General features: G+C 39.0%; 3 protein-coding genes across 3 annotated transcripts in view; all 3 read right to left on the bottom strand.

Annotated features, from left to right (window-relative positions):
- The window catches only part of chrnb1l (cholinergic receptor, nicotinic, beta 1 (muscle) like), a 10,880-nt gene extending 4,534 nt beyond the window's left edge, over nucleotides 1-6,346 (bottom strand). Inside the window, exons 1-8 of the mRNA XM_066722150.1 lie at nucleotides 6,188-6,346; nucleotides 4,426-4,470; nucleotides 3,829-3,938; nucleotides 2,661-2,769; nucleotides 2,420-2,567; nucleotides 1,805-1,990; nucleotides 1,060-1,283; nucleotides 1-158 (exon numbers count right to left, since the gene is read on the bottom strand). The exon at nucleotides 1-158 is cut by the window's left edge and continues 15 nt beyond it. Coding sequence (XP_066578247.1) covers nucleotides 1-158; nucleotides 1,060-1,283; nucleotides 1,805-1,990; nucleotides 2,420-2,567; nucleotides 2,661-2,769; nucleotides 3,829-3,938; nucleotides 4,426-4,470; nucleotides 6,188-6,346 — 1,139 coding nt within the window. The remainder of the gene's footprint in view (nucleotides 159-1,059; nucleotides 1,284-1,804; nucleotides 1,991-2,419; nucleotides 2,568-2,660; nucleotides 2,770-3,828; nucleotides 3,939-4,425; nucleotides 4,471-6,187) is intronic.
- Nucleotides 6,347-13,817: 7,471 nt separating this feature from the next.
- chrnb1 (cholinergic receptor, nicotinic, beta 1 (muscle)) lies at nucleotides 13,818-48,470 on the bottom strand. The gene is made up of 11 exons (XM_066722757.1): nucleotides 48,338-48,470; nucleotides 44,485-44,618; nucleotides 35,615-35,659; nucleotides 35,153-35,262; nucleotides 32,284-32,392; nucleotides 31,062-31,206; nucleotides 30,277-30,462; nucleotides 26,041-26,264; nucleotides 24,073-24,245; nucleotides 19,425-19,572; nucleotides 13,818-16,372 (listed from the first exon to the last, which is right to left on the bottom strand). The coding sequence occupies exons 1-11, from the start codon at nucleotides 48,405-48,407 to the stop codon at nucleotides 16,220-16,222; spliced, it is 1,497 nt and encodes a 498-aa protein (XP_066578854.1). The 5' UTR covers nucleotides 48,408-48,470; the 3' UTR covers nucleotides 13,818-16,219.
- A 16,150-nt stretch (nucleotides 48,471-64,620) lies between these two features.
- Nucleotides 64,621-137,478, bottom strand: fgf11a (fibroblast growth factor 11a). Its single transcript, XM_066722756.1, has 8 exons — nucleotides 137,286-137,478; nucleotides 131,541-131,547; nucleotides 114,699-114,746; nucleotides 102,810-102,814; nucleotides 94,967-95,077; nucleotides 85,896-85,999; nucleotides 71,320-71,518; nucleotides 64,621-70,504 (listed from the first exon to the last, which is right to left on the bottom strand). The coding sequence occupies exons 1-8, from the start codon at nucleotides 137,476-137,478 to the stop codon at nucleotides 70,374-70,376; spliced, it is 798 nt and encodes a 265-aa protein (XP_066578853.1). The 3' UTR covers nucleotides 64,621-70,373.
- Between the last annotated feature and the right edge of the window lie 6,701 nt (nucleotides 137,479-144,179).

Raw genomic sequence — 144,179 nt, 5'->3', positions numbered from 1 at the left:
AGAATGAGCTCGGGGTTGATCTTGCGGATAAAGTATTCGTCGGCTGGCCGGCGATCACTGGGCCTCGAGGAGTTCTCTTTCTTGGGGGGCTGGTCGAGGGGGTCTTCGGGCCTGGGGCGCTGCATGCCCAGGTAGCGTGGAAGAGTGTGAATGAATATCTTGAGTACAGGAAAGACAAGCACTGAAATATTAATATGCATTGACAGGGACAGAGTTTGCATGTGAATTGTCATGATATACACCAAATGTGAGTTTCCTGGCATTGTTCCAATTATTAAATCAATGGCAGTGATTGTTTTGCTCAAGAAGTAAAACAGTAGGAGAGCACAGAACCTTGCCATGTGGCAAAAAGGGAAGACATGCTTTTTCCTGTACTGTTTCATTACTATTGCAATGGTTATTTATTTAATTAAATAACTTAATTGAGCAATGCTGGCGTACAATAATGTATTAAATTCAAAATTGTAATTGTCTGAAAACTGCTTCCATTAGGACACTCCAGAATACATAAAACATGGCAAGTGTCATCTTTGAGCATCATAAAAAAGTCAAATTGAATCAAATTTGGATTTGGATTTCATGTAAGATTTGAATGAAATGGAAATGAGGTCAAAGAAGAGTGACCATGTTAATTCTTGGACATGTCATATTCAGACACAGTAAAGGAACTGCATGGCTTTCGTCTGGCCAATTTAGCATCCTGAAAGGTATTGACAAACTTAACCTGATCTCACAGGATAAACAGAACACTAAGGACACAAGTGAAAAATAAGAGGATGTCCTTACGATTTTGAAAACAGAAGGCAATTCCTGACATCAAATTCTGTGGGAATCTGGACCAGGCTACCATATTGCTGAAGCAGATTCACCAGAATCCTTCAGTAAACACTGGAGGAGTTCCTAGCATCAAATAAGCTACTGGCATCCAAGCATACAACATGGACCAGAAGATCCTATATCAACCAGGCCACCTTCCTTATGTTCTTATGTTTCAATATGTTCTGTCTGGGAGCTGATTTTAGGATGTTCGATGGCATGTGGAGGAAGTGCTTCTCTCACCTTGCGCACCCACTGGGGCATGTCGTGAGTGCTGGGTGAGCGATGGTGCAGGTTGAGGACCACCACGCTGAGGATGACAGAGAACGTCACCAGGATCATGGTGAACATCAGGTAGTTGACGATGATGGGGATCCCCAGTGAGGTCTCTGGGACCTTGTTCGCCAGCAGGAGCAAGAAGACGGTGAGCGCTAACAGGACTGAGATGGACAACGTCATCTTCTCCCCTGGTAGAGAAGACAAAGTTTGTATGAGCTCAGAATAATTCTCTATTTAATCAACACCCACAAGAACCATAGCTGTATCACATGGGGTTAGCCATTTGGGGGCTACAGATTCGGTTCAAGGAAGGAAAAGGAATACTTCTTCTAGTAAAGGGAAAACATCAAATACGTGCAAGAAGGAATGCAGGAAAGAAGTATTCCCCTACTGTGGGCCTGCTTTTCATACCACTCACATTATGGAATATGTCATTTAATGCTTTATTCATCTAACTGAAGCAGTTTGAAGCATTAATCACTTAAACATATAAAATGTGCGGGAAAATCTACCCTTGAGGAGTGATGTTGGGAAACACAGATGTATCTGGAGGCAGTGTGCAATTATGCTCCTTTCTCCTCCTAGGCACTACAGAGAGGTTCCCATCTCCTCAGAGACAGCAAGCACAAATGCGGAGTGGCAAGAGACGGCAGAAGAACAAGACAAGCAGAGTGTAGTTATTTCCAAGCAGCTCTTTGTAGGTAATTACCTGCGTCTGGGGGGAGGTAGAAGACGAAGATGGCAAGAATGCTGGTGAGGATACAGGGCACGATAATGTTGATAATGTAGAAGAGAGGCTTCCTCTCGATGATCAGGTAGAAGGTGATGTCCTCATAGAGGTCTTCCCCAATGTTTTTGCGTGACGGCTTATGACAGATCTGCCACTCTCCATTCTCTAAGGAAGATTGAGAGAAGAGCATCGAAAGAGACTAAAGATTGATTACGGATTACCCACTTGACTGTTTGCTAGTGTTTGTTGTGTTTGTGCTTTTTATTAGTTATATGTGTAGGCTAGGGACCTGTTTAAATGTGGTTTGGGTTAGGCTCGAGGGGAGCTAGGGTTTTGTTTACATTTTTGTCTGTCTCTTTGGTTTGAGCACGCACACTGTGTACAGAATAAATCACCTTCTTTGCACCGTAGCCTTTGGGTTTCCAACACACCACGGTGCCACAATACATATATGTACTAACCACGTTTGTACAGATACTCTTACTGTAGACACGACTGGTGTTCATATTATTTAGCAATGCACTGTATGGTCTACAGTTGTAGCTTCAGTGCGCTGACATTACAGACACTGATTTTGTTATCTTCCTTGCTCACCTGTAAATGCATTCTCGTCTATGATGATCTCTTTGATCTCTTGTCCATTGTCATCCAGAGCATACTGCAGGTCCACCTCAGAGGAGTCATAAGTGTACGAACTAAACACCATGATGCAATTCTGCCAGTCAAAGGGGAAGTATGTCACCTAGGGAAAAAGTAATTATTTGAGTTTGATACCTGTATATATCTGTTTGAAATAGTGGGATGCTCTATTCTGGCCCAGGTCTCTCACTCGTACCTTGATCGAGCAGGCGCTGCGGTATATTGCTGGTGGCAGCCAGTTAACTGTGCCATCACTATAAACCAGGACATTGACGTATAGAGCAACATCAAACTGGCCGTCATTGCTGTGAAGAGGAACACAGACACATTAGTCACACAGGCAAACATATATATATGTCATCACAATACTGACTAAAGAAATGATGTTCACACCCATGACATCCCCTCTGCACAGCCTATACAAAATCTTATATCCAGATTGAAAACAAAGCAGAACTGCTATTAACTCTTCCCACTCAGTGTCTTCTTTGGCACTTGCGGATCTTAAAATATCACTTGGAGGACAAACACAGTCTTTTCCTAGACCTTCCACTATATGGAGCTTTAAAACTGACTAGCTTATGGCTGTCAAGTTCAATTATACAGTCCAAGTAGAAACTCACATTGAGTCTGGCGTTCGGGAGTGTCCATTTACATTAATATGTTTGAAAGTCCTTTTACATAATCTCTTAGAAGCAGGAGGTTTTTGGTTAATTTCCATTTAAGATATGAATTCTCAGATTGAATATGGTGGGAAGCTAAGGTAATGTAGGCACATAGATCGGAAAGTGGTGAATGTGCACAAATATTATAGATATAAATATTATATAAATAATACGTCATCTGGGGTGAGGCAATTAGTGGAGTCCCACGTGTGTTTTGGCTCACGACAGACAGAAAATATAGACATTTAATTTACGGACAGCATAAGAAAAAAAAGCACAAAATCACATTTTTGGGGGCAGCTCGTCACACTCTAAAAGTTGTGGGAGTCTGGAGCAAATTACACAGGCTTTTAGCTGAATAGTACTTTTTGTATGCCTTCAAGAGTAGGTTGTCTGAGAGTTTGGGATAAGTGAATTAAGAAAATTACTGGCTACCTTTTCTTTGTAACCTTTCTTGTGCTTTCTGCTCAATGCAATTCAGTTCAAACTTACTTAATTAGACAATTTACTTATTTGAAATTAAGTGCCTAGAGGTCTTATGTGGTCCTATATGAGTTGAATGTGTAAAAACGGCATCAGGTTTCCGAACTACCTCTTCATTAATTCTTGATGGAAACTGAAAATAGGCTTATTTATTTCTTGTTTAGTTTTTTTTTACAATTAACTGACTTTTGCATATGCCAGCTTGGTTTTAATTACTTATTAATAAGATAGATGTCGGGGCGCCACACTTTGGTCGAAGGGACCCTCAAGACTTGGATATTGTCATGTTCTTTTGGATTCCAGGACAGGCGATAATCCATCCAAGCCTAGACCGTCGAGAAACAGAGAACGAGTGAGTGTGATTAGCGTCAAACGTAAAATAAAAATACATAAACCACCAAGTCATTATATACAGAGAACTAATGCTCTGTTTTCAACGTTATAGTACACTGATGATGACTTTCAAGGTTCATGAGAACAAGTTCTAAAGATCATTGGGGGACAGATATTTTCCAGTTTCAGCAAACAGTTTATGGATGTTCTTTTTTTTTTTTTTATATCCGGTATAACAAGACTAATTTTTGTTAACATGTATAATATGCCTTTGTGTTTGTTTATTTTCTGTGAATGAATTAATTAACTTCACATCACTTCAGTGTTGCACGACACATTACATGATACAGTAACAGTTTTCCAACCTTAATGGCAGCTGTTTAATGTGTTGTTTAATAATTGCGTCTTCCTTCTATTACTTTCCAGGCACAAGTTGCAGCAGATGAGTCGTGACTGAAAAACAGTTGGCCGGATACTCACCAAATTCATAAACACGTTTGTGGTCATTTGCTCGTTCTTCTCATTCTGTGGGTGAGAAATGAAAGGGGTCAGATTAATCAAACATATATATTATACATTTATGATACGTGATACGCAAAATATTTTAAAATGTCACAAATGAGAGGAAGCCGTTTGATCTGTCACCCTCATTTGGTAGCTAGTCGTTTAATGATCCAAGAATCACATCCAGTCTATTTTTAAATGATCCCAAAGTGTAAGCTACAATATGGCTTCCAGACTTTCACATCTCTCTCTGTGACTTATTTTTTCTTTAGTCCCATTCTTTTTTCCTTTTTAAATGGGATTCATCCAAATGTTATCAAATGTATAAGATATTACTTCTGGCATCTTATTATCTGAATTTTCAGTTTCTACCCTATTTAAAAGGCAAGTTTCATGGCGACAGAGAGAGAGAGAGTAGGTGATTTTAAAAACAGCTGCTTTAGGGAACAGGGTTACACCAGCAGAAACCAGGCAGTCTGGGAGGCCTGCCTTTACAGGGACTTATTTCTTGTATTAATCATTAAAAGCAGAGCTCAAGAACATGACAGGGAATTTTCGGTTAATAATTTATTTTTCAAGACATTCTGTTTCGTTAATCTTTAAAGAGTCACTTGCCACCTCATGTTTAATACAAATGTGGAACTCATTACATTTCCCTCTTCTGCTTTGGAAACACCTTTGTTTGACCTGTCACCTCGCTACATCCAAAACTTCATGCAATCGGGTCAAAGGATGAGATTGAATGGGGGTTTTCCTTTTTAAAAATGTATCATAAAAGGTTTCACCCTGCAGCGAGTCAATAGCAACTTAAGAATCACAAATCCCAATTGAAAATGTGTACTAAAATAACAAATCATTCTACTCTTGGACAGCATAGAGGCATCACAGCTATAACTTTTAAAGGAAGCCCATCTTCCCATGGTGGTGAACAAACCCCACAGGAAATAGAATTTTTATGTTTTTCTTGGATGTGAACCAGGTTCTGTTATGGCCCATGTAAACATAACATGGGAGTGTAGAATGATCATAAAACTGCTCATTAAACATTGCAATCAATATGTGCTTTAAGTATAGACTTTCATCTTTAATTTGAGGGTAGTTACATCCAAATTGGGTGAACGGTGTAGGAATTACACCCATTGTTATATGTGGTCCACCTAATATTTGGACAAACTAACATAATCATGAATTAAATTGTGAGTTTCAATACTTGGTTGCAAATCCTTTGCAGTCAATGGCTGCCTGAAATTTGGAACCCATAGACATCACCAGATGATGGGTTTCTTCCCTGGTGATGCTCTGCCAGCCCTGTACTGCAGCTGTCTTTAGTTCCTGCTTGTTCTTGGGGTTTTTTGCCTTCAGTTTGTCTTCAAGAACAGGAAAATGTCCACCATGAAAGCCCATTGATAAGGGCGGCACACTGCTGTCCAAAACAACTTAAATATCGAGATATGAATCATCAAGAATGCTCTTCACTACCTTTCACTTGGTATAAATGATTACTGGCAAGGTAAGCTTGCCCTGTTGCTTTTGGAACTGCGTGAGAACATGCATAAAGGACAAGATAAGGAATTGTTAGATTAAACCTGAATTATGTGACCAATTTCCAGAATCTATAAAGTGGATGATGCCCAAATGACATTGCAGCCAGCTTCTTATTTTGCTACTTTTTCAAGAGGATGTAAGTGTGTCAACTCAATATGCAGCTGTTCAGTATTTTTACAGACCACTGTCTTACCAGACTTATGAGCTGAGACAGAGTCATTCCTACCCGAACCTGGACTCTCTCCTCCACCGTGCGGGCTGGACGGACTTTAAGATTGTAGTTTCTGAACAGCTTTTCAAGCAGCAGTCTCTCGACCTGGGAGGCCCCTGTGACATCCCAAAAGATATACATACAGCCATTACAATATGTACCAGAACCCCCTGGTTGCAGATACTGAAGCAAGTAAATCAGAATTTTGCTGAGTCAAAATCCATGATTGAGTAAATTCCCATCTCTTTGATTCATAATTCACATTTCCACTGTCTGTCTCCTGTTACAAATAACCGTAATCAAATAATGCCCCCGGGTAAATATTTCTACCTCTTTTTATTGTTTGATGCCCCTGTGCCTAATAAAAGAGACTTGTTACAACAGACTTAAAAGAAACCAAGTAATACAGTATTCTGTAACATTGGGAAAATGACAACTTACAATATGTTACTGATCTGCTGTCTACATATATAAAATCAAAGAAGAAATATCCAAGGCGCATGAAAAATAGCCTCAGAGCAAACAAAGAGAATGTTAACTTTTTTTATTTCCAACTTGAAAGTCAAAGGTTCTCCATTAATCCGGTTTTAAATAACATGCATGAGAGGAACTTAGGGGGCTGTGAGTTAATATTTTATGCAAATGCAACTACTTTATGTTTTTTTAATTACATTTAGCAATGTTACACAATTAAAGGCAAGGATTTAAATGAGGATATTGTGATTATTCACCAAGGTCCTCACAAAAAATAGTTAAAATTATCATTATATACTATCATATGGTATTATGTTCATAGGGTAGGGATTGTCTTTTTGGAATGTTTAATTTACTGTAAATTGATATTTACCCTAGTGGCTAATATTTAATCATAGTTAGCTTGGATACCAAGGCAAAAATATTATCCAGTGACTACTGTATATGAATACTGACACAGTGAGTATTGCCCCCACTTGCACCTGATCAAATTAATATTTTAATAGCATTAATAGCATTAATAGCATGTATGAACATACACCCATTATGTAAAAACATGGTTCATATCCAAGCAATAGCAATGATCATTGTAAAATTGCAGAAAGCCTCGAAGACTCGAGGAAAGCCTTGTAATGTTGTGCCTTACACATTTGTAATCTTAAATCAAACAGAAAAGATCCTTTGAAAATACCTTCATATAATATTAAAATGCCACTTATTTCAAGCCAGGAAAGAAGAGACAAACATTTGAAGTCATTCTCACATTCAACACACTATTTACATCTGGTCAAGGACAAGATTGAAAGTACACACTCTGAACTCCTATAAAATATATCAGAATCAAGAATTTCCACTCACCTGATAGTGTTATGAGACACAGGGCTAAAGCCAGCGAGGAAATGCCCTTCATTGTTACAGCAAACATCTAGGACAACTTATAATGAATACATGACATGATTTATATAAATACATCAATACTATAACATATGATTTTGACACAATCAATGAGATACTGCACTCTTGGGTGAACCCCAATAGCAATCTGACCTCACAATGCCACACATTACTAAACCTTTGCCCAGAGGGGGAGGGATTGTGGGTGTGGCCGGTTTGGGATGCCCCTGGTGGATTGGCTCAGGGTGGGTACCCCATGGCAGTGACTGACAGTCTGACCTGGGAAGGGGGGGGTGGCAGGAATGCAGTTTGTTACTGCAGTGCCGACTGTAGACCTCCCTCCACCTGTTCCGGCGGGATTGAACCAGGAGACAATTAACTATTTTGGGACAGGAACAAAGGGCCCTTGATGACCAACAAGCGGTGGGTGGATTCCACGTGGTGAGATCAGCCTCAGAGAGACAGCGACGAAGCGGCAGGCGCCCGGGCTTAACTCCCTGTCTCTTCGCTCTCACAACACATCCAGTGACACCATCCAAGCCTGTTCTCAAAGCTGGATTGTCCTTGGTCCAGGCTGGGCAACTAAAAACTCTCCCAGGTCAATGCAGGATGTTAAGCCCCTCTTCCCATTCCACTCGCGTTGCAGTCCCACCAGTCTTTGCTGTAAGTGCTCGGATGTGATAGCTACGTCTAAAAACAATGCAGGGACCCCAAAGGCTTATACGCCACTCATGCGACCAAAAGGCGTCGCCCTCCTTCCTTAACCATTGACCCCAAAGGCAAAACTGGGGTTTCATGTGCCTTTTTGATGGTATCATAGTAGTTGTAGTGTAATGACCTCTACAGATGAATAAGATATAGGTGGTTTAATATGGTTGCAATTGTAAGCCAGCGGGAAAAGTATGTACCACTGCCTAACAAGGTAGATTAAAAAGGTGTTTTCTTTAACCCTGCATGTGTGAGATATGTTACAATAGTAAACAACAATAATAAACATTCCCTGTCTCGAGATTATGGCTCTTTTGAGGATACATAGGACTTTAGCACCTGAAAACGATTAAATAAGATGGTGAATTTAGTTGTCAGTAACTGCTGGTGGATATATTATTCAATTGTCATACCACTGATGGCAACAATACCCATTTAGCAATTTAATGGTTAAATACTTAATTAACTTTGTTGTTTCAGTTTATGGGCAGCTTCAAAATTCTGTTCTGTCTCTAAGTGTGCCGTGATTATGGGGCCAAGTGGTCAGCCTGCATGTGTATATATATCAGCAGTGTGGAGTAGTGGTTAGGGCTCTGGAGTAGAGGGTTGTGGGTTTAATCCCAGGTGAGGGGGCACTGCTGTCACCCAAATGTATAACTGGGTAAAAATAATGTGATATGTTGTAGAAATTGTAAGTCACCCTAGATAAAGGGTGTCTGCTAAAAAATCAGATGATAATAATATCAAATGTATATATTTAATAGATCGATGACATATTCACTATATGTTCGTCATAATAATGATTGTTATTTAATAAACTCATTTTGAGGAACAAACAGTGACATATTCCTAATTAACCTCTTCCTGAAATAACTTTGTCCTCAACGCCATTCCCAGATATCTCTAAATAGCAGCTTTTTGCTTAAATCCTGCCAATTTCAGGCTTCAGTAGGATTAGTAATTTCTGCATCCAAAAACATTTAATCAAACTCATGTTTCCCATGCTGAACTGCACAGAGAGGATCTGAATTTGAGGCATTATGTACCTGCACAAATAAAAAAAGCTGCATTCACACACTGTGCATTTTACACATCGCGCACACACATTTGATTATGATTTCTTCCACAATTTTATGATACAATAGATGTTTGAAAACATGGGGACAGTTTCTGGTGCCCTAATTAATAAATGTGTTTGTGTTGGGTCATCACTATCTGCTATCCCAACACGTTGAGTGCGTTGCCACAGATACCCCCCATGTATTCCTAGAGTAGTCAGAGATTTGCCCTGCAAAATGAATCTATATAATAACCTTCACCTTCACACTTGTATTTCATGTAGAAATACATATGAAGCTGTGTCATACCTAGGGCAAGCAATAATCATGATTCATATCTACTTACCACGTTAATATTTTTGATTATGCCCAAGTTATTCATTTCAATAAAACATTTATTTTCTACTCTTTTTGGTCTTCTGGAATGTGATCTAATATTTTAGGAAGATACACTAAGAAGTGGATCAGGGTCAGTCATTTGTCCTTGGACTCTTAGCTAGACTAAGAAAGAGATCAAATGAATTGCAGGGTTATTACTCCATCAAACACAAGGAGAGAGTGGTTTTGAGAAGAAAAAAAAAGCAACACATTTGTCACATTTCTTGATACTGTGAAAAAAGATCAAAGGCTCTAAGCCTTTGATAATAAGTGGATCTAATCTTTTTCAATCTAAACACAGTTGTCGACAGGTGTCCATGTGTTGGTGTGAAGTCATACACAGAAAGATCAAGGGACGATTTCAAAGGGAACTTCCAGCAACTGCAATGGACCAAGAGAGGTTCACATAAAATACGTTTATGGGAATAATCCGTTTGGACACTTGCAGTTCAGGACATCACAATCACATACAGACACAAACACTCACAGACAAACACTGTGTCTTTACGAATGAACAGTCACCAATAAAACAACAGTGCAAACAATGAGCCTAGTGTTTGAAAGGAAACAAACTAAACCAAATCCAGATTTTGATCTTCTAAACATGCCCGGTAGAAGTGTATATTTCTAATAAGCTAAAATAAATGTGTGATTGGAAAATAAGTCAACACACATTGATATAGCATGCAAGTACATTTTTGCAGTGAAGACTCTGGAACCCTTTTGGAAATGCACGTCCCAAAAGCGGATCAATGGACAATTGACAGAGTATCAGTCCGCCTCGACTCCCCAGCACCCCAGGGAAGCCGTCCACTTGATGGCTAATCAGTAGATGAGACAGACGGGCGGCATCAGTAGTCCCCCCTCATGCTCTAACTCCCCCCGACTGCGATGTTCATTCCACACCGAGTCTACCAGCGGCACCGTGCTGCATGTGAATCTCTCTCGCTGGCATTCCCACTATGTGCCCACTAATTCCAACAGATGCTCGGATTAGAAAGCTGGTGTGTGTGTGTGTGTGTGTGTGTGTGTTGCCACACAATATTGTTTTTCCTCACATGTGATCATCGAAGGATCATCACACCTTTATAGCCTATTATGCGCTCGTAATCCCCGCTGCCCTGCTAAACCAGCCAACAGATGCTTCCACACCGATGTAGCCGTGCAAGAATCTACTTCATGAGTCGACCACATTCTCTGCAGGTTCTGTGATGGAGCAGGGACTGGGATCTCTAGGCCATCACTGAGCAAGTGCTGATCCAGCAACTCCAGCGTCACAAAATATCTCGACCAATTATTGATATAGATTCATTTCGCGGACACTTTTACCCAGTGATTTACAGTTGCCCATTGATACAGCTGGGTTTTTACTGGAGTGATCTGGGTAGAGTGTGTCGCTCAAGGTTACAACAGCCGTTTGTGATTTGATTTGAACCCGTGACTCTCCAGTTATGAGTCCACAGCCCTAAGCTGACACTGAGCTTCATTAGGCACTTTTACATGGCCATTTCTGATCCAGATCAAATGCATCAGGATCAGTGGTGTCGTGTCTACACTGCCATTTGAACAAGATCAACTTTCAGCCACCACAGGGGTCTTCGCATATGCACTAGCATGGAAGTCCAAGCTTAATTATATGTATATATTAAATTAGTCCTTTAGAACACAGAGCTTTATCAAAAACTCATTTTATCTCGTTATGAATTATTCTAACACCCAAAACCAATGCATTTTTATGCAACCAAATCATTTAAAATAAAAACACAAGCATGTATATTTGCTAACATAAAATAAGAAGCCATTTAGTGTTATTTTTAACAATATTTTATTTATAAAACAGGAAGTGTTCTCTTATCTGCCGCCTGCCTTTAAAACACGCGCTGCTGCAGTGCATGCCAGAACTTGAGCCGTCGAGTCCACACTGTCAGGATCAAATGCATTTAATCCGGATCTGTATCATCTCCCTGAGAGGTGCATTTGATCCCGATCAGAAACAGCAGTGTAAACGCACCTATTATGTCAGTTTGTCCAGTATTAAAAAAACTAAAAAACATGTAAGTGGACGAATTGCTCTTCCAGAGTGAAATTTGATATTTAGATATTAGGATCTCTGACAACACATAAAGCTGACATGTAGGATTCTCCATCAGTAAACTCCTTGAAGAACATACAGATTTAGGAATCAAGGCTATGCTGTCAGTACTAACTTCCTGTGAGAAAGCTACGTGCTAACCATGTGCCTTGTTTGCAATATTTGACACATGAATGAGGCTTTCGATGATTATGGCAGTTTGGAGCCCCCTAAATATATTCAGTGTCCTGGAAGAATAAAACGAATACCCCGCATGAATATCAAACACATTTCATATCAAACCTACATCACACTTGAAGAACTGCCAGATCCTCCGCTTTACTTTTCTCCTCAGAATCCCAGCCTAATCTCACAACCGACATCTCAGGTGGCTCCACTACTTACTCATGTTTTCCCTTTTCCATTAAATGCATCTTTGCTACAACGCCTCTCCCTGTTCTCTGTATGCTCTGGTCCAGCTGTGCCTTTTTAAGTGTCATGAGAAATCACATCCTTGTGTAACCTGCGTCATGTCTTTTACCCGCACAAATGATTCAGATGTCCCAGTGCTTCTGAGGAAAATGAGAGATGTGCTTTAATACACAGTTGGAAGGGAGATGCTTCCAAACACAGAACCTCCAACGTACCTGAGAGAGCGGGCAACACCGCGAATATCCAGGGAATGACACAAGCTGTTACTTCCTACTTTATTTACAGTCTTCTCATCATCATAAGGACTTCTCAAGCAGCACCACCGCTGCAGAACCTCCACACACTCGAGAGAAAAAGAGACTTGATAAGGGCTATATTTCTTTCTCTTTTTTCCTCTGTCCAAGCAGATTCTTTACATATTTGTTGAGTACTTTGGGTTGAAAAGCTAGGCACTCTTGCAGAAACAGGTAGGTGGAAATGCAATGTTTTCTTGTCAGAGCGTTATATGGTTGGATTTTATTGTAGATGCACAATATCCGGGGGAAAAAAAAGTAAAGTCACACAAAGTCCTTTTCTAACTGTGATATTGGATTCTCTTGCTAAAATAACTACATCAAGTCACCTGTGTGTGTAGCCTTATTGCTTCCCTCCAGCAAAACAATCTCCACACTTCACCCCATTTAGCAAAGCCCCCTGAGCTTTTCACTCTCTGAACGTATGAAACATCTTTATTGAACATCTCCGACAGATTCTCCATCAGCATCAACCATGTGTCTAGCGTGACAACTTGGCACCATAATCACAGGACGTGTTGAGACAGAAAATAATTGTGTCGCCGCCCTTACACTGAAATTCACTGACAAAATAAACTGGGAGTTAATCCTCAGCTAAATTGATGTCGTCGCTCGATTGCTATACCCAGCATAGCACAATATTCTATGAATGTGAAAATATAGAAAGCTTGTTTTATTCATATATTTGATCAAGTTCACTTGTTTTTGAAGTTGCTATAAGCCAGAGGGTGATGAAGGGTTAATAGCCCCTAATGAATCTATACATTATAATTATTTTACTTTTATGATGTTCACATTTTTTTCAACTATTTATTTGCAAGGGGGTTATTTGGGAGATTGATTAATTAATGACAACTAATGATTGTGTAGCAGATCTCATTCCCCCACCTACCTGTAACGGACTGCGGTTCCTCATTGGTTGTCATGTGTTTAAACAGGACAAGAGACCCTTACTTGCCTGGGGATTGGGCTGCTCTTTAGCTGCATGGCTGCCAACGGCAGACGGTCTTGAAACTTCCTTTCATTGTTTGAATGATTTATTATAGTATAGTGATGGTTTTATTATGGTGAATGCCATATGTTTCATCTCGGAAATTTAAGAAATTGCTTGGCACAGCCATTAGTACTGACTACAGAAAAATATTATTTCTATATGAATACTGTAATGAGGGGAACAAAGCCTTCTACTGAATTGGCATTATAATATTACATTATAATAATGTAATGACACCTCCTAATGGAGTTGTAACTTTGAAACTAAGAAAGTAGCTCTTTAAAATAATTTCAAAATGCTTTTTTTTTGACATCACACTTTTATTTAAGGAGAAAAGGGGACTTACTCCAGCATACATACAAATAACTCAAAATCTCTGGCATTCAGTGTGAAGTATATTTGTTACAAAGATCAACAGAAGGCGTAATAATAACTGATAAAGGTAGCTGCAGATCAATAATCCCAAATTAATACAAATTACAGATAACCCACAAATGCATGCCCTGGGTGAGTTGAGAATTAGATTATTTCTTCCGGTGTTGTCATAGGCTGTAGATCAGGTAAATAATTTGGTCTACGATGGCATTTCTGGGCAGTAAGAGAAGTCTTGTGTCACATGATCTTGAGCAGCCAATCACAGTACTCTCAACACTTATCCATAGATATATTCAGATATTTATCTTTGAAAGTATTTTTGAAACAAACTTTGTTTCCCAACTATTCCAACAAAACGCCAGGTTTACCGGTTGACCCTCTGATTGAACTGTAGCAGCAGATCGTTTTAAAAACGTTTGTAGGTTGTGTGAATGGAATGACAACCTCAGACCATTCCGTTGTGCGGTCCCAGGCCGATACACGTACACTGGCACAATGACAAAGTGAAAATATGGACCCTCAATCCAACTAACTAACTACATCTTTTCAGTCCACTGAAGAGGGTGATTGACTTAAAGGTGTTTACAAGTATTTCAACCAGACAAGATCTTTGGATCAATAACCTGCTAGCGAGCAAACAAGCAAGGTGGGACTCCTCTCATTTGCCACCTTTCTTATAGTCTTGCGTTCTAAAGAAAATATCAATTTGGCACTATGGGGTGGGACACAAAAGTATACACTCCCAATTCACCTTTCACAACATAAAATGAGGACCAACTTTCCAGGATATAGAGAAAGATATAAAACAATACAATGTTACTCACACCTGTTTATGGGAAGCAATGTGAACTCAATTATAAACATACATCTCACAAAAACCCGTATTTAAAAAGTAGGCTAATTAAATCGATAACTCGCACAATTTAGATCTAGATCTCATCTGTTCCAAGTATTCTGTTTCTTCCTGCAAAAAACATGTTCTATTCGGTTGAGGATGTACTACTTCAATCAAACCTTCTGAAAAGTGGGAGAAATACATTTATTACAGCTCAGATTACTTTTTTTGTTGTTGTATCCAGTGTTGCTTTTGTAAAACACTGTGTACTGGGGCCACACATCTTAAATACCTGTGATAACATATATATGATTTGAGAAATTCCTCTCAAAACTGGATCCACAGTTTTCATGTGTTTTCAAAAAGCTGCTCTCAATGTTGCCTCATGGGAGTCGGCTGGGCTGGAATTGGCTTCAGATTGCATTAGACCTCAGTGCGATAGAAAAATAACCCCTTGCATGTCCTCCGGTATCTCCAAACTCCTTTACAGGCCGTGTTTTACTGAATGGGTTGTGACAGACCTGAACGAGGAAGTCATTAGAAAAGGAAAAAGAAAAGCACTCCTGCCAGGGAAGGCTGTATCATTATTTACAAGGATGTCACAATAAACATCAGAGCACGGGGTTATTACTGTATTACAGCCTGTGTTCAGTGTGCTGTTAGGACCTGTAATGGAAGTATTTAAATCGTATTTGTGCTCATTAAGGCGGACTGAACATGGAAACAGCGTGTGCCTCAAGCTGGCCTAATTAGCGCCGTTCTCCAGGCTAGATTTGTAGGATGGATGCAGCACTTGATTCACAGCCTCACTTAAAGCGGTATTTCGAAAGCCAAAGGAGTGGAGGGTCAGAGGTCAGCGGAGGGATCAGTGATCACTCGGCGACAGGCTATCGGAACGTTTTTTGACAGACACAGGCAGGGGGAAAGTAATTGAGAAACACCATCTGGCCTAATTAGAACATTTCCTGAGAGCCGTTACGTAACTATTCTGCAGCCGCCATATGCATGTTATGCGCATCATGTTCCTGCTTAATCCTGTTGAATCATGTTGTGTTTTTTTGTATTGATCTTTTACGCAGAGATGTGCAGGTATCTACCTGCTTTTTTTTGCTCCTTTCTATAAACAATTCAAGAGATTGAAGACGCTTCTTGTGTCCAAAAAAGGAACGACTGTGGAGCTCATGCTAAATGTGAAACAGTGCTTCCCATCTTCAAACAGAGTACCATTGCAGCTTGAAAATACTTGAGTGCAGTTAATTTCCCGCTATATTGAACCTGACATTTTCAGTGGTGTGTATTGTACTTACTTCTCAAAAGATGACCCACAGGGCATGGATTTTGAAGAACAGTGAGTGAGATACACCATTCACGACTTTGTGCTTGGGATTTTCTTTATGAGTGAGCACACCGCAAGTTCACAGAGAGTTGAGACACGTCTCCGGGGGTGCTCGGATCACAAGACTGTTTCAGATAGCGTGAGTGTATTTATTTGGTGCCTAAACTCAGGGGTAGGGGTTCATGAAAGGGTCCTGTGGGGTGTGGTTGAAGCTGGCATCCGTGAAGATGACCAGGGTGCCCACGGTGGTGAAGATGACAAAGATCCACAGGAAGAGACGGTCCACCACCATCGCCACGTACTGCCAGTCCTCTCTCAGCTGGGGGGCAGAGGCGGAGGGACACAAAGTGCGGTAGAGGAGAGAGAGACAAAAAACACGACAGAGGGATAAAGAGGAGGGCAGACAAATATATATATATATATATATATACACCTCTATCCCGATATAACGTTGCCCTCGGGAACCAAGAAATCTTACCGCGTTACGGGTGAAACCACGTTAAATTGAATTCTCTTTGGTATCAAGCATTTCTGGTATTAATAGGCATCAAATCTTTTTGTTAGAGCTAACAGGGTGTAGGCAGTAAATCAATCTGTTCTACATTGGTTAAATGGTATCTCCTTTCTTTAATTACAACACTTTTTTTATAAGCTTACTTAAAATATACAGTGTATTAATGACACAGGTACTAAACTCTGCTAAATGCCATTTTGGTATTTAAGCAGATAGGAGCCTAGTCTCTTAGCCAACATTGTGATACGTAGATTGTTAAGTATTAAATAGTTTGAAAAGTGTTTTTTCTTATATATCAGGTTCAAATGACACTAAAATAAAGGTAATCAATGGATTTAAACTGTCAGCGTCATAACTTGAATTAAGACTTGCAGACAAGAGTGAAAGTTTAAAAGTACTGTAAATGCACTCGACTTTGTGTTTTGATTTTCAAAAGCATTTGTGCGTTACCGCATTATCGGACTATGTTGTATCGGGTGCAGAGGTGTATATACAAACAAGGCAGAGATGGGGAAATAATCTGAGAGAGTTTTGGGGGAAGATGTGAGGCAATAACTCACATAACGCAATCTGACATTATTATTGTGTCTTTTGCACAACTGTGCCACAGCTGATGACCGGAAGAAACTGAATGTTAATAATAAGAAACATTGAGATTCATGACACCTTGAAATTCTCTGGGCTGCAGCTGCCAATTAAGGGCTAAAACTGAGAAATGCTTTACATGCCATCTCTTTTCCATTATAAGATCTTAATAAAGATAATGGAGTTCTCTTTACATTAAAATATGAACCATTTATCCTTTAAGGAACTAGATCCAACTCAGAATTATCCAAATACATTAGTATTGAAAATATGCCATTTTTAATTGTCTTTACATGGACAAATGATCAATCCCTCCTCCATACTTCTTTCCGGGCAGTACTGAATGACTAGAATAGCCTCAGATAAATAAAATTGGCTTAAAGGCCACCTCACCTATCCATGTTAATATATCCCATGTCTCACTGTAGTCAATCTTATATTACTAATAATTTACAAAGTTATTTTAACACCAAGGTTGTTTGGCTTCTGTGTTCTGTTCATATACATAGCACAGATTGTTTGTAGGTTGTCACTTTAATCCTATGAAATGTTTAAGTATATCAGATAGGCAATGAATAATATTACTAATCTCAGTATAAATAGAAACTCAAATGTATATACAGTACTGTGCAAAATTTTTAGGCAGGTGTTAAAAAATGCTGTAAAGTAAGAATGCTTTCAAAAATAGACATGTTAATAGATTATATTTATCAATTAACTAAATGCAAAGTGAGTGAACAGAAAAGATCTAAATCAAATCCATATTTGGTGTGACCACCCTTTGCCTTCAAAACAGCATCAGTTCTTCTAGGTACACTTGCACACAGTCAGGTATTTTGTAGGCATATAGTCAGGTGTATGATTGAACAATTATACCAAACAGGTGCTAATGATCATCAATTCAATATGTAGGTAGAAACACAATCATGAACTGAAACAGAAACAGCCATGTAGGAGGAATAAAACTGGGTGAGGAACAGCCAAACTCAGCTAACAAGGTGAGGTTGCTGAAGACAGTTTACTGTCAAAAGTCATACACCATGGCAAGACTGAGCACAGCAACACGACACAAGGTAGTTCTACTGCATCAGCAAGGTCTCTCCCAGGCAGTCATTTCAAGGCAGACAGGGGTTTCCAGATGTGCTGTCCAAGCTCTTTTGAAGAAGCACAAAGAAATGGGCAACATTGAGGACCGTAGATGCAGTGGTCGGCCAAAGAAACTTACTGCAGCAGATGAAAGACACATCATGCTTAGTTCCCTTCACAATCGGAAGATGTCCAGCAGTGCCATCAGCTCAGAATTGGTAGAAAACAGTGGGACTCTGGTACACCCATCTACTGTCCGGGGAATTCTTGCGGCCAAAAAGCCATACCTCCAACGTGGAAACAAGGCCAAGCGATTCAACTATGCACGAAAACACAGGAACTGGGGTGCAGAAAAATGGCAGCAGGTGCTCTGGACTGATGAGTCAATTTGAAATATTTGGCTGTAACAGAATGAGTGTCTGCGGGCAACAGTGAAGCATGGTGGAGGTTCCTTGCAAGTTTGGGGCTGCATTTCTGCAAATGGAGTTGGGGATTTGGTCAGAATTAATGGTCTCCTCAATGCTGAGAAGTGCAGGCAGATACTTATCCATCATGCAATACCATCAGGGAGGCATCTGATTGGCTCCAAATTTATTCTGCAGCATGACAATGACCCCAAACATACAGCGACAGTCATTAAGAACTATCTTCAGCGTGAAGAAGAACAAGGAGTCCTGAAAGTGATGGTATGGCCCCCGCAGAGCCCTGATCTCAACATCGAGTCTGTCTGGGATTACATGAAGAGAGAAAAGCAACTGAGGCTGCCTAAATCCACAGAAGACCTGTGGTTAGTTCTCCAAGATGTTTGGGCCAACCTACTTGCAGTGTTCCTACAAAAACTGTGTGCAAGTGTACCTAGAAGAATTGATGCTGTTTTGAAGGCAAAGGGTGGTCACAGCAAATATGGATTTGATGTAGATTTTTCTTCTGTTCACTCACTTTGCATTTAGTTAATTGATAAATATAATCTATTAACATGCCTATTTTTGAAAGCATTCTTAATTTACAGCATTTTTTTACACCTGCCTAAAACATTTGCACAGTACTGTATATATTTGAAGCAATTGTTCATTTACATTTAAGAGGTGACATTCTTGTAGATAACTCCTACACTGTTCTTTATTAAAACATGTGAAACTATACCAAAATAAGACTTTGGAATGAGCAACAAATCACACATTCTTACCGCCTCGTAGTCCTTCTCGGCCTGCAGCTGCTCGGCGATGTAAGTGATGGCGTCTATGGCAGATTTGAGGTCCGGGGGCAGCGTGAGGTACTGACTGGGCCCGTTGATGAACTTGCGCATGTCCACAAACAGGCCTTCGGGCTGGTAGCTGGGACAGAAGACGACACTGAGTGGGCGGACTGGAAGCACAACTGTGGCGACACCTTAACTCATGAACGGGTGTCTCAAATGTCAGCGTGTCAGTTGTCAGGATTAATATCCCTTGGATTAGCAGTAATGCTGGGGTGCTGCAATGCATTGTGGGGGAAAGACTGGCGGATTAACAACCCACCACAACATGCTTGAAAGAGAAAGTTAGCCTGGTGGGCTGTATACATTTCTTTGTCGGCCATGACGCATTTTAAATGGTCTTCTAGTGCAATCATGATACACAAGAGTTATAAGTGTGTATGTAAATAATTTCAAAATTCAAGACAGTATGGATTGACAAAGATCACTTGCATGATGTAAATCTTAGCAAATTGTTACAAGGCATTGTGTAGTGTACATCATGACAGCAATACCTCGCAGAATAAGGCACTGGTCTTCAAACGGTCTTCAAACAGTTTAGCAAAGTCGTAATTCCTTTGAAGTACTTAATTATTACAGGCAGACCTTTTGTTTACCTTCAAGGTTTTATTTTCCGATTGCATTCAAATCGTGACAATAGTTTCTTCGTTTCTCTCAAGCAAAATAACTGCAAATGCACAGATACTTTGCTTATATAGATATACACACATGTATTATATAATTGTGCTTTGGTTATTTTTCTTTCAGATGCAGCATATTCTAACTGTGTTTTACTCTGTCTGAATGAAGGCATTAGTTTTAAAGGGAGATGCAATACATTGCAGCCCTCAGTCTTTTCCCTGACTCTCCGAGGGCCTTTGTGATGAAACTGTTGATTCTTGACTCAAGAGAAATATAATTCTACAATAAAAATAAAGCAAGTATTTTTGCGCAAAAACACATGTCAAAGATTAGTGTTGGTCACAGTTCCCAGTTTCTAAAGAATGAACACCTGTGTATCAAAGCACTTCTAAATTTTGATGCTGGTCATATATAAACATTTATGAATAGAGATAAGCTCAGGGTTAGGAATAGGGTTACAGGGATCTCAGAGGAAGTGCTTGACATACGAAGTGGTATTCAGACATTTGCATTCATTATTCTAAAATGTTAGAAATATGTCCCCTGTTTTAAATCACAACATTAAATGATACATAATCATTCATCAACATTGCTGTGATTTTGTTTTGAACAAACACAATGTACAGGGTTCAATTAAAGGCCGTGCAGAAACAATAATCCACTTGATTTGCTCAAACAACTGCATTTATTTGCCAGCATAGCAACTAGATTAACTAGACAGAGACTGCATATCATGTATCAGGTCATTTTATTTGTCTGTTAAATGCTACATCTTACAGAGACGTTATTTATTTATTTTCTGAAATAAAAATGATTTTCATTACTGTTATGTTCAAACCTACGCGTCCACGGCATGCATAACGTTTATGTCAAATCCTCTGCAAAACAGAAATATTCATATTGTCCCTTGGGAACTGTTATGTTGATTAGTGTTAAGATTTGAAACAATAGTGTTTTGGAGGCTCCCAAAACAACACTATTTTGTTTCACTTTGTTTTGGATAAATGATAAATTACATATTAGAAAGGTTTATTGATCATTTATACATTGATTTATGAATGGTTCTTAACTAATTCATAAACTATTTACCAATTTAGTTATTATTAACACCCTAATCTAAAGTGTGACCTTAAATTCTATACAATCATAAAGGTTGTTTTCATCAGGGGACAGACAGACCAAACAACAGACAGAATTTTATAGAACTTTGATTGTTCTCTGATGAATTAAATATATTTTATTTCCTATTTAATTATATATATATATATATATATATATATATATATATATATATATATATATATATATATATATATATATATATATATATATATATATATATATATATATACTGACTGACACAATCACAGCGTGTTGCACACAATCGATCATGTATTTTTCACCATATAATCTTTCTCTTTTTCTATCTATCTATCTATCTATCTATCTATCTATCTATCTATCTATCTATCTATCAACTATTATTATATATCTAGATTTTAAACTATGTATGTAAAATGCATCGCTTTTATGACCTTGTAAGAAGGCCAACATGATACTTAAGGGTAAAGCACAATTTCAACATTGGTTTAGTAATGTCTAGGCAATGATGTATAATGCAAGGTCACCTCAATCCCACAGTCCAGTTCTCAGAGGTTCCTGCAGGGGGCAGCATGCTCTCACTTTACATTTGCTTTTGAACTCGCATGATTTACCCACAGGCAATGGACCTATACCATCTTCCTTCTTAATTAAAGACAACTTACAATTGATTTGTAGTAACCTCAGACAATCATGCCTCATATAATTAAATAACCGGCCTATTGCTTCATTATTTCGTGGGCTAATGGAGGAGATATTGAAACACCTGGAGTTAAATAAGTCCGGTTCTGCTACACCATATTAATTGTTATTGAGTTTGCATATAAGACTATTGCTTATACTATATGAGCTAGTTTTATAGTACTTAAACATGGTGTAAGACTAGTATTTACTAATGAAAAATACATAACTTGCTAGAGATTATGACATCACTAAATTATTTGAAGATATATCTTTGAGCTAATATTGAAACTCCACCTAAGGGCATATTGGTCTACACTTTGTCAGCCAAAGGAAAAAAAACATATATAGAAAAACTACAGGATTGTTTTTGTGTAGCACATTAAACACAGGGTCTGGGAGCTTTTTGGCTATATTTATTTACTTAGACCATATGTGTTGGCCCCTCTTGCTGTGAGTAATACAAAGTAATATAAACATAATAAAGGCTGTTACAATGCAATCACAAATACACAGTGTAAATTCAGAAACGAACCAATAGGTTGAAAATGGGAAATAATTACTGTAAAATTACTTTATAGCTATAGTGTCAGTGACAAAAACCAAATAAAGGCCATGTTTTTTTTTATTAGTGGCCCTGTCAACAGATACTTGGCCAAGGACCACAGACACCAAACACGCTTTACTGAACCCAACCAAAAACAATAATAATAATAATTATTACATCATTATATTCTGCTGTTACAGAAACGATTCATTGAACAGCTTCACAATTCATGGGTAGTGCTTCATTTAATTTCATTTTGGTATTATTAAATATTATTACCGTGCAATCTGCAAATCATCAAACGAATCACAAACACATGTTCTATGTCAGACACATGCAGCTAAGTATTCAATCAATGAAGTGCTGATGAAGACAATTGATGCATCTATCTCTTCGACTGGTTAGATAATGCAAGGAGGCAGAGCAAGGGAATTTTTCCAAGTAGCACTACAGTGGCCACTGACAGTCTTCTGAAACATTAATGAGCCAGATTTACTTCACTTGTTCATGTATTGTCAATGAAAAATTAATGCAGAAAATGAAGCTAAAGCAGTTCTGTTCCTTTTCATGTTTTGGTTCCTTTAAAATAAATGGTGTTCCTGCTCATGGCCCTCTCCGCATTCAGTGCTGACCCCTCCATCGCGGCCGAGGGGAGGCATTGTGAAGGCAATGACTGACTGATCCTAGTTGCTTCCAGCTAATTCAACTAAGACACTGCAGCGAGGTGCCAAGAAAGGCGATAAAACCAATTAGAAGGAGGGGAAATATTGCTGCATCATCGGATCTCGTTAATTGAGTCCTGGCACCGCACTAGCCAGAGATAATATGTCAAATCTGTTTTACCATGATTATTATTATTTTAGCACAGATTTTACGATGATAGGGCAATTGCGAATGGAAAATAAATGTAACGCACGCCGTTTCCTAATCTGTGCTCACTCTGGCGTCGTCAATCTTATTAACGTCCTACAAAGTCTCAGAAGAAACATGTTGAGCTTTGCTGACATGAGATATGTGTGTAAACTATATGTTACTGTGGTAAACCATTCCCACTCCTGCCTTAACTGTTCATTACTGGCTGTTTAAATCTCTTCTCTTGTTAGTCCTCAGTACTTAACGTTTGCTATTTTTGACTCATTCTGTACTTCATTCTGCCATCAAATGTGACATTACTGAATACATTTAATTTTTCAATACTGCATGCTTGCACTTAGAAATGCAAATCAAATGTACTAGGACATTTATACAATTAGTTAGATTGCATCTCTGGATTTCCACTGCCATTTTCTTTGTATAGCTGTACCATTTCGTGACACAGAAATTACTAATACCACAGTTCTCAAAAGGGACAATAGAAAATGCCTGATTTTTATACCCCTTCATTTCAAATGAAATTTTCAGTGGTTTGCATGTTGAATCCCGGGACATGAGGGAGTCTCTGACGAACTACCTAGTCAAGCTGACTCTGTGGGTGGTTTTGGGATGATTTTTTCATTCAACTACAATTAACAGTATGTTAAAATACAGTTGTTATGGTAATTTGCAACCAAACAAGCCAGCTAGTCTGAGAGGCCTTGTCCCGTTCATTCACTTTTCTATAACATTTCAGAGTCCCGCCATTCCACTCACCGATTCGGTTTGGGGAAGAGGAAATTGGTGTTGGGCTTCCGGATAAAGTACTCGTCTACTGCTCGGCTCGCTGTCACGGGCATCTCTCGTCTGGGCGGCAACTCTAGTGAGACTGGGGATTCGGTCTTGGGGCGCAGAAGATGCAGGTATGGAGGCAGAAAGTGGATGAAAATCTGTGACCAAGAACAAACAGTGTGGTTAATTCATAAATTCAGGATGCCAAGTTTCCAAATTTGCACCAAAATGGAAAACTGAGAGTTCTCGATGAACAGCCCAATTCATCACTATCGGTTGTACTTCTTTGCATGGGAAGTATCATGTGACTATGATTTGACACTCAGATGCTGTCTACTTAGTCACACCACATATAAATGGATAGATAGAAAGAGACATATGCTTTGTTTACAGTGTGAATCACAATCAAAAGACAATTCTGCTTTTTACAATCCCCCCCAAAAATGTGTGTAATGAATTTCACAAACCAATAGCAATTAAAATGGAATAATATGAAGTGCAATCTAATTTCTCGAAGTTAATCATATTATATTGTGTGCAGAATCGGTCCTCTGACCTCATTCTCTAACTTTTAAATGTTTAACTAGCTCCTTCTTATTCATGAGGCTTGCACTAATCTAAGTGACAGAAATAATAGATTATGCTGAATATTTGTTTATTTTATTGCTGCCCCTTAAGAGACTTCCCTGTATTTCTACACTTGTCACACAGAGTATCTGAATAGAAACCTGTGATTGGTTGAGGTAAATGTAACAGTGTGACATCATCGATCCCAGGTCATTATATGAGTGGCTAAACACATATAAGATTTAAGAGTTTTTTAGACACAGGAGATCACCCGACATTGTCATTTAAAATGCGATCAGACATGTAGTTTGTACTCACTTTATTAAGGTTAATACATATTAATAGTAATACTATGAATCAGCAGATCTCTTTCAGTCTTTTAACTACATTTCCAATTGACATTCTGTCACAAACAAGAATAACAAGAAAATAAATAAAGATGTACAAGCGATTATTTTGTCAATTAGCACTTAAGGTGAAGTCGTCCCGAATTTCAAAACTGATGGAAGTCAGGAACTCAAACATTAAAAGCAAGGAAAGCTGTAGGTTTATGTCAAAGTATATTGTACTAAAATGTATGTATGTACACAACCCTTTTCAACCAGATGCTGAGGTTTTCGAAAATACATCCTGAAAAATTCCCCATATGTGGAACTCTACTATCCCATAATACTGAGTAGGACTACACAAACAAGGTACATAATGACTTAAACCATGGGAAGAACACACATGTCATATCCATATCGTAGTGTTAACTGGGTTTAGCACTGTGCTGTTTTGAAGTTCAACCTTCTGTAAAGAAACGCACAACAACTCATTTTTTTCCAGGCTAGGCAGCTTTGGAAGTATACATTCACATCATGTAGCTTGAACAAATCCCCGTAATACAGTTTCTGCTGGTTTTCAGCTAGGTGGATCTGCAATGCCTGCGTTGGACATTTTCATTATGTAGCCCTGAGTGAATTATGATTATGTATAAGCTGAAATATCTTCCACTGCTATCAACATGCTCCATCTGACACAACACTCGGGCGAGAGCTGTAAAGCAAATGACTGAACAACCTCCGCCAGATCTTTATAGATCACAGCTTCATAAGATCCAGTATGTGTCCGTGTTTTAAACTGTGTGGCTCAAATATATAACCGGACATCCGTGAATTGCCAGGTGAGGTGTTAGCATTACTGGTTTATGGAAATAACCTTGTGGGGACCTTTGTGAGAAAACAAGAGGACTCTACTCCAGTAGCTATTTTGCATATCTGACATCAGTTGACCTTCTTCTTTAAAGTAAAATGAGCTGATAGGAACTTAAACAGATTATAGGACTATTTCTCATTTGCTTTGAACATTGCTGCACTAGCTTTTGACAGACTGTATACATCTCACCTTGCGCACCCACACGGGCATGTCGTGTGTGTTGGGCGAGCGATGGTGCAGGTTGAGGACCACCACGCTGAGGATGACAGAGAAGGTCACCAGGATCATGGTGAACATCAGGTAGTTGACGATCAGGGGCACACCCAGAGAGGTCTCTGGGACTTTGTCGGCCAGCAGGAGGAGAAACACAGTGAGGGTCAGCAGCACGTTGATAGAGAGACCCATCTTCTCTCCTGGATAAGAGCAGAAGAACACATCAATTACTATTCGTGAATTGGAACCTCCAATCATTATTCATTTTTAATTAACCCTTCTCAGTGATGGAGTACTTGGGATACACCCCAGTGTCAGACCATCCACCACTTCTTAGACACAACTAAGAAGCTGAAATGTTGTATGGGGACTGATAAAGATCCCACAGATAACGCTGCAGGTTTAAAGCACCTGGCAAGCTGGACTTGGTCTTAGATCCCCCACCACTTGTGGGTGTTGTAGATGCATATCAAAGTATATAGATCAAACAGTGGATTGTGCAAATATGACAATGTCAACCATTCACAAATGTATTTTACGGTCTTTTGGCCTCACAATGTCACATGCCAGAAACAGAGTTGGAAACAGTGGTTTAATTTACTGTGTGTTGGAGATGAAGAGAAAAAGGGTTTAGTAATCCGGAAAATACAGAAACTTGGTGGTTTACAAAGGCAGTTGATTACTTTATTAGGTATTTAGAGTGGAGGGATAAAGGCGTTAGGTATTCTCTCCAGTTTAATTAGTTAAGGATAATACTGTAGCCTTAATTACTATCTGCAACCAAATGAGAGTTTATAATCTGAAAGTGAAGGTGAGTTGGAAAGAGGTTTAGAACTCTGGCGGTATTAAAAGTGTCACAATTATCCATCCAATAAGGAAGTAATGAGAATAATCCAGAAAGAACCATGTTAAACTTGGCCGCAGATCAGAAACCACGCATTCTAATTAAAATCTGTTATTAAAAATAAAATACATGTCAAATGACGAGCTTAGCAAAAGTAATTAACCTCCATTTGGTGGCTTCCCATTAATTCACTAAGATGTAAAACACTCGCAAAGCCTCAGTGTTTCCCCTCGCATGTCCCAAGCTGCGTTGTTCAAATGCGTGTCATCCCACTGTGGCAAAAAGACCGGTCCCTGAGTGAGGCACTCATCTCTGCGGCAAATGCACATCGCAAACCAGATCTGCTAGATGTGCATTTCCTACACGAACTCCTCAGCGATGTGGTTGAAGCTGACAATTTGGGAACATTCAAAAACAGAGTGGATAGGATCCTTGGATCATTCAGTTATTAATGGACACCAAACAAGCACAATGGGTCTAATGGCCTCCTCTGATTTGTAAACTTTCTTATGTTCTTATGTTCTTCTTATACCAGTTTGGAGGTCTTTACCCAAGTAAAGTTCCTAACCTCACTTTACATGGATGAGAATTCGCTTTTCAATTTTGTATACACCGTGGACATTCACAGTAGCCAGGTCCCTATTGATACCAATACAAATGCAATTAAAACAACCCTTCGTGAAGGTCATTGCGTGGTCTGGGTTAAGTGCCATTTTCATCCCCAGACCTCATGGTTAATGACCTGTGAAAGTCATTGGTGCACATTATTTATATATTAGTTAGCATGGTGCAATGGCTATTGCTTGACCGAGGAGTCAGCAAGACTCTGTTTGCATGCATAACGGTGTCAGCAACCCTGTGAAGGACCAATTTTGGCTTTTTGGGGTGAGGAAATAATCAATCAGAGAAGACAAATGCATCTCAAATGTGTGTTTGAATGATAGCATTTCCTGACTTTCATGTTAGCAGCAGCAGTAGTTAGTTATTTGTGTTAGCACGTCTGGATTACTGCAACAAGTGAAACTGGTTCAACGTAATGTTAAACATAACAAGTGGCTTTGATTAATATGTTCTGTAAGTCTTCGTTTTTTTTGTTTTGTGTGCAGGTTAGAGTCGCGCTTCAGTCGCTGAAGAATGGTACTTCAGTCATTGTCAGGTTATTTCTAGGTTACAGCACATCACAGAGGCGCTCAAATCGGTCGGCTCCAGGGATCTGTTTTGTGTCAGCTTATGTGTGTAGACTTAATCCAGGTAATAACTTAAGCACATTAATGCGCACAATTAACACGAAGCAGGGTTATTGTCACTCTTTCCAAAAGAGGTTACCTGGGATTTCACGGAAGAGGATTGTTACGGTTGTATTTGGGGCCACATTAAATAAGTAATTGCAAAGGTTTTATTTTAAACATACCTCTTTAATTTGCAAGTACGGTGGAATTGGGCTGTAGTACCACCGCATAGTCGCTTAGGAATACCAAAGGGATTAACATCAAATGTGGAACAGAGCAGAGGTGTGATGAATTAAATTTGGTGTTAACAAAGTTTGCCGCAGACTCATCCTTGAACTAATAGTTTTTAAATTGAGGTCACGCTTATTAAACTAAAAGATAAAAGCAGTGCTAAACTTGCTACGGAAAATCAATCTCTAATGTATCACCTCTATACATAAGAATTTCTTGACTCTTTGGATGGTAGGGAAGTGACAATATACTTTTGAGAGACTTGCACATTGTAGAGACAGTGTGACTCAAGTGTACCAGATGCATCAACCAACTATTCAACTAATTACGCACAGATCCACACTAATTCTGATTGCAATAAAATTAAATTGATGTTTTGATGTTGTATTGAAGCCCAGTTATTAAAACATAATACCCCATTTTGATTTCTCTATTTTTGTTTTTATTTTAATAACCCCCCTCTTCAAAATGATCACTGCTTATCTAAAGAAATTGGGTCATTTTTAATCTACCATTGTAAATTAAGGCTTTCAAACCAGATATAAGCTTCGTTGACCTGCTCTGAACCTTCTTCAAAGCATCTGTAATTGGATGCCCAAAATTGTAAACAGTCCCACACATGTGACCCAACTCAGGGAATGATGAGATTTCATTGTATCCTCACTTGCCTTGAGTTCTGCACTCTTAGTTGAGTCCCATTTAACTTTACAGCTGCTTCTGACCAATGCCTTGATAATGACAATGATACATTTGCTAAGACTTAAATTTAGTTCTCCCTCTGTTGACACCATCTCTAGTATGTTGGCTTCTCCTTTATGTACATACTGTAACTTCATAGATGAGATTTTAGAAACACTAGTGAAACAAACAAGGGATATAGCACATATACAATGAATGTTCATGTATTTTTAGTCGCAGTCACTGAGCTCAAACACAAACAAAGTTGGTAGAACCGCCAAAAAATCTACCGTAAAAACAAAAACTGAAATTGAATGGAAAAATAAGATCTGAAAGCTGAGATATGTGAAGATTGTGAAAGATTTTCTTCAGTTTTTGCTTATTGTACAGCCTCATCCAACTATTCTACACTTTTATGTATCGCAGAGAGAGAAAGCAAGAATCAAAGCTTTGGGGAGTGTCTGGTTCACACAACTCACAGTTGCATCACTCACACAAATACTTCTGCAATAGAATAACACACAACAAAACACAACCGAAGAGAAATGCTTTTTGTTGTTCGTTGGGAATTGCCAATTCTCTTTTTTCCTCCCCAAAGTGGAATCACTTATTGTTAATTGACCTTGGTTCACCATTATGACTCCTACGTTGGTGTGTGAAAGAGATCTGATATGTGTGTCGACAAACCATCTGCATTAGTTGGTACTGAGCTCACAGCACGGACATGGCCATAGCATTGGGTTCAGTTCTTGACACCACAATACACTAAATCATATTACTGCTCCAGCTCAGAGGAGAGCAACTCATTCCATGCCTAATGTCAGGTCTGAAGGGAATGTCACAGTCTGACAGGATCTCTTCATCAGCTCTGGAAATTGGTAGCCAACAAACAAACATTTGTAAACTGTCTTATGTGTTGTTTTTGTAGGGTTTACGAAATTCATTTCTCACAGCTTTTGCTGAGAAAACCCTGACTGACTGAAGCCCCTATGGCATCTCCTGGTCAGTATCAGTTGTGACATACATTCACAAATACAAATTAGTCAAATACTCTTTCATCTCTCCTTCCCTGTGCATTGCAGTGTATTGGGAGATCTTGAGGTGGACAGTCTGAAGGACAGTGTTACGACTCCCGCAGGCGATGGACACACAAGTCAAGGCAGATGTCAGATCATGAAGATGTTATCTTTATGGCGGGTGGTAGTGGGTAGGCACAAGGGATGAGGGCACCTGCGTCCGGAGGGAGGTAGAAGTTGAAGATGGCGATGACAGTAATGAGGATGCAGGGGATGACGATGTTGAAGACATAGAAGAGAGGCTTCCTCTCGATGATCAGGTAGAAGGTGATGTCCTCATACAGGTCGGATCCCACATTCTTACGGGACAGCTTGTGTATAATCAGCCATTCTCCATTCTCTGGGAGGAAAGACATTCACAAAGTACAAGAGTAATAGGATAGAAATAATAATAACAGATATAATGCACTAACTTTTTACCCAACGGTTTACCCAAGGCAGCACCTCACCCACTGGTGTAGCACAAGACAGTGCTAGCAGCTCACTACAGAACAAATGAGGTGAAGACTGAAAGATTTAACACAACAAGGGCACGTTTCAGGCCAGGTTCAAAGACAATTAACTGTATTATAACCAGCAAGGGTTATTAAATAATACAAAAAAAATCTACTAGTCTCAGAAATGAATGAATCACAGTTTTTTTAATCCACGAATTCACTTGACATCATTTTAATTCCTACCACTGTTTTAAACAGTCTGTGACAGCACACAATGTGGTCGCAACCCAGAAACCAACCAGGGGTAATTACAAAACCAGAACCAGTGAATTAACTTTTTAGCTAGTTGAGGACCCTCTTGTCTACGTGTATATTTGTAGGATAACACTTAATAACAGTGCGATTCGTTTTTAAATAATAAAAAATGTTATAGTCTATTGCTAATTTTAGAAAAACACAGATTTATAAAGCTCGAACGCAACCAGGCGTGAGAGACACTCACCGCTAAAGCTGTCATCGATGAGAACCTCTTTGATCTCATTGCCATTCTTGTCCACAGAGCGCTGCAGGTCGATCTCCGAAGCGTCGTACGTGTACGAGCGAAACACCATGGAACAGTTCTGCCAGTCGAATGGGAAGTATGTCACCTGCGGGGGATAGAACGGGTTGTAGATGAGGCCATATGAGCGAGGTTGTATGTCTTGATAGTGGAGCCGAGGGTTGTGGGTACAATCCCAGGAGGGGGACACTGTTGTTGTACCCTTGAGCAAGGCACTGTACCTAGATTGCTCCAGTACAATCCAGCAGTATAAATAGGCAATTGGAAGTCAAAATACGGTGATATATTGTATATTTTTTTCTGTTAAAGGCTCAGAATTGTGGGCAGGAAAATACTATGTTATTTGGTGAGAAGAAGCCTTTGATGGATGAATACAATTAGTCTTTTGATTCACAACCAAGGAAGCAAAAGAGAAATCACATCCATACTATAAAATACCAATGCAACACTTTAAAACATGGTTACAATGTCCTGAGGATGTGAAAAGTAGAAATGATTGAAATGATAATCTGATGATTTTACGGTGACCACACCCCACCTTCTACTTGACCGGGTTCTGGACCCTTTCGGCAATTATCGACAGAAGAATAGTCACAATGATTTAGCTCATACTTTATACATATACATATTTATGAGGCTGTTGATTGAATTCGACCTAAGATGCATAATGCATCGACAAACCCACCACACCAAAAGTCCAGCCCCCTAACATAGTGGATATCTAGAGGGAATTTGTCGCTGGAACAGACTCATTTTAACAATACTGTAACCTCCTAGGCTCTACATACCATGAACACCAACTATAAATGCTTGTACTGAAAAGCTGATTCACTTTTACTGTGTACTACACTACAATTAAAACCACACAGCTGTGTTTTAGTGCTTCTCTTTCTCTTGTTGTTCTCTGTCTGTGTCCCGCTAATAAAAGCTCAACTAGGAACCGATAACAAAGGACTTTAGTTCCAGTTATATTGTTACAGTAGATAATGAATGAAAATGGTCAAATTCCACCAAGATTTTAATTGTGGAGCTTCTTATTCTTTTAGGAATAGTCTGTTGGTAGCCGGTGCTAAATATAGCAGAATAAAAACCCTCCAGATGCTCTCAAATTAAAGTTGGTCACTCCTATAGAACTATGCAATGAATATTACAATTAAAGTGTCACCTTCATTCCACAGCTGCTCCGGTACAGAGCCGGAGGGGTCCAGGTCACTCGGCCATCACTGTACGCTTGAACATGAACATTTAATGCCACATTAAACACACCGTCGTTGCTGTGGAAAAATGCAAGAACATGAGTCAGCAGACAGGGGCGAAAGAGTACAGTCCGTGGTTTTATATACATGGAGGTTAACCTGTGAATGTCTTCTGGGTCAGTACCAACTATACTTCCAGTGCGCCAATTTACAAGAGATCATAAATCCCGAAAGCAAGTGTAAATGGAAAACTGAACCAGATTTTTATTTTGTTCTGAAAAGGACTCTTCATAATATTCCAAATTCCAATTCTACACTATCAATATACCTAGAGTTATTTACTATTATTATTACGGTTATGGTTCAACATAAGGTACTGCCTGACCAAGCTGCCAAGTTGTGTCGGGCAGGATTCTTCAATATATTATATGCCCGACGGGGCAAGTGATAATTTTACCTCATGTCATCACAGCTGATTAGTTTACATTGGAAATAGACATGCAACCTGCAAAGTATTCATTTCTGATCATATTTGGCACTTAAGCCTCAGCAACTTTCCATCCACACCCCCCCCTCCAAAAGGTTGACAATCCATCAGCGCTCACACACCACCCCCGGGTCCACGAATCTGTTTGGGATTGTTCTGGTACATTTTTCTACTTTCAAATAAACAAAAACAACTTCAAGGCACCTGCCCTGCTGGGCAACCAGATTTAAAACAATATGTCAGACCCTGTAATAATAATTATAAAGCTCATTATATATCTGGTTTAGAGGTCCCTGATTTATATATCTATATATCTATATATCAATCTATTTTGTTTCATTTTTGTACATTTCCCTTTTTGGGCACAGAATTTGTCTTCTTTTGTGAATTTTGTTGAGGTCATTGAGTGCAATGACATCATACAAGCAAAACAAAGTGCTACATCATAACAAAATCTACCATCAGCACAAAACCTTGCTACTGAATAGTATATGTGAAGCAAACTAGACTCAGTGTCAGTTTATGGAAGACAAATGTTAATATGTCTACCTTTTTAAATATCTAGCCATTCATCTGCCTCTCTTAATACACACTCCACTTCCCAGCCATCTGATCACATTTGCGTGATAACACATCCTAAATTAGGTGTTTTTGGAGCCTTCTGTTTAATTGGCCATAAACTTCACGTAAATGAGATGAAGTCGATATTTATGGTTGTGTTAATGGTTGGTTTCCCTGTGCTGGGATGAAGCTCAGGGTTAGGACAGGCAATCTGAGCTCACCAACAGTGCAAAGAGATAATTCACTTGGAGGATTTACAGCTCAGAGTTGGCAGCCAGGGCATTAAAATATGGACAGTCAGCATCCAAAAGTTCCACTTTGAAGATAAATACAAGCACAGGAACCGGTGGCTAAATTTTCCCTTTATTGCCAAGAGAAGGTTTTAATGGCCTCATTAATCCCCTTTTGTTTGGAAAAACAGTTTCTTTATGACAGGACAGGAAGAAAAAGTACTTCAGCTCTCTTTCCTTTACTTTAAAGTGTAAAAAAAAAAAACAGAAACGCAAAGAAGTAGACATAAGCCAACAACATTACAAATCCTGATGCAAGCTGCATGATCTATATCAAAGGTCAAATGCGTTACTTTACCATTATCTTTAAATATTAAGTGCCTTCTGTTTATGCCAAATACTCTGGAAAACAGTAATATTTATATCACAAAATTCAGTACCATAAACAGCCCGATGCTCTGATGTTTTGGTGAGATCTTCATTCAAAACCCTATGATCCACAAACTATGAAGTACACACAGGAACACTGAATGATTATTGACATTGTAAACAGGTTTTCAATGGAGTTTATGTTTACAAGTGCTCCATGTATTCAGATAAATGTGTGTTTTGCAGTGATCACTTAGATAATAAATATAGATACAGAGATACATATTAAAGGAAAAACCTGAATAAATGAGTGGAGGAACATAACGAATACAGATGCCTCCAAGCAGGTGTAATGCATGATACAATTAAGCAATTAACATCCTATCATGCTCTGTGGCATGTATACAAATGCTGAGCAGGACCAGTTGACCTTGATTTTGAATCAAGATGGCAAGAGGAAAGGATCTAAGTCACTTTGAAAGAGCCATTGGCTAGTGTTCTCTTGTAGTGTCACTGCAAATCATTACAAAGTTATTCTGAGTGATCACCTTTATCCTATGGTGACACATTTCTATCCTGATGGGAGTGGTCTCTTCCAGGATGACAATGCCCCCATCCACAGGGCACGAGGGCTCACTGAATGGTCTGATGAGTATGAAAATGATGTGAATCATATGCTGTGGCCTTCGCAGTCACCAGATCTCAACCCAATTGAACACCTATAGGAGATTTTGGACCAACGTGTTAGACAGTGCTCTCCACCACCATCATCAAAACCCCAAATGAGGGAATATATTTTGGAAGAATGGTGTTCATCCCTCCAGTAGAGACTCATAGAATCTGTGCCAAGAGCATTGAAGCTGTTCTGGCGGCTCGTGGTGCCCAACACCTTACTAAGACACTGCATGTTTTTTTTTAAATGTTTTGTAAGTTGCACTGGATAAGGGTGTCTGCCAATAAATAAATAAATAATAATAATAATTTGTCATCATCTATATTTTTCCATTATGCAGGCATTCAAAAGTCAGTAACATAACTATTATATGTCTCTATCAAAATCTTTCTTTCTATATCTATCAATCCTTCTATAAGCCAAAAATGATACAACTGATTCCCTTCAGCGAGCCCATTGGTGGTTTCTATCGGACTGTGTTAAAAAAAAGGTTATTGTAGGATGTTCAGACCACTCACTTATTAATTAGGACAATATCTGGAAGCCATACTTTCCCAGCTTGAATTCTCATGACCTGAATGTTGTCATGGTCTGCTGGATTCCATGAGAGCCGGTAGTCAGTCCAAGCCTTTGAAGAGACGATGGTACACAAGTTACAACATTAATTATTACAATTATTAATTAACATTAGCATTTCTTAAAAAGCATTGGGCTCAGGGAGGTAACAAGTAATCATAGGTTTGGTCAGAAAGCAATCAAGAGCAGATGAATACCCAACTTCTCTGCAATGCTATAAAGCTATTACAAAAACCAAAATCTAAACAAAAACATTTAGGTGTTTTGTTGAGAACAGGCTTATCCTTTCTTTCCAAATATACAATTATTTATTGATATTATATATAAAAATTATACAGTTGAGTCAGGTGGGTAATCAAATAAAATAAACTCACATGGACACATTAAAATTAAATGAAACTCACCAAGTTCATGAACACATTTGTACTCATCTCCTCTTCCTTTTCATTCTGTGAAAGAGAGGATAAAACACATTAAATAATACAAACCCACAAAAGAACACCTTGGATGAACAATAACTGGGCAAGACCTTATAAAATGAAACAACCACATTTCTACATAGAAGTCCTGGCTTTCGAGATGTAAAAAACTCTTAGATTTTTCTTTGTTAGTTGTTAGTTCTGAAGTTCTGAGTTCTTTATCATCAAAGAATGAATGTTAATTTTGTTCATGACTACCCCCCTCAGACTAATATGTATATAGTTTAATAATTATTAATTAATGAATAAACAGGTTTGCTGTGTACATTCAAAAATGAAAAAGCTGGAAATGCTTAAAAATGGTTCTTTAGAGTTTAATAATAAAATATAATCTGATTTAAATGCAATGCCAATTTCTGAATTTCTTTTGCATATGCTAATAAAAATTGAAAAGGATAATAACAGTGGCCTTTCTAGTTTCTACGTTGTCAAGTGTATTGGTTTCAGTCATGTAACTGGGTAAACTGTTTTAGTTTTAACATTGATAATACATATATACACTCACCTAAAGGATTATTAGGAACACCATACTAATACTGTGTTTGACCCCCTTTCGCCTTCAGAACTGCCTTAATTCTACGTGGCATTGATTCAACAAGGTGCTGAAAGCATTCTTTAGAAATGTTGGCCCATATTGATAGGATAGCATCTTGCAGTTGATGGAGATTTGTGGGATGCACATCCAGGGCACGAAGCTCCCGTTCCACCACATCCCAAAGATGCTCTGTTGGGTTGAGATCTGGTGACTGTGGGGGCCAGTTTAGTACAGTGAACTCATTGTCACGTTCAAGAAACCAATTTGAAATGATTCGACCTTTGTGACATGGTGCATTATCCTGCTGGAAGTAGCCATCAGAGGATGGGTACATGGTGGTCATAAAGGGATGGACATGGTCAGAAACAATGCTCAGGTAGGCCGTGGCATTTAAACGATGCCCAATTGGCACTAAGGGGCCTAAAGTGTGCCAAGAAAACATCCCCCACACCATTACACCACCACCACCAGCCTGCACAGTGGTAACAAGGCATGATGGATCCATGTTCTCATTCTGTTTACGCCAAATTCTGACTCTACCATCTGAATGTCTCAACAGAAATCGAGACTCATCAGACCAGGCAACATTTTTCCAGTCTTCAACTGTCCAATTTTGGTGAGCTTGTGAAAATTGTAGCCTCTTTTTCCTATTTGTAGTGGAGATGAGTGGTACCCGGTGGGGTCTTCTGCTGTTGTAGCCCATCCGCCTCAAGGTTGTACGTGTTGTGGCTTCACAAATGCTTTGCTGCATACCTCGGTTGTAACGAGTGGTTATTTCTGTCAAAGTTGCTCTTCTATCAGCTTGAATCAGTCGGCCCATTCTCCTCTGACCTCTAGCATCAACAAGGCATTTTCGCCCACAGGACTGCCGCATACTGGATGTTTTTCCCTTTTCACACCATTCTTTGTAAACCCTAGAAATGGTTGTGCGTGAAAATCCCAATAACTGAGCAGATTGTGAAATACTCAGACCGGCCCGTCTGGCACCAACAACCATGCCACGCTCAAAATTGCTTAAATCACCTTTCTTTCCCATTCAGACATTCAGTTTGGAGTTCAGGAGATTGTCTTGACCAGGACCACACCCCTAAATGCATTGAAGCAACTGCCATGTGATTGGTTGGTTAGATAATTGCATTAATGAGAAATTGAACAGGTGTTCCTAATAATCCTTTAGGTGAGTGTATATATGTATATATCCTTCCTAAATTTACTTATTTTGCCCCTGTGTTCTACTTAAAGAACTTGCTTTGAAGTGATACCCAGTTATCATTATATTAATCCATTTGATAGCCTGAAGATTTCAAGTTACCCCTGAAAGTACAGAGCAACTGAAGATAATACGCGCACGAGCTGGAGCTAGAGTTGAATAAATTACCCATTGTGTTGATATAATCTACATTCACAGCCATGCTTGTGATTCAGAGATACCTATAATCGTGTTTTGTTTAATCAGGTCTGATTTCGTGTCAGGGAAGCTTGCTGTTTCTCAAGGTGTCAACGATGCACTCTTGTGTGTGTGTGAGCAGTAATTGAAAGCCCAGAGAAGATATTAAAATATGTTAGCGGCGATATCTTGCATAAGAAATCTCCAGTCAAAAAGACAGAAATAAAAAGTACCTAGTAAATAAATATATAAACCTATAATAGTAAAAGAATAGTAATAGTATAGTATATTGTCCATACTTGAAATACTTTCAGGAATGATTACTGTATTTTCTGTATGTATCTTGGTATGGAAAACTGTTAAGCATAACAGAATGTATGAGAAGAGTGACAAATAATAATTAGTGTTAATTAAACAACAAATTACAAAACATTAAATTCTGTGAATGCTCGGCTGTACGCTGAATACAGCATCACTGCCACCACAGAAACAGCAGTTTTTTGTGTGGCCATGGCTTAATTCAATACAAACTACAACGGCTAATTAATGCACTTAAGCCATATGTAAGATATCAAAACGAACACTGAAGGTGGAAAAATGTATACGTCTCCTTCCCTGCTTATTTATCACTTTTAGAGAAAGCTCGCCTTTGTTTATCCCCTTCTAGGTACGGCGTTCTCAGTTCTGCTTGAATATTCAGACAGTGTTCACTTTTATTCCTGTGCACTTTGAGCAGCGTAATGAACATTTTATGTTGATTTAAGATCTCATGTGTAGTTTAATTTGCACAATGCTGAATTATTTATCATTAAGGCGATTACCCCAGGGTGCATGAAACAGAGCTACAGCTCCTGGGACTTGAGTGGATTCATCAGGTCCCTAAATTAGTCATTTGGGTATTAGAAAGGGAGCACAGTATATCCGTATGCAAACTCGGAGATCTCCTGATTCTGGCTTTGCTTTTAACCCAGTTTAAATCTCAACAGGGTGTTGTCCAGGCAGTCTGCCGACTGGGGAGACGTGACATGGGATAAGTGGGGCTATTTTCTTTATGTTTCTGTTGCAGCTTTGAGGGGGGAATTAACTAATTAACTAATTCTATTTTTCACAGGAACACGTTTCTAACATGTATTGGTATCGCATTAAACACACTCCACCCAGCAAACGTTTGCTGTTTGAGGATATTAAATGGGCAGGGCAAATTTCAAATGATTGTGGGCATGGAAATGTGCAATGGACTTTTATCTTCATGTATCAATCAAGCTGATGGCCTGATGATCACTGTAACAGGAGGGTTACAGGAAAGAGGATTCTGGTTGTGTACAGTGTGGACAACTGTCACTCCTTCTTCCTCCAATTACAACCTATAACATTTGCATCATGAAAGAAGTAACCCTTTCAATGTACAGACAAGTTACAAATTAAAGGAAAAAACAACAAGTGTCTCAGCTTCAATGCTCTTGGCATGGATTCTACGAGTCTCTGGACTCTACTGGAGGGATGGAACACCATTCTTACAAATTATATTCCCTCATTTGGGGTTTTGATGATGGTGGTGGAGAGCGCTGTCTAACACGTTCATAGGTGTTCAATTGGGTTGAGATCTGGTGACTGCAAAGGCCATAGCATATGATTCACATCATTTTCATACTCATCACACCATTCAGTGACCCTCGTGCTCTGTGGATGGGGGCACTGTCATCCTGGAAGAGACCACTCCCATTAGGATAGAAATGTGTCACCATAGGATAAAGGTGATCACTCAGAATAACTGTGTAAAGATTTGCAGTGGCCCTTCCCTCTAAGGGGACAAGTGGACCCAAACCATGCCAGGAAAATGCCCCCTGCAGCATAACAGAGCCTCCGGACCCCCTCACTGTAGGGGTCAAGCAGTCAGGCCTGTACTTGGTGTCGCCACACATGCACTCGCTCACTTGTCCAGAATATGGTGAAGGATGACTCATCTGACCAAATCACTTTTTTCCACATCTCTGTAGACCAGCGCCTATGGTTTTTGCACCACTGAACTCCCAAATGTGAATTTGTCTTTGTAATATGGGGTTTATGCACTGCAGCCCAACTATAATATCCTCTCTGTGCAGTTCTGGATGGACTGTTCTTGCTGACACAGTCTGATCACGTCCTGCATTGACATTCTCAGTCACCTGGGAAAGAGTTGCTCTTCTGTTTTTCCATATCGCAGTAATGCAGTAGTGTCACGGTCATCGAATTGCGCTTTAGACCACAATTTCCAACCCTATTTACTGATGTCTTTCCCTTAGGTCTAAATGCAGATGTAACTTTAGTCACTGTTCCTATTGAAACACTAGCCAGTTGAGCGTCTTTGTGACTGAAGCTCCTGTCATTCGTACCCCAATAATGACCCCTCTTGCAAAATCACTTTGATCCTTTCCTTTTGCCATCTTGATCCAACATCCTGTGACATTTTTTTACATGCCATGGAGCATGATAGGATGTTAATTGCTTAATTGTATCATGCAGTACACCTGTTTGGAGGCATCTGCATTTGTTATGTTCCTCCACTCATTTATTTAGGTTTTTCCTTTAATTTGTCACCCATCTGTATTTTGACAGTCTATGAATCTATACCTGCTAGGTCTGTAGCTTTCATTTATCATTGCTGTTATTCGTTTTAATTTATTTTACTTAGAGAACATTCTCGTTTCACAACAGTATGGTGCTTAAACAAGTGCTTAGGTAACTCCTTGTTAGATAAGAACAAGGTCACTGAGACTGAGAAATGTAAAATGAGAAACTGTGCCAAATCAGATTCAATATCCACATGAAATTACCATATGAAGTCTGCAAGTCTCTCTGGTTTGAGAGCAAGGTGTCCATTCAGTTCTAAAGTGTCCGTTGAGGTAAGGGCAGTTTTGATGTGACAATATGCCTTGCTCTTCCTGAGAGGTGCTACACAGTGTACTGTTTGGCCATGCTATTTCACCTGTGGAGGACCCAAAGGAGACCTTGTCGCAGGTCCTTCACAAGTTTCTGTTGCTGTTGCTGTTGCTGTTGCTGTTGCTGTTGCTGTTGCATATGACTTTTGACAGTAGGTGAGTTTGGCTGTTCCTCACCCAGTTGTATTCCTCCTACACAGCTGTTTCTGTTTCACTTAATGTTTGTGTTTCAACCTACATATTGAATTGATGATCATTAGCACCTGTTTGGTATAATTGTTTAATCATACACCTGACTATATGCCTACAAAATCCCTGACTTTGTGCAAAGGCAAAGGGTGGTCACACCAAATATGGATTTGATGTAGATTTTTCTTCTGTTCACTCACTTTGCATTTAGTTCATTGATAAATATAATCTATTAACACGTCTATTTCTGAAAGCATTCTTACTTTACAGCATTGTTTCACACCTGCCTAAAACTTGTGCACAGTACTGTATGTAATGTACAGTGAGGGAAAAAAGTATTTGATCCCCTGCTGATTTTGTACGTTTGACCACTGACAAAGAAATGATCAGTCTATAATTTTAATGGTAGGTGTATTTTAACAGTGAGAGACAGAATAACAACAAAAAAATCCAGAAAAACGCATTTCAAAAAAGTTATAAATTGATTTGCATGTTAATGAGTGAAATAAGTATTTGACCCCTTCGACTTAGTACTTGGTGGCAAAACCCTTGTTGGCAATCTTCTTGAGCCACTCCTTTGTTGCCTTGGTTGTGTGTTTTGGGTCATTGTCATGCTGGAATACCCATCCACGACCCATTTTCAATGCCCTGGCTGAGGGAAGGAGGTTCTCACCCAAGATTTGACGGTACATGGCCCCTCGACGGGCCTGTACATGTGCTTTCTTGAGCAGGGGGACCTTGCGGGCGCTGCAGGATTTCAGTCCTTCACGGCGTAGTGTGTTACCAATTGTTTTCTTGGTGACTATGGTCCCAGCTGCCTTGAGATCATTAACAAGATCCTCCCGTGTAGTTCTGGGCTGATTCCTCACCGTTCTCATGATCATTGAAACTCCACGAGGTGAGCTCTTGCATGGAGCCCCAGACTGAGGGAGACGGACAGTTATTTTGTGTTTCTTTCATTTGCGAATAATCGCACCAACTGTTGTCGCCTTCTCACCAAGCTGCTTGGCGATGGTTTTGTAGCCCATTCCAGCCTTGTGTAGGTCTACAATCTTTTGTCACTGACATCCTTGGACAGCTCTTTGGTCTTGGCCATGGTGGAGAGTTTGGAATGTGATTGATTGATTGCTTCTGTGGACAGGTGTCTTTTATACAGGTAACGAGCTGAGATTAGGAGCACTCCCTTTAAGAGAGTGCTCCTAATCTCAGCTTGTTACCTGTATAAAAGACACCTGGGAGCCAGAAATCTTGCTGATGGATAGGGGATCAAATACTTATTTCACTCATTAACATGCAAATCAATTTATAACTTTTTTGAAATTCGTTTTTCTGGATTTTTTGTTGTTATTCTGTCTCTCACTGTTAAAATACACCTACCATTAAAATTATAGACTGATCATTTCTTTGTCAGTGGGCAAACGTACAAAATCAGCAGGGGATCAAATACTTTTTTCCCTCACTGTATATAATATATACTGTATACTGCTTAACAAAATGAAAGTTATCATGCTGTGAAAGCTTTTCTGTGTAAGCTATCTATTGTTTCCCCCTGCTGTTTGTCTTTTAGTTAGCATTTTCCTTCCCCCGGTACCTTCAATAAAATCACTAGTATTGTCACTTCTTTCTGTGGTCACACACTTAACACTTCATGGTAGGATCACAATATCATATTCTCATTTGTTGAAATCATTACCTTACACAACTGGTAATATAAAAACCTTGTCATATTTTTGTGTTTACTTCCCAGCAGCAGTCCCCAGCAGGTAGGCTAATTCTATGCATGAGCAAATACCCACTTACAAATCCTGCACACACGTGAGCCTCCCTAGCAGGAGGGGATATACTAATTAAGTTCTAATTAAGCAGGACTCGTCAGTATTGTGTGTACTTGGTATCTGGGTTTGTTTTCTGTTGTATTTAGTGTCTTTATGTGTGTTTATTGAGCCTGCTACCTGTCTATAATTGCATCTGGCCAGTAGAAAGGCTATGCACCTATATGTGCCATTCCTTTGTAATCCGTTGAGGTTTAAAGCCTGAGAAAAGCAGTGCTCCTGTGAAAAAGTTAACATTCCTTTTTGTTGTTGTTGTAATTTTGGTATATTTGGATACTCTGGATACACTCATGATTGCTGGGGGACACTGTAAAAATGTCTGTTGGTCAATGTTCATGGCCGCGATGCCACAATCACTTTAATACAATGATCACAGCAGTTGGAGTATTGTGGTTGTGTACAATCTCTCCCCACCACCATCTTTCTTTCACTCACTTCCTCTGTCCTCCCCCCTAGAGTTGCACAACTGCTACACCTTTAGCTTTCACTTATCGTTATTATTTAGCATTTTATTGTAATTTTTACGTCGTTATGCCCCTTAGACTTCCTAAGCAAACATGCTCTCTGGCATACCATAAGACACGTCTGTAGTGTCTTTCTGTATCCATTTTTTTTCATCTCTGGCATAACTGTGACATTTCTCCACTATCCTGAGTCCTACTTTTCTTTCATTGGCTTCATTTTATTTTACTTGATGGCTTTATCATATTTCCATATAAATCTCCTTCTTAGCATGTATTATATTGATGGACTGATACAATGTACAACACTACCATGCACACCAGCAGAACAGCAGATTCCCTCCAACAAAAACAACAGCAACAAAAAACTTGTGCAAAATTGACTTCCAAGCGTGCCATTGAAAAACATGTGTGTAATAGTGCTGATGATCTACAGAATAGTTAATTTAAAGGGATTTTATATGCTCTGTAGGTACGCTGTAGAGTGTTAACAGGAATCCTAAACTGTCAGACACCCTGCTGAGAAGAGACGTCTTCTGTACTTAGAAGCTATACTTCTGTACTTCTTGCCTGGCAATGTCATAGAACCATCATAAATAATGAAAATTACATAAATACCTTCATTGCACAATCACTTTTTTTTATCAGCCAGATGGGCAATGTCACTTTGGATGACACTTTTTGACTGTGATGTATGCTTTGATAATATAACCAGCTGGTATGCAGACCAAAACCTTTTTGTACTTCATTTAAATATTCAAATTTCTAATACAATACAAATGACAGTAATTAAAGTCAATAAAGTCAATAAGCCTGATTTCTATCATTCAATATTTACTTACTATTTTTTGCAGTATATATTGCTTGATAATGTAATAATCAACAACATGCCAAGAGCCTGTTCTGAGTGAGAAAACAACATCATTGCAGTGTGATTAAACTGTAGCATGACACTATTTTGCTACTAAATTAAACAGAGTCCTAGTTATGCAGAGCGACTTAATTGTAAATGGAGCGTGACTCATTTAATTAGAACATACTCAACACTTCTGGTGTAGATGATCGTTCATTTATATTAATTTGAACATAATGACAGGCATGTTTCATGTCAACTCCACAATTAATCTTGAAATAATTGTAAGCAGTTTAAGTCGTTAGTGTGGCATGGTTTGTAAGATCATTTCATTTTAACATATGAACAAAATTGCTGTTCCATATCACCACTGTTTTGCAATCTTAATCAAATCGGGTTATTAGTTATATCTATACATGACTCAGAAGGCAATTGGGATCACGCAATTTATGGATGAAATCATGGGTCCAATATATGGAGTAGCTTAAAATACAAGATACAAATTATCACAGTTATGTCTTCCTGTGGCTGGTAGATTTCTCAATCTTGTCTCTCTTTTCAATGTTAATAACACAAATCTATAAAAATCACGTTAGAAACATGGCCACCGATCTGCTCACCAGGTCCACGAGAGAAGCCAGGGTCATGCCCACCCTCACGACGACCCTCTCGCCGATGTTCTTCACCGGGAGCACTTTCAGGTTGTAGTTTTTGAACAGAGTCTTCATCAGATTTTGCTCTGCTTCCGAAGCATCTGTGGAGAAACGTCAAGTCCTTATTAAAGGTTATGTCAAGTCCTTATTAAACCACACCACTAGGGTTTCCCGCAGCGCTATGTATTCCTGGCCAAATAAATGCGCAAACGGCAAAATAAAATAGAAAACAACAACAAGAACTACAAAAGAAATACAAAAACAAGCGAACATGCTCCGCTCCCACTCGTCTGCAATGACTTAACAATCCACTAGCACCCCCCCACTCAACAATCCACTAACACCCCCCCACCTGCTCGACTATCCGCTAGCACCCCCACTATTGGACTATCCGCTAGCACCCCTCCGCTAGACTATCCTCTAGCACCCCCCCACTAGACAATCTGTTAGCACCCCCTCCGTTCGACAATCCACAAGCACCCCCTCCGCTGTACAATCTGCTAGCACCCCCTCCGCTGTACAATCTGCTAGCACCCCCTCCACTCGACAATCTGCTAGCACCCCCTACGCTCGACAATCCGATGGCACCCACCCTACGCTCGACAATCCGCTAGCACCCCCCTCTGCTCGACACTCCACTAGCACTCCCCTTCTTGGCATAACGTCAGCACCCCCACCCCATTTGGGCTGCTATTTGCCATTGAAATCCATCAAGATCCCAATCTGACCCTGGACCTGAGGATAGAAGCTAAGACTCTCTATATGAATTGATGGGAAAATTCACTAATTGAGATTCTCAGTTGCCTTTACTCATCTGCCCATGATCTCAGTTACAAGCATCTGAATGTTTAATTGCCTGTTTAAATTGTAATGATCTATTTTTGAAGAAGTGTGACAGGCATAGTCCAAGTCTACTACATTTTGTTTTAAAAGAGAAAACAAATGTTGGGATAAAAATTGCCCCCTATGTATTGTATATACCCACTGTATAATACTCTGCATGTTGGGAGAACAGAGTACAAGGATTTTTATATAACATATTCTACTAACTGCTGAAATTTGTCATTATTGCAGAAATAACATAAATAACATACTCGCGCATAACTATTTCTGTGAAAGTCTAGAAACTTGAACTCACGGCCATCCCCTCATCTCTATTTTGGGAATGTCAAACCACAATTTCCCTATATTTATATTATATTTTGAGGAACAGCTCAGAGCTGACAGCATAAACAATATACATGCTGCTCTTCAGACAAACCAGAAATAATATCAGAGTCCCACGTCATCTACTGCTAGGCAAACCGTGCAGACATGTCAACTGAAAGTCTTGAGTGTGTTAGGAGTTATGACATTGGACACATTCCATGTCTGCCTAGCAACTAAATCTGTAATATGTCCTGCCCCGAAACAGACTTCTGACATGTATAAAACTGTGTGCTGTGGCAGAAATAAACTGAAGACAAACGATCTGGCATTGTGTCGGTGACTTTTTTCTTCCCGAGCTCGTCTCCTGCGGAGGATCTACCATCCTGCACTGACGGCGCTGGGTTATCCTAGTCCAGGGGTTATCCTAGTCCAGGGAACCTAAAGGGTTTACTTCTGGTGAAGTGGTTGTACCTTAACAACAAACAAACTTATAATAATATAAGCATTTTATAAAATAATCTGTACAACTACCTCATATAATCATAATTGGGCCTCCTGAAAGATTTATGCAAGTCTTTACAACTTGCTTTTGTTTTCTATTTTTTCTGAAAAAATCAACAGGGGCAAACTTAACATGGTGGTAAATATTTTACAAATGTGGCATTGGAGGTGCCAATAAGAGGACCCACATGGTGGTAAAAGTTATTTTCGGCTTTGTTTTCCCATCTATCCTCCTTTACAGTTGGCTTTGTCAGTGAGATATCGAAAACAGCTGATTGCAGCCAGGTTCTGAGAAACTGAAACAACTTTGGACAACAGATAATGACAGCACGGTATCCCAACAGGAGTCAACGCGAAAAGTGATCGAGGTGGCCCCTTGTCCTGCTACTTTCCTTCCAAATATGACCCTGAACAGGTGTTTCACAGCTGTGGTGATCAGTAGTAACACTCAGTCAACTTGAGAATAATCTGACGCACACACCCTGTCCCTGAAGGTGGGGGGGGGGTATGATTTCCTATATCAACAGGCAATGTAACTCGCCTATGAAAAGGTTGTATTAAAAGCCTAAGACGGTCCCTTTAGTGGAGGGACATGCAGTGTTGTTGTCTGTTATCAACACATCGGTGGTATTGAGCTGTACAGGGTTACGAGACACTCACCTTTCTCCTTCTGTCTTCTGCTGGCCCTATTGTGTACGGCTCTGACACCGACAGAAGCTGACATTTTGAATTGGGCACAAGAAGCATTGTTTAGGTATTAGGCTATTTAAAAAGATTGATCTAAGCTCCCAATTCAGACAGTGTAAGCCTTCTCCCCCAGACAAAGGGCCTGCCAAAACGCAATGGAATGAGAGACGAGTTAGGTAAAAAAAAGTAGCTGACAGAGACATTTTGTCCCCCTCGAATATGAATAATGAATCTGTCATGAATGAATCATGAATTTTAGGCTTCATTTCCATGACTGCTCAATAATGAGCAGTGGAGAAATATAAATATGAAACGCGGAAAAGCCCCCAGAAAGCAGCTACACGTGTGCCTATTTTAAATGCATTTAAATGTGGCTTTTAAAAAATGCATCCTTCTCGTCTCCTTCCTCGCAGGTTTGGGAACGGAGCATTTCTTTAATATCTTTCGCAGTCTTTCATATGAAAAGTTAAGGATGCAGAGGTAGTCACACTGCAGTCACCAAGAGAGTACACAACTGGTCTCCGCATGAATTAGCACCGTCATTACACAGTCTATTACACGAGACTGCTAATCGAGTTTGGCCAAGACTTTCATTGTAATCCTAAAGAAGAGACAATTTGATTGATGTGGATTGTATAATTCCCCTCCTCTTTTATTTGTTTCAGGACATCAGTTTATCATTTCCTTCATAATTGTTGGTACTGTGAAAAACAGCTGAAATCCTAAAACTGTACCAATTGGAAAATGGATACACAGCATATGTGAAAAAATCATCATAATAGTAACATCCTACCACCCAATGAAACAAAGAAACAAACAGATAATTAAATTAGGAAAACAATGCAACAGTCATACCAAGGCAATGCCAAAATATATGCATAAAACAGGGAAAACGATAATATGTATGCTCCATATCTCCATATTTATGAGTCCATTCGAAAACTAGCACTATTCAATCTTCTGATAGAAATGTCATATTGAAAATAGTTTTTTGTTTGATCGTTTGATTCTCTGCACGGGCTTTCACAGAACCCGGTGCCAATTGCATTTCGCAGTGACCTTGGTCTATTGATTGATTGTCATCTAGATATATTAAATACGTGCTGCAGCGTGTGTGATAAAGACACGGTAAAGTAAAATAAGTTGTCACTGTGCCTTATTTAGTAAGATTACTGTCAGGGCATTGATTGTTAATGTAGGGAACATATTGAATGCAGCAGTGCTAAATCTAACATTGTTACTGAGTGAGGGACAAGAAAAAAAGCTACTTTGAAACTAATTATGACAGAATCTCTGACTTCTATCTCTTACACTATCTGCTTAATTGAAATTTTAAAACTATAACGTGCTGAACAAAAGTAACAAGTCACCAAACTGAAGGGCAGCAATAATTGTATCTGGTCATACTAGATCTTACTTGTCTCTCTTGATACTTGTCAGTATCTGTCTCTCCCTCCTTTTTGTTGTCTTATTCAACACTTACCAGTATAAACACACAGGCAGCAGGTGACCAGTGCAATCCCCAGTAGGCCCATCATCCTCGTTGGTTTCATCCCAGTCCCAGTTTGAGGAGAATCGGTGCTTGTAAGTGCAGTAAACGACGCGCCCTCCTCCCAACTGTACCAGTCTTTTTCTGTCTGTTGTTAGGCCTGTGAAGGAAATCTGCTGTTGTCACTCACCGACAACTTTGCTGTGGGCCGGGGGCTCAAGTTTCTCACACAGGCCGGCTGGGCTGAAACGCGAGAGGGAAAAGGCTTTTTGTAAACGGTTTTAACCCTGTTCAGAAACCACCTGTTCCCAAGGATTTAGGCTGAAGCTCGCCCAAATGACTGCCATTGCTAGCTCTGAAAACAGACACCATGTTATAACACAAGAGGTTGTGATGGTAGATTCATATGCAACCGGATGTGTTATTTGTTTAGTTTTTAATGATTTGATTCACTGTTGATCTCAGATTTTAAAACACAAATCACAGAGAGAATGAACTGCACTTCCGGGCCTATTTAAATCAGTGGTCTCAAACTCAATTCCTGGAGGGCCGTGTGTATGCTGGTTTTCGTTCCAACCGAGTCCTCAGTTACTTAATTTGTCCAATTAATTTTTCAATTTGACATATTTAAAAAATATATTGCGAGGTATTTTACGGTTGATGATCTAAAAGTGTATTTGATTCATGGTACAGTTGCTTATAAAATATCCCGGGACCTGGATAGGTGTTTAAATGTGTCTAGCTAATTAAACAATTAGACCAATTAAGTAATTGAGGACTTGGAACGAAAACCAGCATACACACGGCCCTTCAGGAATTGAGTTTGAGACCACTGATTTAAAGTTTTGATTTATATAGATACACCAGCCATAACATTTTGACCACTGACAGGTGAAGTGAATAACACTGATAATCTCCTTATCGTGGCACCTGCCAGTGGGTGGGATATATTAGGCAGCAAGTGAACATTTTGTCCTCAAAGTTGATGTGTTAGATGTAGGAAAAATGGGCAAGCGTAAGGATCTGAGCGACTTTGACGAGGGCCAAATTGTGATGGCTAGACGACTGGGTCAGAGCATCTCCAAAACTGCAGCTCTTGTGGGCTGTTTCCAGTCTGCATTGGTCAGTACCTATCAAAAGTGGTCCAAGGAAGGAAAAGCGGTGAACCGGCGACAGGGTCACGGGCGGCCAAGGCTCATTGATGCACGTGGGGAGCGAAGGCTGGCTCGTGTGGTCCGATCCAACAGATGAGCTACTGTAGCTCAAATTGCTGAAAAAGTGAATGCTGGTTCTGATAGAAAGGTGTCAGAACACACAGTGCATCACAGTTTGTTGCGTATGGGGCTGCATAGCTGCAGACCAGTCAGGGTGCCCATGCTGACCCCTGTCCACTGCTGAAAGCACCTACAATGGGCACGTGAGCATCAGAACTGGACCACGGAGCAATGGAAGAATGTGGCCTGGTCTGATGAATCACGAGTTCAAGGTGTTGACTTGGCCTCCAAATTCCCCAAATCTCAATCCAATCGAGCATCTGTGGGATGTGCTGGACAAACAAGTCCGATCCATGGAGGCCCCACCTCACCTCATTCTCTCTGTGATTTGTATTTTTAGTAAAATGCAGTTTAAGATAAGTTATTTATGGGTTAGTGTGGCAGGGAAAGGATTAACAGTCCCTCCGTGCTGGCTCATGAACTGCAGATGATTGGGGTTGATTGATGCTAATTAATCAATCAACCCTAGCCACCTGCTAGAAAAGGAGGCTTCCGTGTCACATACGGGATTAGAGAGAGCAAGCAAGTTTTGTTTGTGCTTGCTGATGTGTTTTGGAGTTTTTGCTTTGTTTCAGTGCAGTCAGTGAACATCCTGTGGATTTTGGTTTGTGTTTTGTGTACCTTTGGTGTCGTGTCTGTTTATTTTGTGTGTTTCTTTACCAAAAGTCTTGTTTTCTGTGAGTCTCCACTCCTGGCTATCCTGCCACAGTTTGATACCTTCATAGTTTTCTGTTTCTTTCCAATAAATGTGTTCATTTGAACTTGAAGGCTGGTAAAACTGCACATTTACCACAAAATATACTTGTTGCTCTCTTGTAGTGAACTAATCTTTGGTTTAGGGTAGTGTATTAGGTGTGGTAGGGTTCAGTGTTCTCCTGGTGACTTGTTACAACTTATGTGCTATTTAATTTGTTGTAGTATCAAGAACTGCTACCTGGCACCCCATAAATAAAACCTATACATACTTGCATACAGCCACAATAATCCTCACACCAAGGAAGGCTGTGCACATATGCCAAGTAAAGCACCAGATTCTTGTAGTGAACTAATCTTTGGTTTAGGGTAGTGTATTAGGTGTGGTAGGTTTCAGTGGAGTGGAGTCCATACCTCGACGGGTCAGGGCTGTTTTGGGGGGTACAGTGACTATAGGAAGTATTAAACTCTCTTGGGATTTTACACATCTTATTGGTTCACAACCTTGGATATTGAACCATTTAAATGTAGTTTTTATATCCTTTACACAACCTACTCCACACTTTCAATTTGGAAAAAAAAGGGGGAACAAGTTTGAAAAACAAGTCAATTAAATAAAAACAACCTGGAAAGTGTTTCTTATGTAAGTATTCACCCCCTTTGTTATGACACTCCTAAATAAGCTCAGGTGCACCCAATTCCTTTCAGAATTCACACAATAAGTTGATCAGAGTCCATTTGTGTGGATAGATTTCAAAGGCATTGCTTATCCCTTGGAGCACAGTTAAGTCAAATATTAAGAAGTGGAAAGTATACGGCACCACCCAGAATCTGCTTTGAGCCAGCTGTCCACCCAAACTGAGCAGGTGGGTAAGAAGGGCATTGGTCAGAGAAGCCACCAAGAGGCCAATGGCAACTCTGAAAGACCTACAGTGCTCTGAGATGGGAGAAACTATCCAAATGTCAACAACAACTCACAACTCTGGCCCGTATGGAAGAGTGGCCCTTGTTTCCCTGGAGAACTTTTATGCAAGCCTCAATTGGCGACCTTTATTCAAGGTCCACTCCGTGATTGCCTGACTACATCCCATGGATGCATAACAAACTGTTACATACAAATCCAAGCGGCGGTTTTCTGAGCTATTAAATCCTGCAATCACTGTGACATTCAGGTCTCTTCGGGGGGTGCATTCCAATTTTCCGACGTGAATACAGTTACAGAAATCTGGCCCATTCCAGTCAGCTGCCAAGGATTATTTAATCATCTGCAACAGCGACTGTAGTTCCAAAAGAAGACATTCTTGCTCGTGCTTTTATTACTTTTCATGTCGACTCCCATCCAGCTTTCCTTTAAGAGTAGAACACACCAGCTGTCCTTGGTTCCTATCAAGGTCTTCTGAATCTTTTAAAATCCTCCTACTGACTTACAAACGACTGCATAATTACCTTTTTAGTTTCTAGTTTCTTGTAGTAACACTGTCAAGTTTTTCTCCATGGATATCTATGGATGGAATAGAATACAAATACTAATTGGAAGTTTTCAGACTCTCTCATCCCCTCCGCTTCTCTTTTCTTTCCACTCCCTCCGTCGCCGTCTGTCCTCAGCTTATTTACCTCGACTGAAAGCTCTGTCATATTTTAGGAAAGCTGTTTTCTTTGCTTCCTCTAACCTTGCCGTCTGTCGGCTCCCAGCAGGCCCCACTCGGAGTGTCAAGCCAATTAGGAGACATTTCAATTTTGTAGCCGGGCTCTCCTAGGGCTCCACGGGGCTGGCAGGCCCCTGTCACACCTGACTGCTGCTCCGTTTGTAAAATGAAAAGCCCGACTGGATTAATGTTTGGAAGGGAAGACAGGTAAAAGCATTCAGTTCTGGGTGAATACCAATCACAGTATAGAGTCAAAACTGGGCAAGCACAGCTGTCGAAATGTAAACAAGTAAAAGTATGAGGCGCCGTAGATAACATATATGTTATACCAGTGATGAAACCAGCTACCTAGTAGTAGAAGGATGGCACAGCCTGCTCATAATTCAGCACTTTATTCAAAATTTTGCCTTCTTTGCCATCTATATACATACCACTAGTAAAGCTACACACTACATGTCACAAAAGACACCTTTTTTACATCTACTGTATTCTTAGTGTTTAGATTTATATTGTTTTCTAAGCAGTAGTTTACAGAGAAGTGTTATTCAGAGTCCGCCCCGCAACTCCATATCAATCACACACACTCATTCTCACGCACACTCAAAACACACACACTCACACACTCAAAATCGCACACACACTCTCACACACACATACACACACACACTCTCTCTCACACATGCTCTCTCACACACACACTCACATACACGCACACTCACTCACATACGCTCTCTCTCACACACACACACACACTTACACACTCTCTCTCTCTCACACACACACACACACACTATGTAACACTTTTTTACAGTCCCTTGTATTTTGTTAGTTGCCATGAATAAAGATATCATTCAAATACCCCAGGGCAGATAATATCAGTTATTTAATGAATATATTTTTCTGAATTATTGTGTTTGTTTGTTCATTTGTGCATTGTTTTTGTATATTGCTTTATATCCTCACAAGGTAAGAGATAGAAAGTGTTAAGTGACTAAGTGTTAAGATTGATAGAAAACAGAAACTGTACCATTAGCCCGTAGTAGATGCTGTATACATGGTTTTATTATGGCAGGAAGATCAATGAGTTAACAAATGTGATTAAAAACCCAACAATAAAACACATATTAAGGAAGGCTTTTTCAGATCCATCCAGGTTTCACACAGTAGTGACATTTTGCACAATGTGCTGATTCATGCGTTTGCGAGTAGCAGGTGTTATATTATTATTTCTCATAATAACGAGCTGACTGATGCAAAATACCTTAATTCTACATGTGGACAAATCCAATTATGTAAAATAAAACTGTCAATAAATGTTAAATAAATCTGCAGAGCCCGAGGAAGCTCAATTTATTATATCAGCCTGCTGCTGTGCTCCAAAAATACTCAAACAGGGGACAGCCATTCTGGGCTCGGTTGTGTGTCGTGTTATCTTTACCGGTAACACTAATGAAGACAGATACGGTGGCGTCCGCTCTTGGTATTACATCGGCTGTGTTCTTCACGGGCCCTGTTGTGAGGCCGAATGATGACAGAGGCCTGCACTGTCGAGACAGACTCCGGCGTCTCTGCTCGCCTGGAATCTAGCCGTGGAAAACTGCCCCGGTCAGCTGGATTTCGTGTCAAGGCCGTGAGCTGAACAGAGATACAGAAACACAAAGCTGTCTGGTCAACAACCGGGCTTCCATTTATTGTGGGAAAGCAATTTAGGAGGTCAAGACAAAGTGCTGCACAATGATGGAAATAAACCACAACTTGTTTTTCTTTCCCCCTGTAGGATAAGATAAATTATTACTCCAGGGTTTACTGTGGTAGGTCTGGTGTACAAAATGCTAACACATAGGATTCTGCTAAATGCTTCTCCTAAGATAAATTAATCTGGTGCTTTACTTGGCATATGTGCACAGCCTTCCTTGGTGTGAGGATTATTGTGGCTGTATGCAAGTATGTATAGGTTTTATTTATGGGGTGCCAGGTAGCAGTTCTTGATACTACAACAAATTAAATAGCACATAAGTTGTAACAAGTCACCAGGAGAACACTGAACCCTACCACACCTAATACACTACCCTAAACCAAAGATTAGTTCACTACAAGAGAGCAACAAGTATATTTTGTGGTAAATGTGCAGTTTTACCAGCCTTCAAGTTCAAATGAACACATTTATTCGTAAGAAGCAGAAAACTATGAAGGTATCAAACTGTGGCAGGATAGCCAGGAGTGGAGACTCACAGAAAACAAGACTTTTAGTAAAGAAACACACAAAATAAACAGACACGACACCAAAGGTACACAAAACACAAACCAAAATCCACAGGATGTTCACTGACTGCACTGAAACAAAGCAAAAACTCCAAAACACATCAGCAAGCACAAACAAAACTTGCTTGCTCTCTCTAATCCCATATGTGACACGGAAGCCTCCTTTTCTAGCAGGTGGCTAGGGTTGATTGATTAATTAGCATCAATCAACCCCAATCATCTGCAGTTCATGAGCCAGCACGGAGGGACTGTTAATCCTTTCCCTGCCACACTAACCCATAAATAACTTATCTTAAACTGCATTTTACTAAAAATACAAATCACAGAGAGAATGAGGTGAGGTGGGGCCTCCATGGATCGGACTTGTTTGTCCAGCACATCCCACAGATGCTCGATTGGATAGAGATCTGTTGAATTTGAAGTCAACACCTTGAACTCGTTGTTGTGTTCCTCAAACCATTCCTGAACCATTTTTGCTTTGTGGCAGGGCGCATTATCCTGCTGAAAGAGGCCAATGCAATGTTGGAATACTGTTTCCATGAAAGGGTGTACATGGTCTGCAACAATGCTTAGGTAGGTGGTACGTGTCAAAGTAACATCCACATGAATGGCATGACCCAAGGTTTCCCAGCAGAACATTGCCCAAAGCATCACACTGCCTCCGCCGGCTTGCCTTCTTCCCATAGTGCATCCTGGTGCCATGTGTTCTCCAGGTAAGCGACGCACACGCACCCGGCCTTCCACGTGATGTAAAAGAAAATGTGATTCATCAGACCAGGCCACCTTCCTCCATTGCTCCGTAGTCCAGTTCTGATGCTCACGTGCCCATTGTAGGCGCTTTCGGCAGTGGACAGGGGTCAGCATGGGCACCCTGACTGGTCTGCGGCTACGCAGCCCCATACCCAACAAACTGCGATGCACTGTGTGTTCTGACACCTTTCTATCAGAACCAGCATTCACTTTTTCAGCAATTTGAGCTACAGTAGCTCGTCTGTTGGATCAGACCACACGGGCCAGCCTTCGCTCCCCACGTGCATCAGTGAGCCATGGCCACCCATGACCCTGTCGCCGGTTTACCACTTTTCCTTCCTTGGACCACTTTTGATAGGTACTGACCACTGCAGACCGGGAACAGCCCACAAGAGCTGCAGTTTTGGAGATGCTCTGACCCAGTCGTCTAGCCATCACAATCTGGCCCTTGTCAAAGTTGCTCAGATCCTTACGCTTGCCCATTTTTCCTGCTTCTAACACATCAACTGTGAGGACAAAATGTTCACTTGCTGCCTAATATATCCCACCCACTGACAGGTGCCACGATAAGGAGATTATCAGTGTTATTCACTTCACCTGTCAGTGGTCATAATGTTATGGCTGATCAGTGTACCATTAGTGACATTAGTGACATGACTGGTGACATTAGTGCTCAAATTTATTGGAGGACCCGGAGGGATCAAACTATTATGTTCCTCAGAAAGCAAACATAAATTGATACCAGCTACAAAATAAAGTTCCCTCAAACACTTATAAGCGGGGCATTTTTCTTTATTTTCTGCTCTCAGACTGAGGTGGTGTTTTCCCAGTAGAAACAGTCTTATTAAAATGCCTATAAAAAAGCTTTAGTTTGATTTTCTGATTTGAATATGGCAAACAGCATGTTTATATTTGTTAAAACATATCTGTAACATATCACCAGGAGAAATGTAGAGGTTCAATGAGATCAATCAGACCCACAGTTAGTTCAACCGTGAATGGAGTGTAAATAGATGTTTGACATGAAATGCATCTGCATGCATTGAAGAACAGGGGTGTGTTGACACATTCCTGAGCATATGACTCCATTTGAAAAGAAGGGATAAACAGATAACATATCGGACTTTATCTGCATAAAGATCGGGAGGCCTAAGTTACAGGAATGAAAAAGCAATAAGTCTTCTGACATATTCTTTCCATTAAACAAAGGGTACTGCAGTGTCGGCTGCAGCCTGCTGTCAAGACACTCACAGGTCTGCAAGGAGCCTGAAGGAAGAGACAGTGGATGCCACCTGCCTCCTCCATGCCCTGCTGTGCCAGGTTGCTAATTTATGTTCTGATGTCTTCTCTGTCTGGATTGCGGCTATTTTAATTATCTAAGAGGGTAACCCCTTCAACACCAGCCCAGGAACAGAAGCATCCTGTCTAGACTAGTCCATCCCTCAAAAGAGGCAACACATTTAATTATTATTAGTACTATAAATATACTACCACTACTGCTACTGCTACTGCTACTACTACTACTACTACTAATATAATAATAGTAACAATAATAATAATAATAATAATAATAATAATAATAATAATAATAATAATAATAATAGTAATAATAATAATAACACCAATAATAATAATGAGGAATATGGAAAGTTTGTAGTTTGGATCTAGAAACCCTCTCGATGGATTCAATATCAGGGTTTGATATTTACTGTAAATCAGAAATGGACAAATTCTTATCATATGCAAAACAAACTACAACATGCATTTTGGATTAAACCTGAAAAAAAAGTCTCAGTTTCACATGAAAGGGTACATATATTTGTAAGATGTAACCAATTCTGTGGATGCTGAAATAAGTATTTCTTAATTTTTAATTATGGTTAAATAGTAGTTCAACAATTAAATAATACTTTGAGCAGGAGAAGGCAATCAACAAGTCACCAAACATACAATCATACAAATATATTTTTATTCAATAATATCCAATAATACATTTCATTGATTTGTGTCACTTATATAAATTAATTACAGATCCAAAAGCAAATGCAGACAGGAAGGGTTTTGGGTTTAGTTTTTAAATTGGATTTGCTTTTGTTGTTGTTGTTGTTGTTGTTGTTGTTGTTGTTGTTCTCAGTAACATTGGTGCATGCATGCATTTTTGTAACATAGGTTCTTTGATTGTTTGCTTTTGTATCCCTCTCTAAAAAAATCTCAGGAATCGCAGGCAGGGATTATCCGTTGGGTCTACGTGATGCCTCCGTCCACTCACACTTTTTTTTTTACAGGGGATCCATTTACAGTTGGAGAACGGTGACGATCTTTTATACAGGAGTCTCTCGAGAGATGCTGTCCCCTTGACAGTTTGTGATTTGGAAGACTGTTAACGCTGTTTGGAAAACCAGAGAGTTTGGAAGACTTGTTGACTAAAACCTGGAGTACCAAGTGCAGCAGAGCACTCTGGGTAATTTCCTTCAAGAGGAGTTTGTTGTAGCTGATTGGCAGCCCTGGGTTTTGGGATCTGGAAGACCCCACCTGAAATTCCATTTTGCTGGTAATCTATAAAGTCAGTTTTACAGTCAGAGTGAATTAAAAAAATGGGATGTGTCCAGTTAGGTATTATATATAGACAGACCACCTGCCTATTGCAACCAATGCAATATGTTGTATACATTTTCAAATTCTTAGACAGATATAATCATGGTATCTTCACTGTTTTACAATTCTGTGTATACACCCTTATAAAAGTGTACATTATAGGGACCAATTCTTGCAGACTTCTCCACACATCCGTTTTTTAAATCTCACAGTATTATACCACCTGGATTGCCTGAAATAAACAACGGAGAGCTCATCTGAAAGAAATATTGGGCTACTTTGCTATTCAATATTCTTTCAGTTTACAAAAATAAGACTGACATCACTTCGCTTTGGTTAACAACCTTGTCATTTGTTCCACAAAGAAACAAATCCACAAGACTGAAAGCATTTACAGCCATTACAGAAAATGCAGTGCCTTTGAAAATAAAATAAAAAGCACTCAGCAGAGATTTTGTACCTTGGATCCAGCTTGAATGAATAGGCTTTTCAATCCCATATGTTTTCCAATTAATAGCCCTGCTTCTTATTGATTTTATGACATGGAGACTTTGATTAAATATCCCTTGAAATGTCTTAAAAATAATGACAAATAATGCAGTCTTAATTTGGAGAAGCAGTTTTTCCCCCAAACCACACTGCTGTATAAGCAGTTCTGTGTCCTTAAACTTCCTTTTGAACTGGAAAACTGTTCATAATTTCAATGTGAATGTCCTTGTTATGATATGGATGAAAATTAGCTACTGGATTATGACAAAATATGCCTTAATAATGACATGTACAGTAAGCAATACTTGAAGCATAAACTGTAAAATGGCCATAACTGTCATTATTAAAGGACATGTTATTAATTATAATCACTTAATTGTTTATATTCATATTGATGTAGACTTCGACTGACATCTTGAGGTGTCAGACTGAAATCTAACTTAGTTATTCACCATAAAAATTGAGCTTCATTGATTGCTGTACTAAAAGGTTTGCTGACCAGGCTTTTAATTTGACAATATAATCTTCAGCCGAAGCAACTGAACTTGATACATTATAAGATGGAAACAGTTATATGGGGTGTCGGAGTTGCGCATAAAAATGCCAGTAACGCTGCAATAATGTGCATGCTGCTTTCGCAACTATTCAATATTGCAAAGTAAATACAGACAAACATTAAAGTTGGTGGGGATTTGTTTCATTGTACAACAGAGCATACTGGTATAGTGGAAATCTCTTTCTAGACTTAACAAATGATGGTGAATGAAGCTAACATTCGCAACCTTACTTATCGTACATAATGATCTAACAATGGTAAATAATATCAATGAATTTATCATCTTAAAAAACAAATCCACAATATTATAACCTCCCTGAGACAATATCTCCAGAAACTTTCTAAAACAAGCATACACATGCCAAAACAAATAAAAACAGTACTGTGGTTCTCTTCGGTATTGGAAACACACCAAAAACCATGTTAAGAAATAAATAACTGTCCCTGTTTTTCAGTGACAATTCCCGTTATAAACACTGAGCATTGGCCGCTACCTTTGGTTCATTTAAATGTTTTTGTTCTTCACAGTCTCAAGATTCAAGCATAATCCGTTTTAACATCCCACGTTAGAGATTCCCTCAAAAGCAACTCCATCAGATTTCCAGCCAAAACAAACAGGTGGGTAGTCTAACTACCAGATTTGCAAAACACTCACAATTCACCATCACTGCAGTTTTGTTACATTATTGCTTTAAATAATGGTTTACATTTCTTTTTCATTTGGTTCTTCTCCATTAAATACCAAAACCACACATTTGAGCAAGTTCAGTACAGGTTAGTAGCCAAAGCTCGTGGGAAGCTAAAGCTGTTTCAGAAGATTGTTCAGGAAATGAAGCACAACGGACAAGCACTGATGTGTGTAGCATATATAAAGTACCTCCATCTCTGCATTTCCAGCAACCATAAGCATTCACCACAAAGGAAAACTGTTATAATACTTATGTTGCAGTACAGGGGACAAACAGGAAGTCAAACCTTTTATTTTGTAGGAGAAGAAGAATGAACCATAACACCAAAATACAAGGCATGCTCAGAAACTAAAACAAATTATGGGAAAAGTCCTTATTGAAGTGGGTTACAAATATATCTGTCTGCAAAAAAGCAGATGTCTTTTGGATACCCTTTTGGATAGTCCCTCTGTGTTTTGGTTGCATAGTATATTCATACTGACCCCATTTTAACTGGACAGGACCGAGACCCACCATGACCAACCTGTTAAAAAATTATCATATAAAATCTGTGGAATTATAAAATAAACACACAGAAGAAATCTGGTTGTAATAAATAAATACCTACCTACCCCCCTACCTACATATTGTTTATTTTTAAACATGGCCAAAGATGACTGCAGAATACAATTATATTACTTCTACAGTTATCCTTGCCTGAAGAGAGTGGATAGCCAGCTGTAGCCTCCTTACACTATTATATTATCAGCTGAGACAAAGGCTTGATTTTCAGGATATCTGATTTCCCTTGTCCCCAGGAGCCATTGTATTATGGCAAGCCAAATTATCATTTAGAGACATCTTTAATTGATTTAAAGATATCTTGAAATATTTAGAGATATCTTTAAATCATGTAGAAATATCTGGAAAAATGTCAAGATATATTAAATAATTCCAGATGTCTTCAAATATTTCAAGATATCTTCAAATAATTTAGATATCCACGAATCATTTCGAGATATCTGTAAAAAGCACCTTATTTAGATATCTCTCAATGGTTTGCAGATATCTCTCTCGAAATATTTGAAGATATCTTGAAATGCATTTAGACATATCTCTAAATGATCATTTGGCTTGCCATACTGTATCGTCTGTTTTTGCGCTCCACCTGAGCACTTTATTACTTGCTTGAAACTATATTTTCGACTCGATACAGGGAATTTGTCACTTTTTCCAGGTCTGATCACTGGAGACCAGTCGAGGCCCTTGGGGACTGAAGATATGTCTCCTGTCTAAAGTGCAACAAATATTTCTGTATAGAGAGAACTCTTTAATTTATTTTGAAACTACCCACAATCCTTTTTGTATCAACCTTTTTGTGTAATTTCTGTATATTTGTGTGGTGGAGTGGCTGGATGTTATCATTAAAAACTAATAGATACTCAAGTCATATTGGGGGAAAGTGCTTTTAACTTTAAAAAAGTTTTTAAAGCTTCAATCACAGATGATAAATGTTCACATTTATTGTATGTTTGGATACAAATAATCTCTCTCAGTATTAGATGTGTTTTTGTCTTCTTATAACTAGAATTAGTAGAGAAAATATTAAATATTGTAATCTAAAGCAATTCTTAGTTGATTTATACTTAAAAGTTGTTTTTGTCATGAAATTGAATTGAAACAATATCAGACAATATAAATAAACCTCAGAAGAGGTTATAGTCTTAACTTGGTCAGAATTAGTTCTCCACACAGTCTGATGTAGTTATTATCTAATTATTAAATGGCATTTGTGCCGAAGTGAGTCAGTCCTCTCCTTCCCTAAATATTTTGTTATCTAGAACAATCACATCAGTTTCAGGTGATTTTTTAATACAAAAAATTAACAGTGATCCGGAATGGTACCATGAGTCTATTCCACTTCAAGGACACACCTTTCTTACTGACATCTATGAAATAGCCCTTAGTTGATGTGTGAAGCCATTGCCTGCAGTGCAGAAATAATAAAGTCATTCTCGTCTCTTGAGGTAAGTGGTGCTCAGCTGATCGGTATGGTTCAGTGTGCAGAAAATACATACACAAACAGGGATGCAATGTCTCCACTCACTGAACATATCAACAACATGCAGACAATAAACAATGTGGCTGGTTTACAGTGTAGAGAAAAGGAAGGAAAGAGAGGAGGAGAAGGTGGACATTTTTGGTAGTAATAAATCTGGGTCCAGTTAGAATTGGGCAGTAATACATGATATACTAGAGTAAAATATTCACTACACAGCACACTGTAGGAATACATTGCAAACCACCGGCACACCATAGTCATCTACACAAGACGCTTCAAACAACTCACACTATTCAGAACATTAATATTTGCTTTCAACAACACACCTGTTGTCTGCTCACACCTTATCACATTAAAAACCATTACACCACATCATACCGTTTGATTTATTTGTATACACTTTTATACACTTATTCATTTTAAGTGTATTTAAAAAAATATGTCAAATTATTTCCATATTTATTTCTTTTCAAAACCACCTATGTTTTAACTGCAATAATGCCAGTAATATCCGTATTGTCCCCTGATGTAAGATAGCACAATATGAATAGTTTTCTTGTTTATTCGATCATTTGCCCTTTTATCTCTTTATTGATCTGCTCATTCTATTTTACCTTTACCATTTGGACACAAGTTAACCAATATATATTTATTGCTCAGCCCTCACATGATATTTTTTGGCAACTCGTTCTCATCCTTAGACTAATTAAGCCTCCAATGTGCCAGCTCTCATTGTGCTTTATTCTCCACTGCAATTTCTTTCCTCATAATATGGTTGGAGAAACGTCTTTAACAATACATAATCAAGTTTCAAAGGCAAGCAGTGAAAAGGAAGCAAGAAAAGGAAATATAACAATGGAATGTAGAAGCTATATGAATATAGACACACACACACACACATATCTGTATATATATTTATATATAGTGCAGTCATGAAGTTTCAATATCATGAAATTTCGAAACTACTTCATAGAAACCAACTGCACTCTCAATTAACTAATTGAAACCTCAATTGAACTCATAATTTGCTTAATTCTGAATTTAAAATAGTTCAACTTACAAAAAAGGTGGAGAATGCGGGTGCCTTATATACTTTATTAAACCTGACATCTCCATATTAATTATAAGGCCAATTATTAGTTCAATTAAGGAACAACCACACTACAATACTTTGATACATATGTTAAAATTCCACCGGCTGTTGGGTAACAAAACACAGCCTGACATGGCGTAACTAACACTTTAATCTCAGTGCAACCAGCCATTTCAGTTCTATACAGACCTTCACAGGGTGTGGTGTGTCGCGTTCGATCGCTATGGTATCTTTAATAACTTTGCTGACTTTAGTTCTCATCACAGTGCTTATCTCTTCTATGATAACTATGGCAAAGGAATAGCACCAAGGTGAAATTCTCGCAAGTTTTAAATGGCCTGACCGCCTTATAGTTGGATTGATTGTGACTGCACTGTATATAGATATATAGATATACGGACAGATTGCATTTTGAAACTGTACTTCACCCATCAGTTTATGATTAATATCCATTTGAAAACAGGATCTAACACTGAATTCAGTTTCTGTCATTATATCTCAGCTTTAAGCCACTAAAACCACCACCCTCCATACTATGTATTTTGCTGAAGCCAGCTTTCAGAAACAATTGAGACAAGTGAAGTTAGTAAACCTCCATTTTATTTTAACTCTGCATCCAGTCTCTTGTACATTTTAAAGAGATACTGGAATTTTACCAAACCCCTCCCCCAATTATTCAATTAGAATGGGAGGAATGGTAGAAATATGACACTGCGCTCAGACGAGGAATCTGGGAGAATCTGCAACTGATCTGTGATTTGTGATGGTACAAGAGGCTGAGGCACAATTCACATACAGGAGACACAGTAATAACACAAAGAACATTTGTAAAGCAACCCTATCATTCAATTCTTCAACTTAATGTAATACCACCAGGAAAGGCAACTTGTGGGTGAAGGTTTGTTTTTGACAATAAGGATAATACAAGTTAATAAATTAAAGAAGAGGAAATTAACACATTTAGCGCATCCCTCCAGTCTCCCAGCCTTCATTTCAGTGAAATATCATGGGATGAATTGGAAAAGGATGAGCCAGATTCAGACTGAATGATTCAGAAAACAAATAACGCTAAAACATAATAAAACATGTTGCATTTTCACTTGAGATGGTTAAAACACGTTTTTTACAGAAATTAGCATTTTTTATTTCAGTGGTGTTTCAGTTTCCCAGTGTATCCATAATGTTTTACATGTGTGTATACAAACATTTGTAGTAAAAATATTTACACCCTTCAATTGAAACAAAGTTATTTGGTGATTTGTTTATTTGAATAAATATTGTTCAGTAAACTATAGTTAAATCTATGATTGTAAGGATTTTGTTGAACACTGACAACTGGCTGATTGCAACTGATTGAATTATGTTAAGAAAGGGAGTGTTTAAACATCATACTGTCACTCCATTATTTCCAGGGAATGACATTCCACAGTTCACACATTCCTTCTCATCATATAAATCATTATAATGAAAACAATTACCTTTGTTCATTGAACAATTTTACAGCTTGCGACTATGGTGAATCAGTTCTCAGCAGTCTGAAAAGATATGAATAAATAAGTATACAGTAACCTCCCACAATGTAAAAAGTAATGCAAGGGTTCAGTCTTTATTTTTGCTCAAATAAATGAAAACAAGTAATTGTTTTATATTTTTTAGATTTACCAATAATGGCCTGTTTGATGTCAAGGCCTTCACCCAGCAGTGGATCGAGAAAGGCTGATGCACTATTTCACCTGCACTGTAGATAATAAATCACTTCCTGTGCTTTCTGTGTCTGTTCCCATAAGATCCCGCCTCTTTAACAAACCCAGCACCATTGTCATTCACTTATGGCGCCACTATATATATATAGAGCTGTCATTCCATTTTACAATATGTAATTGCTTAATTAAAGGGCATTATTTTGATAACCAGTAGATCAATCTTCCTCCCTCCCTACCACATCTTCAATACCCCCCCAAATATAAATAAATAAATATATGCATGGACTTCCCTCTTGTTCAAAAACAGGGGGGAAGAAATATTACTGATTCCTCCAATATGCAAAAACAGCCAAGCCGGAGACAGACTCTGAGATTATGTAAATTTTTCCTGAGTAGAGCTAGTGAATTAGGATTATTATTATTATTATTATTATTATTATTATTATTATTATTATTATTATTATTATTATTATTATTATTACTATGTATAATTAAGACACACATACACACATATTTTATCTCTCTCTGTACTTTATTATTGTAGTGTGTGTTAGTAATCTTTAAGGATCTTCATATTAAGCTACATGGACTGGTCGAGTGTTCGATGCAACGTTTCCAGACACAGTACTTGGCTATGGCTTTTGATTCTCTCTGAAGCCCCCCAGCATTGTTTAATGTATTGAAGTATAATCACACTCCCTTGGATAGAAAACGCTGCTTGCAAAATAACCAGAACACTTTTCCCTTATCTACAGATTTAAATTAAACCCAAAGCTAGGTCTGAGATTTTGCTCTAGTGGTTTACTCTTGCTGTTTAGTCCTACATGCAGTCTACTTATCATTCAAAGACTTGAAAACATCTATATATATATATATATATATATATATATATATATATACATATTCTGCCCTTAAAGCAATAGACCTTTTGGTATCTTTTCTGTTCCATTAAATCTTTAATTTGTTAATGGAGAAAATGACGTGCTCGGTAGGGTTGTGATTAGGGGATTAATTAAGATCTAAGATCTAAACTGAATCAATGTTGGATGCAGAAAAAAGCTCTCTATAAGCAATCCTTTGCATTTAGACCTAGGCCTAGACCAGTTCAAAACATTGACCCAACCACCAATCACCAATCACAGTTTCCGTACTAGAGGGCAGCCTAATGTAAACCCACTGCCAACTGCTGTGTCTGATTTGGTCTGTGCCTGGGACATGACTACAACTAGATATGCCCACACTGGGGCGTGGGTTCAGGAAGTGAGATTAGGAACACTGGACCATCTCATTGGAAGCATGAAAAACAATGCAATTTTTTGTAGTCATATTGTCCCCACGACTATTTAAAAACTGTATAATTGGCTCTAGTTGATCCAGTTTTCCACCATGTCTACCAGAGATTTAGCCCTGCTGTCTGTTATGTGAGATATGGAGACAAAAAAGGTATATTGACAACAGAACCCACAGTAATCAATGACTATCTGGAAATCTCTTTGAAGGTCAACACAAAGACATGCTGTTCCTCAAATTGTTCTCACTACTTTCCCTTTCCTTTCAGTTATAATCCCACAGTTCAATGTGCAATTGAGGAATCTGATAATAATGGATGCATTTCCACTAAAAGACAACCACTTCCTGTAACAAATTACTCCTCAGTGTGACTCACTCTCTTCCAAAGTGATCAATTTTCTCTGAAGCACATGCTTAACATGTACATGTCTTGTATAATACATTGTCACATAAGGGTGTGACGTTAGAGTTACCACTATTGCAATGTTATGTGGAGGTATGAAAAAAAATACTATATTTCATGAATGAAATGACAGAGAATGAAGTATAGATTTTGCCATTTCTTTGTGACGATTCAGATAAAAATAACTACAGTAACATAAATGGAAGCCTTTTTGAGAACCTGCTGTAAAACTTGACATTCAGACAATCATTTACACTGACTTTATCCCCAGGTACATTTTACAATGATAATATACTTAGCTGAAGACACCTAGTTTCATTATTTTATCTGAGTTTGGACAAGAATAAATAAATATATTCAGAATTTGACCATTCATTTTTTAGAGCTCTGTTTTCTCTCCACAAAGAGCTAATTCCTCTTTCCCCCAACTAGTTTATTTCTTAAATCCCACCTCATTCCCTAGGGTTTTAGCTCTCCACATGACCAAGTCTGGGCTGGATTAGAAATGGTGATTGGTATTCCAATGCTTTCTCTCCAGTGAGATGGGATTGGCATTTATAGTGCAGACAAACCTCCAAACAAAACATGAAACTTCGCATTTTCCTGTCTTCAGATCAGTTCACAATAAAAGTACAAATGTTTTATCTGTGTTTAAGCCCCGACACGGCTGGTACAGATCAGATACAGTGCATAAACAGTAAGTATTGCCCAGCTTCTAAAAAGCCATCTCCTTTTTTTTTTGCATTAAATAAAAATGGCTCAATTCCGTTTGTTTTGCCAACAGTCCTGTTATAGTCCCTTATGAAGGTGGTTATTTTACAGGTCATTCAAATAAAGTAAAATTAAATAAAATAAACATTCAAGAAAGGTGGATTATCAGTGTGCTAATGTGTAAGGACTTTGTGGGTTAAAAATAGCAGGGTAACAGGGTAACACAGGGTATAATAAAGTGGTGTGATTCCTCATTAATTAATATATGAATACCACAGGATTAACACATGAATAAGTCATGCACTTCATCTGAGTTCTGTTGTTAATCACCTGAATAACAGGGTTAGGTTTTAAGGTTAGGGTTCATGTGGTCAACATCAAAACTCAGATGAAGTGCACGACTTATTCATATCACTTGACCTGATATTCATACATTAGTTCATGAAGAATCATTCCACCTTATTATAAAGCATTCCCTGTTTGGTTGATTGTGGCAATTCACATAAAGTTTGGAGTCCGAGCTTGGAAATGAGGAAAAAAACAAGGGGAACAGATGTACAAATTCAATTATTCATTCACATTTGAAACTAAATCCTGGATTAACCAGTAGAAACAGAACTTCACATTCAATGCATTGGGATTAATTCGGAATTGCGAAAGTTACCGCGCTAAAGCTAATTCCTTTTGAAATGCTCTGGTTTCCTGCTGACTGCGGTGAATACCATATTAAAGTTTCACTGTAAAAGCACTTTAACTTCTTAGTGGATACTACTGTTTAGGATGTCCATTAGGAGTGAATGAAACATTTGGTACAGGAGCCTTAATATCTACAACATGGGTATTAAAAATGATCAACCGTTAATCCAGAATTGTAAATGAAAGTAAATTGGAGGCAGATTTTTGTTTATATTATTTAAAGTCATACACACCTCTCCTAGGCCAGTGCTTAACTCATTTTAGAATTAGTATTTTGTATAACTGCAGTCCTCAACTATCTTATACAAAGTCATTCTGACATGTCCTTCTTTCTACAAACATATCATTTTGACTGTCTGTACATAGAGGATTTCCAATATCCTTCAATTTTCTGTGTTTAATTTGGCGATTACTTTGGTATTTTCAGTATTTTCAGATTATTCATATTATTTTTAATGTATTAATAGTATGTCATCATTGAATGTGACTTTGTAAAGAATGTGTTTTAATGTTAAAGGACCAGTCTATCATTCGCTTGTATGACGTTTTCATAATTTCAATCAAGCTAATTTCTTCACCATCTTTTAAAATAATATTGGTAAGTGTTATGTGAACCAAGTATAGCACTGAAGATCTAATTCTCTCCATTTAAAAAATAAATAAAATGCATTTGAGAAGGTAACGTGGACGAGACAGATTGGAAATGAAATAGCTCTCGCTACATTTCAAATAGAGGCCACAGATTCCCTTTGTAAACTGATTGGGGCTCTGTCATTTTCACGCTGTTTGTGGTATTAAAATGTCCTCAGAGTAGAGTTTCTCCCCTTGCTTTTTCACTCAGACCATAAACAGATCGAAGGTAAGGCTTTGAAACTAAGGGGGTCCTAATTACGGATCGGTTTGAAAGTCTTTACACATCATAACACCTCTGGGAAGAACAAGGTCCATTGGAGAATAAAGCATGATTGTATGGAGAATCTGTTGAAAAGAGTTTGTTTACACTAATAAACAACATGATTAACAATGTAAGCCCCCCCTGAAAAAAACTATTTTTAAATGTATTTGTCAAAATTATATCAGCATATTCCAGGTATCAGGAAAACTGCAGCCCTGTAACACAACAGCTGTAATCATGGCTTGAATGTTAGTCCTTCAAGCAGATCTACACACATATGATGAGATGTTTAAACAGAGACCTTTTTCTATTTGTAAAATATGAATAAGGGCAGTGAAATGTGCAACTGAACTCAAGGGAGCTTCTACTTCAATTTCTAAATCTGTGTAATGTTTTAAAGAGACATTTCTACTATGTATTTATGTACTTCGTTGTGAAGTAACAGCTCAATCTCAAGCAGGCGTGTAGACGTCGTACAGCTAAATCAAATAATGAATCGAATGTCTGCACTAGGAGGTGTCGTATGTGTTTTTATTAGAATTCCTGCTGTAAGGATAATAATAAAAGTTCACATACAAGACCTAATCGTGTTTTTGGTTATATTCTACCAGTTCAGCTGAGGACCATTAACCACTTGTTTGGAAATTGTTTGGAAATTGACTCCCTAACTGTTGATATAGGGCTGTTGGATGTGTTCAAATTCTCCATCGAATCATCTTTTCACATCCGTATAAAATTGGAAGACTGGTAAACGTACACTGTGAGAGTAATCAGATGTATTTTCCGTGCGTTTGCATTCTGTTGATGTCTTCATCGCTGAAAATAGTCTGGGAAGGGAAGCGAACGCACGTTTATTTCTAGATTGCCCAGCACTTGCGGAGGTGGCTCCGTTCTTCATGGAAAACCAACGTCTCTCCGGAGAAGAATTCGTCCTTCCACAACCTGGCATGTGTTTGAAGTGTGACGTGCAGTCTTTTTATCAGTGCCATAATAAGATACACATGATTCATCCTGACTTTCATTATGAGTTTTACAGTCCCCCTCGAAGAAGAATATGTATACAGTCCTTGAGACCTGGTCAATGTTGTAAATCATCCAACCCCTGCACCCCAGTATCCCCTCCAACTCGCTCTCTACAATAAATCACCAATTGCCTGTCAATAGCTTGAGTTAAGCATGAAAAAAAATGTAATTTTGGACAGAAAATACATTTTAAGTAATCAAACAGTTAGCAGTTAGCAAAAATGCTAAACAGAACCGTCCTTCTCAGATCTCAGATCCTTCTTTTCTCACCACTTCAAGGAAAAGGGAGGCATCTGATATCCTTTTACTTTAGATGAGAGCACGTGTATTTGTAGAACTATTCTGCCATGAAAGTTGAAGAACTGACAAACGAAGAGATACAAATAATGCATGTTATCAAAGTTAGAAGTGTAGAATTTCCACTGCAATATTGAATTTGCATATTCACATTTTCAATAACCTGATGTTAATCAACCTGTGAAATTAATGGCTATTGTTGCAACTGAGCAGCCATCATGGTCTGGTTATGCATATTTCACTGAGTAAGAAAACGCTAAAATCGGTGTCTATAAATATCCGGTGTTGTAAACTGCTGCCTCTTGCAATTCGTAAATCTGTTAAAATTAGCTGTACTGTAGTCCCTTAGACAGGTGTTCCTTCCAGGTACCATTGCTCCTCTGCAGCCCAAACTGCATATCATTTATTTTGACTTAATTTCTAATGTATACCTTCACTGCTGCCATTTGTGCCTTCTTCTAGCGTTCAGCTGTTAAGGTTAGGCATCAGAAATGACCCAACACTCAGTCCAGAGTTAAACCACCACACTTGTAAAGTAATATCCTCAAAACCTTTGTCTTCCCACCAGCTTTTAGGTCTTGGGTGGCTACAAATTAGATCTGTGAATGGATTTCTTGCGTACAAAGAAACAAAGAAACATGTCGATAACCAGCCGTATCATGGTTCCTTGACCATGGGATAATTTATTAAAAAAAAACAGCAGCATATGGCGTACTTTCAGAGTCTTTTGGAGGTGACTCAAACGAATGGCACACACAGGGCAAGGAAGCAAAGGATCTTTGGTGGACTTTTCCTTAACCAAACCTGACTCTGAAATCAGTGACTCGGACTGAGCAAAACGTGGGTCGTACGAAACGTGTTGAATGTTTGGGAAGATGACCATATTACAACTGTTACCAAAACCACCCAAGCTCCTTCCTTGGGCTATGAGACCTCATTCTTTGGGGGATCTTTCCTGCCATTCTGCAGCGCCGGCGAGTTGGATGTCTTCGCCGTCTTCCGGGGGGGACTCTGCTCGGCAACGTCGTGTAGTGAGGGCTCCCGATACATGGCCACTGTGTAGGAGAAGCATGGTGATTAGAGAAAGGATGATCAGGTAGGTAGGAAAGTATATCAGAAGGTATTTCAAATCAGGATTTAAAAGTAAGTAAATATACGCACATTACTAATCATAACATAACACGCCGAAAACTAAATTTTGTTTCTCACCATGTTTTAAAAAACATTAATTTCACAGAAGGTAAATTAAGCATTCAAAGAAGAATGGAGAATTTTTGCACTCATCATAAAATGGGGTTTATTGGGCTGTCAACTGGAAAACATAGCTGTATTAATTCAACATTGGTATTTCAATTCACTAAACTTTTAAGTACACAGTGAAGTTTAACAGCAGGGTGAAGAGCTATAAATGTTCTATGATAATCTACTTTGAAAACGTTAATTGAATAAATTAATAATCTATATTTCTATTTCACAATAGACAGTCTTCACTGATAACTGCCGTTTCCAAAGGCGATGGAGTGGACATGGTATACTTTCTCTAACTACATTTGTTCAGTTGTTCTGGTTAAGTCATTGACATGGTACATTGTAATGATTAAACACTGTGTGGGATATAACTTCAGTGTTCAATGGTAGGGTTGCAATTGTAAGCATGTCACTTATAAACCCAATTACTGTAATGTTCAGGGGGGTCCTCAAAAGTTGCTGTCTGACATCACTCTCAGCTGCAAAAGAAACTCGTATTTACCACCCTAAAATTGTGTATATTGTTTAAACACATTTTCAAGGCAATGACCCCAAATTCCTTTTCTTCAGCACTGCCGGTACTCATTTGAGAGGACACAAAACAAAAAAAATAGGTGTATACCTTCAATTAATTTGGGCAGGAAATGGGCTGCACCCTTAGTCTTCTTGACCCGGTTGCCCTTCATAACCTGGCCATCACGATTGATGCCAATGTACCAGGCTCTCCCTGATTCCCTCTGTCTGTACAAGATGGAGGAATAGGTGACATAGTAGTTTTCAAACACACACTCCTTGAACTTGCATTCGGGTGTGAAGTGTTCCTGTAACAGACAAATGGACAGAAAACAACGTTTAGGCACTTTCGTGTCGGTTCCTGGTTTGTTTAATATTTTATTTTTCTGGAGTTTTGGATGAGGGGTTCTGGGAAAAAAAGCAACAATAAAATGTTTGTTTACTTATTCAAATCTTGGTGTGCACCATCCATATGAATGATGTATTTTGCATTTTGATATTCTTGTATATATATATATATATTTATATCAGATTGGAAAAATTACATTTAAGAATAAGGGACTGTTTCAATTAATGCCTAACCTTATGGTCGGCACAGAATTTCTGCGATAAATACATCCCAAAGCATCTAATGCTAAGCATAAAGAAATAGCAATCCATTTTAGTTTTCATTTTGATAAACAAATTGCTGGCAAGCAACACTCAGATAAACCACATTAAAAACATATTTTGACAACAGGCATAATACCATAGACATTATGTACCCATATGGAAAACTCATATATGTACTATCTAATTTTTCCTGTTTCACAACAGGCACTCCCAGAAAGCCATGGAGAAGAAAGGGGAGGGTTCATCTGACTGACAGCACCCAAGGGCCAATCAGAAGTTTTGCTGTGATCTTTCAGCATTTCTAACATGTAATGCAATATCCCAAACTCGCTGTTGGGAACTATTTTGTCATCTGGCTCTGATCACCCCCAGCCCTTAATGGCTCCTGCAATCCTCCTTTGATAGATTGCAAGAGAAATACTGTGCAATTAATTTCGGTGCTTCTAGTGCAGCGAGTGATGTTGGTCTCGGCGGTCCTCCTGGTTTGCCATTGAAGTTAATCCCAAGTGTTGTTCTTCGAGGAGAAGGTCAATAATTTAAGCAGTCCATGAAATTAATTTACTGTTTTTCTCCTTGAACCACTGAGTCACACTGCCAGCTTTGTTTTTATTCATTATGCTAGTATTACTTGCTGTTCTCTGTTATAAAACATATCCCAGATCGTACAAGGTCCCTTCACAGAAATTAGCTTGTATACAAAAACAAAATTACACTGTATACCACCTAAGACAACCCAAATAACCTTCCTGTGATAGAAAAGCAATACCAACTTATTTGAAATTCGACGTTATGCTCAAAGCAGACAAATTAGTGCAGGTGACTAAAAGTGGCAAACAATATGGCCATCTGCTAATTAATGCATACTTACCTGCTTACTTACATACATAGATACATATATACATACCTACCTACCTACTTACCTACGTACATACATACCGAATTACCTAGCCACCCACCAACTTTCCTACATACATTCATACATACATAAACACATACATACATAATAACTTATTAACATTTATGATATTTCTATTACTCAACCTGTTGCCTGCTTATAATCTTTATCCTTTAGTTACATCTGTCCTGCTTCCTCTCATATCCCTGCTCCTGTTTTGGTCATGAATCTATAAATAAATGATGTCAGTCTGCAGTTTCTATTCTGACCACTGCTTTGATCTCCATCAATATTTGATCCTGATGGCCGTTACTCACTCAGGGTGGGGAAGTGGTATTGTGAAAAAGGCGATAGGTATCCTCTGCTAACCTTCTCCCTGTCGCTGTCCAGTAGGGAAAAACCTGCAATGTGACAAGCTGCGAAAAAGCAATTGTTGCTAAATCAAAAGTGTGAGCATTACATAATGATACAAAACAAAAAAAGTCAAAAGATTGTAGAGCATCTTCCTATTGAAAGACACCTGCAATCCGTAAGGATGGACAGTCCAGCACTAGCAAATTCGCTGTCACTTTTCTCTGCTGTCAGAAACAAAGCAATTTAGCAGATTGATTCAGGCTGCCTGGCAGGGAATGTTTGTGCTAATTTACACAAGCTGAACCACCTTAAAAAAAACAACAATCAAAGAAAAATTGAAATTTAAAAGCTCACCTTTAAATGACTAAGTGACACGATTGCGTAAAGCAGATGTTCGGAGACGCGGACAGACAGATATATAAACAGATTGGGAGATATACAGACAGGTGGGCTGAGTATGGGTAGCACAGGTGAAATGGTGTTCCCCGAAGGAGCCGCCGTGTCCAGGAGTCTCTCATCTGTGCAGGCCTGTGGTGGCCAGCTTTCACTGCTGCCAAATTAATTAAAATTAAAGCAGGAGGAGGAGGTTTGACCTTCGGAGACCGACTGCGATCACAGGCCTGCTTATCATTCAGAGCACCAGTCTCCACCCCCTCCCCCACCCCCGCAACACGCATCAGATTAAATAAACTCCACATGCCAACAGCAATGTGCGGTAATAGGATAACCACCTTTAAATAGGACACACTTTCCTCAATCGGGGTAAGGGCCTGTTTATGAATGGAGGATGTTGTCGTTTCGTTTGCCTCGTGGCCCCCCTGCAGTCCGGCGGCGATGTTGGTGTGCTTTTGTCGAGATGTTGTTGCTAGCTGGGAAGTGAACGGGGGGTAACGATAATATGCTGATGGCTGCAAAGTGCAAACCTGATGTTTAATTTACTTAATTGAACCCATTATTTGCTAAAGAGAAGATATGAACTTATTCCAGGTTGTAATTTGGCAAATTAAAGATACATATAATGTGTGTAGGACTAGAACAAAGACTGCCAACCACTTGTGAAAAACAATAGATGTAAGGGACGAATTGGCGTTGACTTTTGTTAGGAATCTCACACAACTGTGACTATGAAATCTCTGTGTATTTCACATAGGAGAATAAATGGGGGTTATTTATATTTCCCTGTTTGTTCCTGTTCACTCTCAACGATGAAGTACATCAAAATGAGGCATCAGGAGCTGCATTGCAATGTGCGACAATGATGTTCCTGCTGGTCAGTCTATATAGTTTTTCTAGTTTGTGGTATTTCTTCTTGGGAAGCAAAGCGGGGATGATCTGTTTCACAACATATATATCTATGATGTACATGTTAATCTCTTCATATATACAAAGGAGAATATCATGTTCAGTTTCTCTCACCACACTGCAGGAATGATATTGCTTTATGAGAGGCAGTTCAAAGGAGGACAGCCAAGCTAATTTTAGGGAATGTCACTCTCGGACAGATTAAGGAAATTCAATAGTTTTATCCTAGAACAGAGATTATGTGAGGGACAGATTCAGGTATTAAAAATCATGAAAAATATTGACCATGCCAGTCCATAGGATCAACACCAACACAATGATCCAAGTGGAAACTGAGATTAAAGGCCTACCGATGAGAAAATAGCAGACACAGAAAGTCGTGGTAGTCTGGAACAACCTCTCCAGTCATAATTTACAAGATACGATTCAGGGATCGTGATGTATTTTAGCTACCGAAAGAGATTGAAGGGTCAAATAAACTCCTCTCATTTGTAAACGTTTCTCAGTTCTTATATTCTTAAACCTTTCTTGTCTGAGCTAATGCAAATTTTAGTGTAGTAAATACTGTTTCTTAAACTATACTTACTCCCTGTGCAGGCGACCGAATTTAAAGACGGGAGGTGCCGATATGTGAGTCTACCAAGCCATAGAGATGGATCATTTACTCCTGACTAACTACAAAGAGATGATGAAACGAGATGGCCCACTTTTAGATGAAAGACCAAGCAGCTAAACTGTATTGAAAAGCTCCTCAGGGAGCGGGAAGAATATTCTGTTTACAGTCAGATACATTGAAAGAAAAGGCCTTCAGCACCGCATTTACCTCTACAACTTCCTGCTGACTCAGAAGCCAGGATTGAGGCGTTACTTCGGCCGGATGTGTGAAATATTTCATAACTGGATCTAAGAGGAATCTGCTCGGGAATTGACATGTCAGGGAGAGTGTAATGTTTCTTCCCTCTAGGCCTGTGCTGTTCAAACCCACAGGCTTTAAGGGTGAAATCTAGCAGGTTCAATATGTCTCTCTAAATCATTACCTGCTAGCGAAACTATAGGAAACAAAGGTTGAACTGGTTCAGTTAAGTGAATAATTAGTTTAACTTCCTAATTAAGAGCTCAGGTGGAATGAAAAGCAGAAGACCTCGAGGACGTGTTTTGAAGAACGCAGCCCTGGGCTGGAGAGTTAATGGATACGTAAATCCGGTATGAGACGTTTTCTCGTTTTCTCGTTGTCTCCACTCTCCGAACACCATTTTATTAAATACGAATGTCCTTACCCGGCACTATACAATGCCGTTGTACACAGATATCAAGTGCCACAGAAGTGGTTTCAGAGCTATTCACTTTTTCAGCACTAGGTGTCATGTTGGTACACTTACACAAGGCAATGATATACTGTAGCCGGTCTAAGTTATTTCAAGAAGAATGGTTTCTCTCTAGATAATCATTCAGACAATCAATGTACACATTATCAAGTGCTTTGTATGCATCAATTGTCTAATGGTGCTCTGTAACTGGTAGCAAAATGTAAGCCTGGTTGAGGACGAAACATGATTGTGTTTTTTGTCAAGAGAGGTATGAGAAGTAGCTGCCGAATCTTCGTTGCTGGATATTGAATAAATGTTGGATATTCTTTATTTGCCTTTGGGGGGAAGAGGGGTTACAGTGAACATGTTCCCCCTGAACGATCTCTTCATGATATAACAATTACTAAAGAGTACATCCTTTTCGTCACTCAGCTCTCAGTCCAGACCGTGGTGCGGTGCTGGATCTCACCCCCTGGCTGGCCTTCCTACTTTTACCATTTTGTCTTCCTCTTATTCAAAATTCTGCCTCACTTCTCTTCCTATTGCTGTCCATACTAACACTGAAGACCCGTGTCTATCCCTGTTTACCCACCTGTCCTCTCTATTCCTCTGCTACAGGTCAGTTAGTGATGCATTTCCCAGGCTTGATCTTTCTCCTCTCTTGCCCCGCAGTGGTACAATGAGACGTCTCTGAGCATTACAATCACAGCATGGCAGCACCTGGTAAACATGTCCTGTAGACACGTCTGTTTAGAATGCATCTCTAATATCCGAACATGTCTCCCTGTCATGGTTCTGTAGCAATACTCATGTAATGTTCTGTGTGTGTGTGTGAAAGTACTATCTTAGTATGTGTTCAACTACATTAGTTTGCATCTGCTAAACAATATTAATAATAAAAATTCATATGGTCATTCATTGTTTGACCTGAATTATTATCATCACACTCAAAATAACTATGCAAATGTCTTAAAGTGCCATAATTATATCATGAATTAGGAACAGAGAGAGACATTGTTGAGAAATCAGATAATAAAATATTGATTTTGGTTGCAATATAAACATTGCCTTTCACATTACATTCACGGGATGTTTATCCTGTTTTAAAGGTGTACAAATACCTGTTACACGACCCTCGGGTCGAGCAGGTAGGAGCCGGTCAGGTAGGACGAGCCGATAAATAAACAGAGTCTCATGCTCGGAGGCTATGGTTTGATAAACGATGAGAGCGATTCTCTCCCTCGGAGATCTAGGTCAAATGATGGACTGTGACATTTCCAATTTTAGTGATGACAGCACAGGTGTATACACCTCAATCCATCAGTCACGTCAGGGGGAGAGAGAGAGAGAGAAAAGAAGGACAGCATCAGCAAAACACACACACACACACAGAGAGAGAGGGAGAGAGAGAGATGGAGGGAGAGAGAGAGATGGATGGAGAGAGGGAGAGAGATGGAGGGAGAAAGAGAGAGAGAGAAAATAAGGCAAACAATCCTGATGCAGTTTAGACAGTCTAGACAGAGAAAAAGGCAGAGTGAAAAGAAACCGGAAGCTTTTCTCGTTTGCCGTGTCAAGCTCCAGGTCAGGGACACTTTCCAAATTATCCAGTCAGATTAATGACTTTGTGCCTGTTTCACAAAAAAAAAAAAAAAAACACCAGCTCGGATCACAGAGTTCACACCCAGAGACGTCAGGACTGCATTCAGGCTGTTTCAGTTTTGTGCAGCAAGCGGGAGTCTCCAGTAATGCTGCAGTGTTCGCTGCGTCGTGGAGGCCGGTGCAGGAACAGCTGGCCTGGGGATCCTCGGCACGCAACAGCGACTCCCATCAACGGCTGCACTCTCGGGGGACTGCGGTTTGGCGTTTGTCCTCTCTCCGTCCCCGTAGCGGAGGCAGGCTTGCGTTCCGGAATTTCCAGCGGGAAAAGCAGCAACCAGCCATGGGTTGTATTAGTATTTCTGCACTTCTGGGTTACTGCAGAGTCAGACTGAACAGCGTTTGGAAATTCCTCTCCAGGGTGGGTAACAATCATCTGCCCCCTCTTTAGAGTTCTTGGCGTTGGTAATTTCTCTTCCAATTTAATCCACCCGAGTCCGTTTCCATTTTTCTTTTTTTTTCCTTACCCCTGTGGCCCCACATATCAAATGTAAAACCTAATTTCCCTAAGTGACTTCAAGGCACAGACTGTTAATGTGATTATGCCGTGTTGAATAATCCATTCATATTTTAATGGAGGTGCCATTGGCTGGTCTCTGCAGATTTTTCTGTTTTAAGACGTTAGACTTGCCTTTGTTTGTTTTGAGTTTAATATCTTAATTGGACGAGAATGACATATCGCTTCTTGCTGCTAGTACCTCTACCACATTCTATTGATTCATGGAAATACTGTGGTTCTGATGAGTAATTCTGGATTCCATACAAACTAAGAATGGAAAGATATAAAGATAAGGAAATAGATTCACGGCTCAAGATGTTAAAGCATTTTCAAATTTTTAAAGGTTTCCGAATGCAGAGGAATTTGAATGGGCTCTCATGGTGACATCTCATTTCATTTAATCGCGTGTTTATGAAGTACAAAAGGATTTTATGTTGTGCTTTTCTGGTTAAACAAACCTTCGAAATGAACTCAAATGAACCGCACTGCCTCGACACTACCCATCACCAAATGAATCCGGCTCATCCATTTCAATGAATCAGTGAAACAACCGGATGAACCAATCCTCGGAATTGAATCACTAGACTAAACTGAATCAAATGGATCTAGTCAGTAAGATGAACTGAACTGTCCGTCACATCTGATCTCGTTACTCCCGCCAAGAGTGCAGGATTTATTATTTATTCCCACTCCTGGTAACCCGCCTTGACCTCCCACATCAGCCAATCGGGAGCAGGCACAGCAATCCAGCACTGCATGCATATTTCAAGAGGATAAACAGGCGTCCCTTTTGCAGCATTGAAGGTTAAGATCCCCCCATTTCCTTGAACATTCGAGAACTTAATAAAACACATTACATACAACTATGCACAGGAACCCTTATATATATTCTACACTTTCCAAATAACATACGTGTAGTTTATGAGCAATAGCTAAACAGTAAATTATTGATTCTATTACAGTTGGACAACAGTCTATTTTCTACTCCTGGAGAACCCCCTCCCCTGCTGGTTTTTGTTCCAACTAAGTTCTCTATTAGTTAATTGAACCCTTAATATAATTTATAATTTCCTGAATCAGAGCCGTTTAATTAATTTAAACATTAGGGGGTTTAAGTTTAAGTATAGAATTCTGTAAAGAACCAACTATTTTATTACACAATTTAAAAAGTCAAATCTAAGCAAGATTTTTACTTCAATTAAGTAATTGAGAGCTTGGTTGGAACAAAACCCAGCAGGGTAGGGGGTCCTCCAGGGACAGGGTTGGGAACCCCTGGTATAACGACTATATATTTCCTCTACTGGATTGCCTGGATTGAAGCCAACCAGAATCTATTTACTATTCTTCGTCTTGTACTAAAGTCATAATTTTGATTATTTGGTTTATAATGATGAGTATAATGAGTTCTAGCTTGTGAGTGCCAAATGAACAAAATGAACACATCTTAAAAAGAACAATACGTGGGAAGGTAATTTAGCTCATTTGCATGTCAAAAGAACGTCAGAATGTTTCCACAATACAATTGTCAGTTGGTACACAGCTAGAATTGCGATCCCACTGAGTGGCTGAGAATTCAAAGGTGGCTGATGACAGAAACATTAAAGCCAAAGCACATTGAGATGTTGATACATTTAAAAGACACTTAGGCACAGAGAGTGGTGAGCAGGGAATAAAAACGAGTCTTATAATTACACCACGTGGGTCATAAAACCAGAAGGCACCCTGAGGAAATAATACCAGGTAATTTAGTGGATCGAAGCCATTGTCAGCATCTTGGCACCAGTGATCATAAATCACTTAGATAGACTTTATTCTCATTCATTTAATTTACCTTTAGTTAACAAGGAAGTACAATAAGTACTACAGATAATTATGATCTCTCTTCAAAGGAGGCCACAAGGTGGAGTGAAATATGAGGCAGACCAGGAGGACTTCACTGCAGGGAGGCTAGGTTCTGTTGGACTGGATATGTCACCATGGCTTATAGTTTAGCTACTGGCTAACAATGGGTTACTCTGGGTATACACAGTTTATAAAGAGTACAATTAGTCCAGAGTTTGTCCTAAGGGGTAGTGAAGTCCTTAATATTGCTCCTGTATTCTGTATTCTGTTCAAAGGGGACAAGTGGACCCAAACCATGCCAGGAAAATGCCCCCCACAGCATAACAGAGCCTCTGGACCCCCTCACTGTAGGGGTCCAGCAGTCAGGCCTGTACCGCTCTCTTGGTGTCGCCACACATGCACTCGCCCACTTGTCCAGAACACGAGCCAGTTGAGCGTCTTTGTGACTGAAGCTCCTGCCATTCGTGCCCCAATAATGACCCCTCTTTTAAAATCACTTTGATCCTTTCCTCTTGCCATCTTGATCCAAAATGGAGGTCAACTGGGCCTGCTCAGCATTTGTATACATGCCACAGAGCATGATCGGATGTTAATTGCTTAATTATATCACGCAGTACAACTGTTTGGAGGCATCTGCATTCGTTATGTTCCTCCACTCCACCATTTATTCAGGTTTTTCCTTTAATTTGTCACCCGTCTGTATATACACACACCTGTATTGCTTGTGTAATATATGTCTTCAGTATTGAAAGACTTGCACCTGTTTATTTCTCTGGAGATTTTCGGACCAAGTTGGGCTGATAAATATAATTTCTGCTAGTGGTAGTTCATTTTCTTTCATTTATTCTTTTCATACTGTGTCAGAGAAGCACGACAAGCTTCTAAAACTGCAATACAGGGTATACAAACTAAATAAATGGAGGAATTAAACGTTCATCGCAGTGCGTGCATTGTTGCCACTCCACAGACGTGCAAAATGGGTCCTTGCAAATAAATGCTTCATAGGGAAATGGCAGTGACTGAGTACTGGGGACCAAATCTGCAACTGTTATTGAATAGCCTTGGAAACAGTGGCTCAGAGTTTTTTCCCAGCAGTCCTTAGAGGAGGCGGGAATTGTTATGCAGATAATTAGTGAATGCGAGAGCTTAAAGTGAAGTATTAAGGCTCCACGGAGGCAAACAGCACTGAATTACAAGACTAGCTGCATCTCTTTCAGACGAGACAAAGGTACGAGCAAACTGGAACAGAGTGGGCTTTAACCGGTCTCTCTAAACCCCTACATCGGAAGAGTTAACCGCCATTCAGCTGCGAGGAAAGAAGCCGCGTTTGACAAAAGCTCACAGGGCAAGGGCAGCCAGCTGAGTAAGCTTTAATGGATTATGCACAGCGATCGCTGCCAAGAGAAGCCTGGAAGAAAATATGACTGGAGAATTAAAAAAACAACGACCCATAAATACATAAATTAAAGACACATATCAATTTTTAAACAACCCTTTCATGAGGTCATAACCCTCGTGGTCCTGGGGAAAATAAATAAATAACTAGAAAATGCTGAGGAGGAGATTGAAGAGAGGAGTCAGGGCAGGATGACAGGGCAGTTTTACCAGACAGGTGGTTAAATACCTGGCAGTCAAGTTCATCTACTGTACTGAGGGAGAGATTAACCCCTGCAATGCCAAGAGATCCACACTTAATTGATTGGTTTCTCTGGCTACTTGTTACTTTTCCTTTGAATCCAATAGCAAGAAGCTTTATAAATGAGGTCTTTAGAAGTCTATTAAATGGTGTCCTTGCGATAGTTAACACTTTCCTGTCAACAGGGAGATTTCGAGCTGACACTAAGCCTGACAACTCCTTTACTTAAAGAGTAATAAATAAAAAAGTAAACATCCTAGGCTATTTTGATTGTATTGGTCATGAGCATCATAATTGCCCACAGCCAAATAAGATGTCTCAGTGCATTCTTTAACATTTAAAGAGCAAGCATTTATATAGGCAAAACTGACAAGGTTTTGAGGTTCATTCACTTTATATGATTCACCAATTCTAGTCTGTTATTAAGCACAAACTAAAATCATTTCAAATGGCAAAGGATAAAAAAATACAACTTATTAATCCTAAAGGGAAATGATCCTGGTTAAAATGATTTGTTTATATGGACATGGGTAAGTAGGAGAGTATAAATAAAGTACCAGTATTTGTGCAACATTTAAAACATAAAAGTGTCACCCTCACCAAAAACAGTGATAGTCTCCCTTTAAATGAATTCCCTTCAAAGTGCTTTTCCACATCCTTTGTCCCATTATGACAATGATATACAACACCGTCCTCTGAAAAACAACTGAAGGTATCCCACTGATGAGCAAATCATTCAAATTCCACACGCCACATGAGATACAGGGTCAGCACTTCGCCCTTCCTTTAGTGCCTCTTCAGGTCAGACATTTATGATTTTATTGAGTTTTGATATCACTTTTAATACAATGGGGAGAAATACCATCCATCCAACCATAATGGTTCGATAATGGTTTCATGCAGTAAAGGGTCACAGTGAGCTGGAGTCTGATCCGGTGGACACGGGGCACAAGGGCACAAAGTACACTCTGGATGGGATGTTATTTTATTACAGGGCAGCACAAACACATGACCATAGATCAACCTATGCAAGATATCTCTGGGATGTGGGAGGAGGCCAGAGCACCCAGAGAAAACCTCACACTTCAACAGGAAGGACGTGCCAAGCCCACATAAACTGACACCCAAGACCAGACTTGAACCAGGAGCTGTGAGGCAGTGGTGCCCATCACTGTGCCACCGTGCTGCAAGGAGAAATAACAAGTTGACATTTACTTAGTGTCAGAAATGTCCCAAGGCTATGAGTTGTGGGACACATCAATCAAACATCATTCTCCAATAGCAAAGTAGTTTTAAAGGGTGGAATAAATATGTGACACACCCCTATTTCAGGAAGATGCATCTCCTTGTTGGCATAGGACTTCCCTGTACGTTTTTCATAGCAGAAACACGATTAAAGGTCGATTTTGTGTGAATTGTAGATAAACAGAGCTTGACACAAAGTTATTCCTCTAACCAGGACTCCATGTAGTGGTTTCCATCCCAGTTTGAAATGCCTGACTGTACACAATTCACCAGTGCTTTCCATGCATTCAGAAAGTAGAAGTGGAAGCAGTTGTTTTGCAATTTTCCCAGGCCTTCTGCTAAGGGCTCTGGGTAACACAAATCAAGCAAGAGAGGGGACTGTTTTTTTAACAGTATGGGCAGGAGCTCCTGTCCTCACACCGCTATGGTAGGAGCAATCCGGGAAGTCGTTCTAGGTCTGCCTCGACCTCGGGCGCTCTCTATCTCGCCGTTCTGCTGTCCTGCATCTTAATAAGTGCTCGGACAGACCGCGCAGCGAGGTAACGGATTGCTGCGAAGGCCTACAGGGAATCGAGGCAATGGAGCCATTCATCACCACGCAGAGACAGGCCCGGCGAACCACAGGTAGAGGCACAACACAGATTGGATTGCAACCGAAAAGGCCAAATTAGAAACAGGCATATCGGTGCTTCATCAAAACCCTGGGAAAGCATGACTTGAAACAAAAAAGTGATCCGGAAAACGAAGAGGAGAGAAACGTTTTAACCCCTTGAGGGATCCAGACGTCCGGAATGTGTTTCATACCGTTTCCAAGATGATGCTGACATGATCACTAACTATCAATCAGCAAGATTTCTGTTGGCAATCACAGAGGTCAGACGTTTCTTGTAGTTGGCCAGGGGATCAAATACTTTTTTCCCTCACTGTACATATATTAGTGATTGCAAAGAAGCGATGGTAGCAGGAAATCAAGATTTCGGGTGTCAGATTAAGCCTGGCACTAAAGACAGGTCAGGGTTAAATTGCTTTTCTGCAAAGCTATTAAAATATCTTCAGTTGCCACTGGGCAGGAAAGCAATTAACTGCCATCTGCCGCAGATGTTAATATTTGATACAATGTATATTTAAACCAAATATATACATTCAAGTCTAAGTAATGTTTATGAAACCGGGAAGGATGATCTTTTTGCCATGAATCAAAAGGTCTTTGATGAAGGTCCTAAACTATGTTGTTTTAATTTATTTGTAATTGTATATGAAGGCAGTAAGATTCTTAGAACATATTGAGTCAACAACAGTTGGACAACAGTTAAAAATGTGGGAGCAGATTTAAAAAACTAAAAACTTAAATAAACCAGGGATAGTCTTCTGTTTCTGGGAGTTCAAAGTAGTTAAGATGGTCCTGCACCAGTCCTGCTTCTCAGTGATTTATCTTCTCAAATGACACATTTTTCTCTATACCAAGAGCATCACAAAACTTTTTATGTGTCCTGCTTTTTTCACCTTCTCTTGTTTTGTTCTCATCCTCTGTGTTTTACTGGTTTGGAGGACCCATCAGTGTTGATGTTTAGGAGTCTTTTTCAGTTGCCCGTTTGAAGTCCGACCTGATTCTGTCGATGCTTCAGAGAAAACTTCAGTTTGCATCGTGTTTTATCCCGGCCTCCCTCTTTTGTCCGCCCATGGGGGGTTTCCAGAGCCATGATAAACTGGGTCAGGACAGGAACGAACCTATTTTTAAAGAAGTAATTTCAGGAGAGCCCAGAGGTAGCACAGCGCTCAGACAATAGATTCATGAGAAGGGGTTCCCTAACATTAACCTTTAACAGTCGCTCCCAATGGGCCAGTCTATTCAAGCAATACTGTTAAAAAATCGCTGAGATCTGTGGCTCTCTCAGTCTATGTTTTGCAGCATGTGATGTCTTTCAGAAAGTGACCCGCTTCTTATAAAGAGGTTACATTCCCACTTGAGCATACTTTTATTTGGGAAATTAACAGCCGTGACAAGTAATACTACAAAAATGCTATCAAGGTTTGTGAATGGAGCTGCATAACGTATCCACATGAATACATTTGTGTAGAATCAGTCCTGGCTTCCCTGCAGAATTATTTAATTTAAATTAAGACTAACGGCCCATAATTTCCAGGCTGTTACTTGATTGAATTCTGCCTCCGTTCAGCGCCCAGTCAGAAATTTGCCTTGAATGCTTAACGATAGACGGTGTTTGCAAATGGCAGTTTAAAAACCGCATGTAAATATGAGAGCAGAATGCAAATATTTGTAGAAAAAAAAGAGGGATTTAATTTGGAAAATTTAAATTTTCTACAGATTATTTAAATCTTGGAATTAAAACAAAAGGTTATTTAGTAGTAGTAGTATTAGTAATGCAGAAGTACAACTATATCCCATTCATCATCACACTTCAAACTGTCATTTCGTTGCCCCTCCTTTGCATTCAATACAGGGAACTTTAATGACTGTATCGTCTGCTCTGAGCCCAGGGAAGGCCTTGCATGTAAGATAGGTCATCTATATCTGGAATTGTCCTAGGGATCATTTAAATAAAGAATTATACACACAAAGTGAGATGATAATTCTACAAACGGAAATGTCCCTGCTAGTTTTCCCCCTTGAAACAAATGGGTCACCTTCCTATTCTGGTAGGAGAACAATTGTGGATTTGTCCCAGACTGCCTCCCTGCGCAGAGGAAACCGAGGGAAAGCTAGTTGTTTTATTAAGGACACAGAAGATGATGCACTTTAATATATAGAAACAATCTAAACTCAGAATAAATACTGTGAAGTGGAGAACCAAGCTGACACAGTGACAAGTTTGTTTTTTCCAAGTAAATATATAACATCACTTCTACGGTGAAAAAAGTGTTCATATCCACAGAAAACAATCAACACAAAGCTGCCACATTTACTCGCAAGGTCTACTTCATGCACATTTTGAAACATAGGCAGGAACGTAGACCATTTGAGTTTCAGCTCATTCAAATTCAGAAAATATAGATTATACTATGTAATTATAACCTTGTTCATTTATGTATCATTATTAAAGCTTTTATAGAATATTCTGGCAACTTTTATGGCTTGCCAATATTTTAATATTACATTTTAAAGAAGACGAAATATTGAAGGAAAAATAAAAATGCCAAAACAACACACTACACTGTAGGCTTCACTTGCTCTTTAAGCTTCAATTCTCATTACTGCACACAACTATTTTCTGCTTTCACCGATGCCATTTCTTTCAATGCTGTGATATAACGAGTCTCCGCCACTGGCACTGAAATGCAACTGAAAGGATAGAGGTCTGAACCGGTGCCAACTTACTGAGGTGTAGAGGTAGCCTTCACTGTTCATGGCGATGTACAGGCCTGTTTTGGTTCCCTGGATGGCCACTATCCGAAGCCCCACCGGAATCAGGTTGAACAGAGCTGTGAAATGAAAGAAAAAAAGCTTTCAGAGAAGCACATGACTTTCAGAGCTGTACAACAGGAGAGACACCGTGCTGTGGGTTTGAGATCCCAAAGGTACTGTCAGAGCTATAAACAAACTTCACTGTGTGGGAAATATGTTGTTATAGTACGAGAACAAACTCGTGGCTGAAAAAGAAACCTGTTACACAAAACAACATCAACAGCAATGGAATGAAGGAAGGATGACTTCTATCATGGTTAATGTAAAGAGAAAATAACGTGTTTCCTGCCCTCTTAGAGTAATTGAAAATATTACACCAACATTAGGTTATTCCACCTGAACTCTTAAACTGCTCCAGTGAAGTACTTTAACCCTTTCCCTCAAGCTGAAGATGTTGATTGTGTCAAGAGTTTTGGGCACCACACTTCAAGAAGGATATCGCTGCTCTAGAGGCAGTTCAGAGGAGAGCAACCAGACTTATTCCAGGTCTGAAGGGAAAGTCCTACTGAGAGACTGAGGAACTGAACCTTTTCACCCTGGAACAGAGGAGACTACGTGGGGACTTGATCCAAGTCTTCAAAATCATGAAAGAAATCGACCACATCAAACAGAGGAGCTTTTCCAGATCAGCAGGGACACACGCACCCAGGACACAAATGGAAATTGGGCTTCAAGGCATTCAAGACAGAAAACAGGAGACATTTCTTCACACAGAGAGGCGTCACAATCTGGAACAAACTCCCCAGCGATGTGGTTGAAGCTGACAATGGACACCAAACGAGCACGATGGGTCAAATGGCCTCCTGTCGTTTGTAAACTTTCTTATGTTATGTTCTACAACACCTGGATTGTGGCCCTCCAGATGAGTGACAGAACCTCAAACAGCAATGCACAAACTCTGTAGGGCTGCAAGTCCACAGGGCACAACATACAGCCTGGAAGCCTGGAAGTGTGGCCTGTCCTCTGATTGTGCAAAATGACAAAAATTAGTATAAATACAAACATATCACAAAGAACATGTGTGTATTTATTTTCAACTGATTAGTTGTGGAACATACACTATAAGCTTTCTATAATCACACAAACACGTAATAGTGTTCAAACCACAATGCAAGTGAAAGAAACTGGGCTTTTAGGATATCAACCCTCTCTCAATGACACCAAACGAACTGCAAGGACTTTAATTATACATCAATTACTGTAAGTAATCCTCAATAACAGTAATGGGGCGCAGTCAAAAAAAGACAGAGCCTAATTACATTGAACAGGCAATAACCACCTTTCCCACCGGACTGGCAGTAAATAAATTGGGTCCAAGTCAATTCTGCAGTCTTTGCTGCTGCTTCTGAGCTTGTGTAATTTATGGCTCAAACGCTGATTAAATTAAGTAATTCTATCAAACTTCTCAGTTGTTGTTTTTTTTTCCTTCGTGGTCCACTTAGATTGCTTAGATTGTCTGGTACAATTGCTAGTACAATTAATTTGTTTATACATCTGCAATGGTCTGCTCTTCAGATTCATCACAGCATTCAGACTATTGCATGGTGTGTGGCCACTAAAAGCCGACATTGTAAAAGCCTTTGACATAGCATAACTTCCACGCGACAAGAAAGGAGTTATATTGCTGTATGATAAACTGCACTGAAAGGCTTTGGATGAAAACAGATGGGAGATTAGAGGAAGTCTACCTAAATAAACCATCTCCTTGCTGTATTTTAGTGCAATTTGTTAGACTGTGTATCTTCATGCCAAGCCTCATTTATCAAACCATGATTGATTACCAGCAATCTGAAGAACACCGTCTCCAATCTCAGACTCAACACAAGCTAACATACCCTGCAACATTGCCTGGGCCACTATTGACAACAGTCTACCTAGAATAGGGAAACATCATCACTTTCTAATCAAGCAATTGAAACCAAAACATTTTCGTGTTTATATACATATATATATACATATATATTTTTACATTTCAAGTACACAAAGCAGGAGACATTTCTATATTCAATAAAAGATGGATGATCTACCCTGGCATAGAATTGTCCAAATTCACTTTTCTCATCACAAAGAATTTGATGAAAATAATGTGTAATCTATTCTGATACCATACTCCCGATTAGATTACTTTCTTTCTTACTAGATTTATTCTTTATCATAACAAATAACAAATTACCGTAGTTGAGCGTTTTGTTACGTAAGGTATGTACATCTAAAACAAAGTTAGGGAAACTGTTGAACAATATCTGTAAGTACTCAAACATAAAATGCACTTCCTGCTACATTTCTCCTGCCTGACTGCTTTCTGCAAACCAGCAATGGATGATTAGTTGTACCTTACCAGTAGCTGAATTTTATACAAGACATGCATAACAGACAATCTCCCTGATTTAGTCTCAGTCTCTCATGCACCCTTTCTGAACCAAAGAGAAAAAAAAAGAGAAATCAAGTTGCTTAGCTCCGGTTATGATTGGAATACAAAGAAAGTAAAATATTACAATCGAAACAAAAACCTGGGCTTCTTCTGTGCCATAAGGCTGAACTTCTTCCTCCAAATCATATATGCCGAATGTTGTCACCATTAATATAAAGACTTACATAGCGTAAGGATAAAATTGGTTAAACCTGGCACTGTCCTTTTCATCTGGTTGCAGGGTCTTTCTTTATTTGGCAGAACCTTGTTTATTTTTTCCCTACTTTCATTCATGAAAAAATAACAAATGCCTCCAAGCGCCATATTACACAAAATCTCACATCTTTCCATAGAAAAAGCTCACGTTTCAGTTTTACACCTTCATCGAGGTTTATCATTATTACACTCTCAGGCACGTGAATAAGGCTTTGATGAATTAAGTGTTTTAATGCATGTAGGGGCTAAAACTGGGCTGTGTGGGATGCCAGTGGATGACGTCAAGCTGAAATGGCTGCCAGACTGAAGCCGAGCCACGTGGAAACACCAGCAAAAAAAGACAGGGACAGGGTAGTGATAGCTCGGGGGCCGAGGGTAGGACGCTTGCAGCAGCGAGGGTTGGGTCTTGGGCACAGGAATAGGCCCCCGATGGCACGGGTGGGACGTCAACAGGGACAGAGGAGAAGAAAGGACACAGGAGAGAAAGGTACAAAGGATGCTGGGCCCTGAGGCACACTTGGTAGGACACCGGGGCAGAAGGAGATAGAGGAGGTGTGTGAAGGTGGAGGCAACAAAGCTAAAACAAACAAAGGAGGCTGAATGCCAAAAAACTGTTAATTAGATCCTGGTGCATAAAGAGGCTTAGTCTTTTCTGCATCATTCCAGTTTTATCTGTCAGACGAGCAGCGCGCAATATGATCTTACAAATCACAGAATACTGGGAAAGTAGTTACTAACCCTAACCCCTAACCCTAATGTTGTTAACTGCAGTAACAAATTAGCACCTTCATACTTTTCACATATTTATTATAATTCAGTTATTATTAAGTATACTTAATAATTGAATTAAAATAATTGATCTTGCCTATTCCTTCCCACACAATGTTTCATTCTCTCTTCTTATGTATTTTTAATATTCTTATATATATATCTTATATATATTCTTATATATATCTTAATATTTAAAACAAGGTTCTGCCAAAGTGATCTACTGCATCACTTACTGACGCAGTTAGCTTCTCCTACAGCGAAAATAAAAGTAAAATGAGAATATGCTCAAACCATAACAGTAATTCATGTCTCCAAATTACATTATAATATTTAACCAACCAGCATTACAGTCTCCCTAATGTGTTGAAATTAAGTTATTATTATGCTATCTATCCCTCGTCTGTTTATGTGTAGTGCAGTTTACTTAAACAAAGAGACCGGGATGATGGTTATTGCTATTTTTTAATCAAATTATAGTTCTACTAATCATTGAAAAGACGTGTAGTCAAATTGAGATTGTGGTGCAGTTTACATTTGTTTACTAATAGCTGAACTGGCCTTGCAAGGGGTGATTTAAATGAAAGGTCAAAGCAGGACGTGTCATTAATCGGTATTAAAATATATATTGTCAAAACAAAAGCCTAAATAAATCAGTAGCCCTGCTTTTACTCCATTTAAATGCATGGACTACATTATGATATCTAATCTCAAAAGTAATATACTTTGAAACAGTTCAGAATGCGATCTGTGTGGAATTACAAATACCTTGTTATACATTAGATAACTATATCTATATGCTGGATATTCCAAACGATTGTGATATAAATTTCCAAGTGTAAATGCAATTCTAAAATTGAGTGCTGCAGGAATCCTCCCAAGACTCCAAGATGATCAAGTCTTATGTTATAATAATGTGTTGTGCCCGTGGCTTGTCCAGAACATTTTAAATTGGGTGGCCAGATAGGTCCAGTACTTATTTTGGTGTGGCACAATTATTGATGAAAATACATATCTAAAATGTGTTCAACTGGTAAAGGGAGCTATTTAAGGCACAAGTGTTTGTCCATACATTTCATGTCAATAAATGTAACCTATAATAGAGTGATTAGGAGAAGAATGTTTCACTGTAGTTTGCCAAATCAGTGTCAAACTAATAATTTCATACACTTCACCTTCTAGACTGTGAACTTGTGTGACAAAGTAGACAAGATTGAAATTCCTCCCTCCATGTTCCACTACCCCAAGCCATTGTAAACATCTAATCTAAATCTGCACAGTACACACCCCAAAGTGTCACCCAGTTACTGTTATATAAACCCTCAGTTCATCATCAACACAGGTCAACAACTGGTGGCAAAGCTCAGATACCTGCAATGGCTGCTGTAACTAGAGGCATGGTTAGTAGAAAACATGACCTCTACTGCTCACAGGTCACATACAGTAACACTCAGTTATAACATAACCTCGTCCTTTATCCCAACTTAAAAAGATCAAGTAGAGCGCCCTTCATCAGAATATCAACCATAAGTTCAAATGTATTCTGATTTCACCAGCATCTGAAGAAGACTAATAGACTTTTGCTTCTTCTGGCATTATAATGAGAGAGGATAAAAGTCAGGAAATGCAGTCAACAGTCTGTATTGCTTTCCGGTGGCGCTGCATTGAAATAAGAGTCAATTGTTCTACTGGAAGAAAAGTCCAAGAAAACCACAAAATAAAGACTGAATCTTTGATGACCCACCCCACCTCATCTCACTGTTCCTCCAGCTAACGATCAGAAAGACTGAGAATAGAGGATGCTTTAATCTTTACAATCACTACAGAGATAATTTTGTCCAGGTGTCTTATGTAATATTAATTAACAGAGTGGGCATTGGTAAGAATTTAATGTACGGTTTGTTATGACTTGTTGGCTGGTCAGTAACATCAGATTTAAGTTCTTTCTTGACTATTTCACACAGAAAGATTATGATAAAGGTATACATAGACAAGCTCTGGCAAGGGAGGAGCAATTCTTTATTTTCCAGAACCTTGCTTTTTGCTTTTCAATAGAGTAATTACTTCACTGCCTCAAATAGGTTTTAATTAGGTTTTCTTTCTAGTAATTTTGTTAATATCATTGGTATAAACAAGAGAAAAGTGTATATCTGTTTCAAATAATATTTTTCGTCACTTTTGCATGTGCAAAAATCAGCACAATTGTCTAAGAATTCATAGCTTTATATTCGGATTAGCCAACTGTTTCTAAAACCCAAAAATCTAGGCTGGGATTAAATCAAAAGTTAACCCACCCGCTAATAGAAAACTACAGAACTGTACTCAGTTGCAGCTTCATTTTTAGTTAGATTTAGTTCAGTAATTAGAAATGTAACCATAACCGTAACCACAGGTTTTATTTTGCTATTAGCAGGTGGGTCAAAGTTTTGATTTATTCTGGCCCCTAGTCAATTAACACCTTCAGCTCCCCAGACAAAAAACATAGTGCTACAGCTACTGACTCGCCCAAACACAGATCAAGGAATTAAGGAAATATCTGTTACTCTCTAAGTTGTCGGCTGACTGTCATCGCCTGCTGTAAATATACAGCTGCTGGTCGCAGGGATCGATGGAACAGGATGGCTTTAGTAAAATGAGCTATTAACTGGCAGCACAACTCGCCGCATTGTGTAATATGACTGGCAGGGCTCCAAGCCCAGGCCTCTTGCCAAAAGAAAGCTTTCTACTTAATTGTTTGAGAGAAGTGGGATGCTGTCTCAGTGTCCTTGCAAACTTCTACGGTCAACATACCTTTTGCCAAAAAAATGTAGTCTAAGGGGTAGCCTAAACATGCAGCAAGTAATTGGCCTGTGGGTCCCAAGGACACGTACCTCAGAAGGGTGACTTACAACAATCGGCCTTGGGGTTGCAAATGGTGGCCAACAGATAAATCGAGCTTTCACCGTTTTTCACTTTTAGACAACATGGACAGATGTCCTGGTTGGAGAATAAAATCCATGCTAAATTTGAATTAAACTGAAGAATGTTCCTTACATCAGTTTACTTCTATTTGTGATGCCTCCATCGAGCCATACTGAATCAATTAAATCAGTTGTGGTCCGTTTAAGATAATAAATGACCATGTATAAAACAAAATTAATTTACATAGAAATAGTGCATGGTTGTAATCATAATTGTATCATTATTAATAGGTGCATTTCCTTGGAGTGAGTCTGAACGCAGTTGGAAGTTGATTACTGCATCCCCAAAGTGTCTAGATCTTATCATGATGCATTTAGGACCTGTCTGTCTTCATTGGTGATCCGGGTTTGATCCCCTTGTTTTTGACATTATGGTAGTTGTTAGAAGGATATTATTGACTCGCAAACATCCAGTTGAGCTGTCACTGAAGCTCCTGCCAAATGTGCCCCAACAATCCCCCCCTCTTTCTAAGTCACTGAGGTCTCCTTCTGCAGCCATGCTAGCCATAATTATAGGCACCCAAGCCTGTCCAGCATTTGTATACATGACGCTAAGCATGCTGGGATGTGATTTACTTAATTAATGCATCAGCCACGCCTATGTGGAAGTACTTGCTTTCAATATACTTGGTGTCCCTCATTCACCCACTGTTGTAATTGAGCCTTACTCATTTCAATTTGTCACCTAAAGCATGGACGTTCGCACAACTGAAACTCCCAAGCAAACACAACCAATGATGAGCAATCCATCCATGAACCAGATCTGAAACATTGTGTGGATCGAAAGACTATATCTTAGTTGCTGTAGTACCTGTTTGAGGTGTGATACATTTATTGTGAGAGAAAATCAACACAAATTGTCAGATTGTGCCAACCGTCCTTTTGAATTACAAGCACAAACGTGTATAGTTTTAAAAACATGTTATTTTTATCTTATTCCTTATGAATAAAACAATTTTATATTAATAGATTTTATTAAAATGTGAATGAGGTATGAAGCTGTTTTGTTCAATGAAAGAAAACACTAAAGCTAAAATTGTTTTTTTTCTTTCATTGCTGACTGAGCTGCACAGATGCTCTTGAGCAACACAACAGGTTAATGACATACACACAAAGAAGGGTGTGGGGCGGGTGTACGAATCTAAGGAATCTCCCTCCCCGATGCCTGCAGAGCGCCTTGAAGATAAACAGCCTCTCTTTAGGCAACGAGCAATCAATTTCCATCGGAACAGCAATGGATGTAGAGCCGGTGAGAAATGGATGACGCTCTGATGCGCGTGTCCTTAACAGGAAGAGGTTAACAATTTCTTTAAGAGCTGATCAAGATGCATCGGCTGTCAGCGCTGAGATAATTAACTGCGCTTGACTGGGAAAAGTGTGTGTGTGTGGGGGGGTGGGGGGGGGAGGGGGAATCTGTAAAGATGACAATACCGTAACGACCACAACTTATACGGAAGAAAAACGTAGCAGTACAGTGTGTTTTCCATCCTAGTGGATACAAATCCACTACAGGCTAGAGAAACAGAAGAATAACATACCAAGCTATGGTCTGAAGCAGCCATATTTAATAGACACAAATACAGCTCATGTATTTTTACTCTCAAGAAGCTTTCAAAGGCTTCTATTGTCACGGTTTTTAAGCCATGAAAAGGAACCGTTACAGGTGTTTGAGGTGTGCTTACGCCATTGGTATGTGTAAGGACTCGATATATTTTTGTGAAAGAGTTTGCTCTCTGCAGTATCAACCATATGGACATTGTTGGTCTTTTCTTGCATTAAACCCTTTTCATTTCTGAGTAAGAAAAGAACCAGCAGTTCTTGCCTTAGTGGGAAACAATATCTGTCTTTCAAGCTGAAAATAGTTTCCTTCCTCTTTTGCCAACGCCGTGTAGACCTCCAAAAGTTGGGAACTTTTTTCTTGTTCAGATGACCAAGGTTGGGGTGGGTCAAGTTTGTTACTGCACACAAGGGCCAATCAGTAGCTGTGTAAGGAGCATTCAGTGCTTCCTATATCCCATACTGCCTTTTGGGAACTATTGTCTCTCTTAGATTACCAAGGTGGCATCCAATAACTCAACGCTATTTTTATTTTTCATCATACCTGTTTTTAAATGTATTGTTTCACACCAGCTAATATTTACAAAACTTTACAAACTATTCAGGTAACAGAAAACCATCCAAGCTGAAATATCCGTTTCTTGAACACCTTTTCTACAACTGTGATTGCTGTCACAGCATTCCCTTTAAATAATTAAGGAACACCACTTTTATAATGTGATGGATGAGTTGTGCATATTTTAACATGAAATACTGACTGTTGCAACCTGGATTGCAGTGGGGTTGTGTTTTTTTTTTTAACTAAAGCAGGTGGAAGCCAGTTTCTGTACCCTTTACACTCATATAACTATAAGATGCATTAAAAGGACCTCATTCAAAAAATGAATAAACATCTATAATGGTCAGTCTTACCTGCGTGACATTGTCTTTAATTTTTGGAAGACCAGAAATGAACCAAAAACATTATCTCTCCAAACAACTGGTCAAAGCAGTGACAGATGCCACCTCGGCAGGTTGACCTCTGTGTGGAACTGGGTGCTGGTCTGTGGAACACAGAGAGAAGGTGGACTTACAGAAGGAGCTGCCTTCGTCCTTCGTACCATCCATTGTCCCATCTGGCTGCATCTGGAGGTAGAAGCCGTGTCTGCAATACAGGCGGCTGACGATACCCTTCAACTGGGGTTCTGCAGGAGAAAAGAAAACATGAGGAAGTTAGTGATCATTTTAATGTCCAAAACCTTACATTATTAACTCTATTATGCAGATCTTGTGCATCAGTTGTTAGGTAAAGGCATATTGTTAGCTATGGCGTATGTTGTAATAGATATCTGAATCTCATATCTGTGCTTTAACTTTCCAGGACAAAATCCCACACAAAAATAAAACAAAAAAGGAGATAATAGATGTGATGTGATGACAAACTAAAATAATAATTTCTGTAATTGGCCATCAGGAGCCAAAATAACACCACCAAATAACATTTTAATAGCTACTTAGGATTGGAAACTATGCAAAATGCATCATGAGTTATCTCTTATTCAAAAGCTTTTAAATGGATTGATAACAGATACTTCCATTTTATGAAGGTTTATGACAATAACCACATGACATGAAGAGTCTCTTGATAAGAAATATACCTCAGATCACCCTGGTGTGACATTGAACTCCTCTCCAAGCTTCATATGCTGTTAACTGACTAACTCCTGCCTTTCAAATACCACACAGAGAAGATCCTGTTAATTAACTCCCTCAGCAAGGTTAGATGTGTGTATAATGTACAGGTGCTCCGTCATAATTAGACATTAGGTGCCGGAGGTCTGTCAGTGTAGTGTTAGGTGTTAGGTGTTAAGAAGAATCGGCATCGAGGTTGCAGCACTCTTTCAAACATGATCAGAATCAAAACATGATAAATATATTATACATATTATACATATACAGTATAATAAGGCATTCAAATGGGGGGACAGATTAAATAAAAAATGTTTGCATTCTGCTAATGCAAAGAACTGCAGGAGAGTTGTAGCTCTCAATACCGCAGTGCCACTTCCGGACATATTAAATCTCAAACATCTCGTGGAGGAGGCATGCTTTGTTGGCTTGGCTTCTGAAACAGCCGGGCAGCGAGAAAGCCACTGTGAGCCAATCACATCAGTTGTTAGTCAAGCTAAAACGGAGGTTGGAAGTCTCCTCAATAGATTACACGGACATAAATTAGCAATTGGCTCATCCCCTCCCCCTTTGGGCAGTGGTCTCTTTTTCCAGATATTCTGGATTTGAAACCCATCGATCCAACACAGCTACATTGTTGTTATTATTTTGCTCACAGCAATAACACATATTAAGGACTATGCATAAAGTGAAGAAAATCCAAGCATTCACTATTCACTTAGTTGAAAAATGTGCACAACTGTGGAATATCTGTCAATTTCAAACGAGAGATATATGATTGTAAACAAACATATTTAGAGATATTTAATGAAACAATTATTAAAAGTAGCCCCCAGTGCTAAGGTTTTGGTGCTATCTTCACATTTTATGCTATTTTCTACTGGAGGTAGAAAATACATTAAAGGCAATAGCGTTAACTTCTAGTAAATTAATACGCAGGGCCTTTGCATGCAACTAATAGAGACAAGGAGACAGTATTATTAAGTGAGTCTGACATTTTCACAAGAGGAACAGGGAGACTTCTGACAGACCGCTTTGTTTGCATAAATGCTTCTGCAACACTGCCAGCCTGTCATTAGCAAATCTCCTTGTTTATTTTCTTAATTTTTACTTGTGTGGGTGGTGAGAATAGCTTTGTTAATAATATTAACATAGATCTATACACTGGCAGCAGACTACTTCTAGGCATTATGGGTTGTGAGTCTCTTTGGGGGCAAGGAGTCGGCCTTGCCATTGTCCAAGGATACTAATTGACAAGTGAAACGGATCATTCATCTTCCAGTTTTCTCACTCCTGGCATATCATCACAGCAACACATTTAATTAAATTGACTGGAATTGTAAATGTATTCAGCCAGGTCCTATAACTCACAGAGAGCAGGCCATGAAGTGCAGATGGTCACTCCCAACAGTGGCAGCAGGTGTAATATAATAAGCTATTCAACCCTGAACCTGTGGACAGGTTACCATCGTATTGTTGGCCTTGGCTCCAAATTTCCAATATTCATCAACATGACAATCTGTATGTTCATATGAGAAGTGTGGTAAACTGGGGCTACATAACTTTATTTCAGAGTAGACCCTCACCCTCACCCTCTCAGCTTTCATTAACAACAGGACACCAAGACATTAACAGGTTGGGACAGACTGTAAAAGAAGGTTTTGTCTGAGGTTATTTTTTTACATTTATGTTAGCTCTGTAAGTCCACTTCTTATAGACAACTTGTCCAAATTGCTTGGGTATTGAGAACAAAGAGATGAAAACAAAAGGAACCATTCGGACAGTTTCTGTGTAAATGTGTTCCTTTATATCCTATATATCAATGAGGTGCACTCAAAAGATTTATAATCAACATTAGAAAAAATATATTATAAGACTAGGAAACCATCACAGCAGGAAATGAAAGTGCATCAGTCTGCCTGCATATTCAACTCCAGTGCACATCGACAGCTAGGGCAGATGTTGTAAAATAACAATTATTTATTATTGTCAACTTACTGAATACATTTGACTAACAACTTGAGCCAAGGTGACTCTAAAGAGCTCTGTCACACTGTCAACAATGACAAACACCAGGCGCTTTCTACCGGCCTTAATTTCCATTCACTTTAACCACTCAATACAAATTTGAATGTCCGTTTATATAACTTTGCGAACTAGCTTGAGAAAACTCTCTTCAACTAAGTCCCGCCCCTGTGCCCGTATCCAGAGAATTCTAGCTTATTCCATATACAAGTCAATGGGGTTAAAGCCACACCCACTTGCTGAATATGTATGAGATCTGGAAGCTTATTTTCTCAAATGGAATAGAATTAGAATACAATTAAAACCCACAGAGAAAAGGGCTAAAGAACAATCTAGAACATGCTTTTACTGAAAAACTAGAAATAGAGTATCGAAAAGTAACAATTTACACTGATACAGAAATATATAAAATTGGCTTTTATTGTTAAATGTTTTATGAAATGTGACTGTTTTATATAAGTCAACCTTGGTAAGAGCATCTAATAATAATAATAACATGGAAAAGAAGAAGAAGGAATAATACTACAATTATTTTGATATGTGACTGCAGGAAAATTCCAATTAATGTGCCAATTCAAACATCAACATCAACCGCAATGTTGATTGACTAGCTGAACTGCTATATTATAATCATCACATTGAATATGACTTAATACAACCTAATTCAGGCAGAGGGGGTTTTCGGTAATGTAATGTAATTGCAGGTTTTATGTTCATAGATCGTCCCTTTCAACACAGTCACTCACTTCAATAGATTACAAAATGCCTGAATTATTTCTGTAGACACAGTATTTCTTTGTGTGTGTGATCGTTGCAGAAGCGTGTAGCCAGCATCTCTGAGATAGGCACTGCTGTGTGCTTAATCACTGCACTACAATGAAGTTTTAATGAGGGAATCAAATATTCATGAGAACTGGCTTGAGTCTGGACAGCTTGTAAAATTAAAGCATTCACTTTGTGGCCTTTAAAAAATGCTCCAAGGTAACTTTCTTTCAGTCTATTTTTTTTAACTCACTTCTCTCCGAAGAGAAAAATCCAACAGAATGATGCAGACATCAAATAGACATATACGATATTCATCAGCTTTAATTCAGCGTGATTTAAAAGTTCACTTCAAATTAACACAACTGCCTAAACACATCCTTTTAAACCTACACCTGTGCAATTGGATTGATCAGACATTTTACTGATCCAGACATTTGGCCCATCTAAAGTTGGAGACTGGATTGTCACTTATTGGTATTCCCTTCTTTATCAACCACACTAGATTGTTTGCAGCTTTAAACATTTTAATGCACACGAGATCAAGCTGGTCATTTGGAAAAGGTTCATTTACAAATACCACAGTTGCTGGGACGGGGAGACTTAGCAATCACTCTCGTTTCTGATATTGCAACTATCATCAGCATCTCAAAACACTGCGGCAATGCATAAGGAGACTCAGTGAAGTGAATGACTCATACACAGTGATAAATCAGATCCGATCCCATTGTCTGTCCAGACAGCTGCTATTAATAGTCAAGCACAGTCTTTGTAAATAAAATAAATAAATAAATTACTTGTATAAGTCTTTTCAGAGCAACTCTTGTTTCAGATCTGAGATTTAAGCTTTGTATGTATCCTGATGTTTTCTGGAGACAGTTTCACAACATATGTGGCCATCTTTTTCTGGTAATTTAATACTTTGATGGTCTTTCAAAATCATCTAAAGCATGCAGCACCACATTTAATAGTAGGTGTCATAGGGAACATGTAGGATGTTTTCCAGGAAGCAAAGTCACTGGTTGAGTTGAAATATACGAGTGCAAATCTATGGTGCTTTCACATCAACGTTACACAAATACTTTATTCACATAATTCTGAAATTATGACATTAGACGCAATTATTATAATACGGACAGAAAAGCATGACTCTCAATTAGTGACCCCAGGCACTTCACCTCTGATCTTTGAATCCCTCCTTCAGGTGGGATGTCTATTCATTCTGATCTAGTTCTCACTCAATTTAAAAAAGTAGGATTAACATTTTATATTGCATTTATTGCATTAACTAGATACACCACATTCAAACTGAAAGAAGCTTTTCCAGATCAGCAGGGACGCACACACCTGGGGACACAAAAGGAAATTGGGCTTCAAGGCATTCGAGACAGAAAACAGGAGACACTTCTTCACACAGAGAGGCGTCACAATCTGAACAAACTCCCCAGCGATGTGGTAGAAGAGACAATTTGAGAACATTTAAAAATAGACTGGATAGGATCCTTGGATCACTTAGTTATTAATGGACACCAAGCGAGCACGATGGGGCAAATAGCCTCCTCTCGTTTGTAAACTGTCTTATGTTCTTAATTGCTGCAAATGAACAAACATTTTATCTGAACAGCTAGATATGTAACTTGCACAAATGATTTCCATTGAAACATGTACTCCTTGCTTAGTGGAATGGATTCAATCATGGGTTTGACTTGAGCTCCGTTGACTTGTGAATAGAAGCGGGTAGACTTCTCTTGATATTGGCAAAATTGTGGGACTTTGCTGAGAAGTGTTTTCTTAAGCTAGTTTGTTAAAAAGCTATTAAACTGGACATGCACATTTGTGTTGAGTGGTTAAAGTGAATGCAATTCAAGGCGCCTGATGTTTGTCATTGTTGACAGTGTGACAGAGCTCTTTAGAGTCACCTTGGCTAAAGTTGTTAGTCAAATGTATTCAGTAAGTTGACAATAATAAATAATTGTTATTTTCCAACATCTGCCCTAACTGTCGATGTGCACCAGAGTTGAATATGTAGGCAGACTGATGCACTTTAATTTCCTGCTGTGATGCTTTCAGAGACAACAGGAGGGAAGGCACATATGCATTCAAACTCTCTTCAGGCTAGCTATATACAGTAGCTGCAGTTTACTAAAGTGATTCATCGTTTGACGTCAGCACTCTGCTTCATGATTTGTGAGGTTCATGATGAAGATTGTTCGGTTTCTTCTTCAATGTTAATTTGCTCCGTTCCACTTTTGTATTGCGATCTGCTCGACTCTGTACCGTTCTGTGGTGGAGTCAATTTAGGACAGTGCAATTGATGATCTTTTTTCAGTTTGTTAAGTAGTCAATTTAGCTTTCTCCTCCCCTGGGACGTTGCCAGGTCAATTTTCTCGTTGGCTTTTTCACGACGAGGGAGTGTGAGGTTTGTGTTCTCAGCAAATGCTACTAATGTATCTCCTTTCATTGCTTTCTACATATCCATATTTATCTACCAGTTTCTTATGTTCTTGCTTTCCAATTATATGAAATTGTAATATCATCAGCATCAGCCATTATCGATCCAGTGCTGGAAGAAGCACTACATAAATGTACACTTGTTTGTAACATATATACCTAACATTCATATTTTACTATATAATTGTAACGTGTTGTTTAAGCAGGACACCCAACAACAACAATAATAATAATAATACAGAACACGTTTATAAAAAAATCAATCTAGGTCAAATCTAAAGCCTGCATTGCAAATGTATCCAAGATAGAGGTCGGCAGAACGCAGGCAGGAGGGCAGCTCCTGGGTTCACCTGTCGTTCAGTGGTCTTGCTTTCAAAGCACACTTGCTCTGTATGCAAAATACTGCAGAGTAACCGAATCCCTGCAGGACCTCGTGACAGATCCACAGATACTGGCACTCCAGCTCCCAGCAAAACAGCACGGGGAAAAGTCATCCTGTTTCCTTAGCTGTGTGTTATTTTACCAGCACTACAAGATGAAATTAAACACAACATGGACACACTTATATCTATCAGGCACTGGTGTTTCCTTCTGGTAACGCTTTACATTAAGTGTCCTTAAGTATTGTGTATATACACTGTTAGTACTTAGTTAGTTACAGTGTAAATACAGTGTAATTGGCATAATAACAGTGGCAGATACCAAGTAAATACACAGTAATTAGGGACATTAAATGTAAAGTATTACCGTAGCACAGTAAAAAAAACATTGTAACCATGCACAGTTACAGTGTAAATACAGTGTAAATAGGCATAATTACACTGGTAATTACCTAGTAATTACAGTGTAAATACACAGTAATTAGGGACACTGCACATAAAGGGCACAAAATGAAAACCTTTTGAATTAGAAAGACATTATTTAAATTTATGTGGGTGTGGTTATGCATACCATTCCCCCCAATTAGGTGATCAAATGTATGTTACAGTCGAATTACAGTTTTTGGAATTAGTTCCCTTCACATACAGCACGTCATGTTTGTAAATTGTACCAGAGTTGAAATTGGATAAAACAGTAAAAAGATACTTCATTAATGACCTGCCCTAATAGGCGCTTTATCTCCTGATCAGTACAAGGCTGTCTCTCCACATCTCTGAAACCACATGCATACTTTACCTTGGCTTCCAGTTGCATTCAATTGGAGCATTTGTATTTGATTAGGAAATTAATCAAAGGCTGTGAAAATTTGATATGCTCTATTTGTATCCTTTACCACAGTTGTTTGGTTTGGTTTGGTTCTTTCAAATTCTATTGAGCATTTTCTAAATTCTAGTGAGAGGCTCTTCAGTTTCCATAGCTTGACGTGTAACCAGGTCGACTTGATTACACGTATGACCCTTTTGAGTCATATGTGAGGCTTATGTGAGGTTCTAGTTAAGGTCTATGAAATGTATCCTGATTGTACGACTACAATTTGTGATTGTTCTTTAACTGGGGGCATGTTGTTAGCTGGTACTGGATGATCACTTGAGTAAAATATGAATGTGCTACATGTGTCATTTAGCCAAAGGAGAAGGAATATAGAAGCTTATACAATTGACCTACTCCTTGGGCATCTCTCAGGTGGAGAAATGCATGTAATTGAATGTAACAGGGCTCTGGGCACTGCAGTGGAGGATTGTGGGTTCAAATCCAGGTGACACTGCTGCTGTACCCTCCAGCAAGGGACTGTACTCAGATTGCTCCAGTAAAAACCCAGCTGTATAAATGGGTAATTGTATGTAAAAATAAATAGATAGATTGTAACAATTCTCAGCTTTTAGACAATAAAACCTATTGCATTTCCCCCACAGTCTCAAAAGATGCTATGGTGTTTCTCTGCCAGGCCAAAGCAATCCGTAAGAGCTGACAGAAGTACGGATGGTTACATTCGTGACTTAGAGACTTCGTCCCAGCTCTTTGGGATGAGTTATGTGGGTTTATGTTGAACAGAATAACACCATATATCACCCAATCTATGGGGAGACAAAGTCATTATTTTCCTTCCAGGGAAACTGCAAAAGATGACACTGTTATTTTATTAAAAAGATTTTCCTCCTTGGATTCACATACACAAAGCTTCATTGGCCGTTTGAATGCTGGTTAACAAAACTGCCTGCGTTTTAGCTCTGTGCAACAAAAAAAAATTCTTAGACTTTTTTTTTAACCCGAACCCGAACCCAAACCAAAAATCATGTAACTGGAACCAAATGAATAACCGATCATCAACTAACTAACTAAAGATAACAAAATAAATATATACATTTCTGTATTACCTGACCATTAACCATTGATACATGAAAATGAAATGTGAATCACATGGATTGAAACTATGTATTTCAACATACATAACAATATTGTTACAGGAGAAATGCAGGGGGCCTCCCGGGGGCAGGGCGTTTTTTAAACAGTGTTTTACAATCATCTGGCATGTCCCTAGCATACCTTGAATCGCTGGGGCCTGGGGGCTCAGGTGAACTGCTAAAGTGCCAACATGAAATATCCTTTTTCTAGGTAACTTATATAATTTCCCTCCAGCAGGGACCTGGAACATATATTTCTGTAATTTGACATAAATATCTGCATTTCTTTTATGCTTGTATATTACTGTACACTGTAACTACAATGCTGTTAATGTTTTGCCAATTCCCACTTCCTTCTTGACAACTTTGTTCCACTGTGGATGGACAAAAATGTGTTATTTTCAACCTTACTTACTTAAGGTAGGCAAGTCCTGAATTCTCATAGAAAAACGCTAGGTTGTTCATCATGCACAACCGCTCAACCTGACCAATAAATAAATAAATAAATAGATAAGCACATTTCCCAAACTCTGATGGCCAGGACTGCTGACTCGGCTAAAGATTAGTTGTTCACTTTGAGTATACAATCACACAACAAAGCGAGCTGTGAGCCGGAGGGAACCTGCCGCATATCAGAGTATTGAGGAGGTGTGTGTGTGTGTGGGGGGTGGGGGGATCGGTCTCTCACTCCCAGCTACAGATCTGCAAGGTCAATCATGAAGAGAGGGAAAGTGTGGAGGAGTGCTGGTGGTTTTCTTTTCAAGTCAAAGCTAATGATATTGAGCAGCGGCGACTGCAGGAGAGAGAAACTCGGGCCACGGCAGCCTGTGATCAAGTCGACCACTTCCACAAAGGGTTGGGGAAAACGGATGCCTCCCCCGGGAGCCGTTCGAGGAGAAATACATTGGTGGCGGAGCCTTTTAATCCCAGCCCTTTACAGATGTTAATTACATTAATGATCCATTGGACAATGGTGCTGGTTTGGGACGGGGGCCAGCGCCTGAAAGGAGGCAGAGAGGTATCGATTCCGCAGCCGTGGGTTGTAACATTTCAAAGTGTCAAAGCTAAATGGCTGCATACCAGACTTTTTTTAAAGTGCATCTCTCGCAGAGCTTTAACCATATTGTGTGCACAGGCAAAATTCCACCTTGTAATTCAATAGAGGCAGAAGAATTTCCATTGTTATTGGGCCCTGGACGAAATGCCGATTCAATCTGACATCTGCCAGTTTTGCTTAAGAATGAAAGCATTACCTATCAGAAATTTGATACCTCATCAATAACGAGAAACATTAAATTATGACAGACATATAGCCAGCTGTGCATTCCTAGTCTGGGTTACTTTTGATGTTTTTTACAAAAGAAAATGTCCTTGATATTTACAGAGTAGTTTTGTTGAGGCACACAGGTAGATTAGCAGGAAAAAACAACATGTTTATGGGGTTCTTTCCCAACATTGTGTATTCAGTGTTACATTTAGATGAACTTGTACAAACAGAGTCAATTATTGCAATGACGTGTGTGTGTCAGGGTTGTTCCTTGCTGTTTACACCTGATGCACAGGATTTACCCACATGGATCTATCGTGACACGGTTGACTGATTGAGTGGTGATGGACTTCTACAGAAATCAGTATCTTGTCATTTCATGGCTCTGTAGGGATGCCAGCCCACCCTGACATGAAACTGAACTCTTTAAGAAGCTGGGACACCATACCCTCTGTAGGCAAAGTGAAAGCCGTTCTCTATGAAATTGAAGGGAAAGTTCAGCAACAGTTAGGATTTGAAGACGTGCAACGCAAGAAAAGACTGGCAGAGATTGCAGAATTAAAAGATATGTAGAGAATAGATTTACCATAACTGTTTATGTTTGATAAATAACGTGACAAATATTTGTAAATTTCATTTTTGGAGTTGGGTCCATTTATCCATATGTCAAAAAAAAAAAAGCTATATGGATTATACTTTGGTAAACGTTGGATTTGTATTCACAGTTTGAAAATCGAACCTGTAATTCAATCTACCGAAAATACAAATCTAATATTTCACTTTAGAAAAAGTTTAACAGAAAGACTATATTTATATGTAATAATTAAAAATATCCGGTAAGTTGTTGATTAACAAATAAAGTTAACTTACATGAATGGCTTATACAACTTGTTCATTTTCGAGGAATGTTTACATTTCAAAAAGGGAAAGAGAGCCTCTAAAATTGAACAAAGTGAACAGGACAATCTGTGTGTTCATAGTTACAGCAACTGTGGTCTTCCTGCTTTATTATTCGTGAGGCACCCTAGCCTCCATTCCCAGGGAGATATCTGCTGAGCTTGCAACATCGCCTTCCGTCTCTAAGCCGGACTCACGGCAGTGGAGTGTGGACTTCAATGCTAATCAGCCCCTGTATAGATTTTATAAGAGTCATGGTGGAAAAGCAAACTTTTTCCTTCTTGTTCAATTTGCCTGAGAAAAAAACTCACAGAAAAGAAACACCAATACTGTGATACAATTACAATACAACCTAAGTAAGATACCATCACTCACACCGATATTTCAATTGAACACTAATATCAAATCTATTCTATGAAAGGTATTAAGGGATGTTGGCTATATGAACCACCTGAATTGTATCACTGCATACCCTTTAACGATTTACCATTTCTTATTTTATTCTTTATAATCTGTTTATTTTTCCAATTTCGAAATAAAAAAGTTTTGGCTGCCAACGTAGAGCAGTTGACTTGGATTTAAAATACCAAAAAATCTGGCACGTGATTGGATTCTGTTTTTTAAATGTATTCATTATGAAGTCTTAATGTATCTGAATGCAACATTTCAGCAAAGTGACCTCCTTTATATTGTCAGCATGTGCTGTTTCAGGATAGATGCAGCATTTCTGCAGACCTCTTTTTAGTCTCTCGTTTGCGCAATCATTTGTTTCCTCCCAAGTGGAATAAAATCATTTTTGCTAGTGGATTACGCAAGCATGTACTGAGAGAGTCCCAGTCTGAAGTGTTCATTAAAGTGATGTGATGACTATGACTAACAATGAAGTAAATTAATAGTAGCAGCTTGAAAAGCTTTTAGGGAAAGCACAAGTTCTTGGATTTGCATACCATTATTAAATTTGTAATCATTAATTGTAGCAATGTAAAGACCATAACCTTGTTGGACTAAGCCTGTTGGACTAATGGCCCTGTGAAGTGTGGTATGGATAAGGAACTCACTTTTCAATCAAGTGGGCCCCATGACCAGGAGCATCAGATATTGGGGAGGTTAAAAGACCAAATGTTGGATTGTAGTTGTATTCAAAATATCATCACAAGCACACCTCAATGTACTCAAGCAACACCGTCCAAAAGAGTGTTGCATCGTTACACAAACATCTGATAGCCAAGCGTGCAGGTTTTGTCAACTCTTGAGAACCCACAGGAATGACAGCACCCCCGGGCAAAAGATATTTGGGCAAAAGTCACTTTCTCATGTTTGCAAGTAAGATCATTGCTTTCCTGCCTTTTACTGCTAAAATGTTGTTCAGGTGTCTGAGAATATATGACATGGTGTAAGTACACAAAGCCTGTGTCAACCCTCTCATGACTTCATTCATGAGGCAATGTCGGTGTCACCACCTTGAGCCGAACAGGCATCATGTGGTACAGATACAGTCCTGGAGTATAATAAGAGCTTCTCCCTGTCAGATGACTTCATCTCAACCTGCCAATAACCTGACCTCCAATCATGAAATGTGAAATACCTGACTCCACGAAACCCATCCAGTATGTCACAGATTCTCGCCTTCGGATAGGCGTCAACCTGTGTCACAGCACTTAAACACCAGTAATCCTCACAAAACCCTTTCTCTCCCCCTTTCTGATCCACTAACATGAAAGGAGCAGCAGCGGGCGGGACTGATTTTTCTATCATCCCAAGCTGTGACATCTCATCCATCTGTTCCTTATTGACTGCTTTACGAGCAGGAGGACGTGGGTAAGGCCCCCGAGGTGGGGTGGTGCCAGTCCAGTGTCAATCCTATAAATTACAGTCCTTGTGCTTTCAATCTCTTCTCACACACATAGAAGAAACCTGCTAAACTCGGTTATAAGCCGTCGAAGTTGACACCTGTGATCTCACCCTGTTACAGTATTATTACAGATAGAACTTCATTATCTACTCAAGTGACCAAAACATCCTCTTCAATTTATCTGGAGAGAGGCAGAAAAGTACACATTTCATTCAAATTAGGTGGAAGTGATACAAGCAGAGGATAAAAAATGGCATCATTACAAATATAACGGTAGGGAAAGTCATGGTGAGGAGACGTAAATGGGTTAAAAGTGCATGATGCATCTTGAGAAGGTGCTGGGAGGTGGTCTGGGTGGCTAGATCATTCCACTACTGAAGGCCAAGCATAGAGATTAGCGAGATGGAGGTACAGCCATTGTTTGAATGCAGGAAGAGTGGAGGGGTCAGGAGGGCATATGAGGAGAGATAAGAGCCTGGAAGTAGCATCGGCAGGCAGGTACAAGTGTCTCAGACTAGAGGTGAGCTGTGATCGAGAGCAGGGGGGCGTCACGGGGGAAGCAGGCAGGTGACGGACAGAGAGGATGTTCTCTCGAAAATTAACAATCTGGCATTAGATTGCATGGTCCCCCATGGTCCTAGGTAAATATGGCTTTCACGACACTTTAAGAATATATTGTGATATATTGTGGCCATGGTTTATGCTTATTAAAGACTACTTTCCTGACTAACTCACAAACTCCTTAACTTCTTAACTCACTCTCTCATAAATTTTAAATCTCTCCAACTTCTTCTATCATGTGCTCCCCCGAACACTGGCATTTTACAGACGGCCACCTTCCTGTTCCAGGTCAGAGAGCAACTGCCACATACAACTGCTTGTATCCCGGCTGCTAGAGTGCAGATTGTCAGGTGTCTGACCAGGGTTGAGAACAGTGCCACCCCCCTGTATTGGTCAAACTATGTAATTACACAATTATGTAAACTGACACTCCACATCGCCCATATACTATAGAAACCAAATACACCTATTTACACGTGATACAGTTTAAACAACAAAATCTGTACAATCTGTTACAATATATACAACATGTATATTAACAATATGCCTTTAAATGTATTTTCTGAAGCTATACATTTCTAAACGATAGCCAAGCAGTGGAACTGGAATAACAGGATGTACCGAATGACCTCACAACACCTGGAACTCACAGACAGCTGAAAAAAAAACTTAAACCACTGCCAGAAAACATCTTAGCCATTTCATACATCCCTTGGCATACATCATCCAAATGGAATGCCAACATTCATCTCCACGTATCTGAAACCATAGCTGTCATGTGACTACAAAGTGCAAGACAATACACAGATTACTTTAAACTGCTTGAAATCTTTACAACTGGATGGAAGAAGGAGACATGCAGCACTATTGTGGTTTGTGAAAGAGGTTCGCAGTGCTGTCACCAGCCTGGCCCAGACCCAGAGAATGTAGCTTAAGTTCAATAATTAGCAGAAGGCACAAGAGCTCAATAAAGTGGTTGCATGACATATCCAGAACTTACGGTTGCTACATTTATTTAACACAATTAATAGTGCTGGCATGGAAGCATTCAGGAAATGCAAATTACACACAAATCTCATAAATGGCTTATTCCTAAGAGCTTCCAGCGGTCTAGCATTGTTGTCCAAGTCCTACTGGATTTGCGTGTGATGGAGCTGGCTTACACTGTCATTTTTCTCACTCCTGCATGTGTGACTTTATAAATGTATCGTAGTTTTGTTTTACCTACTGAGGAATTGTATTAGAGCTTCTCGTGTGGTAAAACTGTGAACGATACAAATTCCATGGCCATTTTCTCGAGAGCCATGATGTAAGCATTGATTTTATGGTAAGTGTCAGAAGTTTTATAAAAGACAGCCTTCACACTTTTATGTTACAATCTGTGTTCTAACTCTACAGTCTGTGACTTTATTGTGAAATGTGTTAAAGACCCTGATGGTGATAAAAGGCACTGTATAAGGAAAAAGTTGTTTTTGCTTCAGGGTTGAACTGCCCTATTGGGAAGTTGAAGAATATTTCCATTGCGCAATGGGATTTACAAACACTGTGAAGTCTGAAGACGGTCTAACAGTGCCTTTCTCAAGTTCTAGGTCAACAGAAATGAGTGAGGAATTAAACACAAAGATGCACAACAATAAATAAACCATTCAAATGTAGAGCTTCATCAGTGGAATTAAAATAATATGTGTGGCTTTTACTGTAGTGACATCCCAACCCATACAAAAGTCACGTCAGCAGGAACACACACATTAGCACACAAAACACACCCGTCTCCCTCGAGTTCATCCAAAGCCTTAGCTTTTTCTCACAGCCTGTAAAGATTACATTAACCTCCCATGAAGTTTGAAGTTCCTGTAAACAACGCAACAAACTCAGTGAATATACGTGCTGCATGCAAATTAAGCTGTACTTTGTTGTGAAGTAGAGACTCTTTAATTGTTACAACTTGAATCATTAAATGGATCACAAAATCAGAACTCTATATCTTTCCATTGAATACCGGGCATTTTATATGGAAACATACAGAGATGAAGAACAGCAATAATTTGAGAACTGAGAGGTATCCTTTATGAAAGCTTTGATGGAATTGAAAATCTTTTGCACTGAAGTAGGAGTTCTAGCCAGACCTTGACTTCAAACTCAATACATAAAGCAGGATTAGGAGGAAGAAGGCTGCACATATAAGACCCATTTCTGTCGAACCCAGATTGGTATGCGTGTGGGAAACATCTGTTAAACAGTGCAGTGAAAGCTGATGAACTGCGATCCTACAAAAAGGCTCAATGATGTTCTTCAATTGGCAATACTGCTCTGTCCATCAAGAATACTTTTATGGTTCAATTCAAACTCACACCTCTTGTTTTTCACATTTCTTAATATAAGCAAAATGTAAACATTGAAAGATTGATCACATATAATTCAATCTAAATCTATTCAAGCTGCAAGAGACTAGAAAGAAGTGGAAATGGATTATATCAAACCTTTGGCCCTCGCACTCCCAGCGACAGGCCTGAACTTGATAGTGGTTTATATTTATAAGTAGAAGTAAGAAGCTTCTGAAAATAAAGCCACTGTTGAGTAATAGGGCAAATAGTCATCTAACGAATGGACTCACATGGTCCTGAATTAAAATTATCCTCGTGTTGGGTATTCCCCATCGGAAATTAATTTCTTCCCTAGCGAGTCTGCATTGTTTTCATATAAAATCGATAGGATCACAGCCCAGCTTTTCATTCCAGTACGTGTAATACTTTTAAAGTATCCAAATTAAATTGTGGCTTCTGTTTCAAAACATGGTTCTTGATTATATTGTAAGAAGCTTTGTTTCAATACATACCATTGTAATATGTATGCAGAAGGCTTAATATTTAATCCATAGCTGCACTCCCATACCCCCACTCCGACACCACCACCCTCTACCACCCCCATTAAAGAATAACTGAATGAAATGTAAAGAAATCGCAATGTAGAGAGAATTAAAATAAATGTCAAATGTACAAAAACATGAGCAGAATAAAGGAATGAGTCACGTGCAAACACACCAGTAGAATGGGTAAAAACAAGCAAAAGGGGAAAAAAATGTATTACCTCGACAAAGTAGTGCACAAACATAATATAAAATCCCATGGAGCATTAACATTATCTGTCTGCACATGGCCAACACATTAATTTTGTATAAATGGTGGGAGCCACGTCTCCTTCGTAATGAGTCGTATACTATAGCACTGTACACACAAGGAGCCACGGAGGTATGTGGATATATGCCTAAATAACACTTGTATTTGTAATTTGTTTGCTGATCATGCTTTGTTTACATTTTGGCTTGACTACAAGAGGGTTTTAGGCGGCTTCAAAGCTGTCTAAAATAAAAAAGAGAAGTCACAAGAGCATAGGCAGATGCAGCTTCTCATTTGATGTAACACAGATAGATGAGAGCACTCCCGTGGCATTGTACAAAACAAGAGCCGAGAGAGGCTCGTTCCGCACCGTGTATCTTTTTTAAGTTGAAGCAGTGCAAGATCCATTTGCTGTAATGCGCCTAATGTTTCTGCGAGTGATGAGAACATCCCTGGTGCAATCAGGGTCTTTGATGCGGCCTAGCCCTTCATTTTGATCGAACATATGTGTGATGTCTTTGCCGGTGTGGTTAACTCACAGAAAAAGAAAAAATACCGAATAAAGAACAAAAGCCATGCATGAGAGACAAAAAAACATACAGCAACATCGACAATAAAATAAAGCTACACTTTGTTTTAGCAAGTTTTGATATTTTATTAATATTACCATTATTAATTATGATAGTTGTAAAATACTGGGGCTTTGCTCAGTTTTACAGCATAACTATATTCAGTTTAAACCTATATGGGATATAGACTGAAGCACAGACTGAAGTAGTCAATCCAAAAACTTGGCAATCAACTATAGCATGACAAAAACAAAAATGCCTGTTAAAACCTAGGTTTGTCTTGGTCAGTGGTTACTCTGGAGTCAGTGAACATAAGTGGTTCCCATTGAAATGACTGGAAAATGCAAAGCAAGACAATTCTTTTAAAAATAAATACAGAGCCAAATAAAAAGGTTTACTGAGGACACAGGCCCTTGGATCCTTGGCTGGATGACATTAATGAATTATACTTATGGCCAACAAACAAGCAAAATGTCTCCCTTTGTTGTAGTGGTTGACAGTAACTACAACTACAAGTAAGTTGTCTGTAACTGAATTTGGTCATTTGAACACAGGTCAGCACATAACAATATTCCTCTTTTTCATTTATTTATTTATTAATTTATTTATTTTTAGGTAATATGCCTCCCTTACAAATTCCCGTCTGCTCCAGTGCTCAAATTGGTCTTCTGAACTCTCTTTAAAAACCTCTATGCCCCATGCTGGAAAACAGCACAGTTTTCAAGGTGGGGATATCACCAGAGTATTGTATAACCTTGGCGTGGTCCCTTCGGATTTCCTCGGCAAATTGCTTCCCGGAATTGAAACCCGGAGTTCTGTTAGTTTTCCTCCAGAACAGCAGCTCTGCATTTTAAAGGAATTCGGGATTGGTGAAACAACTGAACCATAATCTATCATGTCAAAGTCAGATACACACCCCCACGCACGATGACAGCTTTGTAATGAAGGATACCAAACACTAGCTTCGACCAACTTTAGTGTTGTCAAGGGCCTGGCTGTATAGTGTCTTGGACCAAGTCATTCTAAAACTATGCCTGCCTTTTTGAGCCTGTTATAGTTTGGTATGTTATTAAATATTCAGATTATTGTACAGGTTTTATTTGGCCAATTTATTTTCTGCATTTTAAAGACCATGTGAGGGTTACAATTGGAGTTTAAACTCTAGTTAAACACAAAGCTGCCCATTGATGAATACATGCCAGACATACATGGCATAGACCAGTGGTATCCAACCCTGGACCCAATCCACTTCATTTTATAGGTCACCCTAAATCACCAATTTCTAAATACTGGGTACACATTGGAGTTATTTATCAATTAAACAACTCAACCAAGGGATTTCTTGACCGGAGAGGCTGACAGTATTCAGAGGATTGCTCCAGTAGTTTCTAAAGGACTGAAACCACCTGCTTCAAGGCTCCGAAAGTGGCAAAGAGCTCTAATACCAAACTGAGGTTTTGAGACACTTTAAGTCTGCATTGCGGAGAAGAGAAGAAACTTTAAGGAACTGCTTTGAACAGCATTTTGAAAATATAAATTGACAGCAGCTTATACTGGAAAAACAAAGTATTGGATTCGTTTGAGAAGATGTGATAATCTTTGGTTCAGAGAAATATAGACACTGGGGAGGGGTTTGCTTGATGGGCAGGTTGAGTGCTCTGGTCCAGATTACACTGGTTTGATTCTGGGGTGTGTCAAGAGAATAGAGGTCTGCATCACATATACGAGGGAGGAAAAGTCATTCTGATATTCATGTAAGCAAAGTTCATCATCTGGGATGCTGGAGAATTCTTATACTTACTGGACATTTTAATTTGATTTTGTTTCATATTATATATTGCCAGATTATAGCACAAAATGGGCTCTGTCTGACCACATCCTCAGTCTTGAGCATTCCTGTTTTTATGGGAATGTAAATTTGAATCCGCACCCCCTGATTTAAAATGAAACTGTACCACAGCCAACAGTATCTGACTGAAACAAACGCAGAGGCTGAAAAAGCAGCAGTAAATCTCGATAGTACTTTGTTCTAGAAATCACAAGATCAAAGACTTAACCATCTGTCATCTTAACGCGTGCATCCTAATCCATAAACTATATCAGATCAAATTACTCATAGCGCCGTCTACAACTTCTACGCTCGCTGTCCCTGAAACTGGATTAATGCAATGCCCAACGCATTCCTACACACTGGTATTTTCTTCTACTTTTTGAAACACGCTCAATAGAAATAAATTGCACCAATGACACATACCAGATTCCTTTACTACCTGAAGTTTTTGTTCTAAAGAAATGAAAGTCTAAAATGAAACTGAAGCACCATCATCAACCATTCTGCTCCTTGCAAAAACCCTTGTAAATATCTAAAGACATTTCCCTTACATCATATCGATGGAGGAATAAATGCAACACCACAGATTGGAAAGGCAACTTTCACAACAGTTATCAACGACGTTTGCATATTTACATCTATAAACATTGTTCCAAGAGAGTTTGAATGCATACAGATCTCAAATGGGGCAGCTATTATTGTTGATTTATTGATTATAACAATTTCCCTCACCCTGCCATTAATGAAAGACACAAGGCACAAGCAGGCTTAATACATAGTCATGCACAGCACATGCCTGTAAAGAATAATATGCAAGAATGCAGCCCACATGCATTGGTAGACAGGAGGAACTTATGTTGGTGATTCATTTGGTAAGTCAACAGATATTGTGACTGTTTAGAACATAAGAACATAAGAAAGTTGACAAACGAGAGGAGGATATTCGCCCCATCATGCTCGTTTGGTTTCCATTAATAACTAATTGATCCAAGGATCCTATCCAGTCTATTTTTAAATGTTCCCAAACTTTCAGCTTCAACCACATCGCTGGGGAGTTTAATTATATTTATCATTGATTAAACATGTCTGTGCTGTTTTTGGAAGTGTACATATGAATAACACATAGAAAAGAACTCATACAAACCAATTAAAAAATAGATAATAATAATAATAATAATAATAATAATAATAATAATAATAATAATAATAATAATAATAAAACACATTAAAGTTCCACATTACTTTAGCAGCTTTCAATGTTATATTATTACCACGAATACAAGTAGAGGAGATGTGGGGAATTAAATAAACAGAGATGTAATTCTGAGAAAGCCACTAATCCAAAAGTATTTTCTATAATCTCTTCTGCCTTCTGGTTTTTATACATTTCTTCGACTCAATCCCACGCCCTTTAAAAGGTCTAATATACCAGCTGAGGATTGCATCACGGCTTTTCTATCGGACCTTCCCATTTTCCTGCCTACTGGTTTCCCAGGACTGGGAGGTCTGGTTCTGGTAACCCAAACTGGAGATGGGGAATCAAGTTTCCTGCGTAGGCCTATATGCATCATTTTGAGACGGGGGCTCACTAACTCCAACCAACTCACAGACCGTGTTTATTTTGTGTAAATGTTGAGTACATATCCTTTGTTTTGGTATTCTTCATGGAGATGGGTTCATACGTCTTTAGCTGTCTGCTTAAAATAAATAAATTAAATGCATAAAAGCACTTAACTTCCATAACAATGTAACATTCATTATGCATGATTGTTCTACTGTTTATTTATGTATTTACTTTTTCAGAAGTCCATTAAACAGGCTCCTGCATGTCTTTCATACTTTACCCTCGAATTTGGCAGCACATCCCAATTAGGCTAATGTTATTTGCACCGGTGATCGTGTGTTAAAATCTGGGAGCCACCGATTTCCGAGAGTACATGTGGGCTGCAGTCTGAGACTTTGCAGACAATCCCTTGGCTCCGAAACCTAAAATCTAATTATCTCATTTCACCATGGGCTCCCAAAATTAATCTCATGCATCGATAATTTTTAATTAATATGATTTCCTTTTATTTCCTTGTTGCTGTCACCTAGAGAAATGTAACTAATCCCAAGAAAATGCGTAAAATACTTCAATTTATTTATTATTTGTACTTATTATTTATTCTCTTGGGGGGGTTCAAATGTGTGCCATTCACCTTAGGAATTGATTTCAAAAAGGCTTGAAAGAGTGGAATCCCCATTTCTTGGTCTTATTTTCTAATATGCGCAAGCTGGATTCTCAATGTGAGTTTAAGAAGTTATTACAGCAAGTATTTTGCCAGTCAGGTTAATCAGTTACACAAATATTAATCTCCATCACATCTCCATCCTCACTTCTTAGTGGTTGCAAGTGAATTCCACTTCTTGTTCCAGACATGCAAGAACTATATATTTATTTCAGAAGATAAGACCATTTCTGAAATATATAAAGCTGATTCAATCAAATATCCATCCATCCTCGAAACCGCTTATCCTGGTGAGGGTTGTGGGGAAGCTGGAGCCGATCCTGGCAGACATAGGGCTCAAGGCAGGAATACACCCTGGATGGAACACCAGTCATTAATGAGCAACACACACAGGGCAATTTACAGTGACCAATCAACCTAACCCACATGTCTCTGGACAGTGGGAGTAAACCGGAGTGCCCAGAGAAACCCCATGCAGACACGGGGAGATCATGCAAACTCTGCACAGACAGGCCCCCTGAGCTGGGACTCAAACCTGGGAACCCGGAGCCATGAGGCAGCAGCACCAACCACCACACCACCGTACCACCCTCAATATATACAGTGAAGGAAAAAAGTATTTGATCCCCTGCTGATTTTGTACGTTTGCCCACTGACAAAGAAATGATCAGTCTATAATTTTAATGGTAGGTGTATTTTAACAGTGAGAGACAGAATAACAACAAAAAAATAAAAAAAAAAGCATTTCAAAAAAGTTATACATTGATTTGCATGTTAATGAGGGAAATAAGTATTTGATCCCCTATCAATCAGCAAGATTTCTGGCTCCCAGGAGTCTTTTATACAGGTAATGAGCTGAGATTAGGAGCACTCTCTTAAAGGGAGTGCTCCTAATCTCAGCTCGTTACCTGTATAAAAGACACCTGTCCACAGAAGCAATCAATCAATCAGATTCCAAACTCTCCACCATGGCCAAGACCAAAGAGCTGTCCAAGGATGTCAGGGACAAGATTGTAGACCTACACAAGGCTGGAATGGGCTACAAGACCATCGCCAAGCAGCTTGGTGAGAAGGTGACAACAGTTGGTGCGATTATTCGCAAATGGAAGAAACACAAAATAACTGTCAGTCTCCCTCGGTCTGGGGCTCCATGCAAGATCTCACCTCGTGGAGATTCAATGATCATGAGAACGGTGAGGAATCAGCCCAGAACTACACGGGAGGATCTTGTTAATGATCTCAAGGCAGCTGGGACCATAGTCACCAAGAAAACAATTGGTAACACATTACGCCGTGAAGGACTGAAATCCGGCAGTGCCCGCAAGGTCCCCCTGCTCAAGAAAGCACATGTACAGGCCCGTCTGAAGTTTGCCAATGAACATCTGAATGATTCAGAGCAGAACTGGGTGAAAGTGTTGTGGTCAGATGAGACCAAAATCAAGCTCTTTGGCATCAACTCAACTCGCCGTGTTTGGAGGAGGAGGAATGACCCCAAGAACACCATCCGCACCGTCAAACATGGAGGTGGAAACATTATGCTTTGGGGGTGTTTTTCTGCTAAGGTGACAGGACAACTGCACCGCATCAAAGGGACGATGGACGGTGCCATGTACCGTCAAATCTTGGGTGAGAACCTCCTTCCCTCAGCCAGGGCATTGAAAATGGGTCGTGGATGGGTATTCCAGCATGACAATGACCAAAACACACAGCCAAGGCAACAAAGGAGTGGCTCAAGAAGAAGCACATTAAGGTCCTGGAGTGACCTAGCCAGTCTCCAGACCTTAATCCCATAGAAAATCTGTGGAGGGAGCTGAAGGTTCGAGTTGCCAAACGTCAGCCTCGAAACCTTAATGACTTGGAGAGGATCTGCAAAGAGGAGTGGGACAAAATCCCTCCTGAGATGTGTGCAAACCTGGTGGACAACTACAAGAAACGTCGGACCTCTGTGATTGCCAACAAGGGTTTTGCCACCAAGTATTAAGTCGAAGGGGTCAAATACGCGTTTTTCTGGATTTTTTTGCTGTTATTCTGTCTCTCAGTTAAAATACACCTACCAATAAAATTATAGACTGATCATTTCTTTGTCAGTGGGCAAATGTACAAAATCAGCAGGGGATCAAATACTTTTTTCCCTCACTGTATGTATAATTCATATTTTAGAACTCCTCATAGTTCCATATCTGCTGTCTCTTTACAAAGCCTTTCATCATAAAAGAACAGTCTAAAAAGCACAAAGATGAAAGAGTAAACATGAGTAAAGCTAATGGTTAACGTCTGCCAAATCTTTCTAAAGAAAATATGAATGTATATTTTGCCATTACTACAAAATAGGTTTATTTGCTTATTTAGACATTTTACTTATTTGCAGATGACTTATGTGCGGATGGGGAGTAACACTAGGAGTTAGAAAGTTAGAAAACCACACAAACTCATTCTAGTCACACCAACTCATACTATTGTTTCAATGTTATCGTTGCATTCATAAATAAGTTATAAACTCATGTCTGTTTACATCTTTATTGACTATTTCTAAGATAAAAGGGTATTATTACAGATGTTGGTATTATTATTATGTTTTAGACCATTAATATTAGAGATTGGTCACAGAAAACAAGCCCATATCGGATTGGCCTTTTCGTATTTCGAGCCCCTGAAACATTCCTGCTGTAGCAGCACTCTGGGTTTGAGATGACTGTCAGCCCACACATGAAATATTGACTCTGCCTTCGATTAATCTAATCCATTTAATAACAGCTTGTTTTTCCTCCTTAATTGAACACCTTCACTTAAAAAAAAAGTGCTTTGTTAGCACTGAACTACTGCACTCTCCCCAACACTCCCCATCAGTTGCACAAACACACCTGCATAAAGACCATTTGTGTCATTCAGTGAAATGTGCAACACCCGTATCGCGTGGCTTTAGAGAGCCATCTTTGTTTGGTGTGTATGAAGCCGTTTCTTGTCTTGATTAAAATATAGACCTTGTTTTTCTTTTTCAAAGCCGTGAAACACAATGATTTAATTCGCTGGCATTTATAATTGAACCCACAGAATGAACCAAAGCCGCTTTGAACTGCCATTTCAGTCCTGCTGGGCCTAGATGCCACGCAGTAGTCAACTTTGTCACTTCCCTCATTTGATTTTAAACACCCAAATCAAATCTCCACAAGGTATTTTTCTGTGGCAGGGATAGAGACTGATTGAGTTTAAACCATCTCAGCGTGGGACTCTTTCATTCTGTCTGTGGTGCTTTTTTTTCCGGTGCAGCAAAGTATTTTGTAGTTTGTGAACCAATCTGGAACTAAATGTAGTCACCCACATGAATTGTATTGCTGTCACCTTTTCTCAGCTCTTATTTCTGACCTCAGCTCAGGCCTCAGTGATATATTGAAGCACTCTTTTATTTACTGCTTCACTATGGCAAGCCAAATTATCATTTAGAGATATCTCAAAATGCATTTCAAGATATCTTCAAATATTTTGAAATATCTGCAAACCATTTAAAGATATCTGTAAACTATTTAGAGATATCTAAATAAGGTGCTTTTTAAAAATATCTCTAAATGATTTGCAGAACGCTCAAAATTATTTGAAGATATCTTTAAATGATTTAGAGATATATGTAAATCATTTAGAGATATCTGCAAATGATTTCCTGTTCATTTAGAGAAATCTGCAAATTATTTCAAGATATCTTCAAATGATTTGTATGTTGGCAGAGATTATCACTTTCTGTTTCCTTATTCAGTTGCATAGAAATGAATGAACAAGTTAACAGGAAGTGATAATATTGGGCTACATACAGGAAGTCATTTGAAGATATCTTGAAATTATTTGGATATATTCATTATTATAATAGAAATTATGTTCTTGTTACAATGTGTCCATTTTAACACTTTCACTCTTTCTATGATGTAACTTGTCTTTGTTATTTTTTGGATCCATCTATTTATTTATTTTCCATGCCATTATATATATATATATATATATATATATATATATATATATATATATATATATATATATAATACACACACACTACAGCATGGGCTGTGTTTTGCAGATGTTGGCACTTGTAGGGGGGATCTAAGTGCAAAGTAATATCAGTCATATCAACCAGACAGCAGGTGTTGCCCTCAGATTAGCACAGGGAACGATGCAGTCGTTTGTACAGCACTGTGTGCACACAATGGGTCTATAAAGAAAAAGAAAAATGTTTGGACAAATACATGCACAATGTCACTGTCATTCTGAGAGTCTGCCTCAAACTATTATCAGAACCACTGCTGAAATGCTAAAATATTTACTCGATTGATTTTGCAGAAACAGAGGGAAAAAAAGAGAGAATTTGCCCGTTCCTTTAAGGTGTACAAAGCAATACAACAAAGAAAAACATCAACAACAAACAGTCTTACTATAAAGCTTTTTTCCAAGGTTCACCTAATATCACAGCTGTGTGCGCACAGCTTGTAAATCCTTTATCTCTTTCGGGTTTCTGTGGCCACTGTAAAAGTAGTCTGGATCAAAAATATCCTGTCCTTTTTTAATACACTGTTATATATGAGTGGACATTCCAATATCTCTGTCTTCGTAATTTGCATGTCTAAATCAACACCAGTGATAAGTTGATAGTTCCTCTCTGAATGTGTGTTATAAAAGCTTTTAGGATGATACCATAAAACAGGGACTGCTTGTACCTTCTAGACAGGTCCAGCGATACAAACTGGTGTTATAGGGTAAATTGCAACAAACTGAAAGCTGCGTACTAACTGAGTGAGTTCATTGCAATTGACCCATAGTGTTTAAGAAAAAATGCAGGCTACCCGTACTGAAAGAAAGAATGTGGTACATTTATTTTCTCAAAATATGTACCTCACTGATTGCCAAACCTAGGACACACTGTAGCCCAACTTAATCCAAAACATTAAATGTGTTATTTGCCTTGTTTGTGTTTGTGTGTGTGTGTGTGTGTGTGTGTGTGTGTGTGTGTGTGTGTAGTGGAAAGCTGCGATCAAATTAATGGGTTTTAAACTTACAATTGATGGGAGGGTCAAAATTTCGATTCGCCTTCTGCCTTTTGTTTCCGCTGTGTGATTAGTTACGCAATTAAACACTTAACTGAGCTAATAATGTTCCAATTAACATTTATAATTGATCTCAGCTGTGAAAAGTGTAGTCTCCAGGTCTTTAAAATATCGTTGCTAATCTGAAGCTTATAAGTGCTTGGAAAATATGTTTTAAAGGAGTAAATACTGTAAAACATGCAGTGATACAAACAATCACTATTGAGAAATGCAATCACTTAATAATGCTACCATTCTTGCAAAATGATTCAATGTGATCTTATCAGTGAATACTTTTTCTCTGTGGCACTAATATGTTTTGCATGGTTTTCTGTCGTTGTTATTGTTACTTTGCCAGTGTGTGCAATACAGAGATCTGTCCTATGCTGTCCTCCACATAGGATAACCTCACTTCCTGTTGAGCTGCATACGGGTGTTAATTTGACCAAAGTCGTTGTTGAAATTCAAGACAATAAAGTATCTGTCTAAATAAAAGTACTGAACTTCAGAATTGTGAAGTTTAATCAATTAATCAACTTTGAAAATCTGTTCAACTCAAAAAAGCATGTACTTAATATTGCATAAAGCGCTATGGACAACTATGTATGATATACTAGCTCATAATGCTGTCATTGTAGACAGATGTGAGAACATGTGTTACCTGAGTATAGTGAAGGTGTTTTTTTTATTTTTGAAGGTGTATCTGAAGAGAGGGATAAGAAAAACAGCAAATCATCTTGGATTAAATCTAGAGTGTGACTGATTAGTCCCCATAACGGGATCTGGGACAGGTTGCCAACAGCTAATTCTGGGAACCAAGAATCTGAGAGAGTAAGGTTTTTTCCACGCTCAACATTACATATCAGCCTGAGGGATCTGATTATGAATTATCAATGGAACAAGAATGTTGTTGATCTGCTGATAAACATCCATATCACCAAAAGATCAGACAATTTATAGTCAATATTGTATTTATATAAGCTTTTGTGCATAACACACACATTTAAGATATTCATATTTTTAAGTTTGTTAGCTGTCATTCTCAAGGATTATCCTAGCTAGAATATTGATGATATTCACTAGCAAATATGTCTTCTTGTATAGCACATGGTCATGCCCAGAACACACACATTTGCCATCATTAATAGAGCGAAATGCAATTTCACACGCAGGAAAATAAAGACACTAGAAGTCATTAGATGTCCCTGGTGCATGTTGTATTCATTCCCATAATTACATTCGATCATACATAAGAAAATACATACCATATAAATATCAATATTAATGAAAATAAAATAAAATAAAATATACTCCTGAGAATGTACACGTTTAACAAAAAAAAACAATATTTGTTATGGTCTCCCTAAAAGATCTTAAACATCTCATATGGACTCTAAACCCTTTAGTTTAAATCATCATGCTGCTATATCGATTTAATAACATCTAAAGCACTTACTGGCAAGAGCCATGTGTGCTCACTCAGGTCATGTGACAGGGGCCAAGAGTGAAGCACAAAATAAAAGGAGAGGCAGGTATATAATTAGAGATGCACCCTCTCTGATTAGGTCACACATCTACTCAATGGCTTTGCTTAACACAGATGTTGTTTTTATCTTTTTATGTATTTGTTCTCCGTTCAACCTCAGCTCAGTTACCTGCAAGTAGAGTATTGATTGTTGTTGTTTAATCAAATTAGAATAAAACTCCCACCACATGGCTTTGTTTCACTCCTGCAGCTATTCCCTGTGCAGATGTGCTTCCCATTCTCATGCCTGACAGCTGATTTCCATTGGTGCCTTTTAGGTCGGTTTTCAATATCGAGTGTGCTGTATTTCTGTGGGTTTACGTTGTCAACAGCTCAATCAAACCACCCCCTACACTCCATGCTAAGCAGATTTAATCTTTTGAGCTATTACAGGTTTCAGGACTCTGGCCACACTATCCAAACTAGACCTGACAAAAGTGCAATGAAGTATGGATTGTGAGTTTATAGAGATCGCTTTCCAAATTACTAAAATGCAAACCACCGGAGCAAAGTTTCCTGCTATTTTGTTATTGTGAATTTCATACAGTGACATATTATACATTTTCTGATTGTTTTGCTGTAATATGACTCATTTTAACTGACCTGCTTTTACTGTTAAATGTACGGAAACAAGGTATTGCATGTCATGTCAAAAGTATTTTCACGACTTCTGTATTCGTGGCCTCAAGGCGTTTACCAATGTAATATGTCACAGGTACCTGTGAAGAAATTAATCCAATTACCAACGTGAGGTTGTTATAAAGAGTTTTTAAAAGTCTATACATCTATTCTTAAGCTTTATCCCTTGCTTTTTATATGTAGGTCAAACCGCCCCCTTTTTTATTTCTTGTCATCTCAGACTTCATAGAGACTAAACTTAAACTTAAACTGGTATGCACAATACAATACAATCACAATACAATGTATACAATCAGAATACAACAGCCACATCTAGATCAAAAATATTATATTAAATGAAAGTATGTGTAAATTGTGATTAATTTGACCTCGTCTCGCTTGAATCTTTGGATGCCAAAGTCAGTGGCAGAATTATATGTATATTATGAATGGAAAACACTTTATAATTGATATTCCTGTAATTCCGAACATGATTTGCAATAGTATTCTGAGAATATGGTTAACAATTGCAGAGTCATCTAATCAGACCCACCGGGACACTGCCCCTGGTCAGATAATAATTATAATAGTATATTGGATGTTTGTGTGTGTCTACGATTCTGTGTTCTCACAATATATATCCCATGCATATGTTTAATGAACTTTCCCCTTGAGAAGCATGTGTCACCTTTTCTAAATCTTAATTTGCATGTATCTTTTTTTTTATTATTTGTTTATTTGTTGGATTGTTTGTATGCATCTTAGTGTATTTTATGTTGGTTTATTTTATTTTGCTCTTCAAGGTTTATTTATTTGTTTATTTGATTTCATTTTTATTTTGATGTTGTATTGTATGTATCATTCTGTTAAGTGCTCTGTAGCTACCCTTTGCGAAGGGTGCTATACAAATAAAAATAGATTGATTGATTGACATAGGGATAATGGTATTCTAAATCTTGCATACAAGGTCCACTGCTCTGTTCTTGCACAGTGACTTTGCTAAAATCAGGAGACAAAAGAGAAAATGCAGAAATTAAGACCCCCCCAAAACAAATCATTTTCATCAAAGCAAACACAAACTGTGGTTTTGTTGGAAGGGATTCAAACTGATGCACATCAGTCATGTGAATGCATTTGACGCACGAAGCAGATGCCTGTCAGGTACAGTATATTCCCAGTTGCCATTTAATCTCTTCCCTCGCTGTACTTAATGCATTAATCCTCCACCAGTTCTGTTCACATCAAGTTCAAAAACATCAGTAACAGTCATTTACTTTAATCTTTGTTTACTGTTTACATTCCAAACGGCACCGATTGTTCTGTGTTTTTCTTTCTCAATGCAATTATCTAGCAATCACAAAACAGATCCGTTAAAATGCCAGTGATGCATTGATCCGTCACCTACAGTATATAAAAATTGTAATTCACTACATTAGGCACAGAAACATAATACTGTTTTGTTTGAAAATTAACTCATTTGCACATTAAACTTTTCTAGATACCAGTTTCTTATTCCCAAAGGGCAATAGAATATGGTTGACAAATGATACAAATGTAAAGATCCAGACACACCATTAAAGATTTGAAGCTGATATATTCCACTGTTCGGTATTTAATTTCCTTCAAGGTGGCAAAGTATATATTTTTTTAATCACTGTGCCAGCTCCACAGATAGCAAGGTTTGGAGTTGATAAAAATTATGTGCCGGGGTTGTGTAGCTGCATATGGTGCCGGAGAGTTCTGTTTAATAGATGACATTATGTATCAGCGAATGCTTCAGGACACATCAGAGCAGAAACGGATCCCAAGTGGTACGAAGATCTGTGAGTCTGGAGGAGATGAACGCAACTTCTCACCCTTTGTCTTCCTACCACCTAAAATAAAGCTTGAATCAATCTATAAACGGTCATTACAGTGTCCCTACCGCTCTTGTTGTTATTCTTATTGTCTTTATATTTATAGAATATTAACAGAAGGGGTCTACAAGAACAATAAAATGTAATAAATGCAAAACCATCACAACGTACATTAAAAAGACACACAGATTACATTTTACTGTTATACATGTTGCTCATTTGTTCAGGAGTACTAAAAGGTTTGATTTAAAAATGGCATGTAGACAACGCATTCAACTGGGGATTTGATGGACTTTGCTTTAAAAGTATGATTTTGTAGTGAGAAGTAAAATATATATACTTTTTCATACTGTTTCATGGCATAGTGTATCAAATGTTTAAGTAAATCTCATTCAATTAAACACTTTGTTAAAAAAGGGTGGTTTTATTTGTTTTTACATATTTTTTCATAGATGTTTCTGAGCTCCAGGTTGAGTTTTCTGCTTTATTCAGTCACTGTCGACTGTGGAATAGGATTTCTCCCTGCCTCCAAACTGCTGTGTTTAAAGCATTTGCAATGTCAGCCCCCTTCTGAGAACTGCTTCCAATCTCATATAAGCAGGGTTAAGTGATGTCACTGCCTGCTTGGGGATTCGGTGGCGTAAAGGGTTTGTGCGCCTCTGCCCGGACCGTGCCCTTCCATATGGAGGGGCCCCTGAGCTAAGGGGAACCGACACAAAGTCAATACGTCAGGCACCGCGAGCTCACCGCTTCCCTGCTCCACGCCATTGGGGGGAGGAGAGAGAACGTGAAGGGAGAAGAGTGTGTAACGGGGCAAAGCAGCTGAAGAGGAGAGGGGAAGGGTGTGAAGGGAACAGCCAACAAACTGAAAGGGGTGTGAGCCAGAGAACGGCGGGAGGACGGATTGTGTGTGGGCCAAACTGTCAACACACACTACCTGCGTGGGTAACCTTGCCTCTAAACACACATATCGGCACTGACTGCACCCCGTGACCTGAAACTCTCTCTCATCTCCTCAGCTGTAATAACACAGAGGTCATGTTCTCTTCCTCCCTGTCAGGTTCAATCAGAGTGTCTATAAATTCCAGTTTACGTCGTCCGCGCTCATGATGGCGTACATTTCGCTCAGTGCGGTTGGTCACACTGAAGTAAATCAGAAAGGTTCCAATTGCCCATCCTCTCGGAGAGGTTTCTTTGACGTGTGCCTTCTCCCTGCACTGAACTTTTACAATCTTTCAACTTAGCCAATCTTTCTGAAGGGAAGAGGTCAGGCAGGAGTTATAGTTTGATTTTGGGCTACATTATAAATATTTTTACGCACTAAGTGAAGTTATATAAATATGTATTAATTTAAGGACAGCTTCTCAATCTTTGCATTGATCCACAGACAGACTGTGAAAAGATGTTACATGTTACAAAACATATTTTTGATACATGATAAAATAGTCTTGGTATTTTATCTTGCAAAACAGTGTTTCATATATGCTAAACTCCCCATATTACAGTTCAGGCCTACTGCGTATCGTTATAGAAAACAGTAGCTCCTCTAATCATAATCATATTAATTTATTGGTTGGTGTTGTATTTATTCAGCAGAAAGCTGTAACTGTCCCTGGTATTATACAAGTGGTAAACACTCAGAAAGCTCAAAGCCACAGGTGCAATTCATTTTAAATATAACGAGAAGGCACATTATAACACATAAATAATAAAATATGTGGGAGTTCCTAGAAGTTGCTTCATAAGAATTTTTGCCAGTTCTTTCAATACTTCTGATTAGGTTGCAGAGCTGCCACCCGTGACACTTTTTTTTTAATACCACACTTGACAATTAAGTAATACTAGGGGTCGAAGGGCACAATCCCCGGAAACAAACACAAAATTGCTGTACTCTGCTGAATTTCTAGTATGAATGTTTCAGTTTTAAAAATAATAAATCCAGATTATCCATGATTATTTCAGGTACCTGCATCTAACACATCAACTTTGAGGACAAAATGTTCACTTGCTGCCTAATATATCCCACCCACTGACAGGTGCCATGATAACGAGATTATCAGTGTTACTCACTTCACCTGTCAGTGGTCATAATGTTATGGCTGATCGGTGTATACAAATGATAAATCCTATCTTATAAAGGTTGATTGATCATTTATAAATGGAGTTATTAATGCTGCCTAATGGCTTTATAAACTATTTACAAATCATGTATTAATGAAACCTTACTATAAAGTGTTACCGAATAACATTAGAGACAGTTGGAATCAGGGCTACATATCTCCATGTGGAGTTTAGGGAATAGGGAATAATAATTGCTTTAAAGTTCACCACACACTACCAGACTTACACAGCCTATTGAAATAAAAGAGATTCATAAATCATGAATAACACACACATACACTACGTTATAAAGAGCCAAAAAGAGCTGTAATTAACAGAGCCTTTAGGGAAGAGTTTTAGCATAATAGTCCCAGCAGCAAAAAGACATGAATTGTGTCTCAATGCTGAAAAGTTATTTGGTGTGTAACTGAACTGCTTGGTTTGCATATTGCATATATTCACCAAACAGGCCCTCGTTTTCCTCCCGGCAAAAGTGTGTAAACACGTTCGGAGAGATTTCCATATATAAACACAAATCCTAAAGCCTAAATATCAGCACATTCAAGTGTTCAATTACCGCAGTGTAAAATGACTTAGGAACAAAAGGGTGGGGGGAGTACAGACTAATAAACGACTGATCCTTGCGTGTCCTGATAAATATGCACAGCGCTATAAGGTAGAATTCCCGAACTGTATCCCAAAAGATGCATTTGACCATTGATGCCGTCTGTTACAATCGCAAAGGATTTTTCTCCCTCTGAAATATTCATGGAGCCACGGTGGAGAGCGCAGATCTCGGAGCCACGCTGACAGACGGCCAGGAGCGCGATCTGCTCACTTTCTGGAATTGATTTATACTTACATAATCAGCCTGTTTTGTCCCCCACTCTCAGTTTCGTTTGATGGAAACCCTCTGTGATGAAGCTATGCATTTTTCAGACAAACTCGGCTCACCCCCTGCTTCAGATGTTAGCTGCTGTATGAACAGATTACTGTCTTCATCTGTGCCTTCCCTAATGTGGTAACTCTGTCAGTAGCCCTTTTCTCTCCCATTTGACTTTTTCTGATGTCAGCAGTTTTTTAAACATATGTTTTGCAAATCTGCACAGAAAATCTGAAATGCGGAACACAAAATGTATATTATAGTCTTGGGTTGGTTGGTTAAATAACAGACAGACTTGGAGGTGACATTCAAGGCCAACTGAACATTTCTCATCCACAGTATTACATGCAATGACAGGAAATATCAAGTTTTTCACGTCTGATTGTTGCACAATTGTGTTGTGTGCACATTTCATGGGTCCATTCCTGGCAAATCAAACTGTTTCTGCATAAACACTTTTGATTCTTCAGAGAGAAACTTTTGCTGATTAAAAAATGATGTGTTGGTAGTTGGTAGTTGGGAGTATATGTAAATTATGTGTGTTTATGTTTTCAATACTATCATATTAGCAGCTTTGAAAACGTACAAATGTAACCTTCAGGATAACACGTCTGCTGTCTGATTCCCAAATGAGTCCCCTTTCATGTGTGTCAGTATCTGATGTTTCAGTGACAAAAGACTTCAAGCAGTTGTAGTGATCCATGTAAGTGTTTTTGTGAAGCAAGGCATCAAACGAATGCCTGTCGGTTCTCAGATCACACAATTAGGTTCTGCGGCATGCCGTCTCGTGCTTTCAAACGAAGTTCCTCGACTGCTTAATCGCTGTCACCTGATATCTCTGACTTTGTTTCAATCCCACAGTTAAACTGTTACATATCAGTCGAACCTGGTTCTGCAGTTCTGTGTGGATAATTGATCTGAGTTGACTTTTCACTCTTGGCAGGTTGGCTTTGTGTTTCTTTCTTTTTTAAGTGACATCTTAGCACAGAGCTTCACTTTCAAAAATAAATACATGACAGGAGCCCCCTCTCGTTGAAATTATTAGCTGCCAATCTATTTCTGCTGGCATCTAAAAGTAATGACCTAGTTTTAAGTATTAAAAGTCACTAATTTGATAGAATTTAACAGAAAAAATACATATACTTATTTATACACTCCTACCAACATAATGTTTTAAGCTGTGGTAGTTGTCCTTTAACATATATGAATGCTCTCTCTATTCTGTTATCTGCCAATAGTTGTTCTCTGGAATATAGTTATAAAATATTTGATTACAATGTTTTGACCGCATCCCCCGGCGTCAAAAAACTTGTGTGGCCACAGATGATATTGCTCTGTATTGTGCCAATAATGTTGTCACAACATTATTCGGTAAGTTTGATTCAGAGTGTAACTGACGAAAGGATCGATCTCATCCCAGCGGTGTTGAAAGTGCAAGATTTCTCAAGAAAAGACAAGCATTTGGCACTGTAGCCCAGGTTTGATTAAAAATGTATAGCTCTGCTCTTACAGCCGAGATGTGTATATTGCGTGTGCCTCTGGAGAGAGTTGAGGGACCGCACAGATCCATTTTCACAAGCTGGGCAGATATTGCAGAGATTAACAGGAAAGTGGTATTTAATATCTCTGGTTTAACTTGTGGTTATAAAAATGTAACTTTCTTTCACCATAAATGGGGGGCCCAACCCCAGTTAAATACATTGCAAGGAGCTGCCTTTTTGTATGATGTTTAGTAATACCAAATTTTACAAAGAAGCCATTCCTCAATGTAGCTTTCTGTTTTTTTGGGGGGAGCAGTGTTTTAATAGTACTTTAAGGAAAACATGAACGCTGCTATTGAAACAGGCAGTAGGAGATTGATTAGGTTCCACTTTATTAACTGCCCTCTACTCTAGGTGTGATGCCCGTCTATCCTTTTCAATATCTGTGCAAGAGTCTGCGCCCAGTGGCTTACAGGGAGTCATAAAACGACAATAAGGCTATGGTTGAGTTCTCATATTTATACAGTTTGTCCATTGTGCCTCAGAACCGGCGATACGAGAAGCCTGAACGGACACCCCCCCTCCCCCTGGGCCAGGAGCGGAGGTTTATTCTCTCGTATTGAAAATAAAGGACACGCCACACACATCCTCAATACCTCAGTGAATTATACAGCCAGGTAGCCGATGCACTGCAAGGAGGAAGGTGCCCTGAGATCCCCTTTGCTTAACCCATGACAATCCACGGCTGTGAGTTTTCTCATCAGGTCTGCATGTACAGTACAGGAGTTTTAATGACAGATTTCTGTTTAGATCTTCTCACATCATCACAAGCAATTCTTGAAGGTCATGATTACCCTTCCCCCTCTAAAAAAAATTACTTAGCATTTCATGGATTGTAAGTAACCACAATTCAATAAGCAAATACTGCCCGACCTTGTGACGTACCTCTCTGGTATTTTTACGACACTAAAATGTCATGCTGTGTAGAAATTTGTATTTATTATTATTATAATTAATTAATTGTTATTCGTTTTGCATTTTGTTATGCACTTGCGGTTTCGTCATCGTGTACACAGACTCACTTTTTTGAGTTCCAGGTTTGTTTTCCATGGGTAATCGTTTCAGACTCAATTCAGATGCCAGGTGTATGAAGGCATCTTGTGGACAAGTCATATATGCACGAGAGAGAGAGAGACTCTGCAAGCACGTTGTGTCGTAACCGCCGATTCGTCTCATACAGACACACCGTGATGTGGACCAATTTGGTGACGTGATACAGATCTCTATCAGTCAGATGAAAAAAGGGTGTCAATCACTGACGCTTGCAAATCTTGACAGATAAAAGAAAGCGATTCAGCTATTGACAATAAATTCTGCTGGTCCTGGTTAGACATGGAAGTTGACATTTATTTACCAAAGCATGGAAACCATAGAAGAGAAAAGAACAGAAAATCCGGGAAGCTTAAAATACAGTACAATCTGAGAGATACTGTATATAATTTAATGTACATATATACAGATGTGTGACAAATTAAAAACCTGAATAAATGAGAGGAGGAACATAACAAATACAGATGCCTCCAAACAGGTGTACTGCATGATAAAATTAAGCAATTAACATCCTATCATGCTCTGTGGCATGTATACAAATGCTGAGCAGGACCAGTTGACCTTGATTTTGAATCAAGATGGCAAGAGGAAAGGATCTAAGTGACTTTGAAAGAGGGGTCATTATTGGGGCACGAATGTCAGGAGCTTCAGTCACACAGACACTCAACTGGCTTGTGTTCTGGACAAGTGGGCGAGTGCATGTGTGGCGACACCAAGAGAACCATACAGATCTGACTGCTTGACCCCTACAGTGAGGGGGTCCGGAGGCTCTGTTATGCTGTGGGGGGCATTTTCCTGGCATGGTTTGGGTCCACTTGTCCAGGGAAGGGTCACTGCAAATCATTACAAAGTTATTCTGAGTGATCACCTTTATTCTATGGTGAAACATTTCTATCCTGATGGGAGTGGTCTCTTCCAGGATGACAATGCCCCCATCCACAGGGCACGAGGGCTCATTGAATGGTTTGATGAGTATGAAAATGATGTGAATCATATGCTACCAAAATGAGGGAATATCTTTTGGAAGAATGGTGTTCATCCCTCCAGTAGAGTCCAGAGACTTGTAGAATCTGTGCCAAGAGCATTGAAGCTGTTCTGGTGGCTCGTGGTGCCCAACACCTTACTGAGACACTTTATGTTGTTTTTTCCTTTAATTTGTCACCCGTCTGTATATAGAGTGAAAGAGTTCTACTGTTAGAATAAAAAAGGTTCTACAGATGCATGTGTTGTTTTCCTGGTGTTCCTGTAAGGTCTAGTATTTAAAATATTCAGTTAGTTTAGACGATTCAGGTCACATGACTATCATTCTAAATGGAAAGAGTAAATTATTTGGTTCTCTCTGCTCTTTATTAAACCCTTTGGGTGTCTTTTTGTCAATTGTAATACAATCACTGAACCTAATAATGAAACACACATGACCAAAGATGTTATGACATGACCACCTCGAGGCTGCCGGCATATAGCTTTAAATTGCAGACAGCTCATACAATTCTTCGGTGGCTAAGCAATTATTCATGAAATAGTGTCTATTAAAGGCTACAAAGTAATGCATAAAGACAAAGCAACTTCAAAAGAGATGAACTACTCTCATTCCCAAACTGTTTTTCAATATTTGCTGCTAACAGTGGCTCAGAGGAGAACATTTGTAATATACTGTATTTTACAACAAACAGAAGAATACATGAATTGATCTAAGCCCTGTGGATCAGTCCAACAAAGTTGAAATGCATGATGGATGAAGCATGGAAGTCCTGTTATGAGAGAAATGCATTGATGTAACGGTGAAAAGATTAAAATCTGTAATGGAAAAATACATAAAATAATATGCTAACAAAATATTAAACACAGAGAATAAAATATTTGTAATGTGTTTTTCATTAAACACATATTACAATTTAAAGTAATCAGACAAGTCTGTGCCAGTACAGACATCCATAAGCACATACTTATCCATATCAGACTTTGAGTAACACCTGTCATAATTTAAAATGTATTTAAAACTAGAATGATATGCAATTAAATGCAGAGACAATGCAATAATTAATGGAGACTGAACTGGGAAGATCTATCGTACTGTACAGCTGACAGCGATAGGAGTTTACCTACTTTCAGAAATGACTAGAAATAGCTAGAGGCTAAATGCATGTGGTAATATATTTTGGGATGGTGTTTCGGGACAGGGAGAATAATTCCCTACGTGTCATGAGAACTGCATAAACTTATGAGCCTGTCTCTCTCTAGTCCGCACCATCTGTCACAAATTAGTATTTCAATTTCCTTCAAGAAACCTTCCTTGTAATTGTCTGTTGAGTCCTCAGTGGAATCTGATGTGCTTGAAATGCCTTACAGCCGACCCATCACAAAACAATTAAATACTGGCACAGAAGTTTCTGTTACCTTGTGCAGTCTGTATTAAAATCACAGATAATACATCCAATGCACAGAGTAAAGGCAGATAAACACAATTTGGAGCCAAAACGAATGTAGCAGATCACATAAGTCTCTCCTGATACTGCCAAGTTGAATGGAGGACATTCTACAACAGACTTATGTTCTGCAGAATTTAAATGGTCTACATGTAAGGTGGACGGGAATGGTATTGGCCTCAGTTTGTCACCCCTTCAATAGTAGGTCCCAAAATGTCTGTACATTCCAACATTAATTTGTTGACACACACACACTATACTCTTTAAGGGGTTTGGAAATAAATACAGTTTTGTTTCCTAAGGATTAGATAAAAAAAAAAAACGTCTGTCTCTGCGCTATATATAATAACATATTTTCATTTTGTTGTTACAAGCAATTTATTTTAAGATCACATTCAGTTAAAAACAAAATGCATAAACAGAATGTTGTTAAGTCAGTGTAACTTGCCAGTATTGCTAAACTGACTCTACAGGGCCCATAGTATTGGGGTTTTATGTTGCTTTATGTAACACCGGTAATGTCCCTATGCTTCTCGATCTGTGAGTGAAGGGCTTTCTTGTGTGTCTTAATTTGAAGTGGCTGTCTCTCCATTTCACTGGCTTTGCAAGAGGCGTCGAGCGACTCTATCATTTTCAAAATTCTATAATTTAAAGGACATATCATCGCTTTTCTGTAAGGCTTTAAAAAGTATCGTATTTGTTGTTTCCACTTGCGATCCCTCGGATGAAACACCCCGGCATCTGACAAGTATTGATGTCCCGGCAGGTGCGTGGACTCCTCGGATGCCACACACACTGCGGTGCCACAACATTTACAACCACACATAAAAGCGTGTATAAACACACTGAGCCCGAGGAACACAATGACAAGACTGCAAAATGTGAAAAAGTGGAATGTCTCCTTATAGTGAGGTAGGACTTTCACATTCACTGGAGCTATCAACGGGTACATTGGTGCTCAAAACACAGATCAGTGAGACTGGATTTCAAGTTCTGTTTAGGTCTGTATTCAAATATTGATTAGCTTCTAGCAACCAAACTAGAAAAATGACACCTTTCATTAACTGAACTTACTGCTAATTGATAATAAATTGCACATAAACACTAATCGCAATCAGATCAATCCATTTTTATTTCATAGAGCACCCTTCATCATGTGTCAAGGACAATTACAGTTCCGCAGCACTGCTCAGCGTTTTCCATAAAGAAAAATGTTTTAGTAGTTTTTGGCAAGTCCACATCAGTCCAGTCCGGGTCAGTGCTTACTCAGTGCAGCAGCAACAATAACAACAACAAACGGAGAATATGAGATCAAGCATTACAGTAAATGTAGCAATCAATATATGAAGGTGAAGGAGAATTAACATTAAAATATCACTGCAAGTCATATTAGTTAGGACTGGCGCGGTCGCCAATGCAGAGCAGCCAGTGTGGGAGTGATGTTCTGCTTCCCTGTGGCGTTGGCTAAAGCACAGACATCTGTGTTTCCATTTGCCCCCCATGGGCCCTTGGCAAGACTACCGGAATGGATCAAAAATGTCAGCCATAAATCTCTCTGATCCCTGATTTAAATATAATACTGTTTAAACCCAGAGGGGCCTGGGAAGACATGTGGAGACAGAGATCACTCAACAAGTGTCCGAGAGGCGGGCTTTCCGTGAAGGAATCGATGCCGATTTAATTCCCATAAGGTTATCCTGTGTCAGTAATACATGACACGCTCACGGCTCTGTGTACTGCAGGGAGACGGCCTAGTGTTGGAGTTTATTATCAGCCAATATCCGCCATCGCTGGCATGCCCCGCTGCCCTGGGTAGAGGGCCTGTGTTGAATTATGCAAAGACACAAATTCACACAATAATGATCTCTGTCTTGCTGGGTAGAAGATGCATCTTCACGCCCTCACTCCTCCAGTGACAGTGACCTTAAAACAATGGCGCAGAACAACTGTAAAGCAATTTATACAGCCTGATAAAACTGTACAGTTATAATTTTAATGACTTCCTGGTTTCTAGCCAGAGGCTTGATGCAATACTTAAAAAAAAAAACATATCAAAACATGTTGCAGGCACTTCCTTTATTATTCATCATGCTCATTATAAACGTATATTTAATAAATGAATAACTTTGTTCTCCTGTGATTTGTTTTATCAGTAACTCCAGTTAATTTGCTTTATTGTTAAGATCACCCCCCACCCCCACAAATAATTTAACATTAAACCAATAACAACACTATATTAGTCCAGACGTCCAGTGTTGCTGCTCTCCACTGAATATTACTGTTAATTAATGTTACTCAATGTTCTTAATGTTATCATATTAAACTCCAAATTAATGTAAATGGTTTAGGGTGTAAAATTACTGATATATTTGTATAGTGTCAATCGTTTCATACACTCATTTGAAATGAATGATTCTTAGATATCAAATGATAATCATACATGATCATAATACATTGAACAAGTACATTGAATCGCATGTCCGTCCTGGGTTGATTTCATAATGTAATGTATATTTCTCTTGCTGAATTCAGATAGTTATTTTAATCTTGAAATGTCAATTGTCCCAACTGTCATTGGGAATTACACATGCCACCTTTCCAGCACACAGTCCTGGTTTACAGCAGTCAGTAATGCCTTCAGACAAAACTCATTTCAGATTTTAGGTTTGGAGAACAAGCTGGAATCTGGCCAAGAATCCTTTAATGACTAGTGTGTGAGATTTCAGGTCTCAAAGTTTATATTCTTGCTGTTTTAACCATTCCATTGTGTGTGATTAACTTCATTCTTTGATGAGCTTTTATTGTTTATACCAAATTATTACAATATCATTTATATTTGTTATAACAAAACAATATTGGTATCCATATTACTAACAAACAAATATCTCTCCCAGGAACTTTCATCCCTGAGAAATGCTTTTCAAGAACAATCCACTTTAATCTGAACGCAATATAACAATTTCTGATATCTACAAGTGTAACAGACTAAAGCACACACTTCAAACTCACATTTAAGAAATCGACAGCAGCTTTTTAAAACAGACCTAATCCAAAACTCTTACGCTTAATTCAGAACATTAATAATAATAATAATAATAATAATAATAATAATAATAATAATAATAATAGTTAATGTTTTGGGAATGTAGTGAAATATTATGGGTGACACTTTGCATACATTTTCAAATATGTAACTTCTAGCAGTGCAAAGTTTTTTTTTTTTTAAATTTAAATTAAATTACATTTCTTAATTTCTTATCAATTTACACATTGAATTGATACATTTTCAGTGAAAACAGGAAGCAAGCTGTGCTGTTACCATTTAAACAATGAATTGGTATTTTTTAGTAACTTCAAAAAGGATGTGATGTTACTGAAATTAATAATAATAATAATAATAATAATAATAATAATAATAATAATAATAATAATAATAATAATAATAATAATTTAATTCATTCATATATGAATTAAATACTGTTGCCATCAAGAATGTCACAATGTTTTCATGTATCATGATTCAATTCAAATATTGAAAATGTAACTTACTGCAGCATGTAAAGAATGCTTCATCAATATTAAGTAGTTATTACAATGTAGCAGAAAACTGTTTTCATTACAAGCAGATGAGTGATGGCAATAACTTATTTCAGAAGTTTACAATCACCCCATAGATACCTGGGCTCTGAAAGTATCTCCTTGCAATCTGTATGGTTGGGAGGTGGGGATTTGTGCATCGTGGTCGATATTCAACTTAAAAGCTGTTATAATTTATTTAGCACAACTTTATACAAGCGGTAGAAAAAAATGTCTTCAATTTTTTTAATCATCTGGATTCTTCTTTTCTGCAGATTTAACTTAATGCTAAACCCTATTGATATATATTCCCAGTTCTGAATGTATCCCTATATTAATATCCTTTCAGATATGATAGATCTACTGGTATGTGCCCCACTGTGTTATGATAAAGCACCATTTTATAAGCATAGGAAGAAGCATGTGAAATTAAAACAGAATATAAAAGTGTGAGGGACTTTTTCAATCAAGTGTATTTGAAGGTGCTTGTATGTAACACCCTAGTCAAAAGAACAATAAATCCTCTCCACTTACTAACTCTTCCTTCATAATATAAATATAAATATTTCCCAACATTCACTGCAACAACTAGCAGAAAGCAGACAACTAAAACAGAAAGTTCAGTTCTAAAACATCATATTTAAAATACATGTATGTACTTTTTACATGATAAACTGTTTTAGGTTTGGTTCATCACTATAACATAAAGAACAATGTTGGGGCATTGGGGACTTAATGTTTGTTTTTGTTTCATATTTAAACTTTTGATCTCCAAAAAACAAACTGCAAGAATGTTTGATCTTGTATTTATATACTTTGAGGCAGGATTTCTGTAATTTACACCACAGAGCCATCGGCAGATATTTGTGGATATCTTACGTGACATATATCTATTAAATATATATATATATATATATATATATATATATATATATATATATATATATAATGATATAAAACAACTTACACCCAAGCAAACCCAGCAAATCTGACACTTCACTTGAGTGACTCCCCCTACTGGTAAACAATACGTTTAATATTTTAAAATGTTTTGTTTTTAGTTACTTTTAAGCACAAACATCTTTTGCATTTTCCTCGAAAGAAACTCGGCCACATGTTTGGTTTTTGTTCTGGGTGCAGCGGTACAGAAACCGGTTCTAGCCAACGCTTGGGCTGTGGTCCTACCTGGTCTTTTCTCCAGTCGCCCCCGTCGGCCGCCACACAAACGCACCTTGGAGATGAGGATGAGAATCTGTTTTTGGCACAGTGACTTGTTGCTTCGCGGGCAAGCTTTCCGCTTTGTGGTGATTGGCCGGTTAGTCTGGGTTTCTTTGACTTCCCGCCTCTGTCGGATGAGAGAGCTGGCGAGGGCCGCCATCTTGGTGGTCAGAGGGCTCTCCTTGGCCTTCTAAGACCTCTTTGTAGGTTAAAGTTGGTGGGGAGGGGATAGGGAAATCGGGGGTGGGGGTGGGGGAGAGGGAGAGGGTGGCACAAGAGGGAAAGTATACTTTTGGGGGGGGTGTAGTTGCAGGCACAGAGATCCCAGAAAACTCACATCATCGGGAACAAGAGCAAACAAAACTAACAAACAAACCACAACAAAAAAAGCACTAAAAACATCTGCATCCCTACATCCGAGCTCCAGGTTCCAGGCTCACACCTCACACGCCAAAGTTTACCACACGGTGGCAAATAGGCTTGAGTGTTCTCTACTTCCCAGGGAAAAAGAAGAAGAAGAAGAAGAAGAAGAAGAAGAAGAAGAAAAAGAAGAAAAAAAAAAACAGGCACACGGCCAATTTAATTTGGATTCCCTTCCCCAAAGGCGAATTTATCCTCCAGATTCAAATCCAAGGAAAGGACGGAGACACAAGAATAACAGGTTAACACACACCGCATCTCCTGTCACAGCGTCTTTGTACAATCCAGAGGCTCGGACAGAGGTGACATTCGTGAGCGAGAGCCGTGCCGGGTCCCTTCGGATTCAGAAGCCTTCAAGAAATCGCAACTCCAAGACCACGGCATCTGAGTGTCCTTCAGGAGAGGGAGGGTGAGGTTTTGCAGACGCTCGGGTCTGTCACCTACACAGCGTGCCTCAGTTGTGTCTGTCCTCGAGCCACTGAGCTGTGCTGTGTGCGGCTCCACAGTTAAAGCACAGCTCCCATCCCCTGGCTGCGAGCATCAGGATAAAGCCAAGCGGCTGTGTCTCTCTCAGCTGCTCACAGTACATTAGAGAGCCTCACTGGCAACATGCTTTACTCTCTCTCTCTCTCACTCTCTCTCTCTCTCTCTCTCTCCCTGAACCCTCCCCTTTCTCTTTCTCTCTCTCTCTCTCTCTCTCTCTCTCTCTCTCTCTCTCTCTCTCTCTCTCTCTCTCTCTCTCTCTCTCCCTCTGTCCCTCAGAATCTCTCCTGCTTTCTTTCTCCCCCCCTCCTCTTTCTCTCTATTTCTCTTGCCCCTTCCCCCTTTTTGACTGCCTGGTCCCCCTACATCGCACCATCCCCCCCCACGCACCCCCAGATCTTCAGTGTACGACTCTCCAAGTAAAGAAGGAAAGACGGACGCTGTCCCAGAGACGCAGGGTGGCCGAGATGAACAGTGACAGACAGTGCCGACCTACGGAACGCCATTTTAGATACATTCTGATAACAATATCAGATACAGACAATTATAATATGAAGAGTGGAATATAAATCATCAGTGTAAATTCCACGGACACATATTTGTCTGTCCCCCTCTCCTTTATTCTCTCCTTCCCTCTGTGTTTAACCTCTTTCTGCATGCAGTTCAGGTTCCAAAAGCCACAAGAAATCTGGTCCACAGGATCAACTCAATCTTCCTAATGGAGGCGATGCGCTTTACCTTTTATGACATTTTCCCAAACTGTAAAATCTATTGATTATTTTGGAGGAAAAAATATTTTAATTCAGCCTCCCCACCCCACCCAATCTCGTTATTGCTCCACTCTGTTTCTCTCCACCCCCTTTCTCTCTCCTTCCCTGCCTTTTTAATCCCTCACTCAATATTTTTACTACTACCGTCCCATAATCCTTTCCAGCCCCCAACCAATTAGTCGTCTCCCTCTCACTGTTTATCTTTTCCTTTTTTATTTATCTTTCACTTATTAACTTATCTTTTCTTTCTCAGTCCTCCAGTCCTGTTCCCCCTTCACAGTTTTTATTGAAGTAGTCACTGAATATCAGTTACTTTAAATTGGTTTTGAATGGATTCAATTTCTAAAACTCCTTGTTTTCGGTCTATATGTACATTCGCGACTCGTTGTCTACCTTGAATGTCAGACGTTATGTGTGTTTCAAGCTTAGACTAAACACAGAACAGATCCCTAACCAAACATGTAACTAATAAACAAAAAAGAGCTGCGATCCAAAGTCCACAATCCGTTCGTTACCGTTACCGTGATTCGATTTCAACTATGCACTCTCTCGGTCTAACTTCCCGGCTCTCCTCCTGCCTCACCTCAGCAGGAAGTGGATCTCTCCCTGCTTTATTAAGAAGGGAACGCAGGGAACAACAGGTCGTGTTATGGGGAGGTGCTGTGCAGTTCAGGGGGGTCTCTCAACACTCCACCCGACACATATATATAGTGACACTCTTTCTTCTTCTCTCACTCTCTGTTGCTCTGTTTTGCCCTCCTGTATACTTCCCCTCAGATACCAAGTGATGGACTCTTGGCGTGTGATGGCTTCTATCCCAACCCATGTTGAAGAACCGGCTCACCTGAGAGTGGTTCTTCACCTTGGTCCTGGAGGAGCCCCTACCCTGCTGGTTCTTGTTCCAACTGAGCGCTCAATCACTTTATTGAACCCTTAATTTAACTACTGATTTGCTTTCATTTCACTTTTTAAATTGTGTAGCCAATAAATAAGTTGGTACTGTTTTAAGTATTTAAAAGGCTCTGATTTAGGAAATTATTAGTTCAATTAAGTAATTGAAAGCTCGGTTGGAACACAAACCAGCAGGTCAGGGGGTCCTCCAGGACTAGGGTTGAGAACCACCGCTCGACACCAATGTGAGCGGAGAGAGGGAGATATGGGAGGGGTTTCAGCCATGTGTGCCGTCCTTGTGAACCACACCACATGATATACACAATTCTTCATCACAATTACCTTAAGATATTTGTACCTTTAAATATGTCCCTAGTGCTGAAATCTTTTTCAATATGTGGAAATGGAGGATCAACTCAGATACAAAGAAAAGTGAAAGGCTTATTGTTGTATAATTGTAGTAATGCTGTGAGCAAATATAGGTGGCTTTGTTCTAACTGTCTTTGACAACAACCTTGCAGAGCCGGGTTTGGGGGAATGTCTCATGATTTCAGTTTCTGTCGTAATGAAGGACAAAGTCAATGTCAATATAGTCTTTATTATGTTATACACTCACCTAAAAGATTATTAGAAACACCATACTAATACTGTGTTTGACCCCCTTTCGCCTTCAGAACTGTCTTAATTCTACGTGGCATTGATTCAACAAGGTGCTGAAAGCATTCTTTAGAAATGTTGGCCCATATTGATAGGATAGCATCTTGCAGTTGATGGAGATGCACATCCAGGGCACGAAGCTCCCGTTCCACCACATCCCAAAGATGCTCTATTGGGTTGAGATCTGGTGACTGTGGGGGCCAGTTTAGTACAGTGAACTCATTGTCATGTTCAAGAAACCAATTTGAAATGATTCCACCTTTGTGACATGGTGCATTATCCTGCTGTAAGTAGCCATCAGAGGATGGGTACATGGTGGTCATAAAGGGATGGACATGGTCAGAAACAATGCTCAGCTAGGCCGTGGCATTTAAACGATCCCCAATTGGCACTAAGGGGCCTAAAGTGTGCCAAGAAAACATCCCCCACACCATTACACCACCACCACCAGCCTGCACAGTGGTAACAAGGCATGATGGATCCATGTTCTCATTCTGTTTACGCCAAATTCTGACTCTACCATCTGAATGTCTCAACAGAAATCGAGACTCATCAGACCAGGCAACATTTTTCCAGTCTTCAACTGTCCAATTTTGGTGAGCTTGTGCAAATTGTAGCCTCTTTTTCCTATTTGTAGTGGAGATGAGTGGTACCCGGTGGGGTCTTCTGCTGTTGTAGCCCATCCGCCTCAAGGTTGTACGTGTTGTGGCTTCACAAATGCTTTGCTGCATACCTCGGTTGTAACAAGTGCTTATTTCAGTCAAAGTTGCTCTTCTATCAGCTTGAATCAGTCGGCCCATTCTCCTCTGACCTCTAGCATCAACAAGGCATTTTCGCCCACAGGACTGCCGCATACTGGATGTTTTTCCCTTTTCACACCATTCTTTGTAAACCCTAGAAATGGTTGTGCGTGAAAATCCCAGTAACTGAGCAGATTGTGAAATACTCAGACCGGCCCGTCTGGCACCAACAACCATGCCACGCTCAAAATTGCTTAAATCACCTTTCTTTCCCATTCAGACATTCAGTTTGGAGTTCAGGAGATTGTCTTGACCAGGACCACACCCCTAAATGCATTGAAGCAACTGCCATGTGATTGGTTGGTTAGATAATTGCATTAATGAGAAATTGAACAGGTGTTCCTAATAATCCTTTAGGTGAGTGTATTAAACTAGTCCATCTATTAAGATCAGCTGTATTATTTGAAATCTGCCTGCATTTAAAACTGTTACCAAGGGCTGTTAAGACTTTCTTGTATTGATGTTTGGTGGTACTAATGAAACACAGGTTTGTTCTTTAAATACTTATATCTATTGTTCAAAACTACATTGTGGACTGATTATAATGTGATGTACAGAGTCATATTAAACATTATAACAGTTAAAACATTAGTTCTTCAGGAAATTGAACTAATCCCAGCACAAACACTTTTCCATTGACAGGATTAAATAAATCACTCACTCAACTGCTGACAAATCAATTCAAGTCGGGCACGGATATATTTTCTCACGTCATCCGACAAATACCTGGGAGGAATGCTTCTGATCGATGTGAAATATACAGTAATACACAGTGAAACTCCCAAGGGGGTGTTGCGCCTCAACCACTGGGGGGCTGAGGGAGAACAGGATGACTTTTCAGTGTTTTCCTTCAACCTCTGTTCCCTCCCCTGTGATTGCAATCATGTGAGGCAGATTTTCTCAGTTCTCACGGCTTAACTGAATGTATAGGAAAAGCAAGGACCCTCAAGAGGAAACTCATTGTCCTTCTGTTGTCCTTGCAGTTGAAATGTTTGACTACATGTATGTGTTCATTTACAAAAGGGAACATTTCTCATTTTTAACTTTAATTAAGGAGCTAAAAATAGCCCCACCCTCATTAATAACTATACTATTATTATATATTTTTATAATACACCACAAAATAAAATAAATGATGCATGAGGAGCACTGAGAATTAACAGAGCGCTGTTCCTAATACTATCATTATTAAGATTAGACTGCAAAAAGTAGTTGGTTTCTGATGCAAAATGCAAAACTGTATATCTTAAGGTCATCTATCCCTCAAAAATAGATATCAGCATTAGTTTCTGACACTAATTGGGTGTTCATGGACCCAGAACATTCTTGAACGTTGCTGCTGTTCTGGATTCTTGAGCACAGCATACAAACATGCAAGAAACTTGCCTATGGTCATGCATGTGTGTGTGTGTGTGTGTGCGTGTGCGTGTGTGTGCATGCGTGCATGTGTGTGTGTGTGTGTGCATGCGTGTGTGCGTGAGTGTATGCGTGTGTGTGTGTGTGTGTGTGTGTGTGCGTGAGTGTGTGTGTGTGCGTGCATGTGACACTAACCAGAGAAAAAGTTTCATAATCGACATTAAGAATTTACTGTACATGAGTGCCTACATATGTGAGCAGAAAACAAAATTACATCAGTGCATTTAAATGCATATATTTAACTTGCTCTGAAAATACAATTGACTGTATTGAGAGAACACAAGTAATTGAGTAACCAAAAATGTTACCACACCTTTACATAACCGATAGAGATATATCGGAGGGGGGGCGGTGGGGAGGACTAATTTACTCTTACTGACAGATGGGAAGAGAGAGAGAGACAGGAAGAAAGGGATAGATTGAAAGATGAAAAGAAAGAGACAGAAATAGGACAGACTGCTTTCATTGTGGCGGTGACGGAACGAGGGCAGTTGTTGTCCGCGGCAGGCACACAAGGCCTAACAGGTCAGACAGCCGAAAGTTGAGTGCAATTGCTTTTGCTAATCTTAAATAATCTTGCGGTGTCACTGAAGCCGTGATTCGGTTTGACAGCCGGACACGATAGAGGAAAGGACTGACTCTAAAATCTCCTGATAGAAACGGTTCTAAAATAACAACATCATAATAATAACAGGATCCTTGGATCACTCAGTTATTAATGGACACCAAATGAGCACGATGGGTCGAATGGCCTCCTCTCGTTTGTAAACTTTCTTATGTTCTAACAAGGACAATAAACAGATATGAAAACATTATTGACACCATTCCCCCTTGAATAACCTTGAGACACCTCCACTCTCCATTGAGATCTAAGTTTGCAAACGTACAGATTGCACAGCGAGAACTAGGGCAACGTGCTTTACTATTTAGGTACCGCTATCTCATGCCTCCCGTTGCCGGCAGGTTGATCTCCTGGGGGTCCCAGGGAATGTTCCCGTGCAAGTGTCTGTCATCGTTGGCCAACAACAGGGGACCACAGGATCTGTTGATCTGACTGTAGCAAAGCATGCACAGGCTTAACTATGACAAGCCAAATGATCATTTAGAGATATCTAGAATTCATGTAAAGATATCTTCAAATATTTCAGGATATCTTTACATGCTTTACAGATGTCTGCAAATATTTAAAGATATCTCTAAATAATTTAAAGATATCTGCAAATTATTTAGAGATGTCAGCAAATGACGTCCTGTTCATTTAGAGATACTTCCTGTATGTATCCTAAGATTATCACTTCATGTTCACGTGTTCATTCATTTCTATGTAACTGAATGAGGAAACAGGAAGCGTTAATCTCAGCCAACAGACAGTAAGTAATTTGAAGATATCTCAATGATTTAGAGATATCTCAACATATTTAAAG

The sequence above is a fragment of the Amia ocellicauda genome, chromosome 14 (assembly GCF_036373705.1).
Source record: "Amia ocellicauda isolate fAmiCal2 chromosome 14, fAmiCal2.hap1, whole genome shotgun sequence".
Classification (NCBI taxonomy): domain Eukaryota; kingdom Metazoa; phylum Chordata; class Actinopteri; order Amiiformes; family Amiidae; genus Amia; species Amia ocellicauda.
This window is presented reverse-complemented; position numbering and strand designations above follow the sequence as displayed.

What these genes read in the sequence shown, in the direction of transcription:
- chrnb1 (XM_066722757.1), bottom strand. Translation starts at nt 48,407, where the DNA reads ATGAAACCAACGAGGATGATGGGCCTACTGGGGATTGCACTGGTCACC. An exon ending in GGAGCAGCTGTGGAATGAAG is followed by an intron (nt 31,207 to 32,283) that starts GTGACACTTTAA and finishes TATCCCCCGCAG; the next exon opens with GTGACATACTTCCCATTCGA. An exon ending in CTACCTCCCTCCGGACGCAG is followed by an intron (nt 26,265 to 30,276) that starts GTGCCCTCATCC and finishes GCTCTTATCCAG; the next exon opens with GAGAGAAGATGGGTCTCTCT.
- fgf11a (XM_066722756.1), bottom strand. Translation starts at nt 137,478, where the DNA reads ATGGCGGCCCTCGCCAGCTCTCTCATCCGACAGAGGCGGGAAGTCAAA. An exon ending in GGACGAAGGCAGCTCCTTCT is followed by an intron (nt 86,000 to 94,966) that starts GTAAGTCCACCT and finishes TTCATTTCACAG; the next exon opens with CTCTGTTCAACCTGATTCCG. An exon ending in CCTGCCCAAATTAATTGAAG is followed by an intron (nt 70,505 to 71,319) that starts GTATACACCTAT and finishes TCTCCTACACAG; the next exon opens with TGGCCATGTATCGGGAGCCC.